The 144,179-nt window shown below is 39.9% G+C and overlaps 1 protein-coding gene across 6 annotated transcripts; it reads left to right on the top strand.

Moving 5' to 3' along the window:
- Positions 1-70,760: 70,760 nt before the first annotated feature.
- On the top strand, positions 70,761-143,923 carry ANO1 (anoctamin 1). 6 transcript variants are annotated; one of them, XM_065755024.1, is made up of 28 exons: positions 70,761-71,084; positions 102,500-102,678; positions 104,511-104,834; positions 106,697-106,795; positions 107,911-108,062; positions 109,153-109,207; positions 110,776-110,827; positions 113,305-113,370; positions 113,857-113,912; positions 115,834-115,875; positions 118,957-119,021; positions 119,607-119,741; positions 121,014-121,174; positions 124,724-124,806; positions 126,595-126,606; positions 127,431-127,502; positions 129,382-129,459; positions 130,566-130,640; positions 131,521-131,722; positions 132,377-132,488; positions 133,195-133,252; positions 133,346-133,446; positions 133,905-134,050; positions 135,765-135,917; positions 136,670-136,722; positions 138,270-138,454; positions 140,243-140,348; positions 141,298-143,923. In XM_065755024.1, exons 1-28 carry the CDS (start codon positions 71,027-71,029, stop codon positions 141,556-141,558), a joined length of 3,141 nt encoding a protein of 1,046 aa, XP_065611096.1. In that variant the 5' UTR covers positions 70,761-71,026; the 3' UTR covers positions 141,559-143,923. The 6 variants fall into 6 exon arrangements, with proteins under 6 accessions (XP_065611096.1, XP_065611094.1, XP_065611091.1 ...); XM_065755022.1 differs by lacking the exon at positions 129,382-129,459; XM_065755019.1 differs by lacking the exon at positions 129,382-129,459 and having other exon boundaries at positions 133,195-133,446.
- The last annotated feature ends 256 nt before the right edge of the window (positions 143,924-144,179 follow it).

Raw genomic sequence — 144,179 nt, 5'->3', positions numbered from 1 at the left:
CCAGTATTTTACCACTAATAATGCAGCTTCAGCACTATTAATACTGAAGTTAGAGGCCTCAAGAGGTCTTATTTATTTTTTAGTTGATGAGAATTTCCTGAACAAAATGAAAGGAGAAAAAAAGAATTTACTTTGTATTTGCACAGCAACATCAGTTCATGTTGATGAGACTTTTATCAGCATTAAACATCATTTCTTCTCCCTTCTCAGTTTTAAAGAGTCTTGTAAACATCCTGTATACCCTCAGACTAAGACACTACACTAATAAGGTGCTCTTCCTCCTTGGAAAAACTCAATGGAGTCGCGTGGTTAGTGCTCCTAGTTAAAATCAGCAGGTAGAAGAGCATTCTTTATGTCCACGTGGTTTCTCTCTCTGTCTGCTCTTTTCCTCTTTCTTTTCTTGTATTTTTTTCTTTTCCCTAGCACCATACATTCTTCAAAATCACATATTTTTCATAGCATATTTTCTCACAGTTTCTAATCTAAGAGATTGTGATTTAATTGCATACCTAGCCCTTAACAGTATGCAACAGGAGATGCAAAGGTTAAGCAGAGTCTCCAAGGATAACAAAGTTTGTGCTTTGATGATACAGCACAGACTTTGCAAGCATGGCTCTACTTCAGCCTGCTGAACTTCTAGATTCAGACTCTGCTAGTTTTAGCCTCAAATTTTAATGATATTATTGTTCAACTAAATCTCTAGTCCAATTTTCTTAGGAGTTCATATCCTTTGGAAGTGCTTTATGGAAGTTTTCTTTTTTAGTGGCAGCTATATGGGACTTAAAGCAGATGATATATTCTAGGCTATCACTCTTATCTGTATTTCAGATGCTCAGGAGAATTAGGAATTCTTTTTTACCTTTTAATGACGTGTTAGGGCATGGAGTTTCCTGAACATTTAGCAAAGGGATGTCAGGGTGAAACAGCTGCACATATTAAACTACCAGTGAAATCCAACTCCTTTTCATCTCCTCAGTTATACAGCTTTTTGTGAAATTATTCCACAGGGCAGCGTGTGAATAACTGTTAACTAATGTATGATCAATTCAATTTTAAGGTGGTACAAACGGGACTGCCCATGTAGTGCTGACACAGGTGAAAGAGCCAGCACTGAGAAAAGAGAGTGTCATAAATTGATTCAAGTTAAATGACCTGATTCTTAGCTAATTATTTTATAGTTCTTTGACATTCAGAAAATGTGAGAACTGCAAACCTTGTAGCAACCAGGTGCCACAAGATAGCTGTAAACAGAAAGTCTTTGATGCAACAAATGGTGCGTAGGGGCAGCTCCATACAGGCATTTTAACACACAGGCTCACTTACAGAGTTATTGCCAAAATAAAAAATAAATCAAGCCATAATAGCTATTTTGATCCTGCTTGGAAAACCCATACGTGAAAGAATTTGATGCATTGACCTTACCTTTCCCCATCCGTTCCTCATTTCTACTCTAGTTACAGTGTAGAAGAAATTTACAGAAACTTTAAAGAGAAATCGCCTAATTATTAATGTCAGTATAAAACACTTGAAACAGACATTGGATTCAGATATCACTTTTTAATTTATAATAGAGATAAGAAATCTTCAAAATTGTTGTAGAAACAGGAAAACATCTGTAATAATGCAACTTGTTTACAAATACCCTTCACCTTCCTTTAGAAGAAGACAGAGTGACACAACAGATAGTACAGTTAAGTAGAGTGGAAATGGAGTGCTGATGGAAATGGTCAATTTTAATCAGGTCTTAAATCAACAAGCAAGTTACATTGATTTACAAGACTGGTTCTGATCTTGTTTGGTATTGTTTTTCATTGTTTTCTCATAAAAAAAATAATGGATTGTTTCTTCTACAATGGACAAAGCCTGCTTCTCCTTTTGACTTACCAGAAAGTTTCCTTGTGTCTCTCTATTTATTTCAGAGTTTGTTTTGCCTAGTATGTATTACTCATGCATTAATCAGATGTTTCAAGCTGCATTTAGATGAGAACTTGGAAATAAACTAAATGCGCAATAAATGTTTTACCCAAACTAAGCTATCCAAAATACAGCAAGAGCAAGACATGGTTTTATCAAGATAGGACACTGGTACATGTCTTAGACAAAGGAGTATGATTTTTATGTATTAAACTAAATTAATTGGCTTTTTGATCATTACAGATTAGGATTTGAGACTTGGTATATATTATCTCTCATAGACTGCTTTAATTTGTGGATTAGGAGTGGGAGACCAACTTCCTTGCCTTCAAAACCTGAGGAGTTTCAGAAGATAGAGTCAACTTCTCACTGTACCAGATCGAGTGAAGAGACATAAATGAAAAACTTTGATAGTGAAACAGGCTCTGCTCAAAAAGATCACCCAGCAACCAGTTCAATGCTTTGGCTTTTGTTAAAAGGTAAGGAGAATTAATTCCCTGTTGCCAGAGAAAATGGCAAAGTATCTATGATGCTGATCACTGTTTAGAGGATCTGACTACAGAGATTAAACAAAACAAAACAAAACAAAAGGCTCAGGATTCATGCATGTGTATACAGTTCTAATTTTTATCCAAGAACATGAAAATCTCAAGATTGTTGTATGCTTTATACTTCCTTTTCCTACCTCTCCCAAGCTGAAATAGTTTCAGGTGATTTTGTGATGTAGTTTAGGATATGGCTGGGATCAAGCATCTAGTATAAAAAATCATAATTCATAAGCACTCAAAAAACCTTGAAACATTAATATATTGATTCGCAATGGTTTTGATCAGGCAGGGTTTTTTCTAGGATCAGTGGAGCTCTACAAGAACAAGCTGGGCTGTTCTTGCTCTGCAAAGCACAGATGATTTCCCAGAAATATTTGATTTCTATTTTACCATCTATATATATGTAAACATCAGTGTTGATACTTGTGTCTAGAACTCAAAAGAAAAAAGTGATAACAAAAAATGCAAATAATTTTAAATTACCAGTGATAATCATCATTAATTTATCTGAAGTTCATCCCTGGGAAAGAATAATTAAATTTTTTGTCACAGTGATTAGAGCAGGAAAGAATATTCACATTGAATGAGATTTTCGAGGAACATAATTTCACATTAAAAAAATCCGCTAGGACTTGCAAATTCAAAGTTTTCCTAAATTAGAAGTAGAGGAAAAATGTGATTTTTCCTAGAAATTTTGCCTACACATCTTAAAATAAAATTAAATGCAATTTGAAACAAAGTTAAAAATTAAACACAATATTTGGTAGTTTTTATTTTCAAAATTATATAGAGATACAAATATTTTAGGTAATACTTTTAATTATTTCCTTTGAAGTTATTTTTAAGATCTTATTTCTCTTATTTCTCCTTTTTTTTTTTTAATCCTAAACTGTTTTCCAAGATGGAAAATGTTGAAGTATGAGAAAGAAGGGAAAAGTGCTTGCAAAGATGAAAAATGTATGAAACTGAAATCACAAAAACCCCTAGAACAGTGATAGGAAGTTGGGAAGCATAAAAAAAACCCTTCTCCTTGTTTCAACTTCTTGTTTTGTGGAAAATCCACTCAAACTCAACAGTGTTTCAAAATGAAGAATATTAGTCTTGTAAGTTTATTCATTCAACTAACTGATCAGTTAAAAATATTTTCATTAAAGTTGGAAAATTACATTTCCAAAGCAATAAAATAAGATCAGCTGCACTGGAAATGTGTTGGCTGATTGCAGCCCTGGCTTTGCCCATGGATGTATGTTTCCAAGGCTCTTCTGTTCAGACACTTCTTTTAAATGAACTTTCTAGGCACTTAGAGGGTCAATTCAAATCATATTTAATTTGATTTCAATTTCAAAATATTCATCATAATGGAAGGCACTCCATGTTTTCAATTCAATGTCTGACTAGTTAACCTTTTTCACTTACTATTCCTGTTAATCAGAAATTTATTAATTTCCATGCAGCATCTTTCTGACCTTCATTATAATCTGCAGCAGGAAAAAGAATATATATATATATGTATATATATATGTAATAATGTTAATAGATTTATTTAATAAGGAATAATCTTCATTATTTTTTCTTCTTTTTAGAGAAATAACATCTGCAGTTGCAATAAAAAGATTTCTGTTAACCATAGATAAATGTTACTTGCTGTTCCTATGCCAGTTGACCACAAAGTCTGAAGATAGAATTTGAAGCAGAAAAGTAAGCCCTAAAAACAAATAAATTCATCTTTAATGCATATTTGGTTACATTCCTACAGAAGGAATATTCATTCTCAAAGTTCATGAGTCACTAGAAAATAGGTTTCAAACTATCATTAAGCATTTGAAACTCTATAATAGAGTTTAAGCAGGTTTTAAGAAAAGACAATGAAGGCTGGGAATTCAGACTAGCTCTTCGTCCCTACAGTGATGTACAGATTTCAGCAAATTTATTGTGTCAGTCTGTTGGTAAGTAGTTGGCATAGAAGTCCAGCTATCAATCACTAGAACTTCTTTAGATTAGACATAAATAGCGTAGGTGAAGGTTTAGGGTTGATTATAAAGAATCCACACAATCTTTTTTTAATGTTACTGACAGATGGAAATACCACAGTATTTTTTCAGTGCAAATTCAATGCCTGTTACTTGAGACAGCTTAGAGTAAGAAGTGCTAGCTAACTAGTCAAAATGCAAGAAAATAGAATTTTTCATTAAATCCTTCAGTCCTGATATGAAAAAAAAAGTAGGTGGTAGCCTACTGTGCCATCCTTATATGTCAAGGTGTTGAGCTGGGTCTCTTCTCCCTTAACAGGTGCATCATGTAATCCTTCAAAACTTATAATGCTTCTGTGCCTTAACTTCAAAGTTTTTTCTAAAATTACACATCTTTGTCTTTTGTCCACCTCATTATTTTAGTTTTCAGGGAAGTTGTTCAGAGCAAGAGGCTCTATTACATGTCTCCATGCGTGGAGATGACCACTTGGCCAGTGGCTGGCTGCCCATCCAACCATTCTCTCACTCCCCTTCCTTGTGGGGGCATCCAGTGGGGGAAATATGATGAAAAAGCTTGTGGGTAGAAACAAAGACAGGGAAATTGCTTTCTAGTTACTGTCAAACTGTTACTTATCAGTTTGTCACTTTGAGATTTTTTTCTTTTTTTGCCTATTGAAAGAACTTTGTCTTTTTTGAGAAACAAAATTAAAAATTGTAGACAAGTCTTTCCCCCACACCCTTTCCCACTTCACTCCTGACTCCTCTTCCAGGAAATGGGAGCTGTGATGGGTCCACAACAGTTCATCTCTGCCTCTCCTTTCTCCTTACACTATTCCCTTGCTTCACTATGGGCTTCCTCAATGGACTCCAGGCTCATGCTGTGCCATGGAGCACCTCATCACCCTCCTCTTTCTCTGACATTGGCCTTCACACCATTGCTTCTCCTTTTTTTTGCCCTTCTCTGCCTTCCTAGTGCTTTTGCCCTTTCTTCAGTACATTTTCCCTGAGACACCACCAAAAAGCCACAAGAGCTCCTGGAGCTTAGCGATGTCTGCTAGGATGGCTACTGGTCCATCACTAGTCTGCAGTGAGTATTGTGTGATCACTCTCTGATGCTTCTGGTTCTAAAGGAAGGGAGCAGGTTGATATATAATATCACTATTTCCAAACTCAGATATTCTGTAAATACTTTTTTTTCCCCAAATACATTTCAATGGCAAATATAGATACCTTTTTGTTTGTATTTTGACATCCAAGCCTTTAATCTTTCTCCAAATAAACAGTAAATAAAATCTTCTTTCAGAAGTAATGAGTTGACCAGGCTCTCATAAGAAACTCCACTCGAAGGAGAGAAACTTTAATTTATGAAAAATTGTATTACAACTGTCGTGCTGGCTGATGTCCTCTACTTTTACAAGAGAACAATAGAAAATCAATTGCACTGACAACCCCCCTTGTGGGGTGAAACTGTAGGCTTTCTCAACAGACATAACAGATGTTTCTTGAAGACTGATTTCTGAAGGTAAGGAAATAAGGCATATTTTCACAAATATTATATCTCCAATTCTGCAGCAACATATTGCAGTCTTTCTGCATTTCCAAGAGTGGTAGGCTTTATCACAGAGTCAGCTGTGTTGGACTAAAGCCACTTCTTTTTTTGTTTATGGACTACTGAGCAGTGTGCAGATTGTCACACTCACCAAAAATCTCCTGACATTGCATCAGGTTAAAAATGTTTGTCCTATTTCTTTCCCCACCATACCACTCTTCTCTGTCTTGTATTTGTACATCTAGAAAAAGATACAATATTTGGAATTAAAACATACTTTTGTAAAGGACTGTAGCAGAACACATTTTTAGAGAAGTATTCTGCCAGGTCAGGGAAGGAATTATCTTCTCAATGCCTAACACATATTTAAAAGCTGATAATAGCACAAGATAGCTCCAAAAATGTTATATAACTTCTGGAGTGTCTATTAAAAAAATAAAATAGAGCCTTTGCTATTAAATAAAATAAAATAAAATAACTAGAAGCCTGTGAGATTCCCACCATCTGGATGGAGTCTTTTTTCTTCCCAGATGAATTAGTTGTCAAGGGAGGAATTATTTTAGGCATCAAGTAACCCCTGATTGTGAGTGACAGACTAACACAAGAGCAGATGCAAGGTTACTGCTGCCTATCCATTATGTGGAAAGGAGACCCATGCATGTCCTACTTACTGTGCATACTGACTTGGGTTATTAAAAGAGTAACTAGAGGTGGGTCAGGCCCAGAAGATAGCTCATACTGCTCACAACAGATGTTCTTTCACAAGAGAGAAAACAAACACTGGATACTTTCTGGGGATACTGTAGAAGGAGGGGTCTTCGCTACTTTCAGCAAGTCACTAGTTCAGATTCTCAACAGAAGCAGAAATCCAACTTTTTCTTTCAAACAACAGTTATTTGGTGGGCTTTCTTAGTGCTTGAATTCCAGAGAAATCATGCTTTGGGATAGAAAATCTCCCATGCATATCAGTGTAATTATAAATTCATATAAATAGAATAACGGATAACATTTTGAATGTATACCAAGATAGAAATCATTTTTTATCATGTCCTATTTCAGCTATTGAAAGTCTCTTAATTTATGTAAACGTGGATATCTGTAAATCCCCATGTTCTTGTAAACACTACACGTCTATTATGAGAATGTATAGTACAATCTACTCTATAATATTACGTTTATAGATTTATTTAATAGAAGATACTTTTAGATAGATAGTGGAAGAGGCACTATTATAGTAGAACTTTATGAAATGATGTCTAGAATTTTTTGTGCTGCTTACCTTATTTCACTATACACTGAAAACTGAAATCCTTTTCATCCAAATCTTTACAGTTCTTGGAATGATCTCACATCTGAACCAACTCTTTGATTTAGTGGACCCAAAGTAAGCTAAGTCTGAAAATTCAAAAGTGATCTCATGGGCTGTGAAGCATCTTAAAATCTGAAAGCAAGCAATAAACACTGCAAACCACTACCCCGTATTTTTCAAATCTAGTATAAAGAGAGCAGGAGGCCCAAACAAAAAGGTATATGAAATAAATGTGCACTAAATAGCATTGATAACTGATCGTTTTCTCTTCAGAGAGCACGATGAAGCGCAAGAGGACGGCGGACAGTACTTGCTGTGAATAAAGAAATAAAGAACAGTGCCATCTTGTGGTAAGTAAAATATTATGATGAGAGAAAATCGATTTTTAACACGCAGGCAGAAGTGTTAGAGTAAGGCATTTTAGAACAGGAGCTGGTACCTTTTTCCTCCCCTGGATCAACTTCTTTGATGAGTCTATTAGTTCTGCTGTTAAGAAAAACAGAGACATCCAGTTCTGTCAATAAGACATGATTAGTAGCCACAGTATGTTGACTTTACGTAAACATATTTGTGTCTAACCCCTGATTGTATTATCCTATTTTACACCCATCAGTAATCTATGCATTTGAAATACTGAAGCAGGACATGAATAATGCTTATGTTCAGTATCTCACTGCTGAAATGCTACAAAGCTGAAACTGCAGCTCAGGACAGCTGTGCAACTCAAAGTATCACCTTTTGGGAAGACCATTTTCAAGAAACAAGGTGTATTTTCTGAAAGCATACTCCCTGAAGTCATGCAGTCTGTCTAGACAAGTATGTACTGATGGGAATGATATAAAGAGTAACAGAATGTAACAGTGCCTTACTCTAATTACTGATACCACAGTATGACTGGAAGTAAACCTGAGGCTTTATCAGGCACAGTGACTTTAGCAAAATATTTCTAAGGTCTAAGACTGCTGAAATCAGCAGGATCTTTTGTCTTTGACCTAAACAGAACAAGGCCTAGGGTAAACATACTTCTAACATTATCCAACATTTTCTGGTTTACTCCAAGGGATTTTTTCTTAAATCATGTGACCTGTTTACCAGTTCATTTGGTGGCAATAACATAATAAAAGCTTGATAAGTATTTTGGGAGCCATGAACTGTTTGTTACAGTATCTTCCAGTGAGTAATACAGACTCAGAAGTTACTCCATTAATTTGTTCTACTTGATTCCTTTAGAGATAAGAGAAGAATTCTACAGTTTTTGTTATTAAAAATTCCTTTCAAGTACCCATACAGAAAAACCTGGATTTCCTGAGATTTGTCAACAGTATTTATTGGAAAAAAAAGAGAGAGTTGAAAAGAAAGATATGCTCGGTGGAATTTTCCAAAGTTTTTATTGAGATTTCTTTCTTCCTTCCTTCCTTCTTTCTTTCTTTCTTTCTTTCTTTCCTTCCTTCCTTCCTTCCTTCCTTCCTTCCTTCCTTCCTTCCTTCCTTCCTTCCTTCCTTCCTTCCTTCCTTCCTTCCTTCCTTCCTTCCTTCCTTCCTTCCTTCCTTCCTTCCTTCCTTCCTTCCTTCCTTCCTTCCTTCCTTCCTTCCTTCCTTCCTTCCTTCCTTCCTTCCTTCCTTCCTTCCTTCCTTCCTTCCTTCCTTCCTTCCTTCCTTCCTTCCTTCCTTCCTTCCTTCCTTCCTTCCTTCCTTCCTTCCTTCCTTCCTTCCTTCCTTCCTTCCTTCCTTCCTTCCTTCCTTCCTTCCTTCCTTCCTTCCTTCCTTCCTTCCTTCCTTCCTTCCTTCCTTCCTTCCTTCCTTCCTTCCTTCCTTCCTTCCTTCCTTCCTTCCTTCCTTCCTTCCTTCCTTCCTTCCTTCCTTCCTTCCTTCCTTCCTTCCTTCCTTCCTTCCTTCCTTCCTTCCTTCCTTCCTTCCTTCCTTCCTTCCTTCCTTCCTTCCTTCCTTCCTTCCTTCCTTCCTTCCTTCCTTCCTTCCTTCCTTCTTCCTTCCTTCCTTCCTTCCTTCCTTCCTTCCTTCCTTCCTTCCTTCCTTCCTTCCTTCCTTCCTTCCTTCCTTCCTTCCTTCCTTCCTTCCTTCCTTCCTTCCTTCCTTCCTTCCTTCCTTCCTTCCTTCCTTCCTTCCTTCCTTCCTTCCTTCCTTCCTTCCTTCCTTCCTTCCTTCCTTCCTTCCTTCCTTCCCTTCCTTCCTTCCTTCCTTCCTTCCTTCCTTCCTTCCTTCCTTCCCTTTCCTTCCTTCCTTCCTTCCCTTTCCTTCCTTCTCCTTCCTTCCTTCCTTCCTTTCCTTCCTTCCTTCCCTTTCCTTCCTTCCTTCCCTTTCCTTCCTTCTCCTTCCCTCCCTTTCCTTCCTTCCCTCCCTTTCCTTCCTTCCCTCCCTCCCTTTCCTTCCTTCCTTCCCTCCCTTTCCTTCCTTCCTTCCCTCCCTTTCCTTCCTTCCTTCCCTCCCTTTCCTTCCTTCCTTCCCTCCCTTTCCTTCCTTCCTTCCCTCCCTTTCCTTCCTTCCTTCCCTCCCTTTCCTTCCTTCCTTCCCTCCCTTTCCTTCCTTCCTTCCCTCCCTTTCCTTCCTTCCTTCCCTCCCTTTCCTTCCTTCCTTCCCTCCCTTTCCTTCCTTCCTTCCCTCCCTTTCCTTCCTTCCTTCCCTCCCTTTCCTTCCTTCCTTCCCTCCCTTTCCTTCCTTCCTTCCCTCCCTTTCCTTCCTTCCTTCCCTCCCTTTCCTTCCTTCCTTCCCTCCCTTTCCTTCCTTCCTTCCCTCCCTTTCCTTCCTTCCTTCCCTCCCTTTCCTTCCTTCCTTCCCTCCCTTTCCTTCCTTCCTTCCCTCCCTTTCCTTCCTTCCTTCCCTCCCTTTCCTTCCTTCCTTCCCTCCCTTTCCTTCCTTCCTTCCCTCCCTTTCCTTCCTTCCTTCCCTCCCTTTCCTTCCTTCCTTCCCTCCCTTTCCTTCCTTCCTTCCCTCCCTTTCCTTCCTTCCTTCCCTCCCTTTCCTTCCTTCCTTCCCTCCCTTTCCTTCCTTCCTTCCCTCCCTTTCCTTCCTTCCTTCCCTCCCTTTCCTTCCTTCCTTCCCTCCCTTTCCTTCCTTCCTTCCCTCCCTTTCCTTCCTTCCTTCCCTCCCTTTCCTTCCTTCCTTCCCTCCCTTTCCTTCCTTCCTTCCCTCCCTTTCCTTCCTTCCTTCCCTCCCTTTCCTTCCTTCCTTCCCTCCCTTTCCTTCCTTCCTTCCCTCCCTTTCCTTCCTTCCTTCCCTCCCTTTCCTTCCTTCCTTCCCTCCCTTTCCTTCCTTCCTTCCCTCCCCTTCCTTCCTTCCTTCCCTCCCCTTCCTTCCTTCCTTCCCTCCCCTTCCTTCCTTCCTTCCCTCCCCTTCCTTCCTTCCTTCCCTCCCCTTCCTTCCTTCCTTCCCTCCCCTTCCTTCCTTCCTTCCCTCCCCTTCCTTCCTTCCTTCCCTCCCTTTCCTTCCTTCCTTCCCTCCCTTTTCCATTCTTCCTTCCCTCCCTTTCCTTCCTTCCCTCCCTTTCCTTCCTTCCCTCCCTTTCCTTCCTTCCCTCCCTTTCCTTCCTTCCCTCCCTTTCCTTCCTTCCCTTTCCTTCCTTCCTTCCCTTTCCTTCCTTCCTTCCCTTTCCTTCCTTCCTTCCCTTTCCTTCCTTCCTTCCCTTTCCTTCCTTCCTTCCCTTTCCTTCCTTCCTTCCCTTTCCTTCCTTCCTTCCCTTTCCTTCCTTCCTTCCCTTTCCTTCCTTCCTTCCCTTTCCTTCCTTCCTTCTTTCCTTCCTTCCTTCTTTCCTTCTTTCCTTCTTTCTTTCTCTCTCTCTCTCTCTCTCTCTCTCTCTCTTTCTCTCTTTTTCTCTCTCTCTCTCTCTTTCTCTTTCTCTCTTTTTCTCTCTCTCTCTCTCACTCTTTCTCTCTTTCTATCTCCTTCTTTCCTTCTTTCCTTCTTTCCTTCTTTCCTTCTTTCCTAAGCAATAAACATAAATCTTTGCCATAAATGTGAGGTCTACAGTATTCTGAATGCTTCCTAGAAGAAAGAGGAAAATATTTTACACTAAGAAAAAAATACAGGTAAGCTCTGGTCAAACAGTGAATAACCTAATTTCAGTTCAGATACATGTCTAGAATATCCAGACTTTGTTTTTATCATATGACTGAAACAAATACCTCTTCCTTTTAGAATAGCATTTAGAATGTGGTCTATCGTTTTTATTGAAGTAATTCTCACTCCGCTACTAATGAGAACATCTGAGAGCTCACATATTCGTCATCTGTCAAAATAATCTCCGTGGTATCTCAGCTTCAGGCAAACAAAGTGTCCAAAATGAGAATTTCTTTCTGAAAATGAAGATCAAATATTTATTATCTTTCACTGTTATTTTACATACATTCTATCTAATTTTTTAACTGTAGATGGTGTAAAAATGAAAAAGAAGTTCAACGTCACAGAATATACAGCACTTGCATAGTTTTCTGCTGTGAGCTTTTCTGAAGTGTAATTTTTAATAGTTACTGTAGTGCATTAATAGCAACAAATTGCACTTACCTCTGTAAGTCACTGAGTTCTAATGGTTCAGCATATGGTCTGTGATGGAACTGCTGGGCCTCATGAGCAATAATGTTGTTCATGTTAAGAAAAAGATGATGATTTTATCACATTAGTTGTGTTGAAATCTAAAATGGCATCTCGTCACTTTTGGTAAGAGAGTTCAGATTATCACAATAACTACTCAAGCCAGGGAAAGAAGCCCGTAAGTCCCCCAAGTGTCTCTCTGTACGTGCTGTCTCATCTGATTGTCAAACACCTATTTACTTGCTGGAGGAAGCTGCGGGACTAAGCTCCTGATCAGTGGTGGAGCAATCCCCATGTGTTCCCATGAGATCTGATCGTATAATGTAATTCAAAAGAAGTAAAGAATACGTTGAGCTATGATTGGACTCAGTAGTCACCCATCTTTATTCAGCAGTGTTTTCCCAAGCACATGAAAGTGTTTCTGGGAGGTCAAATTGGCTAGGTGCTGTTTTTCTTAGAAACGTGGTAGTATTTTCCAAAGTAAACTGAAGTAAGGAGATGTCATGATTTTAGCTGATGAGAATAAAACAATACACTAAAACATGGGGCTTAGCTGAAAGAGCATCAGACTGCTGCTATTTTTAAATATCAGAAATGAATCATTATTTTATTATTTTCTACATTCGTGCTGGAAATATTCCCCAGGCATCCCCTGAGTCACAAGAGAAGAATATATTCTAGATTCTGACAGGTGTTTATTCACTGAAACTAAAAAATAACTAATCATAACATCACTGGAGGAATTTGTGTTAGACTGTGACCAAAGCTGGTGCGTGTATGAATACATTATCAGGGTACATGGGCCAATGCACTGGTTAAGAGCATTTTTAGTCACATTTTGGTCATAATTGTCCAGTAGGTGGTGTTATGAGTCACAAGAACTGGACATTTCTCGGGAAAACTGCAGTGAATTGAATGCTGAAAGCAGCTCAGGGCTTTGGGGAACAAAGAGAAGAAATAGTTTGTGGAACTTTACAGTGTAGAATTGTTTGATTAACAATTAAAATTTGTTTTTATATACACAAAATGTCCAGTTAATAATACTGGTGGTGTGAATTACATGTTGACAAAAACTCATAGCCGAATCACAAGAATAATTTTTTTTGCTTGGTTTAAAAAAATTACCTGCCAGAAATCCATATAAAAGGAATGAACTGGACCTTTGCCATCTCCAGACTACTTAGTATTACCTTGTTTCTAAAAGTGGAAAACTACCCTGACTTAAATGCTTAAAATTAAGATTATTCAAATATGAGAATACGTTCTGATAAAGTCTCATGTAAGAAATGCCAGGATCTGCCAATGCAATACAAAATCAGTAGACACTGTAGGATTTTTACTTTCTTGATATATGAAGATCCAGGAAAAAAATGAATGGACTCCAATCACAAATGAAAACAGGCTTAGGTTTCTCTAACAGGCTTTGGGAAGCCAGCACTCCATAGGGCACCATCCTGCTGGATAGAGTTGCTTGATCACATCACTCTTTGGCACCAATCCCATTTTGTAGCTGTAACAGCTATTCATCAGGTCACTGACTGCCTCACTCAAGGTCTGCTTTTCGCTGTTATATTAAATATGTGCAAAGAGTCTGCCATCAGTTGCAAAGGCTGTTGGAAGAACTGTTCTCACTGTAGCACAGTGACTATTTCAGATGGAAAGAAAGCTAAGTGAACAGGAAACCTGGATTATATATTTTTTCTTTTATTTTTTTCCTTTTATTTTTTCCTGAGGGCTTCTCTAACATCTGTAATTTTCTCCTTGTGTTCTCTATTTTTTGCTAACGTGTTTCTATTCTGCTAAGAAGATCTTAATAATTAGCAGTCTAGGGAGATCGCATTTGCATGGTTGCTTTTTCCTGGTAAGCAGATGTAGAAAAGCAAAGCCTTAGAGCCTTGAAACCTATGTCTTCCTTTGCCTATTTTACACTAACCAGGCACTGTGTAAAATACACACTAGAGTGTACACCAAAATCCAGATTTCTCACACTCTAGATGACTTCCTCAATCATTATTTAATATCAGAAGATACCAGATCTCACCCTTTGAATTATTAATGATGTTGCAGTTTCACCTTTAGGACTTGGTATGTAGGGTACCACGTATGGCAGTCAGAGATGTGAGTTTGAACGTTCCTAAAAGCATAGATAAGCAAAAACTAGGCTTCATGCACCCAGGATATATGTCTTAATTCCGCGTTTATGATGATGCATATCTTTTTCTTCTTTTCAAAAAGCAGGGAAAGCTTCTGTTTGTTTCCAGATGAACACTTGCAGCCAGTTATTTAGAATTCCTTAACTGTTCTGGAACCCAGAAAACATCCCAAAGGGATTTGTAGCTGCTGCTGACAAGCTCAGTTCATCAATACGGAGTCTTTAGATAACACATACTGATTTCTATAACCAAGTTATAACACAAAGAACATGGGCTGTTCTTTAGGTCCAACAGTTAGTTAAACTAGAAATATTAAACCAATCACATTTAAACAATGATTATTTTTTAGCATGAGGCAACAGCCTGAAGAACACAAACCATCTGGTGACATGCAGCAGAAATTGCATGCCTGAAAAGAACCTTGTTCCCAAGGTTAGAAATCTGCTATAGGAAAAGTGAACAAAAGAGATGACCTTTTGTGTAGGTAAGGAGTTCAGAGTTGCATGATTGTTATTCCTTAACTGCTGTAGCTGGTACGTGAATTACCCAGTCACTATGCTCTCCTAGACATGCCTCTTTTCCTTGTTAAAGAGTAGCAGTCATATTGCTAATCACCTGCACACTGAAACAGAAATTATAACAGATAAGTCAGTAATAGAAAGAAAGTAAATTTATTATAAACAAAATCATTGAAAACAACAACAACAACAAAAAACTGTTCATCAATTATGAACTTCAGATTGTAGGATTTATCTTGCATTTGCCTTTCACCACCTGTCACAGATTCGATAGCTTATCATAATTATCTTGTTTATTACTGATAACCCCGGTGAGTAATATGTGAGAGGGCGAATTCTGGGAGTGCAACACAGAGAAACTATGAGCAATGATTTATTGGGATTAATGAGTGAAGGAATTTCATACTTATGAGGGAATGTAGCAGCACTGATGAAAGTAGTCATGAAGAGAAGGACAACAGAGATGATTAAACTTGTTTGAAAAATAATTGCTGATAATTTGTAAATATGCATCCATGGATTTAGATAAAATTGGCACGCCTCTTAGCCCCTTCTCACACACATATTTGCATGCTCATGCACACACATGGTATACATGCTTTATGTTTTGTAAAATCAGTGTCAAGTTCAAAGCAATAGAATTTCCATTTCTGCAGATTTACCTGAAATGTAGTAATTATTAGTTAGGAAAAACAAACGAACAAAAAACCAAAAAGAAACAAACAAACAAAAAAAAACCCACCAAACTCTATATGGTAGTAGTTAAATCAGTACAAGTAGTGAGGTTCCCAAAGAAAGATAGTATGTTTTGGTCTTGCAGGTATTTCTTTGAGGATTACCAACTATCAGGAATGTACCTCTGCATCTAGAAGAGGAAATGTTAAGTTTCAGTTTGGAAAAAAACTGATAAGGAAAGCTGATGAGCCCAGCATTGTGTGAGAATACATGTTTGTGCGTGCATGTGAGAACCAGTAGAGAATTTCCTTTTCATCCTTCTGTGCAGCTCAACTAGCCTAAGTCATTATTAATGAAATCAAGAGTTCTACACTAAATCAAAACTAACTCAAGTCTTGAATTAGCTGATTACAATCTGACCTAAGTAACAACTATTTCAGTAATACTGACTTTTGTTTAAGAAAAGTAAATCACCCCTTATGTGTGTTGAATAATATGTGATTTTTTTTATGGTCAACCATTATTTCTTTTCTTCTTTTGTAAGTTCTTATTGAATCTTATACTTTGTAGAATTAGTCAGAGGCAGCTGTCTATTTACACGTGTGTAGCTCTTATGTGATAAGACTTTAAAATGTCAGAGATATCTGATAGAAACTAGTCAGTTCTTTCCATTAAGGCTTCTTTGAAAGTTCTAGTTTTTGTGTGCAAAAACATGATTTCCAATATTTTTCAAAGATACATACTCAACACATACAGCTTTTCATTAAAAATTAAAGTAAAAAAAAAAACACAACTAACATATTTGGATTATTCAGAAGAATTTTTGTAAAGAAACATGAAGCTGGCATTTGAGACATTATATTCATTCATAGCTCAGATTGCTGTTCATTTTGGGTGTCCGGATGGTGGAGGAATACCTGTTTCCGTTGTGTAGCAGCCAGACTGTCAGGCTGAGAAGTTCTCAGGGACTTTTGAATCGATTCAGGGTGGATATGCATAAAAGTGTATTTAGAGCACCCGAGGAGCTGATGTCTTGGCGCAACACCCATGTCAAGCACCAGTATAGCACAATCTGTGGAACAGACTCAAAAATGTTAGCATTTTCTTACTGCAATTGTTTCATTCTCTTTTGCTCTAGGCACCTTTCTTTGCAGTCTAAACAGAACTGCCAGGGATTAGGTTGAATCAACTAGCTAATATTTTAATCCTTTTGCAGCTCATTGACCATAGCTGAACTAAGCGTTGGTCAAGTGCCATGTCACTAGTTCAGTGGAATTCAGACTTTGGCACTCTGAAAAAGGCAACAGATGTGCTTTAATGATTATCTAATATCTTGTATTTTTTTTTCAGTTTGCTGTGCTAATGAAATTTAATCTCATTGACCCAACAGAGAAAACCATAACATAAGAACATTAATGGCAAGACAAAGGACCTGAACAATACCACACTTGGGCCAGAGTACAGAAATCAAAGCCCTACAAAATGAACTAGGAGCAACAGGCAGGTTGATTTCCTTTCTGCAAGCAATACCCGGCTTAGATGAAAAATGGTATTGCACATATATGATTAAACTTAAAAAAAGGATGACAAAATGTTTTCTTCAGCCTTACATGGCTAAAATGACTTAATCATTTTCCACTATACTGCATTAGACAATAACCTGAGCATCAAATCTAAGCAGGTATATCTAGGCTTAAAAATTGGAAGTCCTATCTGAATAATAATAAAAAATCTTTGTGACTACTTATATCCAGGGCTTGTGTTCTGTATCTATACTTGTGGAAATTCATTTTACAAGAGATTCCTTCTTCCCAGCTTTATTTCTTCCACCTTATCCAGGCTGAAATAAGTCTAGTTACTCCTTTCTGGAAACAGCTCTAATGTACTCTTTGTTATATCCTATTTATACCATTTGAGACATTAATGGCAAATGGGACCCATTAGTAAGCATCACAAGTGAGTTGTCAAATGTTGAGGCCATGACTTCTCCCTGTCTCTCCAGATGACAGCAAGTAAATATTTTGAGGTAGGGGATTTAGATAGAAGTCTTTGATCTTCCTGTGTGCGCTGCAGAAGCTTCTGGACTCAAACAGAGACGGGCAGACATCAGTCATGCTAACAGACAGCTGTCACAAGAAGCAATGCCATTCACAATTGGCAGTACAATCCTTCTTCCAGTGCTGAAATTTGGTTAAGAAGATGAAAATTTTCTTTCTGTCTTATGCTGAGCTTCAAGGGGATGGGAAAAGGGAATTAAACTTACTGGCATCATCCCCAGGCAATTTTACTGACTCTGTGGCTGTCAAAGGGGACTGACCGAAAGATCAGAGATGACCTGATTGACCGGATGTAGGTTGTTGTTTTAGTTTTAGCTTCTGTGAATCCGATGTGCTTTTGGAGTCACCAGAGATAAGAGGAGGAAAAATACACAGGAGGGAAACAACCTACCTTGTTAGACATAACAGTCACTCCAGCAGGAAGTTTTGTTGATGTGAAGTCAGAAACTTTTAAACCCACTCAGCAAGGCTTTTGGCCTATGGAATTTAATGGTAATACTGTGTTGCTAACCAAAGAGCTATGAAACTCCTGTGATAACTACAGTAAATGAAGATACGTTTTCCTCTTTCTGTATTTCCGAGAGATTAATCAAACCTGCTAGGTACTCTGTAATAAGTCAGTGAGATTCAATGGTCAGTCTGTGAGTTCAGAGAAAGTCTCTAATCCAGAGACCTGTGAGCACAGCCTCTCTATTAGAAATCTGCAACAGTTCTGCTGGCCAAGGATTACTTTTGCAATGGGATTCAGCTCCAAGTTAGGTCTGGGGATGCCTCATACAGGACTTGGCATTCACAATGGGTGTGAACTTTGACAAATAATTTAACCTCTGAAAGTATACATTTCTCAAGCTGTGAAATTGAAGTGCTGCTTTGCTTTGTAAAGTTCCTTGACGAATCTTATTCAGGTACGCATGCATGTTGTTCAGAGTTGTGAATCAAAATAGATATGAATGAGCGTAGCCAACTTTTTAAACTACCTCTGTACTTTCTGTGTGAACAGATGTCAGCAGCACTGTTGTTCAGCTTCTGTGATCAGGAAGGCAGTGGGTCAGCATCTCTAGTCACTAGAGCAAGCACAAGGCTTTTTACATTTCTCTGCAGAGAAAATTTATTTAAGATGCCAAAACCATAATGGTCGTGCAACAGTAAAACATCTTTTGCTTTAACTTTGGTCCTTCAATGTATCACAGGCTCTTCGAGCACTGGGCTAAACAAATTCTATTCATGTTTTTCTGTCAACTTGTATTTTTTTCTGTCAAACTCTGATTTCCCATCTCTGTGGCTTTGAAGCTTATCCCTGATAAAAGACAGCACTTATGTCAAAATACACTAATGTCATTTTGACACAGAAGGGCACAGCCTGGAAGCCATTTCACTTGGCAGAATTATCTCCTTTGGCAGCCTCACCACAGCTGAGCTGAGCTGCTGGGCACTCATGTGTGTTTGTCCCACTCTTTTTGTCAGAGGTAAACCCTTGGTACTTTCATCAGCTCACACGAGATAAACAGTAATGCAAATAATCCTGAAAAAACTTGCTAGTCTGAGACTGTTTTCTGGGAAACAGTTTCTTGTTAGTTTTGGGAGTTTAATTCAGCACGCTAGGATAATTGAGGGAGATAAGTAACAGTGCCAGACACAGTGTTTTCTCCTTCTTCTGCTGCTGCTTAAGAATTAAGTTTTTAGTGAATGAAGGTGATAAATAATTTAAAATTATTCCTTTCTAAATAACTGTTGTACCCCTGAGTGCACCTTATCACTTTGAGAATTACTCTAGATTATAGTCATGTATTAATACCAGGTTTTTACTTTTAAGGGAAGAATGATCTTGTGACTTAGGTACTGGACTTCGGGTCTGAATTCTCTCTTCTATATCTGACAGAAGAAGTCAAAAATCTTCCTACTGTCACCTGTATCAGCTGCAGCTTACAGGCACTACAATTCAATATAAGTGCAAATCAGACAACATATTTGCAGGGTTCTTGCCTGTCTCTTCTTACACAGTTTTTAGGAAACATCACTTCCAAAACGTTGTTTGGCCTTTGTATGAACCTATGAAACAACAGCATCTCCACTTCTGCTGTTCTCAAAGCAAGCTTGTGCTTATGCCCTATTCTTAGACCAGTTTGATCATTGCATGCTGTACTTATGTTTCACGTAGATTTTCTGAATTGTCATAGCTAAATTATGCTTAGTGTGTGCTTTTGAAAAATTCCCATATTTGCCTATGATTTTGTTTTGATTTCTGTTAATAAAAAAAAAAAAAGGAGGGGTGGGGTGGAGTGGGGAATATGCTTTCCTTCTACCACTGTCTACAATTTCTCTTTAGACCATAGGTCTCTGGGCATGATGCCTTTTGGTGACACTGGTAGTTCCATACCTGGCACTGCCCTGACTTCCCTAGGTAAGGCTGACTAGTTATTTTCATCTTATTTTTCTCATGTAGTGCTGAAAGTTATATTTCTCATTATGTGGTGCTGGACTTGTGTTCAGTGGAAAAACGAAGCACATACAGAAGTAATTAAGATAACTCATTTCACTTGAAAATATGTGTGCTACATAGTACTTATTCTCTACAAAATCAGATCTTAAGAATTTCAAGCTGATACCTACAGTCAGTGAGTATTATTGGTATTGACATCCCTGTCTCAGCCCTAAGGTGTAGAATGTTAATATAACATAATTTATCAGCTCGTAAAGATGTTGTAAATATAAACATATTCATGTTTGTGTTGCACATAGCTGTTGAAATGACGAGCACCATAAAAATACATGAGAATTATGCATCAGACTTTGAATAATGATGCAGTTAAGTAAAGCCTCAGTGTAAATAGCAAGGAAAACACTGTCCTACAGAGTTGGTTTCAAAGTCAATTATCTTTTTGCACATTGAATGAAGTAGATGTGGGGAAATTGTTGCACATTAGAAACTTTTAATTGGAGGAGATGAATATTCTTCATTTTTTCAGATCTCAAGATAGAGTCAGAAGTGTGGAGAGTTCCCTGATACTACAAACAGAAATATCTACTGAAGTACTAGAAGTTGTGTGTTTTAACCTGTTTAACATCATAGCAATGAGTTGTTTATAGATATTGCTTTCTGCTAGCATTAGACCTAGTATTAAATTTGAATTCAAATTTAATTGAATTTTTTTGAACTCGGTATATATTGCAGACTCAAGATGAAGCACCTTGTGTCTGCAGTAAGATATGAGGAATGCAAAGAAAGGCAAAGTAACTGAAGTAAATTTTGATTTGTTAACGTAAATAGAAAAGCTGGTGTAACTTCACTCGAGTCAGAATTCCTTAGCATTTGTTAAAAATACAATAAGCAGCATGCAACAAAGTGGCATGTTTTAATACTTGTGCTAAACAGTGACAACCGGACAACCAACTTATCTGGTGTTATTTATGAGAAAGTAGCATAGCTGAGAAGGTCATTAAAATGAAATAAAGGCTGAAAATTAGCACTGAATAGTTTTCTATTGAAAGTTGAAAGTACTACCACAACTAAGATGAAATTACTAATAATTAGTAATGTTACAAAGTGTCACATTTCTCAAAATTCAGCACAGTTAAGAGAAAAAAATCTGTCACTATCCTCATGCATCTGTGGAGGAGTTCTTTCTAAGTCTCTTTCCTTTTTGAGTTAAATCTATACACTTTGTTCAGTGATTCCTTGTACTTTGTGCATCATTACAAATCTCTCAAATGAGGAAGGAAGATCCTTATCTCTGTGAGAGCTGAAAGCAAATACCTGATGAAAACATCTCAATACAGCATTGTTATTATGACAATTTATTTTAAAACATCACTTAGAGAACCATGAAGGCCTCATCATATTCCCAAACTGTACCCTGTGCCTGGCTGTCTGCCTTGCCTTCATCTGCATCAAATAATGGGCAATGTTTTACTAGAAAATCTTTAGAGCAATGAACCAACACATCTGTAATAGAAAACAGAAAGAAAAGACTTATCACATATTATGAGAAGTTTTTGCTTAGTAGAAATCCCCTAAGAAGTCTTTTTCTAGCCTTAACTGCTGGATTGATTCTGGAAAATAGGACTGTGTGCTGAGTGATAGATACACATTTATACCTACCACAGGCAAATTAAAGAGAAACAGAGTTTATAATTTTATTGACAAATTGGTAAATAACAGAATCTATGAGGCTTTAATTCTCTTGAAGACTTTTTATTACAGCCCAATCATTTGTGTGTGTCAATATCCTTTTACAATTCCATGGTGAAGTTAACTGTTAAAGAGTATCAAAATATTGGGGTTATTGCAGTGTGATGTTTTAAAACAAGAGGGAGAGAATGGAGCTTTCAAATCTTCTTCAGGTTACATCTATTAAGTCTGATTGCAAAGAGGAGGAAAAGGAAAACAGTTTTAACCAGGCTTCTGAGGCTAACACAATTCTTAAAAAAAAAAAAAAAAAAGAATACACAGACTCTTTATATTCTTCAAAGTGTCAAAGAAAATAAAATATTTCTAATTCTTCACAACAACCTTTTTCTATTGGATGAACTACAATTAATCCTTCATCTTCTAAATTTCACTGGCACAAAAATCTAACATCTTTGTTTTCAGAGGAACATTGCAAAACTCTATCATGCATCCCTGTGCAAAGAACTTGAAAGACCTCGTACACACGGAGTGAGAGTGTCAGAACCAACTTTCATGAGTTACATAGGGTTTTGTTCTACAAGCATGATCACTCCTCAGAATTTTCCAGTGTTACTTTCTCTGTGATTCTCACTGAGCCTGTCTCTGTTAGTACAAAAACAAGCTTACTCATAGGAGTGAACAGAACACATAACCCACTGCTTTCTTTGCAAAAAACGAACTCTGGATGTACATCACTATTGAATCTTTGATATGTATGAAGCAGGCTGTGTAAACAAAATCCCAGAGATTAAATTTCACCCCCCCCACACCTTTCTTAAAATAAAGAGTATAAACTTGAGCAGTCAGTTTGGAGAGAAACGACAGGGTGAGGAGAGCTATCTTTCTTCTTCTTCAGTGAGAATGTTTGACTTAGTTCAGACTCAGCAGGTGTCAAAGATAAGGTGTTTCTGCCAAGGGGGAGGCCAACATAAGAAGCTAGATGATATAGCCATATGCTTCAGCAGCAGCACAGAGCCTCATGGTTGAGTGGGATCTTGCAGGGGAACTTGTATAAAATGCACCCAACTCATTAAAGCTGTGTGCAGGGAGGTCTGTTTCTTGTGTTGCACTGGTTGTTACAACAGCTGGCTAAATTCAACTGCAATTGTAGTGGACAGCAGCAGTTGGGGGCCTAGCTTGTTGTCTGACCATGAGGGACCCCTACTATAAGCTGTCATCACTCATCTAATGAGCCTGAAACAAGAGCAAAGACTCCTTGGCCATACTTGCTATCTTTAGAAGAGGTGGCATGAACCCACAACTGCTGTGTGTGGCAAGACCAGTTGCAGCTGAGCTTTGGGTACCGATGACAGAGGGTCAGGATCAATTCGCACACTTAATCCCAGGCTCAAGTGGGCAGGAGCTGTGGGTTCCCAGTGTACAGGCTCACGTGCACTTCTTCTGCTTCAAGCTTTAAAAGTACTCAGAACTCTCTGAAGCCCCGGTATCCAAACTGGATTAAAGTATCCAGCAGCTTGATTTTTAGACGTCCATCCTTTGTGTGACCATTTTTCCCATTTTATTTATCAACTGTTCATTTTTGTGCTGAGATAAAACCTAAGACTGAAAAAAGAATGTTTACAAATGCCATGGGTTGACCTCGACCATGTATAATCAACTGAGAATAAACACATTACATTATCAACAAATGCATAACAATTTAAGAATACCAAGTCCTCAGCAATAAAAACTACTGAAAAACATCCATATCTGTATCTCCACTCATAACCTCCTGTCATATCAGCTAGATTTTTCTCGCAATACTTTTCATCATGCAGAGGTTTGGTTGTTTTGATCAATGTCTGGCTTGCTGTTTGTCTATGTGCCATGGTGCCCGGGTGATAAGGCAGGTTACAGGGTTACCTGAGCTTTTTGTAGACAGAATCCAGGCTATAAGAGCTTGTTGCAGAAACAGGGAACCAAGATATTTTAAGGAATGTTTTGAGGAAGAAGGGCATGGTAATTCTAAATCAGAGAACTTGTGATATCCTTTAAGTTTCTTCATTCAGAGGTATTCCCGGTTCATCTGATAAGAAATTCTCTCATCTGATAAGAAATCTGAGCCCTGGTTATTGGAGACTGAGAAAATGGGTAAATTTTTTAGAAAACTTTTTATGTTCCTAAGATATCAGCAGCAATAGTTCTTCACTCTCTTTGGGTGGCTTATGTGTAGAGCTGGTTTCCATGCCAACTAATGAGCCCTCTTCATTAATTGTGGACAGCTGGCTGCAAACTCCAATTAGAGCCCCATCTTTGCAACTGCGTGTGCCTGTGTAAGACTTAAAACGCAGAGATGTAGTATTTGTGTGCTTACTGCTAGCTCAGTGGGTGCAAGCTTAGAGGATTGGTCTCTTCTGTACATGGCAGCACCTTCAGGGGCTGTGCAAGCACCAATGAGGGCCATCTCTGCTGTGAAGCCCATCCTGGCTGGAGAACGTTCTGGGCTGACTGCAGGTTTGTGGAGGTTGTTGGGGGAAGTGTTTTCTTTGTCAGAAGACAGTGTTGTTGGCTTTGCAAGTGCTGTGTTCTCTTATGTATTTTGAACATGTCAAAGCATACAACAGTAAAAGCAGCTGGGGGAAAATAACTGTGTATTATTCATATCTAAGTATATTTAGCTATAGGCTCTCAATGAACCTCAGCATGAGTTATTACCCGCTGAACCAAGCCTTAGGCTAGTTTAATTATAGGAACATCTTATTAAAAGGGAAGGAAATGAGAAAGAAAACTGAGTCTGTATTTGTAGAGCACCATCTGTGTGAGTATCTGGAACTCATTATAGGTTTCAGATCTTACAATAAGCTATCCCAAATACAACACCTCTGAATATCTAGGAATAATCTTTAACTCAGAAGATTTTAATTTGGATTGATTCACCAGAATCAGGATCCAAGATCTGCAAGGTCTTATTTGGTATTTTTAAAGCTAAAGTGGCTAGCATTTGAAATTGCTTTGTGCATATATTTTTGGACTAGAAAAATGTGCTTGGCTCCATAGAGTTAATCAAGATGAGAAGTTTTAAAATAAAAATCCTGCAGGTACATCTGGGATCTTCACGAACCAAAGGTATTTTGACAAAGATGACTACTTAGCTGGGGCTTTGCTAATACTTCTCAACTCACACCCTTGTTCTATGTGCCATGAGCTGAGTGTTTCTGTCTGATAATTGAAAGGTTTAGGGGCATTTATGTGGCAAAAATATCTTCCCTTAAATACTTGATAACAGTAAACAAAAGGAGGCTCAAATGCCACGGTTTGTGGTGCCAGAAAACCCCAGAATTTTTGTATGTTGTTCAGCCTTTTGACAAGGGGATAGATTTTTCTCGGTGTTATGTAGCTGGTTTGAACAATTGGCGATTCTTAATTCTAGAAAGTTTGTCTGTGTTTGTGTGACTACTTTCATTTTAGATCTATCTTGTTCTCTTTTGGGAAGCAATATGATGATGGTGGCATGGTAGCGGAGCGTGGGAGCCCTACTACAGTACTTGCCCTTTTCTTTGGTTTGTTTAAATAGGAGGGACAAGATCTCTTGACCCACGGATTAAACTAATGAATTTTTAAGGAAATGAATTTTTGAAGTTTTTCACTGATTTCAAAAGAGAGGGTCCAGTAGTTTTCTTGTAACGTAAGCCATTCATTAAATGCTTCACACTATTGTTTTGAGTATATTAACATGTTCGTGTAAAACTTGTGGAAAACTTACACAGAAGGAGACAACTAAGTGTGCTGTCTTACAGTCTTTGCATGTGTGACTGTCATTTATGAGTGATGATGGAGTCATCCTACAGTAGGCATGTTAGCATGGCACTCAGTTCCTACCCTCTGCTATGCTTCCTCTGCTTCTGGGCTGTCTGCCCTTGTTCCCAAAATGAAAAGTAGGCCTGTTACAACCACAGTGCAACCTCAGCTCTGCTCAGTGTGCTTGATAATCTTTGTATGTTATACTTAGAAAACAGTCCTGATCCTCATGGAATTATTTTCTCTAACTTTTTATTATTGTTATGATTTATATACTAGATGTGATATGTGAGCACTGGCAGAGTTAAATCCCACATTTTCTGAATGCGTCATGCCAATTGTTTCACTATCTTGTCTATGTTTAGCTTTGAATCTGCAACAAACTTTGATTTTCCAGTGCTCTTTTGTAGCTTATGTCATCTCAATGGAAAGCATAATGCACCATATCTTAGAATAACAGAATGACTTGGGTTGGAAGGGACCCCAAGAATCACCAAGTTCCAAAGTCTTGCCTCTCCTCATCGTATGCCAGGCAGCAGAAGACGAGATGATCCAATAAAGGGAATCTGGGATGCTGCTGCTCCCGGACTTCTGCATGCCAAATTTTTTGTTTGTTTACTCAAATACACATGAGCACAGAAGAAAGAGCATGTGCTCAAGTAAGCTTTTCAGGATTTTATGTAGTGAATTCTCTATCTTTGGCCTTTACTTGGACCAAAGAAACACTAAATCGTGCCCACTTTTGACTTATGATTTCAGTTATGAAGTGGTAGACTTGTCAATATAAAACACTGTGGGCAGGGGAAGTTGACCTGAGGTTGGCCATGTGTGTACTGCTTTGGGCTAGAGTTAACTTCAGACCACCAAGATGGAGAAATCCTCAGGAGAGTAAATAGCAAAAACAAATAAACAAACAAACAAAAAAAAACCCTCGTCTTCAAAAGCAAATGCTCGCAAAGGCCATTGTAAGCTTAACATCTCAAAGCTACGTTTCACTGAAATATGTCGAGGCTGCCATCTGGCGACAGTAGGAAGAATCTGGATCCCAAGAATAACGCTATTGCTCATTCTCAGTTTGTAGGAACAAGGCAGGCAGTAATTTTGTGTAGGTGATAATGTTTATGCTATATCCATTTTCTGTGCACAGAAAACAATGTAAGTTATGGGGAGATATTTTCTTTAAAGATTAAGCAAACAGGCACTGCAGTCGTTGGAAACGCTGTCAACAAAATAACTGATTTTTAACAAGTTTTGAAAGCATTAAAATTAATTTATTATTTTAATATATATATTTAGTATGCTTTTTATGAATAACTTTCAGAGAAAGGTAATTTTGTCTCACAAAAGTGCCATTATTTAAAATTAATTTTCAGCTTTAAAAGTTTTCTCAGAAACAAAGAAATTACTTATTTGAACATCTTTTTCTGTTGTTTTGAACAAACTCAATGTATTTGTTTTTTGTTAAAACAACAGAAAAAAAAAGTAAAATGACAAATTATCTCTCACTTCAAAATATTAATTTGGAATAAAAATGTTTCTTGATAGAAAATCAGCATTTTGCATTTTTTCATATTTCATTCTGGAAAAAAGCTTGCTTTTCTACAAAAAAATCAGAATGAAATCTTATTTATTAAAATTAGTGAAGCTTGTTAGTTATAGGAAATTCATATCTTCCATATCTCTCTTTTTCTTTTTCCCTCAGTATAAATGCAGCTCAGGATTTGATTTCATAATAAGCAAATGAGGATGGACAAGTGCAAAAAGTACACCTTTTCTTGAAAATTCTGGAATTTTGGGGGGCTTAAAGCAGGAAGAGATTGTAGAACTAAAACCTTTTATATCACAGCTCAAGTTTACTGTTTGTATGGCCTTTGTCCTTGATTTTAAATCTTGCATGCATACATCTGTATAAACACACTACTATATGCACTCAGTCACCATTGTAGATTAGCAAGCTTGTTTTTTATGAGTCCATAAAGGATATTTTGCAAGTATACTTGACACAGTTTTTCAGCTGCAGAAACATATGCTTTTTCACATTCTAATTGTAGAGAGGCATGCATAGAGAATGGAAAATCAATGGGAAAACACCACAAGCTGTTGATGTGTGCCTTACTTGTAATTGTGACTGTTACAGCCAGCTACGCATTTGGGCTTCAGGCTAGAGCTGGTCATGATTTGATCAAATACAGAGTATTTGTGCTTGAGGTTGAGAATCTACCCAGAATGATGTGCCCCGCAAAACTGTGTTCTGATACTTGTAATGCAGGAAACTGTGTTCTGATACTTGTAATGCCCCGCAAAACTGTGTTCTGATACTTGTAATGAACATGCAGGAAAATTATCTTGTTTCTCATTGTCTGGAAGATTTTGCAGTTTCACAGTTAGATTTGGGTATGTCTGCCCTAGAATGACTAAGGTTTGAAAATTAAGGAAGTTTGCCATGGAGTCTGATATCATGGATTGATTAAAATCAGCAGCAATTAGAGTTGAAGTTTTGGAACAGTTTCAGCTGAATGCGTTTCCATCAAAGTATGTTTTCTTAACTGGAGTCAAACATCTCATATAAAAAAAAAAAAAAATTCTAGTGAAATTTCCCAGGGAAGATTTGGTCAGAAAAAAATGTGGAAGAAAATAAAGAGAGGGAGAAAATGCATAAACATATGGTAGTTCATTCCAGTACAGAAGAAAAAGAAGTAAGTTTTTAGTCTCAAAATGTACATGAGGTTGCCTTTGTCTACTTGTACTTCAAAGGTGAAAAGGGATCAACTAGGTGGGATTTTAACAGTGTATGAAGGTAAAGACAAAGAGTCTTTTATTGTCTGATATAGCAGAGAGATGGAATTGTTCAAAGAGAATAGGATCATGATCAAAATGATGGGCCTGGAAAAAGCTTGGAAAAACTCTGGGTGGCATGAAAATGGAAAGATGACAGGATAGAAGAGAAATTTGTTGAGGCAAAAGCAGAGTAAAAGTTACATTTGCTAAATTATACCTAACAGAACACTGTTAATTTAAAATACATACCACCAATTAGTACAGTGGCAAACATATAAAACCCTCTTTCTATTCAAACCTGTTTCATATGACTGTACTAAGTACTGGTGCCAAACTCTTTGTTTTTCAAGGGAAAGAAATACAGCAGAAACAAACAGATGGAAGAATAAGAACAAAGTACTTTGAGTATTCTTGTTGGTTGTTTGCTTGTTTCCTTTTATCTCATTGTATTTCTTTGAGCTGTCAGGGATCATCAAAATACTCTTGAAGCCTGTATGCAGCCTAGATCCCATTTATGCAGATGGGAGTAGTGCAGATGAGGATTATGGACTATTCCTGCTGTGCCTTGAGTGGCATGAGAGCATGAGTTTTTTTCCCAACTACGTGTCATCTTCCAGCTCAGAAGTAATGAGGTGCTAACCCTGGTCTTATGGAGGCAGAGGGCTGCTTCCTTATCTGATAACTTCAGGCCTAGATTCTTCAAATATTTATTCCTCTATCTCATCCAGATACTTCTGAAGAAAAAAAGTCTGCCTATGACAAGTTGGCAAGACAAAATAAAGAGTATGAAGTTGTTTGGATATTAGAGTATTGTTGTTTCCCATATATGACTTAAGAGATTTCTTCTTTTGAAATTATAAGTGCCTTAGGCTATTCTAGGAAATACTTAAGGAGAATTTTGCTCTTAGCAAAGACATATCATGAGATTGGAATAATTTCCCAGTGAACGCTCTGAGAAAAATGACTGGTATACAGTTCTGATATTATGAGCCTAGCAAAACACGTTCCTTCTATTCAACTTATTTCACATTCTGACTATTTAAGGATCTCAGTATTAAACTGTAAAGTTTCAGTTAGCTAGTCTCACTTTCCTGCTTGAGACTATCCTTAAATCTGCAATTTCTCTATCTGTGGAGTTGTTCAAGACTGTGTTGGATGAGCAAGCTGAAAGGGCCCCTAGAGGGTGGTCATCCTGCCCAAGGCTGAGGGGCTGGAACCGGATGATCTTTGAGGTCACTTCCAATCTAAGGCATTCTGTGATTAAATAAATGATTAGATTTCTTCCAGGATCCTTCAGTCAATCAGAATCTGTAATAGAGAAATTCCTCATATCTCAGACATTTCCATGACATTAGTGAAGGTGGGAGAGGTTATGTTCAGCAGTGGAAGACTAAAAGAAGTAAATATCATACTGCGTCTTTTTTTTTTTTCTTTTTATCTTAGTAGCTTTATAAGACTTAAAGTTGTGATGAAATTCTATATTTACATCTTATGCCAACCTTTTCCCTAGCTTTTACCTGTAGTCTATTCTGTAGACATCATCTGAAAGTTTCTGAAATCTATTTGTTTAGTTATTCTGTGCCATTTTTCCTTCAGAATAAAATTTTGTTTGTTGTGATTCAGGGATCTGGGAAGGAAAAACATATAGCTTGAGACAGACCATTTATTTTAAGTATTTGTATTTCCCATGTGAATTTCTGGAAAGATTTCTCTCTTTCATGGTCTTCAATAATGAGCTCACTCCAATGGTAAAATATCAATATATCAATATATCAAATATCAATGGTAAAAATAGCAATATCCAAAATTTGATTGCTGTGGAAATCCATTACACTTATTGGTGGTCTTAGAATAAACAAATGTAATTCAGTGAATATTTGTTTTAACACGTTATTTTAATCTAACTTGAAACCTCATTATATTAATGATATATTCTGCTGTGAATGGAGAAGAGACTTTTTCCCCAACAGTCTTCTACTGTTGTAAAAGATGAAATAAAAAAGGTTGTGGAAATGACATGATTGAAGGACGTATTTGTCTAATAACAATTATGATGTTATGGAAAACCTAATCATAGTTTGACTTTCTTCTTAAGTGTTTTATGGCCTTGGATGAAAAGAGAGCAAGAGGTATATGTGAAAATCTCCTCACAAGTGTAAGGAAAAATGGTTAAAAATTGAAATGAAAGAAACAGAAAAAGGAACAAATGTATTTCTGTATTGAAGGAAATCCTTAAAGCATGACTCTCAACTGGTAGGAGATAAGTTGATATGCTCAGCAAAATGCTCAGGTGTCACTTTGAAGACAAAGATTTTGAGCTAGACTGAATGAGGAGAAAGAGTAATGGTATGAGGCAAGTTGCATGAGCAAGTCTGTATCCAGACACATGACTTTGCCAGTAGATAAAGGGTGACAGGATATTATCTGCCAAGAGCAGAGCTTGCCATAATATGTCATTACCGAGCTTTTGCTAAAGTAAATGTTTAAAAAAAAATCTTATGAAGTGCACAGTATTTTCTATTTAGACTTTTATTAATCTTCCCACTAAGTATATTATAAAACTACTAATATGATTTTCTTTTTTGAGTACAGCGGCAAAAGGGGATGTTAAAGCAACAGTAGAAATATTTCTCTGCTAGGTTTTGATTACTTTATTTTTTTCCTGCTTTTTTTTTTTTTAAGAGAAGTCCACTTCCAATCCAAAAATTACAGAAGGATATTTGAACTTGAAATGACTGTTAAATTTCAAAGTATGCATAGATGATTCAACCCACTTCAGGCAGATAGTGGAGTGAGGAACTTGCCCTGGAAACTTCACCTTCTAAGGACCTGGCTTTCTTTCTGGAAGTAACTTTTTGGCTGGCTAGATGGGGACCCAAAAATGAACAGGCTCTAGATGCAACTCTCAGCTAAAGGCTTCTGGTTTCTGAACTTCATGAAAGTCATCAGTGTGGGGCTTTTAGATTCCATGAAAATATCTAAGTAAAAAATGATTCTAAAACAGTTGTCTGCATTGACAAAAAAAGTACGGTGCTTTTGTTCATGAAGACTAAGAAAAGGAAATAGGGTAAATATTCCATTCCAAAGCATCCACAATTCCCCAGAGAATAGAGCAAGTGGGGGGGTGGGGGGGGGAAAGGGGGTTACATTACTTATGTCATTACCAGAATTTTTCATAACTTGAGAGTTAACTTGGGAGCATTTCTACTAACCATGCTTATGTTGTTATATGAATTTGGAGCAGTAAAAGATGTATCAAGAGTGAATTTTTTGTTAGGCTTACCTTGACACTTTCCTCAAGGATAGAGGGTGCATTTAACGAGGAGGGAGACTAGCCAGGAGAGGGCAGAATTCTAAAAGCTAAGGGAGGACGTAGCTAAAGGGTGAAGAACGTGGTCCGTAGTGAAAACCATGGGAAGATGGAGAAGGGATTTAGGTCTTTAACTTTGCACAGGATGATATTTGCAACGTACGGTTAACAGAAAGTGAACAAGGCAGCACCGAGGAGAGGAGCAGGGAAGAAGCTCCAGTTGCAACTGAATCTTGTACATTATACTTAGCAGATACGTGATGCAGATTAATGGGACTTTGTCGACCTACTTTCTTAATCTCTGTGAATGTAAGACTTCACCATAGCAGCTTTTGTTGAAACAGGATGCAATTTAAGGCAAGAATGTTCCCTCAAAAGTAAATAAACATGAAACGGATGGGATGTTATTTCTATTAACACTGATTGCTGTCTTGTCTGATTGTTGAATTTTCTGAACACCAGATTCCTGGCAGGGCTGTTACTGCTTTTTCCCTATTTTTCTGGGTTTTTATTTTTATTTTTTTTTCTCCTTATTTTATATTTATTTAATTTTGGCTCAATTAGATTGAAAAACTGCGGTATTCATTATTCAGGAGAAATAACCTTCTTCAAACCTTGCATATCTTCAGTATCTTGAGGATAATTTGAAATAAGCACAAAGCCTATTTCACAAATATTGCTATTGTTTTCTTTTATTCAGTTCAATTGTATCATAAATATATCTGAAATGGTATCCACTTTGTTGTTATGACTTTAGCATGCTGCTAACCTTTTATTTTTCTAATGTCCTATCTGATGTAAAAACTGAAAGTAAAAGTTGCCCTTGTGCTTCTTCAAAATCACCGTTAAAATTATTTCCAAACCCTAAGTGAGATCTTATGTTTGAAAACAGGAAGAATGTATATGAAAGAGTATACAGAATTTTATGGGTTTTCCACAGGCATTCTTTGTCTAAAACTCCCTTTTTATATTTGGTCAAAGGATGGAACAGTCTAATCATGAAGGCAGTGTTTCCTCAACTGCTGCTGTCGTGCCATCCTCCCACTATGGCTGTTGAAGAGAAATGTGTTTTCTCTGTTCAATCACTTTGGTGAGGTATGAGTACCTTTTTGTCCTACCTTGATACCGCTGAAGAGTGTTTTGAATCACTTAAGTATGAACAAGGCTAGACAAAGCCAAGTAGAAAATCCAACTCTACGAATGAGTGCTATAATAAACAGAGGACAAGAATCTTTCCTCAGCTTTAGCTTAGTGGAAAACATTATTTATGCATAGTATAGTATCTCATGCACTAGGCATGGAAGTCTTTTCTCCTATGCTCACGTATCTCAGCAAATGGGAGCACAAATTAACATAATAGTTTGAAAATATATCAAATATTTAAACAGGAGGGATTGACATAACTGAAATTCTACAAAGGCAATGAATCTACTTGTTCAGGTAAATGGATCCCGAACTCAGTTACTGAGAGTTACTAGTTCATTTTAATAGCCAGTAGATGGGGCTTGGCACCTCCTGACAAGATTCAGTCACTTCACTACAGCATGTAAATACTTACTTGATTCAAAAAAGTAACTTTTACTTCTTTTCTCTTTGTTTTGGTTTAAATTGTTATGGATAAGATTAGAGATGAGAGGAAAAATAAATAAATAAAAGGACAAGACATTCTGTAGCTGTTGAAAGGTAAATTCAGATGCTATGACATTGTAGAAAGGCAGTGGGGAAGCTTATTGCTTCTAAATCGTTCTGAGCTATGTGTATTTTGGCATAACATTCATAGAGAGAGTCAACAAATATATGTGAAACTGAGTGCAATAAGACATGGTGTGAAGCTAAAGAAGGCATGCTCTGAAATCTTTGGCAAGTAAGGATAGAGTTAAACAAGACTTGAAATGCTTACTGAAACTTTCACATCAGCTCACTTTGTTTCTCTCTAACAAGCAGCAAGATAGAAACATTTGTTATACATTTACTAACGTGGAAAAAATAGTTTTAGTCTCTACATTTTAAATTAATTCTAATCAAAGGAGGGAGGGTTGCCTGTCTCATTTTTCTATCCTCAGGAAGGCTTTAAAAAATGTGTATCTGCAAATAAATTATATACTCAATTATACCAGTAGGGTATTATGCAGACTCTGTTACCTTGGTTTTACAAACATGGTAAAATTGTTTCAGTATTGCAGGTGGTTTATATATATATAATGTGTATATATAAATGTATACATACATTCATACATATATATATATTTTTACAGCAGCTCGTATCTAACAAATGTTTAGCACATGGAGCTTTAGAGTGTGCTGTAGGAAAAAATGTGTCTAGTGAAAAAATAATCATACACTAGGAAAAATTCATAACAGCAAATATTTATAAACTGTATATAATTAAGAAATGGACTCCCTCAAGGACCTGATTTTGAATATTTTTGGATGAGCTCAACAAGCCCATCTTCAATTATCAGACTGCAGATAATCATCTTGAATAACATGGGGAGGGGACTAATGCCAGAGCAAAAATCTTCAATAAAATATGCATAAGAAATTATGAGAACTGAAGATATTGTGGGAAGCTGAGAGCTAGAATGGAAGCTGTATTTCATCTTTAACTAGAGCAAATGCCATTGCAATTACAGTAATAGCAACAGAAACAAAGCTGAACTAGGAAGATGACAGATGATCGGCGGTAGGAGGGGGTGTCCACATTCAGTATGAGTCACAGTGAGTTTTCAGATAAAATGCAGTAAAATAGTTTGGCCAGGACAGTGTGAACAGGCACTGGGAGAGATAAAGTCAAGTGATTCTTTGAAGGTGGTCTGATCTTTAAATATGCCTCAGATTAGAGGGGTTGTGAGAGGATTGAGGCCTTGCTGAGTAGGGACTGGATAGTTATTCCCAACCTTTTCTCAGCATGAGGAAATAGAGAAGTCATGTTCCAAAAGATAATGCAGCAGTGATGCCTTTGCCCTTCTGCCAAGACTTTGCAGTCCTGCCTGGTGTCAATCATCTGCAGTGATAATGCATAGGAACAATTCTAACCTCAAACATTCTGACTGCAGGAGGACAAGTTTGTTGAACTGAAAATATTGGTATGATTTATTTTTTAAGCACAGTTTTTCAAATAGGAAGAAAACAGTGTGAAGAAATCCCACCTCCTATTAAATCTCATTCAAATAATTTTACATGAGGTACTCAGCAACTGGCACTCATAGGTATCTTTGATAAGTTCTCTTCTGTTTCATTTGAAAGCAAGTCCGCTCTTTCTCATGCCTCATCCTTCCCAATTGGAAAATTTATTTTGAGCTAAGCTTATCCTTTACCACTTTCAGAGCTCTTCAGAGAGTTATTTCCTGCCTTGGTGAGTACATAAGAAGTAACATTAGCAGTACTGACAAATATTTAGAGGGGTTTTTTTTTATTTTTTATTTTTTTTTAAGGAAATCAATGAGAAATGAGATTGACTATATGCTCATCCAGATAGCTTCAGTGATAGTGGATTATGGCTTTTCTCAGAAGCAAAATTATCCAATGGTTGGCTTTCTTATCCTTCCATGTTTCACTATTCTGTGTATCTACTATTGCTTACCTACTCTGTGATGTTGCTTGGCCTTTACTTTGGTGGTGGTAGATCATACCTTCTCTGGCAAGGGAGTTGTTACTTCTTGGCAGTTAGCACAGCTTTGCACTCTGAAGTAATAGTAAATACTGGATACTTTTTGATACAGAGGAATGTTACAACATAGTCCATTATCAGTTGATTAGAGGAGCAGAAATAAACCTTGAGTTTATTGAAGCTGTAGTTTGGTGCTCAAATAACACTAAACCTATTTATAGATACAGAATAGGCAGAGAGTAAACGAGGAACCAAAACATTAAGGAAATAATTTTCCCAGTCACTACCAGGCAATGACAGAATTATCTTACTAGTATTTAGCTTTTGATACTACAGAACAGAAAGTGTGTGAAGGGCTCTGGGATGGCTGCATCAGCTTCCCCATGCTCCCAGGCAAGAGCTCTCAGTGGCAGAGAGAAGCCATCAAGGAAAGACTGAGTGGTCTGAGGTGGACAAACTCCCGAACAGAATGTGCACTGTCTGCGTTTCCAGGGAAGTGACTGAAATTAATGACATCTTTCATGATATTTTTAGACACTCTCTAACCCCTTACTCTTGAGGTCTGAATGATGAGTATAGTAGAAATGATCGTGATGGGAGAGTGCCAACAATCAAAGCTGGCAGAAGCTATATTTGGAAGCATTGAAATGTTGATGGATGGTGCAAGATTTTAAAGGATTTGAAATTTTTGGATGAATGTATTGGAAGAATGACACACTGAAGGGGTAGCAAATGGTTTTATTTTCTACCCTCATTCAAATGACACAGTTGCATAAAAAGTTATCTTTGAAGTAGAAAACAGGCACTATGACTATATTTGCAGAGTTGCAGGATAGAAACAATCAAAAATTGATGGATTTTTACCAAAAATAAATTTGGACAGAGAATTATTTTCTCAAGAAGTTAACATTTAGGCCTCAGACTGACTGGTACTTGTAATGCATTGCCATCAGATTCTTTTCTCAGAAAGAGAGGTCAAGAAATATATAAAAGCTTATGGTACTGTATAACACTGGGCCAGACTTCTAGTAATATTAAAGAAGAATTAAAAAGCAGAAAAATATTACATTTAAATATAGACATATACAAGGTCACATTACATGAACTTCTATTTTCCATGAAATACAGCTCACATATAGTACTGTGCACTGTTGTAGCTTTGCAAAGGCTGCTAGTACATCCCAACAGGTTGTAAATGCTGCAGATGGCTATAAAAACTTTAATAATAAAGAAGAAACTGGCTTACTGTGCTCTAGTTCTGCACATTTTATGCTGTTTCACATCCCAACCATTGAGCACTGGAAAGGGGAGGAAGAATTCAACCATTCCCCAGTCTGACTGGTGGTAAACTGTGGTAAGGTCTTGGGAGGCTCTCCTTCCAAGGCTACAACACTATGCAATCCTGCACTGATTTGGTGAACTCCTCACTTCAATCAGGTTCAAGTAAGCCTAGAAGAGAAAAATGAGGCAATCACTTGCAGGTGAGAAGTCATTTGCAAGCTGATTTGTAAAGTATCATAAGCTGTGAGCTCTGCAGATTTGTAGGAGTGGCAAACTCAGTTCTTATGATGGTTGTGATGAATGAACACATGCCGTGGAAACAAAAGCTTAACAAAAGGCAAGAGAGATAAAGGTAAATGAGGATACTTTTCTTTATATGCTTTATTTACTTATTTATTTTTAAGGAAGGTGCTTGTATGAAGTGTTTCTCTTGGAATATTTTGTGACTGCTGCACTAGAGAACAGGAATCTCTAAGCAGCCCATTGCCCTTTTTTTTATTATTTTATTTGCGTCCTCTTTCTCTCTTTTTTTTTTTCATTGAGAAATGACTGTCTGCTGGTATCTCTACAACTCTTATTCCTTTTGCTTTCTTGCCTGGATCTCAAATCAGGGCCCATTTTTCAATTTCTGGTTTTCTGTTTCATTGTTCTTGTTCATTACAACTTCCAATGCCAGGTGCCTCAAGCCATGCCTGAGTGTGCAAACTGTACTCATGTACAGGTATGAGGGGTGACTTCCCTCTGACCTCTTTTTCACTTATTCTGTTATCCTTCTTACAGCCATTCAGTTTTGTGCAGATGAAACTGGAAAAAAAAAAAGCAAATATCCTATGGTACCAAATTTCATACTTGTATTTTTGTTTTATCCTTGTGGTCTGGAAGATCAGGCCTACAGTTATATCAGTCTACTCCTTTTCCATAATAAAGCTTATATCCATATCTAGTCTTAATAAATTACACTTGAAATTCTCCCTTCCCTTCCATCAAACTTCTTGGTGAAATCTGCCCTATGGAGCTGTCTTTTCCCAGGCCTTTCTTGTTTACTTTCTCAGCCACCCCCACTACTATTGTAAGTTGTCATAATTTTTTGCTGTACTCAGTTTCTTGTTCAGGTTCCTTCTTGGATTTCCCAGCCCTTACAAATCAACTTAAAATCTCCTTCTCTTCCTCCAAGGACTAATACATCTACTATTTCACACACTCTGGCTCTCATTTCTCTTAAGAGCCTTTTATTTATTTATTTATTCGCTACAGTGCTCTGTTTTGTACTTCCCATCAAAGCATTCTTATTCTGTTCTTCCTTTTGTCGATGTGCTCTTCTTCAAGGTTTCCCTCTTTGTTCACTTAAAATACCTCTTCTTAAAACATGCATTTTCCAGTACAGCTTTTGGAGATAAACCCACACAGATGCTAATCCCCACCAGAGTCATTGTGAGACTGATTCTCTAGTTAGTGACTGAATCTTTAGGAAGTCCAGTCTGTGGCTTGAAGAGAAAGTTGCATTGAGGGACTGATATGCTGACCCCCTTGCTCTGCATAGCACCAACATGAGTTCTTATTTACTTGTTCTGAAAATAAAAACTTGCTGTCAGAGTACTATGAATGTACTCACTTTAGCTGGATGCATAGCCTGCTTCTTGGGCAGGCTTTGGGAGGTTAACAACAGTCACCTCCCTTATGAGGAGAGGCTGAGAGACCTAGGTTTTTTCAACTTTCAGAAAAGAAGACTCAGAGGGGATCTGATCTACATCTATAAATATCTAGGGAGCGGGAGGCAAGGGGATGAAGATGTGCTCTTCTCGGCAGTGTGTAGTGATAGGACAAAGGGAAATGGCCACAAACTGATGCATAGGAAGTGCTGAGCAAATGTGTGAGGGAACTTCTACATAGTGCAGGTGATAGAGCACCGGCACAGGCTGCCCAGAGAGGTGTTGGAGTTTCTTTCTCTTGAGATATTCAAGACCTGCCTGGATGCCTACCTGTGCAACCTGGGCTAGGGAGCCTGCTTTTGCAGCAGGGTTGGACTTAATGATCTCTAGAGGTCCCTTCCAACCCCAACAATTCTGTGATTCTGTGACACAATTTACAGCTGTGGAAGAAGAGGCTGTTAAGAAGTAATTTGTACATTGTGGGATGAGGAACTTCTTCACCTATAGTACAGATCTGTTCTCAAGCAGCCTGGAAAGTGTCTGTTGCCAAATTGTTTTAGGAATTCACAGTTAATTGCATCTCTTTATGCTCTAAGATTTTTGCCAAAGAAACATCTAAGCCCGCAAGTAAGTGGAATATTACCATTCACACTACTCTGTTTCCTATTGCTTCTGAAATGTGAATGGTTTCTGGGGTTAGCAATGTGTTTTTGCAAAAATGGAAGTCAAGAAGGGACGTTTTAGTTGTTAAGACTGTCATATCAATGACTATAGTAATGACTAAGAAGTGCCTTCTCAACTTCTATCCAGATAATCATAGCAATGATAAGGCCTTAAGGAAAGCCAATTAAAGACCATGGGAAGTTTTTAATGGACTGTACATCAGACACTAAGCATGGTAGCCCCCATAGCTGCTTTGTGTTATGGTCTGCAGAGTAGACTTCAAGAAGATTTAGTGAATCCAGCTCAGCTTTCTTCCTGGTAACTAAATTTTTTGGTATGTTTAAAATACACTGGCTATTTTATTCAATGTAACAGGATATATTTATAAATTTAATCTGAAAAGGAATAAATCCTACATAATCTTCAAACCCAGAGTCTGTCTAAATAAGGAAAGGATTGAAAAGAAAGGAAAACACCAGGAAGGTAATGAATTGAGAGCTTCCTGGAGACAAGAAGCAGGTATAGCCAAATGTTGCAGTCGAGGATTATTTAAAATTCCTTTGACCAGTGTACTTCTTTGTGAAATGGATCAAATACTGTTTCTATTAGATGACAGGAGTTCATTTCCTTTCCTTAGATAAACACTTTAAGGTGCCAGACTCCTCTGTGAGATGATAAATGACTTCCTAGACGTCATCATAAAGGAAGTTGTTCCTTATAACTGTTCTAAATCTGTTACATATCAAATTTCCTGTGCACGGCTGCCACTCTGCAATACTTTCCAAACTGTATTTCACAAATTCTCAGTGTGTCTTATAACATCAAGACACTCACTTTCCAGCTCCGTCTTTAGCACTGTTTGCAAAACACAGAAGGTCATGGGTCAGATTTTAAGTTAGTATAATACATCCTGACTACCTTGAATTACAAAAAATACACAATTTGGATGAGTGATTTATGAATTAGTAATTACAGATGGGACTGTTCTATTTCAGTTCAGCCCGACGAAGCTGAGAACAGCTGAAATCTGCTTGCTTCAGTGATAGGAAATTCAAGAGGGTTATTGCCCTCTTTGTTTTGGAAAGTTTGAACTGTCATTGGAAATAACAATAGAATCTGAGATTGTGCTTGTACTTGTGTACTTTTAGATCGCCTCATAGGCCATCAAATATCACATCAAGCCTTCTGGGTTTTGACTGATTTCCTATGCAAATAAATTGTTAAACCAAAGTTTGTTCTCTCTTCTCAGGTGTCAGGTGTTGCAGTCTAATTAGTCTACCATGAAATTTGTCTTTTTTTTTTAAGAAAATGCTGCAGTCATAGAAAGTAGACACTGTTTTGCAGGATCACTGACTTCTTGAACAAGTGACAGTAAGCAGAATGTGAAATGCCTGATGTCTATCTCTGTTTTTCATCACTTGATCTTTATCTTAAAATTTGAGGCACATGGCTCTGTTTTTTGTTTGTTTTCAATTAATTCCTAGTCTCGATGTAGATGAGAGACAATTACTTTTAGTGAATCTCATTTTTCTGTCACTAAAGCTGTGTCCCTGGTGAAGTTCTCTAGTGTTCCTTGGGCCTAGTTGCAGGTACATTTCAGGAGTCTTAAATCTCCATCACTAAAAAAAGTCTGTTAAGAGAGTACAGATCAAGCATTTCTATGTGATCTCTTTCTTTCAACTATCAAAACAGTCCAGTTTTCTGCCGTTCATATGATTCTGTAGACCCTCATTAAAAAACATGCAGCTATTTATCTTTGGATAGCTTTCTGGATTTGTGTGTTCTGTGTTCACTTGCAATTAATTCAAGGTACTGAGAGATAAGCATGCAGAAGCCAGAGGCACAGGAGGTGTCCCTGTGTCAGAAGTTAGAAACTGTAATTTCTCAGTTTGCATAAATGTTGGGAGAATGTTACAGAGGAGCATAACTGGAATAGGAATAAACGTGTGTGGGAGAGATAAAGGAATAGTTAAACACAAGTCCTTGACACACGTTTTTGCATTTTTATTTCAGTTTTCACTTTAAAGCTGTTTGAGATGTGGTTGCTCTTATTGCTTTGTCTTTCAGTGAAAACCTGAAGGTCTTAAAAATTAATAGTTACTCCGTCTGGTGTTTATAAGCAACATTTTCAATCACTAGATAAATTAAAGCTCAAGCTGGTACAGCCAGGAAAAAATGAGCAAAGTAAACTCTGGGTTATAATCAGAAAAAAAAATCTAGCAGTAATATGTTACTCCCTAAGCTATTACACAGTCATTGTTAAAAAAGAGGCATGAAAATCACCACTCTTAAAGCAGTACAATCAGAGCTCTTGTTTTTGCACTGAAGAGAGATCACACTATCTTGATTATAGATGCATAGTTTGGATGTATGCAGTATGTATCTATTTGTGTTCCGATTCTGCAGTATTTTTTAGCATACTCAGAAGTGGTTCCTCAAATTCTACGTTGGCTTCATTTCCAAAAGCAATGAGTAGGGAAGTAAGAAGGAAAGCCATTTTTAATCTACTCATGTTGTTGTGTCTGGCAGTACCAGAAGTCTCATCTTGTTTTTACTTCCTCCCACATAAAGCCACACTCCATATTTCCAAATCTAACTACTATATGATCTTATTTAGAAAAAGAAATGAAGACATTTGTCAGTAATATTGTTCTGAAGCTTGGGAATTGTGCTGGGATTTAGATAGTCAAAATCTTGATCTGAGCAGAGGTTGTATGCTATAGCCACTCCTTGTTTGATAAATCATGGGAGAACTTTGTCCAGCAATCACAGAAGCTTTAGAGATGGAAGGGACCTTTAAACATCACATAGTCCAACTCCTCTGCAATGCCTGGATTGGGGAAGCAAAAAAAACCTCCTATTTTTCTTCAGCTTTGTGTAGATGAAACCAGCCCCAGCACTTTCACAGATTTTCCATCTCAGGAAGATGATCAAAGAGCTGGAGCACCTCTCTGATGAAGACAGGCTGGAGGAACAGTGCTTGTTCAGCCTGGAAAAGAGAAGGCTATGGGGAGACCTCATTGTGGCCTTCCAATATTCAAAAGGAGTTTATAAACATGAGTTAAATCTTTTTTTTTCTTTTACAAGGGTAGTTAGTGTTAGGACAGGGGGGAATGGTTTTAAACTAAAGGAGGGGAGATTTAGATTAGATGTCATGGAAGTTTCTTTACCTAGAGGGGGGGTGAGATGCTAAAATACGTTGTTCAAAGAGGTTATGGATGCCCTGTCCATTGAGGTGTTCAAGGCCAGGTTGGATGGGGTCCTGGGAAGCCTGATATAGTACTTCATTTAGCTGTTGGCAACTCTGCTTGCGGCAGGGAGGATGGGATCTGATGATTCTTGAGGTCCCTTCCAACCCAAGCCATTTTATGATTTTAAAATGTTGTTACCTTCTTTGCTAACTCTGTTCTTGATATCCTATACATCTTCAAGATCTATTTGTTATTCTTATTTTTAACATTACTCAAGAAACCTGAAAATGATGAGGCATTTGAAAGATGGGACAAGATGACTGATACTGGTCTATTTCCTCAGTTTCTATAGTAATTGGTTTATATTTGGGTATGCTCTTCCCTTTGATGCTTTGACTTTCTTGAGCTAGGAACTGGCTTTCTGGACTGTGTGATATAATAGGTTAGTGACTGAAAGTCTGTGGTAATACAGTCATACATAAGAATGTAAATAATAGTAGTGGTCGTCTCTCTGAAAGATTCTTTCTTAAGAGAGGTATGTGCACTACTGTACCTCTTCAAATGTAATGGTAGAAGCCAAAACAAACACAAACCAATAAACAAATCACTTTTCAAGAGGATGATAAAAAGGTCTGTTCTGTTGCTTTGTCGTTTCAAGTAGAGTGGCTTCCTACTACTGTGGACCCCAATATGGGAAAGTAGGAAATGAGAGCATGGCATCAAATGATAGTTTTCCCCAGGGTCCAAGTTATTCATTTTTCTTTGCATGCTTATAACTTCTAGTAGCCCTCATCAAATATTCCTCTAATCAGGAATTATAGCATAGGACTATAATAAGAAAATGCAAAAAAAAAAAAATTCTTCAAGAATCTACCAGAGAAAATCTCTCCCTCATGTGACCTCATTTGTGAGACTGGATGTATTCCAGCACAGGGGAGACCTTCAAATCTAAAATGTATATAAACAGAAGTACACAAATCCAGTAGCAATACAGATCTTAAAAAAACATCAGGACATTGTCTTTACAGGAACCCTGCAAGAGCAGGACAGTTTATCGTGATTGCCCTGCCTAATAAGGGAAGACGTGAGCAGCAGCAGCTCTTGCGAGGAGGGCAGCGCGACTTGCTGGAGCCTTGGTTTGTGTGATAGAGCACTGCATGCACTGACACCCATGGAGCTAAGAGTCTGCCTCTAAATGCATCCCATCTGATAGGGCGTGTTTGTAAATACAGTTAATATTCAGTGTAGGAGTTATGGCCTTTTATGATAGTGAAAACTCTTCTGCCCAAAAGGTATCTAAGCATCTCTCAGTGCCCTAAGTGGGATTAAGTATAAGCATCTGCTGACACACTGTCTGCCATGAGAAATTCGGCTGGGCGTGTACCTTGCATTCTTTTGTTCCCCAGAAGAAAATCTACCTTGGCCTCAAGGAATATGTTTATGCAGTACAAAACAGGAGGTAAAAGTATAACATTTAGCACTAAGAATAAACTCTACATTTTTAGCTGACTTTATTAACTGGCATCTCATGTAACATAAAATGTGTTACAGACTCTCCATTTGAAAAAAGATGTAGATAGTAGGTGAATGCTAGCTCTTACTGTACCTTGGTATGTTTGGGAAAACTCAAAAATGACTGAAAAACTGCCAAGAAATGCTGAGAAATCACTACTACAGCTGATGTAATGAACAGATAAGGCACATATAAAACTCTGCTTGCAACTAGAAGGCACCTTCCATGATTCTGATCCACTGACAAATAGATTGAAAGATGCAACAGCTAAGGAAATACAGAAGCAATGAAGAATGTAATTTATCTTTTTAATGATCGCTTTCCTCAAATAAAACAACTTGCAATATAAATATATACGAACTTCAAAACAAAAAGAAACTCATTTCAGTATTGCTGCATTGAGAAAAAGGAATAGAAATGATATTTCCCTACATGTTAGGGTTATAAATCACGTAGTTTAAAATTATTTTATTAAAAACCTATAATGAAAAATAAAAAGTTACAAAATTGGAGTACCAGGAATTAAGCACTGAGAATAAGAGCAGAAAATGATTTATTTCACCATGGAAGAGATGTATATAACCCCTTGAATTCTTGTTACATTTCTTCTACCTCAGCTCTACCAGTTTCAGTGTTTACGATGTGTTTTAAATATATATATAGTTTTGTTTTTTTTTTTCCAGATAGGATTGTTCTAACCTGCTGAGTGCCTTTTAGACAGAGTATTCCTTGTATTCTTTATGCTCTTTAGTTTATTGCCCTGCAAACAGGAATGAAATGAAGAAACAATAGTACTCCTGGAAATAACTTTTTTTTGGGGAATTTATATTCATAGATTCGTATATACATTAGGTTGGAAAGACAACCACATATAATTTTATGCATCTTCATTTTCTTTTCATACCAGATTGAACAGTCTCACAAGTAGGCCCTACCACTGTCAGAGGAAGCAGCTACTATTTTCTAGGTTCACTTTTCTGATTTGTTGCTGCTGTGACTTTTATTTTTTATTTTCACTCCATGTCATGCACTGCTGCAACATGGTTTGGGGTTTAATACTGCTGTTGTAAATATGCAAGTGAACAGCTGCTGTCCTTCTCACAAACTGTCACAAATCTGGACTTCCACTTTTTGTTTACAAACTGAGGCTCTACTGCTACAGTTACAGTGTCCACATCCCTTACTGAACTGTAAGATAATATCAGGCTATCTGGATGGTAGTCTGACTGTTATCAGGCTTGCTTGTCAATACTCTTATTTTCCAGGTTATCTTTCCATAAGCACGGGATTTAGTGTGAGTATTGGAAAATCAAATTGTATTTCACTGCAAACATGGTTCAAAGTGTTTTCTTAATTCTCTGAGCTGTGCCCATTGTAAGGACTGGATGAAGGGCGAGGAGAGCATGTATTTTTTATATTTCTTGGTGTATTTCTTGTGCCTAATAAGGATCAGAACTGTGTCCAGGATCAGGCTGAGTGCTGATCAAAGGCAGCTGGGCTATCAGGGCATACTGTGTGATCAGTGTTACAGACACTTGCCAGGGAATTGGGCCCAGACCAAATTGGGCCCATCTCCAGGCCAAAAGGATTTTAAGAGCTCAGAGTCTATGTGCTGCATGCAGTCTGTATGTAGGAACTCAGTGCATCCTCATGGGAGGGCATTTTAACGGGCTATTCGTGTGTCATATGGGGAAAACCTTGTGTATTTCTGTGCATGCTTCTCAGTACTTTTAAAAAAAGTTCAAGTGTGCTTTTCAGAAACATTCATCAGTTGATTCATTCAAGTCTGCATCTAAGAATGTATATATTAAATGTAATTCTAGCAATTGCATCAAACACTGCATGTCTGAAAGGATATTAAGTAACTCCATTGACAATCAAGGAAGATTGTCCACTCTTCTTCCTCTTCCAAAGTCCTCTATTGATTTACTGCTTTCTGTAGTCTTCAATGTAAATAATGTCACAGCAAATAAGTGTTTAGCATCTGTGTAGTTTATTCAATTGGTCTATTTAAGTTCTTAAGTCTGAGTTCTAATGAATATAAATTAGTAGCCAGTGAGTGTTGTTTAACTATCTAGAAGCCTTGTCATTGACAAAGTGACCTGTGCTGACTTTCTTGACAGGAAAAATTGAAGTTGTTACTCTAAACTCTGGACAACTTGGTGTAAATATTTACCCACCCAATAAAGAGGTGCTAAGAGTAATTCAGCCTCAGGATTCTAACTCCTGGAGATCACACAAGATCCTCGTAGGAAGCCAAGCTCATGTTACAGAGGGAAACCTCAGATCCTGCTACAGCAAATGAGCAGTTGCTGTAACAAGGTGTTGATAAAGAGAAGTTTGGATTTGATTATAAGCATGCCTGAGGAAAATTATATACATACGGAGAAGGATCTCCCTCCCATATGGTGCTCGTCGCTGTGCTGACAGGGTAAGCGTTTTTTTCAGCTCTGAGAGTGAGGGTCAATGCAAAGACAGAGATCTCAGTGCAAACAGTCATCAAGTGCCATGTGAGATGCTCTAAAGCACTGTGCCTGGCTCTGCCTGAGGTCCTGTAATTCTTCCATTGTGTGGGTGTCTGGTCTGGTGTGGGTCAATGGGATAAGATGCTAGAGAACAACTGAGTGAAGCCCATATCTTCACGAAGTCAAAATGACAAATGTCTGCTCAAGACCTCCAGTTTCAGTCAGTTTCTGTCAAGACTGAAATAGCACATAGTTGATGATTTCTGTGTGAGCAATTTGCTTCCATGTTCCTTCTGGGAGAAACACGCTGCCACATTATTTGATGAGAAGAGTGATGTGTGGCATATAATATTTCTTCGAAGACATAAAGAGAGTTAGGTACTCAGGCCAGTGTAATATTCAGTGACTGTACACTGCTGCCAAAGAGCTCAAACCACTCTCCTCTGGATGTCCAGCTGTAGTGATGACAAAGTAATCAAGCTGTCTCCCAAATGCAATAGCCACTATTTGAACAGCACACACTTGTATAGGAAAGTCAGAAAGTCATCCACAGTCTGTGCACTGTTGGGCATTTATTTTAGAGCTCTCCTACCACTTAGTTCTGACCCAAGAGTGAGCAAGATTTGCCCATCAAAACAGCACTGGGCTGGTTTCTGGGTTTTGTAATGTAGAACACAGCAGTTGAGCATTCACAGGCCCCTAGGGCTGCCGCAGAACTAGACTCTTTGAACTTACACACCAGGCACTTGACCCGCAGGCCTCCATCTGCAATGTCTCAGGCAACTCTGCTCCCTTTGTGGCAGAAGCACTGTAAAGTCAGGGTCATTTATGTCCCTCAGGAGAGTAGACAGCTGCTACATTTGGTTTCCATCTTCTTCTTGGCCCCTCTGGTCAGCAAACTCTTCAGAGATGTAGCTATTTATGTGTGGCCTTTCCAAATTTTTCCCACAAACATAGTGTAAATGATTGGTGCTTGCTCCATGTTGCATTCCCCCCCCACCTCGCTGCCTCCCAGGACAGGCCGCACACTGCTGGCTCATGATCCTTAACATCATGTGAAGAATTGGAGGACCACAGGGCTTGCTGATTCTTTAATTTCAGAAGAGGTGTGATAGGAAAATCAGTACATCTTGTGTGATGTTTCCTTCTAGAGTATTTTGGAAAGCTGCAGCGTGCTATGGGGTTTGGGTCATCCATACTGAGTGAGATATCTTTATGAAGATAAAGGCTGCAGAGTCCCCTGGATGGTGGAGACTGTCACGATATCCTAGTGGCAGAATGGAACAACATCTATGGTTTCATCTATGGTTTTCATCTCCATTGTTGTCACTAGAAAGATTAAAAAGACAGTGGAGAGTCAAGCATCTATGCCATTAGTCAGTGAACAGGGACTGCTGGTGGGTGTCAGCCATTTTGTTGAAAACAGTAAGAGAGTGATTATTGTCTCTGTAGCTCTGGGTAAGCAGCCATGCTATTGTCTGTGCCACCTTTGGTGCTCCCAAACAGAATGGTAAAGCCATCAGATAATTCAGGTGAGAAGGGACCCCAAAAGATTTCCAGTCCAAGCTTCTGCTGAAAACAGGGTCAGGCTATAAGACTGAACTTAATTTCTCAAGGTCTGAGACTGGGTCTTTAAAACCTTTCTGGGAAACATGTTAAACTTCCCTTCTACCCATTTATCATCCAAGCCAGATATATTAAATCTAGTGTGCGTGTACAGAATCATAGGCATCGGAAAGGACCTCTGGAGATCGAGTCCAGCTACCTGTTAAAGCAAGTTCCTCAGACTAGGTTATGTAAGGAAGCGTCCAGGTGGGTTTTAAATATCTTCAGGGAAAGAGACTCCACAACCCTCAAAGAAGTTTATCTTCATGTTCAGATGGAATTTCTCATGTGTCCATGCCTATTGCCCCTTGTTCTATTCGTGGAAGCTACTGAAAAGATCCTGCCCTCGTCCACGTGACTCCCACCCTTTAGTTATTTACAAGCATTGATAAGATCCCTTCTCAGTCTTCTTCAGGCTGAAAACTGTCCCAAGTCTCTCAGGCTTTCCTCATAAAGGCGATGTTCCAGGCCCCAGACATCCTCATGGCCCTTCACTGGACTCTGTCTAGATGTTCCCTGTCTTTCTTGAACTAGGGAGCCCAGAACTGGACACAGTGCTCCAGATGTGACCTCACCAGGTCAAATTAGAGGGGAAGGATATCTCGTGACCTGCTGGCCACACTCTTTTTAGTGCACCCCAGGATACCTTTGGCCTTCTTGGCCACACGGGCACACTGCTGTTCTCTGGTCCACTTGTCTATCAGGACACCCAGGTCCTTCTTTGCAGAGCTCCTTTCCAGCACATTATTCATCCCTTCCTTTAGAAGCACAAACTTGTCTGAAAGTAATTTTTTTTTTTCTGTTAAAGAGACTGGGGGACAGAATTTTACTTTGCCTCCAATGAATTGTAATTTTTCTCTGTAAATTTATCATATTCTGCAAATCAAGTGCCAGTTTTGTCAAGATTATGAAGTATGTTATCTCTCTGCTTTTGAAAAAAAAAATGTTGACAGAATTGAGGTGGATCTGCTGGCCTTAAAGCTGTCAACTTCTTTCAAGAGATGAAGAGACTAGTTTTTAATTTCATCTTTTCAAAACAGGAACATTTGCAGAAAATTATAGCAAGCCTCTTTCTTGGATTTTTGTTTGAAGCCATTGCAAATCTGAAAAAGAAATGGTCTGACAATGAGTGTGTATATGCATATTTGGAATACCAGAAACTGTTTTGCATATTTTTAAAAACACTTGGATAAGATTACTGACTCTGTATGTCCCAGCACAGCCATTAACTGATCAGAAAAAAGCACAACTGCCTGTCTGAATTTAAGATAAATACAACAAGAAGAAAGAAAAGGAGCAGGGATGCATTTTTAACCTTTTTTGTGAACACATACCAATGCTTCTCGCAATTTATTTTTCACAAGTCCTAGTGCAGAAGTAGAAGAATGAGGAATGTACTCAATGATAATTTGCTTCCAGGGGTTAATTTTGATCTTTCATTCTTCATGACATAAAAAATGTGCTTTTATGAGACATCAAAATCATAAATTGACATCACCAGGGACAAGTCCATTTATATCCCCAGGGAATCTGGCTCCGCATGTCTCAGATTAGAACTTTCATTCTTTGACTCTCTCTCCCTCTTTTGTCTTGCTACTATCTCCCACACTGTATCTTGTCGTCTGCAGAAGAGAAACCAATGGCTCCGACCACACACAGTGCATACTTAGCAGCTGGAAAATGTAGGTGCCAAGAACCAAAATGCTTTTCTTCAGCAGTAGCATCTCACTCGACTGGTCCTTTGGTTGGCATTATGAACCAGCCAGGAAATTCCTTTTAGAATGCAGAAGGATAACGTCCTTGTAACGTTTCCCTCAGTGTGAATGCTTCGTCTGGAGAATTTGCTACTCTGTTGTATGTACGAAAAGAGGATCTTATCGGGGTGTTTGGGGGGGGGATGTTCTGTGTTCAAGGCTCTAATGGCTCAGATTGAGCATTCTCAGCACTTTATGAAAAAACAGCCATAGCCCACCTTGGCTTTTATGGAAGAAATGGAATGTGAATCAAAAATGAAATTCACATAACATTGTGGGTGGCCTTCTCTGCTATGCAGAATATCTTTGTGTATGCCATGACTTTGAGAAAAGAGCCTTTTACTTATATAGCAACAAACTGTCTTAAGTCAGAGTGTTTATGTTCCTAAGTACTATATCATGTTTCCTGACTATGTTAATGAAACAAATTAGACAAAAGTCCACACAGATTCCCATATTCAAAGAAAACTTTCCAAATTCTAACAGATCCGGGTCGTAGTGGTAATTAAGCATGCTGAGCTTTATTTTCCATTTGCTAAAAATCATAAGCCAACATACTTGCCCTTGATTTCTGTATCTCAAACAATGGAGGATTAGGTTACAACACTCTACAACTACATCCAACTTTTTAGTTCTTCAAAAGTTAGAGTTTTGAAAGTGACTTAATGGACTGGTCAGCTGGCATATGTTTACAGTTAAGAAAATGATGGATATTCTGGATACAGGATATTTTGAACTCACATTTTCCTGACTTGAGTCATTAAGCAAATGAATGCTTTAATTCATGCAGTGAGAAAGCTGTAAAAGCATCACTATATAAGCATTTACCATGCTGGATACTTAATGTGGTGCTCTCCAAAGGGATATCATGAGATCTTAGAAATACTCTATATATAGTCAGTGAAATATGTGAGAACATTTATAGAAAATGAGGCTGGCTTCTTCAATTACATTTTTCTGATCCATTTTGAAACATAAGAAAAATGGTGAAATACCCATATCTACACCTAAACAAAAATGATCTCATGAAATATACGTGGATATCGAATTTCAGTCTGATTTTGCATACTCATTTAATATGGCTTTAAAATACAAGTTTGAACTGGTTACATATTCACCTCCTGTGGCAAGACATCATGGAAGATACTGAGCATAAATATGACCAAATGTTACTCAGAAGGTACCTAAGCATTTACCTGACCATGCTCCTATGATAAAAAAGTTTCTTCATGGAGATACCTCAGGAAGTTCCTCACCTGCTCATGGGCTCCAGTGGGACAAGTCATATGAGTAACTATCTCAGAGGATAAAGGTGGTTCAGAAACTGTCCTTTTGCTGTCTCACTTCTTTAATTTTTTTATTTCAGAGCTTTGCATTCTTGCCAATATTTTACAGTTAGTCTTAATTTATGTAATGATTCAATTTTTAAATTTCTATCTGATAAATTGTACACATAGACTACAAATAATAAGTGATGCTATTCTGAAATCCTTAAATCAATCAGGCTTGGGATAAATTGGAATTTGAATATTTAGATGTTAAAGACTTTTTTCACTTTCTGGTATTTTAAAATTTATTGAAGACATAATTTATTTAATAGAAATTGAACTTTGCCACATTGCTAGTCTTACTCTAACTTCTCTAAGCATTTTCTAATATAAAATTACAATACCATTGAAAATGTATTGAAAGTATTGACCAACATATAATGACAGGAACTATGTCTCTTAAAAATATTCCTCCAGATTCACACTGCTTCTAAAAAAAAAGAAACAATTGGATCCTGAACCGCATATTTTTAAGGGTTTACTCTTAGTATCCATTTTTAGAAATACAGAACAATTCCTTCAGCTTTTTTAATAGCTGAGACATAATGTGCCATAAAAACATACTGTAAATATTTCTGTTGCTGTAATGGTGTCTCAGTTACCACAAAGAGTTGCTAGGATATTATCTGTCAGGAAGTTTGTTGTGCCTTCATAAAGGAAAACCAACAGTCATTTTGATACATTATGCAAATAATATCCTGTTTTCTCAATAGATTTATTTGGAGAAAAGCTCCCAGCTGTGAGCAGGGTTCATTTAGATTGATGTTAGCATCCATGCAACTAACACTTTCCCTCTTTTCTTAAATGTTTACATTAGTAAATAAATGTATACTAGATTGAATTTAGTGCTAGATTTTGTAGTGCAAACATACCTGTACAAAGCATTTTCCAACTCAGAAACAGGGAAAACATTTTGGATGTTAAGGAGGAGTTGTGGTTGCTATTAAAATAGTATTTGGAAAGGACATTTTTAAAATAAGATCTCTGCTTAGCAGATAGTTATCAAGCATGCTATATTTGATGGATATGAACGTACTCTATAAAGTGTTGAAGTTTATAATTATAAATGATAAAGAGGGTTGTGAATCCTTTCCTGATCCCTATGTATGTGATATCTGCTTGGTGTTAACCAGAAGTGATGGCTGTAAGTAGCACAAGAGCATTTAGTGCAGTGTTTCTGACTCAGTCTGGTGAGGAAATGTCAATATACTGGGAAAGTCTCATGAGACCTGCAGTGTGAATTCCAGGGAAGCATTATTCAGACAAGTATGAAGTGAATGATGCTAGATCTATTTAAGTTACTCATTACTGATGTGCTTTATGTTGGTAATTTGAGTGTAGATTCAAAACATGGAAAGGATGAAAGAAAACATTTTTCCAAAATAATCAAAATAGAAGCTGTGGTAAATCTTTTTTTTTATCCAGTAGTGCACTTAACTTTGAGCAATGTTACAATAGACTCATCCTATTTGTTCTTTATACAGAGAGAATTATGAATAGAATTTAAACATCTTTGGAGTGCTTATATTTTCTTGGAATTATTCAGTATAAGCTATGAAAAAAATCACAACTATATCCCAAGTATATATCATTAACGCTGTTCAATTTAATAATGAATGTTCAATTTAATAACGAGTGTATCCCATCTGTCAGTATTTCATGGCTAATACCGACTGGACAATGACAATTAGCTGAGTTTTAAAACAACTGCACAGGAGGTGCTTCAGCGATGAAAACACTGTAAAGTAACTAGGTCATTTTGTCTGATCTTAAAGATCAACCAATCGATCAACATCTCCTTAGATTTAATAAAATCTGAAATATGTTCTGAATAAAACAAGTCAAGTGCTGTGGGCATTCTCAAATTTGGTCAGATTTGGATGAAATTTGTGCCAGGCTAGGCTGCAGACATCAAGTTATGTATAAACATACCTTCTCTCTTTAACATGCATGCCTTGCTGTGCCACAACAGAGTACCAGCATGGAGCTCCACTTGTTGAATCCTAGCAGGTGATGCTACAGTGAAGCAGGTAAGGCCATCCTGAAGGAAGAAAGATTATTTCATCTAGGAAAAGCTACTTCAAAAGAATAATTAAGCTGGGAACTTTTGGGTACCTAGAAGTGCCGATGCAGTAGCAATCAGACATGTATGTGCTGCACAAGTTCAAAAAGATGGTCTTCAATTCAGTGTACTAGCTGAGCCTACAGAAAGCTTTGACAGGGAATAGTTCACTGCTGTTTATTTTTACCTGCTAAATAAATATTTGCCTTCAATTTGTGTCTTTCTGCGATCATACATGCTACAGGAGCAATTCTGCAGGACTTTTGATACACTTACCAGTCATCATGATTAAATACAATTTAGACTGGGATAGTGTTAAGAGAGAGCTTGAATTACAGAATTAGTTTTCCAGAAATGTAGTTAACTTACAGCAAATAGGCTAAAATGAGTGTTAAGTGGACAAAGTGTACTATAAATATTCTTTATCAGAACTAAATATAATTTATTAAGAATGAATAGCATGCTACTTATATACTTAGTGTGTCAGTAGATCTAATTATAAAAAGTTATTTATGAATAACTTAATTAATAAAAGAAAAAGTAGGAGAAAAGATAACCTGTGATCTGCCCAAAGATATACAAACATTTTTATCTGTCCACGTTATCTAAAATGGCTGTATGGTGGGTGGAAGGGTGGGATAAAATATACATGTTATATCACAGGTAGGGAAATAATGTATAAACACCATGCCTTTATAGTAATTCAAATGGAGAAGCATTTAACATTTGTGAAGGAATTTACAGATAATCATGTCATGGCCAGAAAGTGAATCCAGATTCTGTTGATTCTCATATCTGCTGGTTCCTATTTCTATATATATATATATATATATATTCCTATATTTCTCAGCCAGATACCAGATCAGTAGTGCCATGTCAGCTTGAATGCTCAGCTTTCAGAAAGCCTTTCCAAGGATTATTGGCTTAAAACACTTCCAAGCATACCAGCAAGGGGAATCCTTTGGATTATTTGACAGACTGGATGAATCTCTTCCAATAGCAAGCTTAGCCATATGTATGTTTATTAATCAATTCAATATCATTAATATATATTCTTTTTGCAATTTTTTTTCCCCACATCTCCTCACCAAATCATCCTATGAAGTTCAGAGAATGGCAATATAAAAGTGATTTATAGGAGATTTTGTAATCATCAAACTGAAGCATAGGAAGTTCCTTACAAATGTGTGTGGGAATTTCTTCATAGCAAGGGTGACAGAGCACTGGAACAGGTTGCCCAGAGAGTGGAGTCTCCTTCTCTGGAGATATTCAAGACCTGCCTGGATGCCTATGTGTGCAACCTGGGCTAGGCAGCCTGCTTTGGCAGGGGAGGTTGGACTCGATCTCTAGGGGTCCCTTCCAATCACTACAATTCTGTGATTCTGTGTTCAATGATTGACCCAAGTTCCCTGTTTCATTTCATAATATTGAAGATAACCCTTTTCTCGCTAGATTAGCTACAATGCAGCCAAGCAGATCCTACTCCCTGTTGGTCAAGCTCTGTCTCTTATTTTAAGGTAAAATACCTCATTATATTCAGTGAACTAAGATTAGCACCATGGTAGGTGTATTTCAGCCCTTTTACCATGAATCTATTGTCAAAAACTATAATATACCAGCCTTGTGTATACAATGTCCCCTTCAAACAAAATGCCTTGTATCTTCATTTTGGTTTAAAATGTATGAACTCTTCATTCTGCTGAAGCAGAGAGCTAACTTCCCTATTACTTTACAAGGCTGAAATAGGTATCCAGATATTTGGTGACACCAATTTGCAATATAGTGAAGTGAGGCTCAGCTGTCTGCTGAGCAATATAAACACTTGATTACAACTTTTCTCTTTTAGCAAAGATAGGCTAATCTTTTCTGAAGATGACTTTGTCTGTTGAAAGTAAGCATATTCTTTTCCACACTTAAATCCTGTTTGTATTCTAGTAGAAAGTTTATTCCATTTTCATAGCAAACCTTATTCAAGAAAGATTTCCTTAGTTTCCTTTTGAACCTGAAGATAGCTGAAGTTCACAGTAGCAAGGTAGAAGATAGAATGTTAGGCTGAGATTAAGGATGGATATCTGAAAATAAGAATTTCTTTTTTTTCTTTCTTTACTGTCTCTGTGTTGAAACAATTACTGCCTATAAAGAGCAAAAATGATAATGCAGAGTATTTTTATGTGAAATCAGTAATACTAATGTCTCCAACTGCCAGCCTGCAGGTACCTAGTGTTGTCTTGCAGGCTTTTGGAAGAATAGTTACTAGGCAGTTCTAAGTTGTAACTGAGATGCCCTCAGAAAGAAAAGGAGTGCAGCTTGTTCTTGTATATTTGTTCCTGTTGTGACTCAGCTGAAATCTGTAGACTCTCACCTAAGGAGTCTGAAGCCTCTGTTTATGCCTTCCAGTGTTTACACATCACTCCTCTGAAGAGTGCAAATCTACTTGGAGGTCAAAGAGTGTTAGCAAATACTTTGTTTGTTTTGGTATGGCGTCTGCAGCATAGTAAGAAGGACTGTGGCTCATCATGAGATTAAAAAATTTCCAAAACACAGTTATGTTCAGTCTTTTTAAATTATGTAGATACACATTCTCATTTCCTTAGGGAAATGCTCTTAAAAGGAAAATTTGCAGTGGGAAGAGAAGGGTAATTTCTAAAACAGAATAAATACAGAGAAATGGGAACAGTAACTGCCACCTAAACTTCAACTTAATATTCTTATATAGCAGTTTATTAGATTTGTTAAACCCCAAGCTGTGATTATGAGCAATAGGATTAACTGGTGTAAATACTTCTTATTTACAGGATTATTTCTGAAAAGACACCATGCTAGCATCCCTTACTGGCTACATCAGTATGTGTATAATAATGATGCTTCTAACTTTAAGACTGAAAGAAAAGTAAGCACAGGAATCCATATTTGGGCAACAGTTCTGCCAGACTAATGTATCTTAACTCCATAAGATCTGAGCTTAGGGAATGATTGAACTAGAATAAAGAACTTTCTAGATGTTTTTCATTTAACATGCAAATTCCAGCTGAGGGAAGTTCTGATAGCAAAATATGAAAATAGGTTGACTTCATCTAGTTCTGGAGTGTATTGCTATCAAAAGATGTAAACTTAACAAAAAGTTTATGAAAGTCAGTGAAGTTCACAAATCTGAATTCAGTTTAGAATTCTAAAGCCAATTTGCCAGGCTTGGAAGGTACTATCTGAGCAGACCAGGAATAGAAAAAGATACAGGCACAGAGAGATATTGAAGGTCATATATTACGTGAATAACAGAAACAGCGTCCTCTGAGTACTACACTCTTTCCTTTTTCCTGCAAATTTTACTGTGCTCTTAAGATCCCTTTGAGACTCAAGATATGGAAACTCCCATGGACTGAATCTCTGACAAGAATAAGAATCTCAATCTGTGAAGAAAAAAGGCCAGGTTTCTTATCCTCATTCCAAATAACAATCACAGTTTAGAACTATTTCATATAAAATTCAATTTATTTAATTCTGACCTAGTTAAACTGTAATGCAAGATTTTCATATACTGTTTCCTGCAACCTGGATGTCATCAAAGTACGACACACCTGAAGTTGACAGAACTCATGAAAATGAACAAGCAGTGTTTTAACCTGGTTAAAGGTCTTAACCTGTATTTTGTGTTGACAAGGAATATTCCTGAACTCTGAACAGTTATATAGTAGTTTATAACCACTCTGTGTCCAGCATACAGTAACATCCTTACCTAGGGTGATGTAGGTGGTCCTCCTTGGTGTGTTAATGTGATGGTAAAACTGGCCTATGTGGTCAGCAAAGATTCTTCATACATCACCCCAGTTCATGACATTACCAAGGGGCTGGTGGCCATTCTAAATGTCATGATATTCCAAACAAAGAACAGGAAACTTTACTTTGGATGTCAATCTTGCTCTAATTTGCACATATAGCTCTGTACACATGCATACAACACAGTCTACTCTGTTGTACGTTGTTATCCCACTGGGAGGAAGACAAGAGAACAAGCATATGGCAGATGTTAATCATGTTGTTTAATTGCTGCAGAAAGGTATTCAGCTAAAGCAGTAATTAATAGGGTATAATAGCCTATGGAAAAGATGTATTTCTGTACGTTAGACCAGTCTACTGTGTGCTGAATGATGCTATTGCCACTGATTAACACTCCCAAGCAGAAAGAAAATGAGAAAGAAGAGACCTCAAAAGGAAATGTCAGGGTAGTCATTTTCTCATAGGACTCTTCTTGGCAGCTGGAGATAGTGACTCTGTAATAACATATTAGTTTTGAAGGGGGATTCCTCCAGAACGGAAATGTCCTTAGAAGGACCATTGCACTAACTATATTCAAGCCTGTGGGAAACTGTTACCCTATGACGAGTTCTTCTGAACTACATTGGATTTATATTTATTCTTAAATTGTTTTATTTTTGGCAACTCCCCCACTGTGACTTGACATCCCAGAAACAAGACCCTTCAGATTCTCAGAAACCAAAAACACTGCTGACAGAACTCATTCAGAGTTCTCCATGGAGGTACTCCATAAACAGTGTGTACTGATGTCCGCCCCATTGTGCAAGACAGAGGCTGTAAGAGCCTTAGACAAGCAATTAAAATAAACCTGTGTGATAGGTACCCACCCTATAAAAATATATTCCCACACTGCAGGTTTGAGTCTGAATTCAAATATTCCCGCTGGCCACCACATCAAATAGCTACTGTGACTACAATTTTCAGAAACAAACCTGAAAATCTTTCTGAAGTAAACCTGGTTTTGATGACAGGGTTTAGTTCAGAATTTAGTATTTAAATTGATATCAATAGTCATGTAATCTGAAGTTTTATTTGTCTGAGACTTGCTTGCTAAAACATGAACAACTGAAGTGAGTTACACTGAACTCCCTTTAATTTTGAAGTTGAACTTGGCAAAACAATGTTGAATTGGAAATTTTCAAAAATAAAGTTGTTGCTTTTTCTTATCAATCTTGAATTACTTGCCTGGAAACAATACAGAAACTTACAGAGACAGATAACATCTAGCATAACAACATATTGGCAAATGTGATCATATATCCGAACACCTACAGGTTTCTGGGGAGGATACTGAGTATTTTACTCAAACCTAGTGCCAGACTGACTACACTCTAGATGGTCTTTGGCATGATTCCAAGCCTTCTGTGAGAGGGGAATATGAATGAGTAAAGCTCAGATGCCAGTGCCTTTGTGCAGGGACCTGAAGATGGTGGTGTACTTCCACAGTGTATTTGTACAGGTAGAGCATCATTTTGAAATGAATTACTTCATTATGCTATATAACCCAGAGAGTTCCATGCTTGTGGATTGTTTTTATTGCCCCTTATACTTATTTTGCTTTGTAAGAACCTTGGGTGAGCAAGAACTCATTGGGGCTTTATTTCCTCAAGCTTCCACAATTGCTCTTTGTTACGTTTAAAATAGTTACAATACATTTATGTAGAAATATTCATACACTTTGTAGCTGAATGCCCCTAGAAACCTGACGTGACACCCAGCACATGGGCAAGCACTGACATGTGGGATCAGCTTCTTCCTCTTGAATAAATACCATTAATGTGCTGGGAAAGTATGTGGCGATTCCTGTCTGAACAGCATGGAGCAGGACAAAACTTCTTAAATGCTTAGGCACAGATTGCAACAGATAACTACTCTGGGTGCAAATAGTGTCAACATTCTTATACAGAATAACCTTCAAGTCACTGAATGTTGCCTAATAGAAGATAAATAGAAATCTTCGTTGCAAAGCTTAAAAACCTCAGAAGGGAATGCTTGATGGATATAATAATGTCTAATTAATTTCTACCTTTTCAGCTGTAAAATTCAGCTCATTAAAAAGAAAAATCAAAGAGAAATTTATGAAATACTGGTGTTTAACAGTTTTTCTGTTCGTTTTCAGATGACTTTGAAGACAGTTTGTTATAACATCACTTCCATCAAACATTGGAAGCTTGACTTTTTGCATAAAAAAAAATATTCACACAAGCATACTCCTAATCCAAACAGAGGGGTTATGAACTGAACCTTCAAACAGAAACTTTCAATATTTGGCTTCTCAGCTCAGTAGCATCAATGTAGTATGCCAACTATCCTGCGCTGTAATTAATAATTGTTGTAAAAAAGGTCTTTAAGGCAGTATACCCACTGCATATAGCTTGTCTGCTTTTTTAACCAAATAAGGCAATAGGGCATTTCACTGTTTATAATAGCAACATGAAATACGATGTTTCAAACTGTTAAAGAAAACACATTTAAACTTTTCCTGCCCATTTCCAAGTTTCTTTAACTTCTTAAAAAAACTGGCTGTGATTCTCTGGCAGATTTATAGAAACCTCAGTTTTTCACTTCTCAAAACACTTTAAAAAGCTTCAGAGATGAGCAACATATCACCCAAGTTCTGGCATTTATGCAAGGATTGTACAGACAATTCAGAAAGAGTAAACATACAAAAATCAATTCCAGAGACTGACAGAAAGCGGAACTAATTAAGGAGGCCCAGGCAAAAGAGATCATTTTCAAAGACAAACAAGTCAATATTTATCACATAAATAAAGTTGGTTCTGTAGTGAATCCGGTGATATTTATAAATATATATCTAGCACGATAACATTTTTTTTATTATAAAATGATTGCTAATAAAACGTATACATTCTTGAGCCTACAGTAGATAACTCTTTAACTACTGCATTAGACCTCAAAACTTAAGCATTGCGTCCTCCAACATCATCTGACAGTTCCTTAATGACCTAACATTTGTTACTATTCCCACTTACCACTGTAACTTTATTGATTTAACAGGAATTAATTTTGTTATACCAGTGAAAGAAGACAAATTCAGACCAGGGAGTCCTAATTAAACATGTTCTTTCCTATGTTTTTCTTACTCTGCAAGTTCACTAACTGTATAGCAGAGCTACCTTTGGCTCTCCTGGTTTTGATGCCAGTGCTGATTATCTCTTAATTATGCTAGAAGTGCTCTTGGCATCAGACCCATGCTAAATCCTCAGGATTTTATTCCTTTCTACTGGTTCATATTATGTTCTGTACAGAAAACTTGTCTTGTGTTTTTTCTCTTTCCCCAAAGAAGGGAAATGATATCCTTGTGTGATGAAAAGGTGTTGTCTTCAATACTGGCAAAAATCAGAAGTAATGTTTAAATCTTTACATCACCGAGGATGACGCTTGTATAGTCCTGCCTGTACAGGTTGTTCTCATCAGCTGAGTGTGTGATGTTCTATAACAGCAATGCTATGAATCCTCAGAATGATGAAACTGTACCTGGCACCTTCTTTTCTTCACATCCAAGTTTGTTTAGGGCAAGGAGTACATGAACTTTGTGCATTTCTAAATTCAGTTTTATTTTTTTATTTTTATTTTTATTTTTGCACATATTAAATGCATTGAAGAAACACTAATTCCTTTTAAACTACCCCTGTAGAGCTCATGAATAAAATTCAGCTCTGCAGGTCAAGGTTCATTTTGCCATCAATACAAATTCAATATGCAAGTTGGAAAATCTGCAGCAAATCTGTACAGGACATGGTTGGCAAAGTGAAGGTACTTAAGCTTGGCAGCATTATCTTTATCACATCAGCAGCTTATTTCTATTTCTTCAGTAGTCTTTGGTGGAAATCTAAATATAATGAGAAGAAAACTATTTTTTGTCATCATTTATATTTACTTCTATTTGGTTAGTAATAGCATTTCCTTTCTGAGGAAAGCCCCGTGCTTTGGAAAGAAGTCTTTATTTCATTCAGGTTGATAAAAATGTTACATGTCACAGCTGACATAGCAAATAAAATAAAGTTTAGAAAGTTTGCATCTATCTGAACTGAAATTTTATTGAACCTGAAATCCATGTTGAAACATCACTATTCGCAATAGGGCATTTTATAACTTACCCAAGACTGAATGCTATTCAGGCTCTAGTGCCATATTTAGCAGCACAGCTAGGACAGGAAGGGCTTCTTCTCCTTCCAGACCATATGTGCTGTTTGGAATGAAATGGTTTGAGGAACTCATTCAAATGAGAACCAAAAAAAAACACTTTTTTTCTTTTTCATCCAGCTCATTTACCTGAGTTGTTTCTCAAATGCCTGTGGAACCACAGCACAGGAGAAGTGAATCAGGAGTGTACAGACAGGAGGAGAGTTGGTCTAAGCCAGTATTGCCACTGAAAATTATCCATGTGGAACCATAATCATGTTATAATTTCCTTACTGTGTATGGACTAACTTGCTTCCCTAAATCAGTGTGCTCAAATCCCCAAAGGGTTGGTTCGTATGTCTGAGGAAGACCTATTAGGTACCATGTCTCAAGTTTGTTGGAGTGATGGTCTCTTTTGCCTAGTAACTTGGCCTGTTGTCAGTAATGACTGGAGTAAACATTTATACACAAGAATCGAAGCACAAGTTAGTTGACTCAGATGAGCAAAGAATTATGAGAAAAGGACTCCCATCTCTTAACTCCTTCTCTGTTTTATCCACAGGACCACTTTTAAGTCAGAAGATACTTCTGAGTTTACAATGAATTAATTTAAAGAATACATCTTCTTTTCAGGAGATCTACATTTACAAAGCCAAAAGAACTTTCTCAGCCTGGAATAACTAATTAGCAGGTCTACTTACAAGAAGTACGTGAGAAATAATAAAAAATAATTTTGTGTCTACAAAGTGGAGGTTATCTGGGGAAAGAAACCTAACATCTCTGATTACACTGCATCAAGGTTATACGTGCATGCAGTGAATGCAGGGGGAAATCTGGTGTAGTGCCCAGCAGCACCCTGGTTTGGGGGTAGATAATTTGAAAGTGCAAGCTGTTCCATCTGCAGAACTCATGAGTTGCAATCCACTAATAAATCCTTCTAAAATGTGGCAGGCAGCTGAACACAAGGGTGAACAGGATGTTTGAAAGCTATCTGAAAAGCATGAATAGCAATGCTGTGCAGGTAAAAACATGTTGAGTTATCAGGAAAATCTTAACAATGAGATCCGTGTCATTGTAGAATCATTTTCCCAGGCAGAATAACAGAAGTTGAAGATTATCATGAATGGATGATCATCATTCGAATTGTATGACCATCCTAGGTATAGTATGACTACACTGCTAACCCATTTTAATTCTATGAAGGATTGTGGAGGGCTCAGCTGTGAATTAAAATGAATGAAAACAGGCCGTCTCTTGAAAAAAAAAAACAAAAAAAAAAACCCAACCACATTTCCTTCTAGAGGCTGTTACCTGCTGAATTGGTAGTTCTTTCTAAATGAGCTGCAAGTTAAGGGAGCTTGCTCTGAGACCTTAAGTTCACCCTAGAACTTAAGAAGAGATTTTTAAGAAGAACTTTAAAAGAAGAGATTTCTTTTAAAACTAGTTCTACTTCTGTTTGGGCTGGGAAGATCAGTGATTACCTTGAGAATGAGAAGAGAAGAACATACAAATTCATTCCAGGAAGAATGAGTGTGCACCTAAAGCAGGAAACACCTAGGGAGAAAATCCCCAACGTCTGAAGTCAGGGAAAAGGTTAATGAAGAAGAAAGAAAGGTGCTCTGTCAAAACCATTCACTGAACTCTCATTCATTCACTGAAACATCACGTTCCTTTGAATTTAGCTATTTTTTATGGGCAACAGTTGAAAAATGAATTGCAACTGATCTTTCACATATGTAACCTTAAGACCTCACATGAGACCTTTCAGTGGGGCTGGAAAAGCAGGGCAGAAATTCAGCGGTTAGAAATGTGAGTGTTTGAGTCTTAAATTGCCCTTTTGTCGCGTCACAGCTCTGCTCTCAGGATTTGTACTGCACAGGGTCTTGTGTTCACCCTCCACACTGGGGCAAACTCCCCTAATTTTTATGTGCAGATGTGTGTGCTTCAACAGATGAGATTATCCTACAGTCTTACTGAGCAAACACACTGAAAAAAAATACAATAAATTTTAATAATACAAATGCCACTAACATTTCTATATTCATTCATGTGTTTGTGTGTAAAGCTAATGTCATTTGGATTAACTTTTCATTTGAGGGGGCATTTGGTATATTTTTCTTCTTAGAAGCTCTATTGTCTCTATGAAACAAAGGAAGTGGCATTCTACCTTCCACCTTCTAGCTAGGGAAAGAAACGAGGTAGCATAATATGCAAGTGCCAAGGATTTGCTTTTCAGATGTTTCAGCTGAAGGAATGATAAAGCACTGCATTTCTGTCCTCTATTTCTGACATTTATCTCACTTAGAAAATTTACCAAGATTTTTAACACTTTATTTTAATTTACTGCATGTGAGCAGTGTACGTCTCACTCCGCTAGCTTGTTGGTGCCCCCTTGTGTTTGAAAGAACGTGATAAATATCTGTTACATCTGTGAAGGGTAAGGTACAACTTTATTGGAGAACTTAAATAGCTGTAACTGAGCGAGGTATAGATATTAGAGGAGAGAGGGGAACAAAAAGATGAAAAGTTTTTTTTCAGGGATTGGAAACAGGTTTTGAATTTGCATATTTTCAGAATTACTTTTCAGATGTTTCCAGATATTCCTAGCCCACTGATAAATTAAAATATAGATAAGTTTGCAGTAACTGTATTTTTAAACATATTTCAATGAACGTTCAGAAAATAAAACATTGAGATTTTTTCTCACTCAGGTACATTGTTCTTGGGCATATAATCAATGATTGAATTAATATTGTTTATTTTACAAAGCAAACCTACAATTTGTTTTCAGTCACTGATATTTAAAAGTGTGTGGGTTATTGGGTGTGCAGGTTATACACAGGGAAAAAAAGGGTTTGAGCAGAATCAGCCCCCTCTCAGACTTAGTGCCAAGCATATAGCTTCATTGCTGTCGATATCTTTATCTTCAATGTGTGCCTTGGCTTCTTCCCATAAGAACCCAACCTACCATTAAAATGAGCATAAGTTTCTAGGGTATAATTTATTACCGAGATAGCTGATAAAATAGGTTTTTAAAAAAGTTACATATGTGGTAGGTAGCTAATGTCCAGATTTCCACTTTATTTTTGCGCAGCAGCACAGACTGGGAACAAAACTCACACAGCTGGGTTTGGACCAGCAGGTATGCTGCCAAGTACATATTTTGCTGAGGTCCTGATTAATGGCAGCAAATTGCATCCATCCCATTTGTGGCAATTTAGGAGCACTGGATGATGTATGTCAGCAACTCAGGAGCTGAAAGAGAACTGTCAAACTGTGGCATCCAGCTGTTATAAGAGCAATGACCAGACTCAGGATAGGTGGACGATAACCATCCAAGCACAGCACAAGAATTCAGAAGATTTCAGAGCTGTTGGAGGTCCTCTGTTTTGAAAGAGAATAGTCAAAATCTGATCCTGAGATGTTTATGAGTTACCAGATTTTTATTGTGAGTGTATTTACATAAGCAATGAACTTAGCTGTGGTCAGCAAAGGGCTGCTGTGATTTGAGTTCTCCCAAAGGGCAGCTTGTCTCCAAAAGAAAATTACTCTGCCCAGTACCTCTTGGGTTGCAGTCTTGACAAAAACAGTATTGATTCACTTACTGCAGTTGCATGTCTGACAGTCTCAGGGAAGATCTACAAAAATTCTCAAATGACAGATTAATTGTAAGTGCTACAATTAAAAAGATTTATTAAGATTAGGTGGAGAAGGTGCCATTAAAGCTGAAGAAATGGCTCGGTTGTCACATCTACCTTGTTGTCACATGTAGCAGCAGCTGATGGGAGAAGTTGTACGTTGGCTTAGTCACAGGGAAGAAGATGGCATGAGATTACAAGGACTTTTTTTTTACCCCTTCCTGTCCATCTGCTCCACTCACCACCCAGCCTTGCTCAGAGTTCCTGGCAGTTGGGTCACTTTGTTTTGGCCACCCCTTCCTGCCTTGCTGGCCTCCCACCCCCGACTCACAGCAGTGATGTTTGGAGAGCATACCCTGGCCCAGCATCACTCTCTTGCTCTTAATGCACAGTGCATACTGTGGGCTGTTGGTGATGAACTTGGTATACAGCAGCAGCTGATGTGGCTTTGTTACTCTTCATTATCTACTTGGGTATAGACAAGCTAGCTATATTTACAGATATATTGCTGGAAAGTGTGTGGTGTTGAGTCTGATCAGGAAACAATCACCGCTGCATTATTTTATTTATATAGATTCAATGTAAAAATGTCTGCACACTTTCTTGGATCCATTTGATATTCAAAAAAAAAAAAAAAATGTGCATGAGCATAAACCAATTCTCCAAGATCAATCAAATTTAATACCAACAACATAGACAGCCATACCTGATTACTAAGGTGAGCACAATTTCTTTTAATTGTGTGTGATACACTGTCTTGTGACCTCCAAACCCTGCACAGGATAAATGGTCACATACAAAAAATACACTTCTTTAGAACTTTTCTATATTTATTTCCCTCAGTATCTGTCCAGCAGAAACTACAGAGACTGGAAAAGTGAACATAACTGTTTCTTTAACCAGCTCCTCCTCCTCACATTTTCTTGTGCAGGTCTTTGGACATTCCTGCATTTGGAAGTACAGATAAATCCCTCTGAACTGCTTTTGACTTAGGTCTGGGCCAGACTATGAGCTTGTTGTGCCCATGTTTCCTGGGGATCTATACACTGGGGCTGGTTGAGTGCATGGTTAACGTGTTTAAAACCACAAACTCCTTGAGATTGAGGATACTGAAATAGATACATGTTAAAACAACAAAAGCCTCACAAACACCTCTCACCAGCTGTTGTAACTGAGTATAGATAAACACAGAACTTAATTATATACAATTCAACAATGGTCACTTGTGCAATTTCACTGCTGATGTCCTTGTAAGGACCTTCCAAGATTTGTATGCTATGTGGGAAATAATTGCATTTGTAGACCAGTGAGATTTGCACTGAGTAATTAAATTCTGAAAAAGCAGCCATATTGTTGTGCATAATGCTCTCCAAATATTAGTGAAGCAGGTTCTTGAGCTTATACCGCAACCCAGTACTGTTATAACAGATCTTCACTCATCTATGCAAATCTTAACCTGGTACTTGTTGTGAAGCAGCAGTGTGAAGTACAGTGGGAAAGGGAAAAGGGCTGCTAAATTCTTCCTCAGTACTCGGGGTGGTGTAGCATGGGAAGTTGGTCTGAGCTCCTTGCTAGGTGGGCAGATGGAAGTACGCAGACTGGGAGTGATCCCTGTTAACTCCAAGGATTAAGTGCCCAGTGAATGGTGGTGAGAAGGGTCCTAAGGAGCAACTGACTGCAAGGAGAGGCTAAAAGCAGAAGCAGACTCTTCTGGAAGTGTTATCAGATTGGTGAGCTTCATTAGTGTTAACATCTCTTGGTTGGCTGCTAGTCTATTCAGGGTACTATTTCTGCTGTTTCTTTGCCATGTGGATGTCTTGAACAACATGTCGGCTGTGGTCTCCTGTCCAAGCCACTTAGAGAGTGTTGGCTTGAATGACAGTCAGCATCCCTTTGTATCTTAAAAGGAAAGATTTTGCTGTTTTTGCTATAAATGGTGCAACCACAGCAGGCTCATGGAAGTCACAGGGGATCGCCCCTACTAGATGTGCCTTCAGGGTGATATAGGCTCCTGTAAATGTCAAGTGTAAGCAATTTTCATTTTTAAAACCTTTCTTGCTTAAGACCTGTAGCAGAAATGCTAAGACACAGCCTGAGCCAGCAATTGAGCACCTGGTGGGAAGGCAGGGCCAATCCAGGGTAACTCAGGTGTGTGCAATGTACCTGGCTGATGGAAGAGGTGGAGTGAGGATCCACCCATTCCCAGACTTTACTTAAGGGTTGGCAGTGGAGGTAAGGGCATCAGACTGGAAATCCCTACCTACCTGAGGTTTTCTCAGGGTAAGAGTCTTCTTTCTTTAATTTTTGTGTTTATAGCTATTGCATTTGAGCAAATTGCCTCTTGCTGCAGCTTAGGACTTTGCTGCTGCTGATGCTGCTGTGCTTTCCGTTGTGTTACAAGACTGAAGAAATTAAGGCAGGTTATTGTACACTACTATAGCTTGCACAGAGGCACCTTGGGCTGGCTTCTGTTTTGAGCTGTACACCACTAGAAGAGAAAACAAAGATACTTGGAAATTAATCTTAATCTTCCTGTCCTGGTTACCTCAAGCTTCAGCTCAAGGAGGCAATCAATAGCTGCCCCTAACCATTAGCCACACAGATCAAAGAGGAGGGAATGTGCATTTTCATGTCCGTTGGAAATGGCCACGGATCGATAGACTTGTCTCTCATCTCAATCTCTTCTTGCTAGAGCAGAAGTGCGAAGATAATTATGCATACAGCACTGGATTCTTGCAGCAGCTTGAAAACAATGATGAGGATCTCAAAAATGAATCAAACTCTGATCAGCAGCAGCTTGAGTCCAGTTGAATCTTCCTAGTGTTGAAGGGGGCTGAACTCAAGGCAGAGGGTTAACAGGCTCTAATAAAGGAGGGGGCTCTACTTTGCTTCCCCACCCTCTGGCCTGTGCAGCTGGGCTAGTGCCACGGATGCTGTAATTTCCTTCCATCAGCAGCAAGGGGAGAGCAGGAGACCAACTGTGACTCACATGGTCTGAGTCAAATCTTCTCCCTGTCTGTTCCTGAACACAGCTTAGAGCAACTTCTAATTTAATCTCAAAGCCTGGCCAGGCTCTTGGGTGGTGTTACCTCCAACTGTAAATCGCAGAGGGAAGCAGTGGGAGGTTCCTCAGACTTTTGGAAAATGACGCTTGGAAAATTCAGGAGCATTAATAGGAAAACCCTGTGTGTATCCATAGAGGCTAATAGTAACTACAGAAAGTGTTTTGTGCAGAAATGAGAAAGGGAGTGGTTCTTACGTATGCAAATCGGGGTATTCTGTATCAGAATCCTTCTGTTCTTATGCAGAGGAACTTGATTATTCACGTGCCTTATGTTGTCTAAAATTGTGTGGATCAGTAGTCCTAAGCATCCTCACTTAGAGGATGTATGGTGACCCCCAAATGTGCATCTACCACTGGCACATGCAAACACTTAAGAAGAAGAGGAGAGCTCCAACTATAGATGTTTTTTATGTCAATCATTGCACTGCATTCATCTTTGACCGTATATATGATGTACTTGAAAATACTAGTTATAAACCTTGATGTTTCTCATTCAATTCTGGACAAAAGATTAAAAAAAAAAAAAAGTGAGAGTGGGGTATGTTGACAGAAGTAATATTTAAGTATGTGCAGAAGCATTTGAAAGATTAGAACACTGATGAAATAATGTTTTTAGCAGCATTTGCTTCATTCCGAAACAACCATGTTTGACTTGAACAAGACTGTGACAAGCACAATGTTTTGTGTTCTAGATACACGAGCTTTACGTAAAGACAAAATGATGCACAGCCAAGAGATTTGCCACGTGCTGCCAGACCCGAGGTCCCTCCAGCCCAGGACCAGCGTATGTCAGTGGTAAGCAGCAAAGGAAGGAGATAAGAAGCAGAACATCCTTCCTCACAAATACCTTTCCAGCAACCAGGGGCTTAAGAGCTTATGCGGCTGAAAGTTATAGCCAGACTGCTTTGTACAGAAGACACCACTGAACCCATATTTCAAAGGATGGTTCAAACCCCTTAGAGAAAACAAAACAAAACTCTGTGCTTCTAGCTTTAGTTGAATTGCATGAATTGTAACTATGCTCTGTATCTGTAGTTTGGTTGTATTTCATATTATAGAGTAATTTACATAATATTTCTATGTATCAGAAATAGCACCTGTATCTTAGCATCACCACCTGACAGTTTCTCAGGGCATGTCTTAGTTATGACTACTCCCTCTTTTCCTCATAGACCCTGCCTGTGATTTTAGGGCTTTCCGGTATCTCAATCCCTACTTCCCCTACAACTCACCCATTCACTTTTAGTTGGCGTGTGTGTGATGAGCAGGGGGTGGGACCAACAGTGCTGGGCCATGGCCAGGTCTCATCCATGTGACTGCGCTGGCATGGCCCCGAGTGGCTGCCAGGGCTGTGGCCCTTATCTGGTGCCTCTGCCTGGGGGACTGCCTCACTGTGTGCCTCCAAACACAAAACAGGGTCATGAAAATAAGTCTGTGGAAGCTACTGTGAATGGTTTCAGAGCTGCCCCTGGGACCAGCAGGGCTGTGTCACGAGTGAGCGTTCCTCCAGCATGAGCACCCAGAGCCTGTGCTTGTCTTCAGATGACAGGAGGTGAGAGCTGTGTTATTGTTGTTACAAAGGTACACAGTACATTCTGCAGGAGCAAACTATAAATATTTTCAGCAAATGCACTTACTAAAGGTGTGGGTGCCAAGTAGTGCTGTCTCCTTCCTAATTGTTAAGAAAGCATTTTTGTTTTATTGCTTAGACAAGTAGATTCCCTGTCCCTTTGCTGTTCTTCTTGCAAGTATGTGTTGAGATGGCACAGAGGGTTTATAACGTGCCAAGGAGGAAAGCTGCAGCAGAGCTATTGCCTCCTATCAGTCCTGCAGCCTATTTTAGCTCGGTGGCTCTTGTAATGACAAATCACATTTCCTCTGCTCTTGCACTTGGCCTGAGTGTCCCTACAGCTCAGTTGCCACCCTGGGCACAGAAGCAATCCTCCTGATGCCAGCCCAGTTCTGTGCAACCCATAGGTTGCAGGCATTTTTTGGATGGCAGTCATGCAGATTTTACCTGTCTGTGTGATTTCCTGTTCTCTCATAGCTGTGTCCAGCTGTGAGCTTCTCTGAAGTAACTGAGGAATCTGCTCAGGCTCCTGCATGGAGCAGGGAGAAGTGCCCAGCCTTGTGGGGGCAGCGCATAGAGGCTTCCATTGCCATGAAAGTTGGGCCTTCTGAAATAACTGCAGGTAATTGCTATAGTTTGATATATTTAAGATCACTTTTTAACAAAATAAATGATTAGTCTTTAACACTTACTCACCTGGAGTGAGGTAGATGCATAGCAACTACTGCTTAATTATTTCCCCTGTGTTTAGTTTGAGTATAACTTTGATTTTTTGACGTGCTGCTTGTCAGACTAAAGCTCCCTAAACCTCATTACAAAATGCTGTCGTGGCCCTGCTGGCCTTTGGGGGGGCTTTCTGTACAGATCAGTAGAGACCTTTATTGCTCTCTATAATGACATGAAAGGAGGTAGTGGCAAGGTGGGGGTTGGCCTCTTCTCCTGGGTAAGAACGAGAGGGAATGGCCGCAAATTGCACCATGGGAGGTTCAGGTTGGATATTAGCAAACATTTATCCTCCAAAAGAGCTGTGTTGCATTGGAACAGGCTGTCCAGGGAGCTGATGGAGTTACTGTCCCCAGAAGCATTCAATCAAAGGGCACATGTGGCACTGAGGGGCATGGTTTAGTGGGCATGAGTGATGGGATAGTGGTTGGACTAGATGATCTTAGGGGGCTTTTCAACCTTAATGATTCTGTGATGAGCAGCAAAGGCTGTGTTTTGATGAGCTCTGTGCCTGCACAGCCAAGTGTCCACCCACGTGCCCTCCCCAGCTGTGGACAGCAGAGGAGCCTGTGGGCACAGCAAGGTAGGGTGCTGGGATCCAGCATTGTTTCCAGATTTCTTTGTGTTTTGCGTTCATGAGACAAATATATATGTTGGGCTTGTGCCCACATTTGGTTCTGCTGCAAAACTCAGTCCAAAACAAATTAGTTGTAAGCAGAGTAAGAAGAGCTTGCTCACAACTGCCTTTGATCTCCAGTGAAGGAAGCTGGTAAATGGAGCTCTGTACAGCACCATCTACTTACCTGCTCTTCTGCTGAGAATGAACTGATAAGTTGTGAATTAAAATTTGCATCTTAAAAATAAATTCAAGCTTTAAAAAAAAAAAAACAGCACTAAAATTAGGAATAAGTATGAAGATACGAAACCTAGCCAAAAAGCATCCTGCCTTGCTTTTGAAGCCTCTAGGGACTGTAGTTTGTGAAGAAGTCCGTGCGGGTTAAATTCCCGTGTTTATCCTGATGTGTTTTCTACCCACCGCGTCAAATCTCCGGCCTTCCCAGGGAAGTTTAAAGTTGTGAGAACTTTCAAAACCTAGTTCTACAGAGCTCCCGGAGCCGCAACGCAGTACGGTAAGGTGGGAAAGCCGGCAGGTTGCAGCTTAGTGCGGCAGAGCATCCCTTCGTCGGCTGCGCGCGGTGGAAGCCGGCAGGGGCAGGGCGCGGGCTGCCCTCAGGCGAACCCCCGCGGCCCCGCTCCGCTCTCGCCGGGCACCGCGGGCGCGCTGACCTTTGTCGGCCGCGCTGCCCCCGCCCAGCCGCGGCCGCTGCAGCTGCCGCCGTCCCTCCGGCGCCCAAGGTCAGGGCAGCGCCGCCGCCGCGCAGGTAGGCGCGGAGCTCCGCGCGGGGCGGGGGGCGCGGGCGGGGAGGAAGAAAGGGAGGGGAGGGGAGAAAGGAGGGAGGGAGCGCGGCGGCGTGACGCGGAGGGCCGCGCTCCCGGCGGGCCGGCGCCCGGCGCCCTTATTTAAAGTCGGCCGGGGGGCGGCGGAGCGCTGCGCGGTGCCGCTCGGAGGGTGAGCGAGCCCTCCCCGTGCAGCGAGCGGGGGGGAGGAAGGGAAAAGGATAAAAGGGAGAAGGAAAACAAAAGAAAAGAAAAGAAAAAAAAAAGGAGGGACCCCGGCAAGTTGAGTTTGGTACCGCAGCCGGGCTGCGGGGATCGGCGGGCGATGGATAAGGATGAGATCCACCTGCGCAGGCTGCCGGCCGCCGCGCCCTGGGGACCACGTAAGTGTGCGGCGGGTGGTGCTGCCTCGCGGGGTGCAGAGCGCTCTTACAAATCCCGGAGTAATCTCTGCGAAGTGAGAGGGAAATTAAACAGCGTCCCTAACCCCCTCCCCTCCCGTACCCCCCCCCCCCCCCCCCCAAGTGTAGAACAGCATAAAGTCTTCTTTATCTACATTAATGCAGTAATTAAAAGCTCGTCTAGCCCCAGGAAGCCAGGCTAATTATGAAAAATTGCTGGAGTACGAAGTAGATGAGATAAAGCCTTGTTTCGATGGTTGCTGTGAGTTCACGCTGTGCCGCGGCAGGCTAGCAGAGAGGTCTCACAGAATGAAATGGATCTGCTTAGCCGGTCAGTGGTGTCCTCACAGCGCTGGCTTAATCGTGTATCTCTGAATCATTAACTAATGTGTGCAGCAAAATAAATTATATATATTGGAAAGGGAAAATACATTCCTTGGCTGAGAAGTTACAGAATGTTTCGAGCCAAAGAGCCAAGCGCTTAAATGGTAGGGGGTGGGAATTTCCTTGGCTTCGCTCTAGAAATAAATCCCAGCTCGGTGGCTGCGGGTGTACACGCGCACCGACACTCATGTTCTGCTGCGTGCAGAAGATCCAAGCGCACACAAATTTCACAAGCACTATTTACTGAACACATTTTTCTACTGGTTTAAAGGCTATAAAACTAGGGCTGAGATGCTAACCAGGAACGCTCTGTAACCCCCTTGGTTGTCCAGCAGAATTGTATACAAATGGAGTAAATTTAGCATGGCACCATTTATAAATTCCATACTTTACAATCAAAATTCCAAATCGTACTGTTTGTGGCTAAAAATAGCACAGGGAGCCCTTTTCTTTACTCCCTCTTTTTGGATTCCCACGAAAACCGTTATCCTGGAGTCTCCTCGTTACATGGCCAAACATTCAACTGGAGCTCAGCCCAGTTCTGAAACGCTCTGCACTCCTCAAGCCATGGGCTGGTGGAGCACCCGGGCGGAGAAGGGAATTGGGGTTGCTGAATTCTGCCCACACCATGTCCTTGAGTTGAATGGAGGAGGTGGAAGTCCTCTGTGCCGACTGTGCGTTGTGGAACGGAGGCTGAGGTGTTATCGGGGTAGCAGTAAGAGGGCTAAGAGACAGAACTGGGAAACTGTGGCTTTGTGCAAGTGGTAGTTTATCTCAACGTAATGGCAGTGGTAGGGCGAGTCCTGGGAAGTTGAGGTGGCACTTTATCTGTGAGGAACTCAGCGTAATGCTTTGCGGTGGCATTCTCTGTTTAATTACTGAATCACCCATCAGCAGCACAAACACTGTGCACCAGCTTTGTTAGTGAGTTCAAGGAGCAGCTTTGCTCCTGGAAGCGCATGCATTTTCCTGTTGGTGTCCTATCCCAAAGAGCTTGTTTGTAAAGCTGTTTATGGGATGAAGCTCTTGTCCAGTCACATGATGGATCCATGTGCTGCAGTGCAAAGCTGGCCCTGGCTGGTCCTTGGGTATGTTTTGCACTTGTTGCTGGAGGATCAGGTCCTTATACTTAGAAAGTCTTGCTGCAGGCTGGGGTGGGACAGAGTTAGGAAAAATTGGTGTCAGTGGGAGGGTGGCAGGAGAGAGAGAAGTGTAAGGGAGGTGTAGTCCTGTACGGCCAGAATTACCTATGCCCAAAAGACTATTTTGTGTTTCTCTAGGAATGAGCTGGCTGGTGACCTCCATACGTTATCTTTGGCTCTGTTGGTAGCAGCAGAGGCCCGGGGTTTTTGGCCCCTACCCTGCCCACACCCCCATGCACTGAAGGTGATTGCTTCTGACTTCCTCCCTGCTCTTTCCTTACACCCTGGGTAGGGAGAATGTGCGAAGAAGGGGCAGAAGTGGCTGCGAAAGGCAGTGGTGTGTTGGCTGGGGAAGGGCCTGGAACAGATTGTTTGGACAGTGCAAGGCATGGGGGCACCGGGACAAGTGCTTTGGGCACAGCTTGGCACAGTTGTGCCTTTACCCCCTTTGTGCCAGCAGTTAAAACCCCCATAAGAGAACAACTGGATCCTTTGTAAAACAGAGGGAATTTTTATGTGGTCAGACTGTAGTACCAGAAAATGAGGTGTTTTCCCCTCTTTTCTCAGGGTTACTTAACTCTTGTCTGAGTGGGGTCTCCCAGCATGGCTTCATCAGCTCTTCTGCAGCACCCACCTCCCCGTGGTATTGCTGCAATGATTCCCCTAACAGCAAAAATGATGAAGCATATTAAGCTAATAATTAATCAGAGATGACAAGGGACTAATAACCATATTGATTTAATTAGGACTTCTTTTCCAGCTCTGTAACTTGCACTCACGTACATCATTAATGTAATATTTTAATTTGAACTAATGACTTATTAATTTCTGCAGCTGGGTCACGGAGATGCGGAGGGGATGGAGAGTGAAGAGGCAGAGTGGGCAGGCAGGAGAGCAGCCCTGGGAAGGGACAGTATTTATTGGCGTCCAGAAGGGGAAAACAGCCCTTTTGACTTTAATTACACCCTTTGGCTTCTGGCAATTTTGAGAAAAGGAAATGCTTGGGGATGTACTGTGGTTGGAAAATACAGCTGGCTTTAAATCAGGATCACTTTGTGGACAGGGAAGAGCAGAGGGGACTGTGGCAGACAGAATAGAATTTAGGGCATTACTGTGTAAAAGGCCGAGTGCTGAGCTTGCTCATCTCCCCCTGCTTTATTCCACGCGGTTGTTCAGTCACCACATGGGTAAGCCCTCAGCTTGGTAAGTTCCACAGGCGGTTGTACCAATGACCAGTTTGTAGGAGAGCCCTGTGAGAACCCATGGCAGTGTTACATTCTGTGATGCTAAGCCACCCCGTGCTGGCTGCTGAGCTGGTGTCACATCGTGGGGTGTTGTCAGCGCGATGTGCAGCTTATTTCCAGTGCTTAGAAGAGTGAAAAGACAGCAGTGCATCGGTTGTCACCACGAGGTAATTTATGGCATGCTCCAGCCTTTCAGAGGCTGCCGTCCTGCTCCCAGGCGCAGGAAGCAGAGCAGCCTCAGCTGCATTAGTCACAGCCCCTGCCTCAGGCCTGCCCCTCTGCACCCATGGGAAGAAGAGCTGTATTTATTTGACTTAGCCTTCAGTTTCTTACCCTCACCCCTCTGCTTCTCAGAGTGGTGCTGCAGCCCGGCAGGAGGCTGGTCCGTCTCTGTGCTCCCTCACCTTCCTCCAGCTGCTGTCCTGGGACAGCTGGGCCATGTTCCCGCTCCTCATGCGCTCCATGTCCCACTCTGCCATGGTAGCTTGTCCCCCGGGCCTTCAGCCCCACTTCCACTCCAGGTCCTGCTGCTTTTCCTCTTCTTCCCATCTCCGAGCCTTCCCCTGGCAGTCTGTCCTTCCAGCCACTATGGAAGCTATTTCCAGACCTGACCTGATGGAAGGATGGAGGTCCCGTGCCATCTCCTTGCTGTTTTTTTTCCTGTTGCCTTATCTGCATACCTGATTTGTTCTTGGCAGCTCTGAGTCAGTGCGAGAGCCTGCTTGAGCGTTCTTACTTCTCTGAGTGGAATATTAATAATATACATAATCACCAAAATTGTCCTCTCTGACTCCGTGCCAAAAAATGTAACTTTTATTTTGTAAACTGACATGAACCTATAACTTTTTATTTTACAACTTTAAGTGCTCTGAAGGAGTTCTAAAATCTGAAACCTGTTGTGAGAGGGTTAAGTAGCGTGCAGATATTAACTGCTCCTTTTATGTCTTATAAATTACTTTTTTTATATCCTGGTATCAGTGGTTACAAGTTCTGTGCTCCTGGGCCTGCTGCCTTACCTCTCTCACTGTTTGTATCCTGTGGAGGGGGAACATACACTGCAAAGAGAAAGCACTTTGTCTTCTAAACACATTACAAGTGTTTGTTGCCTCTTGTACTTCTTTATTGATATCAGCTGATGTCCCACTTGCAGAACAAACTTGGAATATGTGATAAGTGTCTGTGTGTGATACAGAAGGTTCTCCAAGGAAAACTGTCCACAGAGAGAAAAGCACGTTTTACAGCACTCAGTAAAACAAGGGAAAAGCTGGCAACTGGAAGCATGCATTGAGGATGCATTCTGAAAAAGTAGGGAAATTGAGCAGTTGCTGACTTCAGCAATATCATGAAGGCATAAGTAATGAACACTGAGACTTCTGAAGTCACTTTAAAGCTTTTTTAACACGATACTGTGTCAGTCCTGTAATTGTTTTTGAGAAGAATAAGACGTGGAGGTTTTGGGGTGAAGCTTCTCTACATGTTAGATTTTTACTCCTTTGATGTAAGAAGAATGGCAGAAGTGGGTCTTGTGCTGTTATTTATGTCCGTTCATTTGTACTATAGTGTCTTGGCCGGAGATGTACTGCAAGATATGTCAATGAGTGTGCTTTGCGATTCTTCCCGGATTTTGGCAGGCAGAGATTCAAAATATGGCATGACTTTATGCTTCTGGTATGATTGCCCAGAAAAAAAAATCTACTGCAGACTGCAAGAGATGGAAGCTTTTATGCAAATACCATTAAATTCATCACAGTATGTTGTGGCACTATTGTCTTGAAAAGGTTTTCTACTGATGTATGAGTGCTATTTTGGCAATAGGAGGGGAGAAAAGGGTTGTGTGGGCGTACTGCATTTGCTGCTTGGTTTTGGGGAATTCAGCATCCAGCTCCACAGTGCATCACATGTTTGGTTTTGTTTGACATTGGCATGGCCTGAGTCTCTGGAGGAGCTGACCTAGGCATCAAAGCCATCTTGCCTGTATTTACTTTTGGATGCTGTTAGTAGATAGGTTGGGTGTAATGGTTTGGGGTATACTGGGTGGTACCATAGTGTATCCAAAAGAAGGAACTGACTATGGAGCTACTGGAAGGATGGGAAGCCCAGGCTACGCTCACACAGCTGTAGCATGCTGGTGGAATAGGCATTCCCTGGGTTTGCTGGTGAAACTGCTGCATTATTGTCCATATCCTATGCTCCTTGGCACTGGGTACGCCTAGCCCAAAGAAGGAAAACGGGTCTGTGTGTAGTCTGAATGCTGAATGTAGTCAGCCAACTTCAGCCAGATGCTTGTATCTTGCTGCATACTTTTGAATGTTCTTTTTTTGATGAATGGCAAGAACAGGTTTCTAAAAATAAATTAATAGTTTTCTCTTTTTACTTCCTGTGACTTAATATACTTTATTTATCTATATAGCTACTAGTCATCGTCATTCTTCGGCTCACAGGAGTATAAACAGAACTGAGCCCCAGTCACTGAGTGAGGATATGGAGCCAGGCTTTGTCCTGGTTTCTAGCTGAGTGTGGGAGCTGCAGAACAAGGATGGGGCTGAGGGCAGGCAGGGATGTCTCTGGGCTGTGCTGCAGAGGCCTTGTGTGTGAAGATGTAGTGAAAAAATGATCACCTTAGTTCATCCTTAAAATGATAAAACTCAAGTGAATTTCCACTTAATTATTCCTCCAGCATTATTCCTACCATTGATGAAGCTGATGTCCAAACCAATGGCTGCTTTCATTTAATCAGCTCGAGCAATGTACTTTAATAAATTCAGTCTTTCGGGAGAGGTATTCAATTTATCATACTGTTGATTCTGTGTCCCAGACAAATCATAAACTTGAATCAAATAGATCTGAAAATAAATTAGTGTTATTGCTTTTTTTTGGGAAATGGTCTCCCTTCTGTGGTGATTGATCACCTAGTAGAATTTAAGGCTGCTCTGTACTGTGGCATCATAGCATGGTAATTTTGTTTACTTGTGAGAAATGTCCAGTATCTGATCTAAAACATGTTGAGCATCATTTTCACCCCAGGGCATAGCTTGGGAGTGCCTCTCTGCTGTGAAGCAGGGTATCTGTATATTACAGTGTATAATGTGTATTACAACATAAATTAAATAGGAAAAGCACCTTATAAGGCACACTGAACAGTTTGAATCTGTGCTGTTTGAAGCTCTGTGTATCCACATACCATGGTATGGCTAATAAGACTGGCTTGGTATCCCACGCAGGAAATGGGCTTACTACCAAACAGAGTAATGCATGGTGAATATCAAAATATTCCATTTTCTTTTCCCTCTGTTATAAGAATAACTGGTTGTATAAATGACACAAGTTGAAAAACCATTTTTATTTCCAAAGACGAAATACTGCACAGACTGAACTGAACGTATATTTGGAGTATAACACTTGATGTTGTATTTAGTAGATGGCATAACATTTGCCTTCCTCTCTCCATGTATCTTTTCTGACCTTGCCAATACACACATTCTCTGCATTTTCATGTGTACCACGTTTGTATTGTTTCTCAGGGAAGTATTACTTCCTTCCCCTCTTCCTTGTTTCATCGTTAACCATACCTGTCTAGCTTTATCCACAGCTGTCCTCGAAGCTGCTGAGAGATTGTTTGGTCAATGTGGATTCTCCAGGAACTGCTCTGTAGGACATTGCCAAAGCTTTGAGTTCTTCACTCTTTACTGTCCTGTTAATTGGAAGTGCTCAAAGCTTCCAAAATCAACAACCTTTGCTCTGGATACTTGTTTGCAGTTACTTTGAGTTAAATGAAAGCCTTTCATAAGAGGCTTTGGGGAACTTGATCTAGTGGAAGGTGTCCCTGCCCACTGCGGTTGTAACTAGGTGGTCTTTTAAGATCCCTTCCAACCCAAACCATTCAGCAATTCTCTGAATATTGAGTCCAGAATATCTTGTTGCCAGGTCTTGGGTTTCCAGGGATGTGCGCATCAGAGCAAGGTTATGTTTGTCAGTTCCTTAAATCTGTGTGTGAACAGCTTGGTAGTGTTTAGTGTTGACACTGATGAGGACATAGATCTGAAGTGCTATTTTCTCTTCACAATTGTTGTCAATAACCCCTTTGGCAGATTGCTGGGACTGGCTGGAAAAGCAGAGGGAACATCTTTAGGTACATTAGGAGGACAAACCTCAGCTATCAAGGACAACTATTTCTATGCTGCAGACCGGTATTTCAAATTCAGTCACTTTGTAGAAATGTTTCACCCTGTGTACCTTGAGGCACCAGAGGACATTTGGACTCTCATAATAGGAACAGATCTTGTTACTGAACAATTGTACAGGAGGATGTGCAGCATGTCCTCCTTTAGCTCACGTGGTGGGAAGCCAGGCCGAGAGGCAAAGGCTGAGCACAGACACCCTGTCCTAGCCCTTTTGTACATGCTTTAGAAGTGCAAAATATTTCTTTTAGTCACTGATCTTAAAGGACTTTCTAGCCTTCAGGGAGCCTTTGGGAGAACCCACTGCCTCCTTTCTCATCATTTTCATTTGCTGCAGCAACTTATTTTATATACCAGGAATTATCATGTTGAATTTCGGGGTTTGACAGGTAAGAGAAGCAAAAATTCTCATTTCAGTTCACTTGATGGACTCAGCTGAGAGAAATAATGCTTGCCCAGGGCATAGCTGCATGCATTATGTGTGTGGAAGTGGGAGAAACAAAGTAGTGTGGGTCTGCCCCCACTTAAATGGGTCAGACTGTCCTGCGTTAAGAGCTGAGTTTTATCAGGCCGTGTGGGATCTCTCTGTTTCTTACTTTGCAGGGGACAGCTGTATGTCTGTTTAAATGAAATAACTTACACTTTAAACATGCAGTCTAGAGCTTTCCTTGAGGATTGAATGGCTAAGAGTAACAACTGATCACCTATTGCAAGATAACTGAGCGTGTCAATACCACTCTAATAGCCTGTCTTCTGTGTGTTGCAATTATCAATTAATTTGATAAATTTAAGTTAATCTGGGAAGATAACTAAGTAGTTGGATGATTAAAAAAAAAAAACAACACAAAAAACACATACCGGTTACCAATGGAAGAGCAGAAATAGATTTGATTTTAGATTTTAAGCATCCTAGTATCATACCAGAGACACAGAAATCAAACCTGTCTCTTAGGTCTAATAGTTTCTAAGTGGCAGATGAATTACTTTATTATTTAAAATTTGTCCCTGTAGCATCTTGCTAGCAAATTTCCAGTTAAAACTGCCAGACTCTTGTTTCCAAAACAACATCTTTGTTGTCTTAATAATATAAATTAATGAAAGCTTTCCCTTCTTCTCTCCAGTATATTTTCTCAGAATAGTTTGTAGGGGCTGCATCCTGCCTGCAATTCGCGGTGCCCTCTGGCCCTTGTCCAGTAAAGCACTTAAGCAGGCAGATAGCCCTGATTTTGGTGAAAAGTGGGCAACTGAGATCCTTCTGTTGTGTCTTAATGTCCATGCTAACCCACCCATGCCCTGGGTTTTTGTGGGGAACCTGTAGTATGCTTACAATTCTGCATGAGCAATATTTCACCATAAAGTCCTGCTCCTCACTTAGGCAACTCTCCAGGGTGCTTGGAGAATTACTCCATGGAAAAAGGAGATGGAGAACCTTCTTCAGAGGTGGAGCGTGGCAAGGTGCAGGGTCCCTTGACTTAGAGGTGGCTTCTCATGAGCTCTGCTCCAGATCTCTCTGTGAGCTTTACCATTTGTCTTCATTTTGCACACATCTAGTGGTATCTGAGGAGCTCAGCATCTTGCTAGTTCCATCACTAAATCTCTCAAGTAAAATCCAGTTGAAGCATTTCCTGGGAGCCTGCAATTGATTCCAGTCCAGCAATTACTTTGTATTGACTGGCGTGTGCATGCAGTCTGTCAGCTGCAGGAATATCCTACAGAGACTCATTTGCAAGAAGCTTGTATGTTTTTGCAAGTGGAAAATAAGTTCAGGGACATTAGTGAATGTATTTCAACCTCTGTGTGAACAACCAATTTTTTTTTTTTAAGAAAATTATATTTTATTTTTAAGACATTTAAATCTCAGGCACTGTGTGAAGGGCTCATGAAGGCTGTCATTTAGTCATGGAAGTAGAAAAATATTGATTTCTCATAATCAGATTATTGTGGGGTCCCTCCTCTTGAGTTTGGTATCATTGTCAGTTGAAAATGGCTGACTTCAGCTTTTGCCAAGTTTGATATCGTGGCTTTTTGCACCACATCCCTTTCCCAGCCACTTTCTTTCTTACTATTTTATTTTTAAAATTCCTAAAGGGGAGAAGAGAACATCACAGAAAAGGAGACCGAAATTGGGCATGGAGGGAAAGTGTCTCAGGCATCCACAGGCAGGAAATTTGAGCTCCTTTGGAACCTGAATGAGTTCTGGAGCAGTCTCGCTATTTTTATATATTTATTTCCCTGTTTGGCTATTCTGCCTGCTTTTCCCACGTTATCATCAAAGTGGCCCCAGAAGGGATAGTTGTGAAACAAACTATCTGTGAGTAGAGAAACAAAAACAGAGCTATTGTTAAGTTACATGCCTTGGTTTTAGCAAAAACAAACAGCTTTTAATTGCCGTAAGTATTTGCAAATGATGTTCTCTCCTGAAAGTGTTTTAAATGGGGGGAGAAGGGAAAAGCAAAGGGAGATGTGCAGGGACTGCTCCATCTTGTTGAAACTCTGGACGATGAGACAGTGCACCAGCGGTTGTTTCTCCCTTTTCCTACTCCCTGCCCCAGCCCAAAGCAGTTAGGTCTGGAGCAGTGGAGCTAAAGGAAAAAATAGTTTCTTCCCCTGGTTCACATGAACTGCTTTGAACTGGAACAGATGTGGATGTACAGAACTATCTGCTTACTTCAACTGTTCCATTTATAACTACAGATTTTCTATTCAGGTCTCTTTATCATTTTAACTTATTTTTTGTTTCCACATCCTTTTCCACAATAAAATATTCTTAACTAAATGGGATTTCAGCTCACAGCCAAAGCCTTTGCAAGTAACTCCTCCTTATGTGATCTTTCAATGCCAGGGTTACTGTTTGGAGACTTTTTGCTTATAATGATGGCATTGGAGACCAAGCTGAGTTTGGGATCATGCTGCTTGTAAGATGGTGTCCAGAATATTGGCTTGTTACCAAATTAGGTTAGAATCCAGAGTCTGGTGTAGTGGTGATTTAAATCTCACAAAAGGTGTTTCTAATATCTAGTTTCCACAGGCCATTTCCATTAGGTGTTTCCTTCATGGAGCTTTTTCTAAATTTGAAGTACAAAATAATTCTGTGTACAACCCAGACCAAAATGGTTTCAATGAGTAAAAAATAAGAGATTCAAGTTCAACACCTCAAGTTCAGGTGACAGTGTTGGTTTTGTTTTGTGCTTCTCCTGAGTTCCTGCTTTGAAGCAAACCCGCCTAGTGTTTGATCTGAGCAACTGTTCAGTAATTAGTTTCCTGTATGTTCTGTTAATAAGGTGAGTCCTGGAGTTCCCATTGACTGAGACCCAGGAACATGTCCTGAGGTGGAAGAAAATGGCTCATAGCCATGGATGGCATCAGCAGCAATACTTGGTTAAAGCCAAGCAGTTATGCCTTTCCAGTTCTGTGCTCAGCATAGCAGACCACGTGGCCTCTATGACAAAACTAGGGGTTCATTTTTGTAGAGTTACTTCAGTTTCCCTGTTCTCTAATTTTCTATGGAAACAATCAGTTGTTTGCATATTGGAGGCTGTACGTGTCAAGTCCTTTGTTTTAGTTTGACGGTTTTGGCCTTGATACAGTACGCAAAAATTTCATCAAAGTCGTGGAGGCAGATAGGATTTTAATCTAAACCATATTAAAAGCTGAAATCCTCCATGACCGTGGGGTTACTTGGGGCTCAGCCATGAGCCATCTTCTTTCCGAGCTGTGTTAGGGGATGCTGTGGATCTTTCTTTGCAATTTGAGGACTGTCTGTGCAGCTGGATGGTGTGGTATGGTGAAGAAGTGTTCTACCGATATTTGGGTGCTCTGAGGAGCAGTGTGTCCTATAGGTACTTTGGGCTATGGACTCATCACAGTGATTAATAAGAGATGCGTGGCTATTGTCTGGAAGCACGGAAATTGGATTAAGTGAAAGGGAAATAAAAGTAGGCATTTGCAGTACGAAGAAGGTACAATTAGTATTGTTTCCCAACAACAAATAGATGAAAAAAATATTATTTTATCATCTAAATGAAGGTTAAAGTTAAATTGATAATATCTTTCCATCAACCAGGTGGATTTGGGCATTGTGGGAACTGTCTCCTGTCATTAGTGCTGTGGAAGAGTGTCCTTCTGTGGCCCTCTGATGCAGCTCAGGGATGCAGGGTCTGGTAATGGGGTGGCTTTTTGTGAAGAAATGCAAGGTCACCATGTTTCTATTTTAATGTTCTTCTTTTGTTTGTATGGATGAAAACCAGGTAGTTTGGTTTGGTCCCATCTGTCCAGTAGCCATAGTTCACTTTATTAGCTTGTTTTAATTTTTATTTAAAGTTTTTTCAACAGGATCAATAACTCTTCAGCTATACTTTTCATCTCTGAACGTTCCTGGTTGTGCAGTGTATGCCACCACATAGCAAACCCTTTCCACACTGCCCTCATGATAGAACTGTCCTCCTGAGTGTGCTGAGTGCCCTTGCTCCGCCCTTCTGCAGCTTCAACAAGAACTAAAACTTCATGGGAATGCACCCAGTCCACAACCACATCAAAGCTGTGGCTGAAGTCTGGTTTTCAAACAACCCCCAGAGTTGGCTGGGTCTGAATTTTCAGTTTTGATTTGGAATGTTAGACAGAGACCCTGCTTGCAACATTCAGTGAGGGATGGAGAGCAGACACCAAGCTCCCAGCAGATAACTGCTGTCTGGACTGAGACAACATCTTGTTTATCTGGTCCTGTAACTTGTCTACAGGAGTTGTTTTATCCCCTTATTCCCCAAATCACCATGCAATTTGTCTGGTTTTAATACCAACCGCTAGTAATTTTTTAATGTGAAGGATGGGCCGTGAAGGAAGATCTGTTTGCTAGACTTGATAGATCGTTTCCATTTTTGTTTGCATCTGCTAGTTTTATTGACTCTATTTTTTAAGGAAAAATAATTATGTGGAGTCTGGTTTTAGTCGAGAATTTTTCTGTTTTATGAGGAACAAAGACCTGTAGAATCAGTAGAGTAAAATTAGGTGGGAAAAAAGTGTTCTCTTCCCTTCAACAAATAAATCAAGTGCTTCCACCGTACAGGAATGTACTGCAATGAAAGAAGCGTGGGCACTAAGGATAAGCAGACACATCAACAGAGGGAAATCTCTGACAAGCTTTAGGTATGTCGCTTGGACATGGGATGTATCTTAGGAGACAGTCTGTCACTTTTATTCACTAATAACTTTTGACAAGAGACAGATAATGCTGCAGAGTTTATTTTAAGGTAGATTGTTTAATTTTGTGTCTGTTCTCTTTCTCTTTTTTTTTTCTCTCTGGACACTTTCTCTGTTTCATTGAAAAAACAACACGCACACATCAACACAAGCCCCTCAGCTCTGCAAATTGTCCCCTGGAAAAAGATGATATTCCTGATGTCTGTTTACAGGAATACAGATTTTTCTCTCTCTTTTCTTTTTTCTTTTTTTTTTTTCCTCTTTTTCCTTCTTTGGTCAGATGAACACTTGAGCACGGGGAAGTAGGGGCCAGCCACAGCACTGTTGTTCTTGCCAACCTCAGGCTTGTGGCTTGAACAGGCTCTCAGTTCACATGGCTGTGCCACGACTGACCAGATGCCTAAAATGTTGATCATCTGAAGGGTGCTTTTGAAGAGAGATCTAACCATTTAAACTGAGCACTAGTGCAGTCAGTACCTTGAAGCCTGCTTGTGTCCATCACCTGAGGGGCCCAGGGTGCTCTGGCTTTTACTTTCCATGCCTGGAGTGTGTGTGAGCGGGTAAGCAGAGATGGAGTGGGCAGCTGTGCTGCAGCAGCCTGTTCCCCACTCAGAGCGAGGGCTTGGGAGCAGAAGGAACCAAAGAATGCTCCCATAAGGGCTATCCACAGAGGCTGAACCTGGGAAGATGGATTGGACTGCTGCTCTCTCTCTTCTAGGTTACCATCTTAAGCAGATAGATGTGTTGTGCCCCCGTTGAGTGGCAAATAGATGCTCATTACAATAATTACTCACTGAATTTGAAGGCCACAGATATCCACCATGGGAAACTGGAGTGTTCCCACAGGCTGCATCTCCCCAAATGAATTCAGGCCATAAGGGATGTAAGTGTAGTGTTTCTGAGCCCATAGATCAGTAATGTGATTTGATCAGTGAGGCCTCAGCTCTTCAGGGCAGTTTGGTTGGCCCTTTTAGGACCTCCTTGCAGCTCAAAAATGAAGCTCTGTCCTCACCATTCTAGGTGGAACTAAATAATCTTTTGGGTCCCTTCCAACCCAAAAGCCATTCTGTGCTCCTCTTGTTGAAACACTCAATTGGCCATTTACAGGTCTGGGACACACAGACTTTGACTATCCTTGGGATTGATTACACTGTTGCTTTCAACACTAACTTAAGTAATATTGTTATAGTTTTAAACCAGTGCCCTGTTGTTTCTTGCCAGCTGCCTGTGAAAGTAAACAGATGAGTATGTAACTCACAGTTGCAGATAGCTCATTTGTTAACTGAGAGAGTTCAAGTGACCCAAGAAGGGCCATTGCAGAGCAGTCTCCTAGCTTGGGCAAGAACCTGAGAGCCCTTGGAACTTACTGATGCCCTACAGTATCACAAAAATGAGAGACAGATGTCTTGTCTTGCACTGCTAATGTTCCACTTCCACTCTACTATCCTGTTTAGCAGCTCACTGCAGTGTCTGCTCTTATGGCCTCCCATAGCCTAGTTATCCCATTCAGGAGGAGGACCATGCTACATGAAACCCCACTGCTGCACTGAGCCTTTCCAAAAGCTGTGACGAGAAGGTTGTTATTTAAACTTGCTGTACAGTGCTTTACGAGGAAGAAACTTATAGACTGTTCACTCCTACTTTACTGCTGGAGGAAAAAGTCAAGTAAAGAGCAAGTGAAACTGATAGTCATTAAAGCATGTGCTACAGTTTGGAAATGTCTGCAAGAACCTGTCACTGAGAACAGTCCAAAGAGAGCAACTGAAAGAAAAATAATAGTGAAAGTAGAATGTAATTAGAGCTATAATTATAACATAGGAGGCACTCTGATTTTTATTTTTTATTGTTCTTTTTAAACTCCAGTGTGACCAGGGCTTGCTGCCTGGAAGCCTGTAGCAGGGCATTCAGGGACTCTGTGTTAGGGAGGAGGAGAAGATGTGTGCTGTCTTGCTCGAGTTTTTCATTGAGATAACAGATTTGGGCTAGAAGAGTTGCAAACTGCAGGATTTGTAAGCCTTCTTATTAGTGTTTTCCACTTCCTAGAGCTGAGCGAAAGTGTCCAGGTAATTGGAGGAAACACCAGCTGCCCCTTCACTGGAAAATGTCTGCCCTGAAAGGAGAAATCCCTTGTCTGCTCCCTGCATCATACAGCGTGTGAACTTGTTCTGGCATCCAGGATGTAGATGCAGATGTTTTGGAAAGGGCTTTACAGAAGTATTTCCACCTCTATTTTCCTTGGTACCAGCTGGTGTTACACCCTGAAAAGGAAAACAAGAGCTGATTCCTTCACCTCTTAAGGCAAGGGCATCTTAAGCCAATGTTTGCAGTGATACTATGTTCGGATTTCACATGCTGCTTGTTCAGGGTGCTTCAAAGATGCTGTGCTTGCAGAAGGGCCGCAAGGCCTGCCTGAGGTCAGGGCACAGGTCCCAGCAGTGAGGAGGTGCCTCTGTGCTGGGGAAGGGGTGAGCTGAGAGTTGTGCTGTGGGAGATAGCTGCCATCCTGCTGCCTGGGACCAGAGGCCAGGCATTGCCATGCAACGTTTTTCCAGCACTGGTGCTGATGGCTGAGTGACACAAACACATCCCTTCTCTGTGCAAAGCAGAGGCAGCACAGGCTCACAACACTCAGCCTGTGTAATTAAACACTTGGGTAGCACCAGTGGGCAGCAGCTGCTTTGAGAATAACATGATGGAATGGAGTGGGGACATTTTGGTGGCAGAAAGCCCGTGTATGCCTGCATCTGAGAGCACCCTGTCTCCCTTTTGATGCCCTAAGCTGTGCCCTCGGTTCAGATGTCCTTAAGGTTGGCTGTGTTAAAAAGAGCCGCTGGTTAATTTGCTTCCCTTTTACAAGCTGCAGTTTGCAGAGCATGTGTGTAACGCAGGGCACGTGAGTAGTGCTGTGCAAAAACACGGGTCAGCTCACGTCCTGGGCTTGTCCCTGGAGCAATTAGATGCAAGCTTGGTCTCTGCCCAGCAGTGTGATTGAGTCCTCTCTCAGAGATGGACAAGCAAAATGGGATCTTCTTCCAGCTCCAAAGCATTTGAATTTAATGGTAAGTTTCATTTAACATTACCAAAAAACCCCACAAAATTTGTCATTTACCATAGGAGCTGGCACAGCTTGGTTGTGTGGAGTAATCCTGAGAGCACATACTACTTTATAGCCTATGTACATAGGCGTTGTAAAATTTAACTCTGCATCTTTTTGTTAGCTCTTTGTAGAGCTCATGGGAGTGGTCCATGTGTGTTCCCCATGCCCTCAGCTGGGGCTTTCCTATGAATTTTGAAGGTAACAATACAGGAAATGTAGCTAGAAATGTGGAGTAAAGAAAGATGTATTCTGTGTTGAATCAATTTTCAGAATTTTTCATGGTAAATTGAATTTTTCTTTACTTTTTTTTTTTTTTTTTTTTTTTTTTTTTTGGTGAAACCAGAGGCTCTCAAAGTCACAGAAGTGTCTGTCGTATGGTAGAGAGAAAAGCTGCTTATAGTGGTTTGGCTGCAGAATGAAAATGAAGTATGGCACATAAGCATTCTTAGTTGTGTGGATTTAGGGATTGATGGCTACTGCTGTTGAAATGTGTTGGTTTTGTTGTTTTTCTTTTGTCCCTGTAGTGGCTCTTGCATCCATTTATTTAACTCAGTTCCTGTATTAGAAAAACTGAAGTCTTTTTAGGTATGTCATAGGTGACGTTCTGGTGAAGGGTGTTAAAGAAAAATAATTTAGTGCTGGTTAGGAGAATAAGAAATTGTATTCCACATTTCTGTCCTTTTGCTTTGTGGTGTTGTTCCTTATCCTTGTCATTAATGGAACACAGATTCTTTCAGGAGCACTTCAGCTTGATCCTATAAGTTACTCAGTAATGAATCACTCCTTTCCAGCCTAAGAGATCTTCACATAGCATCAGCAAGACAAATTGCCTGCTTAAACATGCTTAGGTTTGTGTTTTCCTCCGTGGCTGGTGTCCTGTGTCCTTAATTTTACTGACTTATTTTCAGCTTCTGTGTAAAGAAGGCCCCAAGGCCAAGTGGTTAGAGCAAGAGCCAGCAGTCTCACCCAGGCTGCACCCACGACTCACATTGCACCGAGTCAACACGCATCTCAGCAAATCCAGGCTGCAGGCTGACCTGTTAAGCATGGGTACTGCAAATTTTGGGTTTAGCTTACATGAAGTGGAAGTGGTTTTAAGGCTGTTTGAACAAGGGGAGTTCTAACTGAAAAAAAAGATAGGGGTTTTTTTAGCAACAAAAAAATTAATAATGTGTGTTTGCATTCTGCTCCACCACATATTTATTTTAAAATCTGGTTGCGCATCAACACATTCTCAATCTGATCTGTAGATCTCTGACTGAGATGTTTTAAATGTTTGAATGGAATCCAGTTTTGAAGTACCACAGTTATCTACGAAGTACATCGAAGTTTCCTTCAGTATTCATTTCTCAGTATTATCTGTTCTGGACTGATGATTATTTTTCAGTGTAATTAGCATATGTGTCGCTATAAGTTCTTTTTCTTATCTTGCATCAGATGTGCTGTCATGTTTACAGAAAAGAATCTCGTCCAGTATCTACAAAGCTATGTCAAAAAAGAACTTTTGCCCTGCTTAGATATTGGATTTATGTGCTATCAGATCACACAAAGTACTGGTGCGATTTTCCTTGAGCATGTGCACTTGTCAAATTCAACAAAGCACCCAAGCAAGAGTTAGCAGTAGCTCTTTTTTTATGCCAACATTAGGCCGACTGTGGCAGGGCAGTTTGTAACAGACTGCCAATTTCATATTGCCACAACAAAAACTTATTTTTGAAAAACTTGGAGCAATATGGTGTGTATATTTCATAGTTCTGCGTTCTGTGTTATGTGACTATGGAGTTTTGGATGTGGTGCTAGCATCCTTAAATCCTACATCGTTAAACCACAGACTTCTTGTTGCTTATCTTCCCGGAAAAGGATGTGCTCCCATGGCTTGGACTGAGAACCAGACAAGCCCAAACTGTTCCATCTGGGTAGGAATAATTAGCTGAATAAAGAGCAGTTCCTCAGAAAAGGATCTGGGAGTCACAAACTAAACATAAATCTACAACATCTTATGTCGTGGGGGAAAAAACTGAGTGCTGTAAGGCAAGAGATGGCGATATGATACTTATCAGGGCTGGAAAAGCCTCAGCTGAAGTTCCATATCCAGTCTGAGACATCTTTCGGCAAGAAAAGTGTGGATCATATAAAGCTGAGAGAAGAGTGGCAAAAATTAAAAAAGTACAGAAAAAAACATCTTACAAGAATGCACTCTAAGAGTGGCATTTCTCACTGAGTTTGTAAACTTTGAATATGTTTTCTAGGTAGAATTGTATTATGTAGAGGAACATTTTTGCCTTTGCCCCATTCTGTGGTTCCCTACGTTAATGCTGACATTTGTTGGAACTTGGAGGGAAAAGTCCATATTACAGGAGGGGACTGGAAGCAGTAGGAAACCTTCTGTGCATGTACAGCCTGTGTGCCAACTGCTTTCAGGAACTCCAGGTTCATCATGTCCAAATCTTTGCTATTTCGGGCAACTACATCACAGAACCCCATTCATAAATTTCTTGCATACTATTATAAAAATAGTTTGCTTTTCCTTATTTTTTTTCCATTTTTTTTCTCCTCCAATGCACTGTCTTTAACCTCAGGCATGCTTCTGATCCAGAGCTTCAACTCTGGACCACCTGTGAGTGCTTTAAACACGAAGGTGGTTATATATGTGCACTTTATTTGTTCTTCATTGCCCTTTGGGGCTGCTTGACAACCCATAAGGGGAAAGGAGGTAATGAAGGGAATCCATCTAGATAATTTTTCAACATCAGATTTCCTTCTTTGTCTCCTAGAAAGACAAGCATCTCCCTCCACCACTGCTCCTCCTAGTCATTTTGCTTCCACTTAAGATTTGAGTTCATGTTTCTGGAAAAGGGGTGATGAAAACTGCAGGCTGTATCCCGGAGGATCACTGCTATTATTCTTTGATTTTTATCAGATATACTTTGCTTCATATAACCTAACATTTGCCTCTTCCTGAATTGTGTCTTAGCGAGGGATAGCTTTGAGGGATAGTTATTTCTTCTGACATAGTAGGAGGAGTCTATAGGATCTGCAATGCTAGGCAGAGCTACCTTGTGATACCTGTTTTTTGGATGAGACCCCATCATAAGGTGGTAGTATAAGAACTGAGAAGATTCTCAGCTATCGAACCTTACCTGTTTCAGTAGAGGGAGTCATATGTCCTCACTGTGGACAGTAAGTTCTGCTTGTGAGAGGTATTTCTTACAGGAGATTAGGCAAGTGATCAGATTTAGAAAACTGCTTGACCACGTGGGGATTATCACATTGTATTTGGCTACATTTCATGCATTCTGAAAAGTTCGAGAACTTTAATGTCATTGGACCCTTTACGGAAACCGCCTTGTCTTTGTCACCTATGAAGTAAGGAGAAGGCAGAAGTGTTGATAAATGGTAAAACTGATGCATATCCTTCTACAAATCAGAACAGAAAGACTTCAGCTCAAGAGCAGTCAACCCAGAGACCCTTGCTTTTAGGCTTCATGCCAATGGTGGGGACATTGAGGCATTCTAAGTAGCAGAAACTTGGCATCCCTGCTCAAACTGACAGCAAGTTTTGTACCCGTGAGGGCTGTGACTAACAGGAGGCTATCAGCATGCCTATTTTGGTTACGTTTGGTTCCTGATGAAGCAAAAGGGCTTGGTTCAAAAGAACAGAGTTCTAAAGGTTGTTGCTAAGTGCAAATTTTTATTTTCTGAATTGATTCAATGTTTTGCAATTTGTAAATTTTACAGCTGTTTGGTGTGGCTGGATTCATTACATACACATAGGTATATGCAGATCTTTCCCTCCCTCTTTTCCTAAGGCACATCACTTTGGTTGTGCTGCTGCTAAGCATTTCCATATTTAAACAGTACTCCAGAGTGTTTATTGAACTGAGTATGCAATATGCCATCCAAACCTCTGGGAATTACACCATAAATTTCCAATATATATAGGCAAAAGGAGAGAAGCCAAACAGGATACAAGTACTAAAAAACCTCAAGATTAGCAAGATATGCTCCTGTCTTTCAAAACAGCAAATCATTATTTCCCATGGAAAACATCATTTCAGATGCAGGCTTTTTTGTACTTAGCTGATTCTGTCATTTGGCTTCCTAAATCTTGTTTAAAAGGTCACAGACCAAGTCCCTTCTATGAGCCTGAGGCCTGATTAATGAGCAGAGAGATTACCAGAAGAAGCACTTGATAGTTTCTTGTCCGAGGGGGGTCCTGATAGGGTATTGTAGGAATTGCTGCACAGCCTGGATGTAGTGTTTTCTTTCAGCTGGCAAGGTTTGTTCCGGGGTGACAGCATTAGTCCGTGTAGATACCTTCTCATGTGAGAGCTGGCACACTGCAGCTTTGGACCTGGTCAAGTCATACCTCAGTTTATATTTGCATCAATTTTCATCAACATTGGAGCACTGAGCTTTCTATGAAATACAATTTTGTCGTGTACTTTAAGCCTCTACTATTGCAGGGCATTAATCAAAAGGATTTTCTGTGTTCCCTGAAGTTTCCTTGAAGCACTTTGCTGCCTTGCCTGGAGTTGTCTTGTAGTGGTGGTTCTGTCTGCATTCACTTGTATTTCACATGCAAAGAAGCAGCCCTCCTGGTAGGCAAAAATTAAAGCATATAAGTCGCTGATCTGTGCTATAAATACTTCCTAGAAGAATGCAATTAGAGATGGATGATAATAAGAAAGAAATCTTAAGTTCATGTTAAGAGAAGGCAGCTTCCTGCTAAAATTAAGTCAAAAAAATAGGAATTTGTTGCACATTGTAATACTGAAATTTTTCTTCAGATAACTATGTGTTATCTGAAGGTTCAGTCACTATCCACTGTTTTAGAGGCACTAGCATCCTTGAGCTAAGTGTTAGTGATGCACAAAACTCTTGTATTCCTTCAGTGTTGCTTGAGGAGCTTCTCTGAAGTATGCTGCTACTCTGGGAGATCTGACTTAGGGACATGATTTGGGTGGGGATGGGTTGATGGGTTAGACTTGATGACTTTAGACGTCTTTTCCAGCCTTAATCATGCTATGATTCTATGACTTTGCTTTCTCTAACAAAGCCCCTTCCATTTGTTCCATTTGTGTATGCTCCTTTACATGCTACAAAGCCTGGGAATTTAGTAGCAATATTTTGTCCCATGCATTGTTGCTGCTTCTTTTCTATGGCTCTCATGTTGGCACAAAACAGATTTCCATCCCTTGGGGAGTCATCTTTGTTCTTTTCAGGCCTAGGTGTCCAAATGGGCCCATATTCTGACATAAAATCTTGTATGTCTGCCAGAGCGGCTACTGAAAAGGTGCCTTCATCTTGAGTTTGAGCTGGAGAGTGGCAGTATGAAAACAAAAATTTATGCTTAACTGCTTCAATTTTTTTTTAAACCACTGCAACTGATTCAAATATTTCAATATCATATGACTCCCAAAGTAATGCATTGAGCAATAGCTGATCCAGCATTATGGCACCTGTTCCACTGTAGCCACTGTTGCTCCATCACATCACTTCACAGAATATTAGCCAGTCATAATAGAAAATAGCAACAGCTATATAGGTTCCAGAAACCCAAAAGGTTAGTAAAACAGTTCAAAGACATTACTAGAGAGCTATCTTGCTTAGATTTGAAGACAGTCAGAACTGCATCAACTTTATGTTTGTCTAGTTGCCCTCCATTCCTTTCAGTTCCAGTGTTGACATAATCACTGTGTTGAGGGAGAACAACTTTTTTCTCTCCTAAATGTATTTTACATTTAAAAGTGATCTCTTTGAGGTAGATTCTAAAGAGCATGAGTAATTTTATTTAAATAAAGAAATAGAATAATCATGAGATTTGGAACAGAGCTAGAAGAATGCATCATGCTTTTTGTAAACTGGTAGTAATTACCCACTAAAATAGAGTATATGTTAATATTGATAAAGCCCACAATTAGCAGCTTACAATGTATTTTCAAAAAGTTTAAGGAATAGCATATACACTAGAAGACAGTATCCAAATAAATAATTGTTCTAATAAAGTATTTTCTGTCAAATTAATCACTTTTTTCATATGGAATATTGCTTTTTTATAAATACTTAAATGCCTGAAGATGTAGCACATTAAATTTTAATTCTGTTTTATTCCATTGTTTAGTTTTTCTCACGGGAGCTGAGGAATGTTTACCAGATAAATGAATAGACCGTTTTCTTAAATAATAATAATAAAAAAAAAACAGCAAGTGAATTGCAAACCAGAAAACATAATAAAACTTTTGCTTTATGCTTGAAAATTTAATCACACATGGAAGAAAATAAATTCCTTTCAATTCTAGAATGAAACCCTGGCCCTCTCCAAATATCAAGATTATATCATTTTCAATGTCTTTGTCAGAAAGTATGAAAACAGTTTTCTCTTTTTCTATATATCTGCCTTTATGTCAAATTCTGGCTCTTGGCAGAAATCTCCATTTTCTTTCTTACCCGAAGTATCTTCAGACAGACCTGTGGGCTTCGTGGATTTGGTACATGGATTTTGGTCCACTTTGTGGTTATGTTTCACTAATGTCTCGTCACCTTTTGATCATCAGTTTTGCTAGTGACACCTTGTTCTCTAAGGTGGAGCAGTATGTTTTCTGTGTGCTATAAATTTTGTTTGAATGCTTTTAGTCAGAGATGTAGAAATAAAATGAAAGATTTGCTGGTGGAGCCGTATATTGTATCATCTCAGGAGTGTCTCATGCTGTTTGCTGCACCACGATGGAACAGCTATACTTCAGAATCAGCAGAATCTTTGTCTATAAGAGAGGCACTGTTTGAAACTTTATCATTTCTAGCTTACGTCTATTTTTGCTGCTCAGAGTTGTTTTCTAAAGGAAACAACTTGTACGTATATTGAGAGTATGTCATAGCAAGCCTAATGGTTGTTTGCTGACTGTTGGTTGCTGTCCCAGGATGATTTCTGAAAGAATAATGAACAAGACAGAAACAGCTCTTTGTTTTTCTATTTCTCTCACTGTTTTTGAGATAGAATATTGAACTACAGATTTCCTTCTTTGGTTCTGGTTTCATTAGTGCTTATTTTAATTGCATGACATTACAACAGTGTTCTTTGTTGCAACAAACATGTAAGAGCAATTTGGGAATGAAACCTGGAGAAAAGATATTGCTCTGACCACCTGTAGCACCTCCAGGAATCCTCCGTGCTCTTTTGGATCTGCTTCTTAGCTTTTTATAATCAAAACAGATTTCCTGGCATTTTCCTCTTCTTCGATCTTTTGTAGTAAATGTGGATTGACCAGTGTTCCTTTGAGTAACTCACATTCTTTAAGGAGCCTGTTAGAAAGCCTACAGGGCAGTAGTTTATACTTAGGCTGGGTCTTGACTGCTCGTTTGATTTGAGGATGTAATAGATAGCAAAGATCATCAAAAGCTTATTAAGGAGGAGACTTAGTGAGTATGGGTTCAGTGCTGCTGTCATTACCAGCTTCCCTGCTGATGGCCAAACTGCAAGGAATGCACACCTCAGTTCAAACATTTCAAGTGTGCCTTTCATCTGGGGGTCTTGACATGCTTTAACAAGGGTCCTGGCCCTGTCTTTGCTCTTGCCAGATCTGGAGGGAAGCTGGCTTTGCTCACAGATTAGTTTTCTACTCCAATAATTTTGCAACTCAAGACAGAACTATCAGGAGTACTAAGTGGAGTATCTGTAGTGTCTGCACAAGGCAAGCTAGCTGACCTGTGGCACCTTGCTGGAGCATCAGCTTCCTTGTGACAGTTAGATCCCAGCTCTTCCTTGAAAACAAAGAAGAGCCTGCTTGGTTGCATAGTGACTCCTTAAAACTTGTGCCTATGGCATGCCTAAACTTCATTCATTAAGACATGAAACTGCATGGGAATTCTTTCAGGAAAGAGTTTATAGCATTTTTCCCCTCATTCATTTGTGTTCACCTGCCTGATGTGAGATAAAGCTTATTTCATTTGCCAGTGAAACTTTGAAGTGGATTGATTGAGTTGGTTGCAGTGTTTCTCTGCATCCAAGTTAAAACTGCAGGATCTTAATGCTTGCTACAGCCTGAGCAGCATATCTTCAAGGTTTGCTCAGCGCACAATTATTAGTTCTATCACCTGTGGAAAGAAATCTCAAATAGCACAGAGCTGAGGCTGCCCTGGACCTTGGTTGAAAATTGCCAACTGCCACCTCACTATCAAATCAGCTCCACCTGTTCTGACACACCTAAATAATATGTATAAAGTGGAGCTCTGCCATATAGAACCTGACTCCACCCAGGCTGACTCAGACAGAGAGCCTTTGGCTCCTTGAGTATGAATGTAGGGGAGCTACAGCTGCTGAACGTGGTGACTGTAGTCAAAAACATCCTTATCAGGTTAGCCAAAAGCTCCCAGAATATTTAGACTCATGACAAGGTCCAAGGAACCGTAGCATCTCAAGAGGTGCCCTGCTTATTATAGAAGCTTTGTTTCCTACAAGACAGCAGCAGCTGCTGTGAATCTTCATGCCTAAATCTATGCTATCTGAATGCCCTTATGACATTGATAAATAGAAATCTAAACATAAGCGTTGATGTTTCAGAATTAGAAATTGGAAATATTTTGTATCAATAACAGCTTTTCCAATCAGTATGTGTTATGACCTTAGTCTGAGGTTGCAGTCTATGAATGATATCTTAATGATAAGCCTTTTAGATACTCCATTTGCAGTATAGAGAGCTATTTTTATTAATCTGGTAAGGGAAAATACATGCAATACTTTAAATGTATTCAAATATCTTTAAAAGTAGCAATGAGAATTTAGATATACATTGTCCCAATTCATGCTGGTACTCTCCCCACAGTATCTTCACTAACCTTTTCCTTTCATCTTAGGGCTCTCACTGGAACCAATTGCCTTCCCTTGGAACATACAAATAAAAATAATTAGCATCATAAGCCTTCAAAATGTACCTACTGCTATCCATGGCAAGCAGATGCAACTGGCCTTCTTTATGTAATGCACCGTCCTGTTCCCATGATGTGTTTGAGGAAGTGATGTTGTAGAGTACATCCAAAGAAAATATCATCAGCAATAACTTCTGTAAGAGGGGTACAGTCCTCAGTTCCAGTGTGTTTTGGTGAATCGTGCTGGCTGAATGATTTGATGAATCAAAACTGGTTGGAACACAAGAATACTGCAGAGCTTGTTCTGTATGTGTATCAAAGTGACTAGAAGCAGAATTTTGTGCTTTTTGTCTATTTTATTGTCAAATGCTATCAAATTATAGAAGTATGTAAATAATTTATAAAACTGTAATTACGGTTTGCAAAGAACAATCTGCTTTATACCGAGTGTGGCCTCAGTGCTGCTTTTCCTGGAATAGCAACAGTAGGAAATCTGAAATATTTTTCCAGTGTCTGGTGGTAGAAGAGTAAGCGTGCTGGATTTTTCCTATTTTAGAAGTATGTCTGAAAACAGATGTACTTAATAAACCATGAAATAGTTGTTGGTAATTGGGGAGGAGGGGGGGGAGGAAGTGAGCTTTGTCTTAGGTGGGTATATGGAAAAAGGCTTGGTGTGTTTTTCGTTTTCATAAAATGAGTGATTTTCCTAGGCCTGTATATCTTGGTAGGATATCGTCTGTGCCTCCCAATAGAATTTGAATTTCTGGTCCTTGAAAATCCCTTTTCACCCCAAGGATTCATTTTTCTATCATCACATTTTTAAGGTAACTGGCTCTAAATGTTCAGATTTCACATTGGCTTTATCAGATCAGGTGTGTTCAAACTTGGTGCTGTAACACTGCAAACAGCATCAATTAATCTTTATAAGCAAAAATAGAAGGGCAGAAATAGAAATGATGCCATAGCTGTCCGGCCTTCTTTTAACATGTCACTGATAATAATAGATCAATAACTCTAAAGCTGTGACAGCCTTCTGGGAAAGCTGCAGTCCCATTCTGGAGAACCGCTGCTGATCCAGTTACTGAGAAATGTGCCTGAGCCCACATTTCAAATAATCCTGCTGCGAGAGTCCTTTCCTTCACCCATGTGGTGGGGGTTGGTTGTCAGGCTCCCAAACACTTGATGCTCTGAATGGGCTCTGCTATGCAACTGGGAGTGCTAATGAAGTTATCAGCTTCAGCTGTATGGAGACCACCCTGCTTTGGAAATATTTCTGTTCTGGGTTAGGAGGCTGTCCTTGGAACCTCATTTTATTTCGCTCTTTTATTTATCTATTTATTTTTGATGAAATGGATCGTGCTCTCCTCTCTGTTTGCTTCATTAAGGTAATGCTCTGTGCAGAGAGCTCTGGCTGTGGCCAAGTTCTAAAATAAATTCAGGAGTGCAGAGATGGGTGAGTTCCAGGGTGTCCCACTGAGCAGGCTGCCACAGGAGCAGAAAGGAAGAGGGATTTACGTCTCAGGAAGATGTGGACACAGCTGAAAGTGGTCACCTTGCTCAGGGACAGGTCAGCTGCCTCTTACAGCAGCCCTTTGCCTGCTCTGTTGGTGGCACTGGGGCAGCATCCTGTGTTCTCAAGTGGTACAGCCCGAGGACACGGCTGGCTGCCAGTTGATGTTAAGGGAGATCTGCATCATGTGCTCCCAGATGTGGATCTAATCACTTCTCAACTCCTGGACTTCGAACAGAACAAAAGTTCAGGACATGTACAAGCACTCTTTGGAGAGTGCAGCGGTTCCTGATTGGGATATTGGGCTCCAGCCAGTGCCTCGTAAACAGGTGTCAGCCTCCCAAAAAAGCCCTCCCCACGTGCCAGCAGCGGGTATCCTCGCTGGCGTGCCTGCGGCAGGATTTAGTGGGTCAGGAGGAATGACCCATAGGTCAGCAATGAGGCGTGCTGCTGGGCTGGCATGCCTGAGGCTTCCTTGACATTTGCCTTGCCTTACTTCTCCTCAGGGCGAAGGAGGGATTTCAGGCTCTAAATCTAAACAGCAAGTTTTTCAATGTATTAGGTATGGGATAAGGAAGAGGAGAAAGTAATGGGTGAGTTGATTGTGAGGGCTTGCTTATTTACTTGTTTGTTTTCCCTTCCTAGCCCAAGGATTAACCTGTAGCTTTCAATTCGGGCAATATGGGAAGCAAAGAAACGAGTGAGGCTGTGCTAAAGGAAGATTCTGCTGCTAGGGGGCAATATATATTAAGCAAAAACACACTGAGAGTTCTCTGTATCTGCTGAAGTTTTTAAAAAAAAACAAACAAACTCCAAACAGAAAAATACCCAATATTTCACTATGGTATTTCTTCTGCAGAAAAAGCATAGTATAAACAAAATATGCAGCTTATATATATCTGTGTGAATGCATTTCTATTTCTTTAGTTTGTTTGTTTGTTCAACAAATAATTGTTCGTGTGTGATTTTTTTTTTCTTCTTCATCACAATGGGTTCACTATCAGTTTCAGAGACCATGCACAGCACTTTTCCATCTTGATTCATACAAATGAAATGCCTTCGGTTTAAGAGATCTAAATGTGTTTCAGAGGCTGCTGGGAAGAATTGGTGCTCTGGCTCCTGGCTCTTTAAAACCTCATGCTGAAGGAACATATCATGCACGATCCTCCAATTTTCTTTCCAAATTCAATCAGCGTTGAAAAGCGCTTTAAAACGTTTATGTAAAGCAAAAAGATAACAATCTGGACATTAGAAAGTCTTAAATCACACGGTCTTATAACTGTCCTGCTTCTTCCTTGTTGAGAATAACTGGGACAGTTAGCTCAGATGTCTTTGTGACTTTTTGTTCTAGCCCCTTTCTTAAGTGTACTCCAAAAAAAAAAAAAAGAAAGCATGAGGAGATAAGAGATGGCTTCAGCTGCATTATGGCCTTCATGTTGGGTGGTGAAATAGTTGTTCAGTTGTTTAAATATACTCATCCTTGTTTTAGATCTAGAGCCAGATGGTTCTGTAAAACTACATTGTGAGAATGCAGTTTTCCATTTATTTTAATATTTAGTGGTTATAAGAGTTTATGAGTATGGTACTCATAAGGTAGTTGATTGAGGTCCAAGCTGGTAGTGGGGAAAGAAGCATCTACTTCTCGAGCAGATTTTTAATTCTTGTTCACCTAATCATCAAAGTCCAGGGAAAGAAGAGGCGTTGTCTAAATGCATACAGGTTGCAGCATAGCATGCCAGATTTCTGTGGTAGAGAATTTGTTGTTAATTAGCATTAAGAGAAGCTTGCCTGAGGATGTTTTGCAGCTGCAAATGAAAGTTGCACAAAGACACAGATGTTTCCAAGTATTTTTTAGTAATGTTCTTTTGTTTCCTGTATTATTCGGAGTGAGAGACTCACTGGAGATTACGGGGCAGAATTATTTGGAACAGAGGTACAAAACCAGCACAGGTTCTCAGCGTTGCCTTTTCTGGTCTCATTCACCAGTGCTTGTTCTCATGCTCTCTTCTCTCTGTTCCGTAAAACTTTGTGTTCCAGCTGAATGAAGTACTTATTTTATACTGAAACAGCACAGTTCCCATTGCAGCTGCTCTGTACAGGCTATGAAAAACAGAGTGTTCACAACAGCAGATGTGGGAATTACCTGGCAGTGCCTGTGCTATCAAAGGGAGGTGTTCTGTTCATACGTGTGCCACTGACCAAATACTTTTTTGAGCCTGGTTCAAGGATGGGATTGAAATTAGTATCTGGCAATGTCAAAACAACTTTTCAACATTTTGCACCTGTACAGAATGTGTATGTATGGAAACAGGTGAGGAGTACTTTAAGGTATTTTGTTATATAGTATATATATTTGGCAGTGTTTTCTGAGATTTGTACCAAATACTGAGAGATGACAAAATATCTAAAGGGGAGCTACTCTTTAGTAGAGTCTGTTGTGATAGGACAAGATGAAATGGTTTCTGATGAAAAAGGAGAGATTTTGACTGGATATAAGAAGAAAGTTTTTTTACAATAAGGGTGGTGAGGCACTGGCACAGGTTGCCCTTGAGAGGTGGTGGGTGCCCCATCCCTGGAGACATTCAGGGTCAGGCTGGATGGGGCTCTGAGTACCTGATCTAGTGTAGGTGTCCCTGATCATTGTAGGCAAGTAAGACTTAATGGCCTTTAAGGGTCTCTTCAAACAATTCTGTAATTCCATCATAATACATAATAAAGCATAGAAGTGTTGGGTGGGTTTGAGTTTACAATAGCAGGAGTTTCTGCTGTCTTAAAATCAATGGAGTTTTGATAACCATCAGCTGTGGAAAGGGAAGGGAGATGTCAGCTCGGGCTGTGCTGAAACATGTCAAGCACTTCTTCAAGACTTTGCTGTAGTGCTTTCTGGTTAGTAATAGAGAAGAGCGGGTTAGTCAACGTTAGAAGGCTGCAAAGCCAGCAACTGTCACAATAATCCTCTTCTTTCAGCTCCCAACAAAGAGATTAAGATGTGACCCAAGCTGAATCAGGATGCCAGCATGCTTTGTGCTATTCATTTTGTCTGCTTACTTGCCATAAATAATTATAAACATGAATTTTATTCGAGATTAAATTATTGTCTTTATTGAATATGATTAATTCAAAATACAGGCTTAAGTTTTTAGAATATTGTGTCCTGTGTCAGAAGATGTTCTGTAACAGAATTCTTTGACCTCTGCCAAATCAGCATATGTGAACTACTCATAATCCCTGTGCGTTTGTAATTACCAAAGTGACTTGGATGGCTTTGCTTAGTTTTAAATGCTGACATCATCTTCAAGCACAGAAATCAAACTTCTTGTAATTGACATTGTATCAGTGGAGTTCTCACCATTTTGTGTCTTTTTTCTAGTAGTCATAATAAACCGAAATTTTATGATTCATTGCCTACCTTAAGCACTCATTCTTTCTGATATTGCCAGGCTACCGATGCATAAACAGAAATGTAAATATATGCTTGAGGATGGCTGATTGCTTGGGCTTACACAATAGCACTGAGTCACCAGACTAGGTCTCCTTGCTCTTCACTGCAGACCTAACAAATACAATTGAAACTCGCAGCAAAGCACAGAGGGTTCGTTTGGGCTCACTGATGTTTGTGATTTTCTGCTTCAAACATTTTCCATCCTAACTATGGTTTCTAAACTAGAGCTTTTCAGTTCACAGACCCATTGTAAGGTATGAAAAATATTCAGGTTCATTAAGTCGTTAATTGACACTTCATTCCTAATGTTCTTTGCAGCCTGGTGGAGTACCTAGGTTTTATTTTCTGCATGTGTCAGAGGAAGAGGAAGGAAAGAGGAGTTCTATAGCACTTAAGCTATTGTTTCTAGAAAATTGTTTCAGGCGTTCTTCCAAATCAAAATGTAGGTAGTTATGTGTTGCTGTATTATGTATTTTAAAGCTATGGAAAAAAAAAAAAAAGAATATGCAGCTGATTACAAATGTCTAAATACTTGAGTGTTCATGGAGTTTGTGTATGTGCATGTGTATGTGCATGTGCTGGGGAAAAACAGAACGTAGAAGCATAGGGGATTGTTATTAACATGCTAGTTGCTTCCATTAGACAGCTGATTTTTGTGTGCGTTTCTGTATTATTCCATAAAAGGATAATTTGGATATTACAATTTGTTGTTCAGGTGGTTTGCTGAGTTTGAGAATCCTGCGCTAAGATCACAGGATTGATCTAAGAAATAACTATTTCAGTATTTTAAAGGAAAGCCAGGAATAGCAGCACAGACGTGCAGAGATGTGGGTGTTACATGCTGTATGCCTGAAGTACGTGAGGATAATTGCTGCCCAAGCTCTGTGCAAAGGTTACGGTGGTAATTGGTCAGGAGTGGGGAGGATGTGGATGCCAGACATTAGATCTGGACACTGAAGTTCCTAGGAATGCCTTCACCACCCAGTGAAAATGTGGAGCTTATTGAAAGTAGCGTGGGACAGCAGATTTCCTAAGTATAGGGACTGAAATGAAGATCCATAAACTTATGGAAATTGCTATTTCCAGAGAAGCATGACTGATACTTCCAGAGAAGCTTGGCTCTCTTACCAAGTGTTCTTCTCTTTGTAACTGATAAGCCCAAGAAGCACCACACCTTCCTCCTGTGATGCGGGTGTTGCCCATGCTAACTCCTGTACAAGTGCAGACCTTGCATTTGATTTAGCTGAGCTTCGTGAGGCTGTATTTCTTCAGACTGTTGAGACCCATGAAGTGGCATCCCTACCCTGCAGCGTATCAGGCGTTCTCCATCCCATGCCTTCCACAAACCTGCTAGGGAATGCAATCTCCCCTGCCCTCCTCATCATGCCACCCTTGAAGGTCCACCAAGTTCGGATGGGTCATTAGGTGTAGAGCAGCATTCCCTTAGGCTAAGAAATAGCTGGCTAAAATGCAATGTCTTACCTCATCCTAAAGTTAATGGCAGCTCTAGGTAGAAAGGGAGTATTTTCTTTCAGGGGCTACGTCTGTCTAAGGCCCTGAGGCACTGTGCATACTGTGTACAGTTTTGGCTGTTCCCTGTTCTAGGGGCAGAGCACTGGACAAGCTGCAGCAACAGATTGTTGCAGTCTAGCTGCTAGAATGTGCTCCTCTGCATGTTTTCCTTGTTTGTTTTTGGGGGAAAGTTAATTTAGTATCCTCTCAAGGCTAAATTCTAAAATTCTTGCTTTATCTTTGCTTCTTAGACAAGCAAATTCTGCTCCCAAGGGTTTTGGAAAAAGGCATAGTTCTGCAATATTTTGCTTCAGTGTCAAAATGAATCAAATCTCAAAAAACTTTGCCTTCCATTGCGTGTATAAATGTACACATGCAAACAGTGGTTTATTTTTCAACAGTTAGCTGGTTGTTTAGTTTGTAGCAAAATTTATACATGAAATCCCTTAGCCCACCTATAGAGTTAAATACTAATTAGGAACAGTAAGGCTGTCTGGCTGGGTACGACTGAGTAAACCTAATATTCAGAAGACAGTGTAAGTGGGAATGGTTCATCACATTCTATGTGGTACATATGTACCTGAGGGAAAGTATGCTTAGTTGGTGTGGCAGTACCATGGGGGGGATGTTGGAGACACTCCTCAGAGGAGGAAGTTGAGCTCAGGGCCACGAGCTCCCAAACCAAAGTAAGGGGTGGGTGGGAGCCCTGCAGGAAGGCTCATTGGCAGCTGAGGGCAGGAACAGGATACGTCTAAGCTTGGGTGGCTCTGGGAGGAGCAAGTGTTGGGATTAAAGTGTCCTGATGAAGTCATTCCTTTTCCTTTCAGACGCAGACAGTGATTTTCATGGAGTGGATTTTCTGCCAGACGACCTCAGTGAGGCTCCAGATGAGACAGGAATGAGGGTGAACAAGAAATACTCCTGCCTACCTGCTGAAGAGAAGGGCATTCACATCATCAACATCCGAGCTATTGAGGATATAGGATATGACCAGCATGAAAGCACCGTGAGTAAAGAACTTGCCAGATGTGCAGCACCTGGCATGCTGTGCTTTTTTCCTTACCTCATTCCTAAGTGTTCCCTTTCCTTGGAGGTTCTGCCAGTCTCCCCCTCCCCTTTCAGGGGTGCAGAGGAGGCTGCTGCCAGCCACAGCACCTGCTGTTTTGGTGGGCATGGTACTTAGGTGTGTGGAGTGCTGAAGGGAAGCAAGGGATCCTTTATTTAACTTGTAGCCTAAGAAGAGACTGGTTATTCTCAGAGTAATCTGTCAGTAAGGCTGCGGCAACCTTTGAATCTCTGCCCACACTGAGCAGAACACAGAAGTGTCCAAAATTGTGTGTGAAAACTGTTCTTAGCAGAAGTAATGTTAAACAGTTTGTAGCATGCAGCAGAGGCTTTTTTCCCATAGTCAGATTTCTAGTATCATTAATTGTCCCTCAGTTAAGACTTTTTATCAGCAGTTTTAAAGGAAGTTAGTAACATAAACGCACAGCAGGATTAGGAGCTGGCTGTGTCATAAGTGCATAAAAGTAAGCTTATTCAGGTGAAGGAATGGAGGTGGGGTGAGCTATGTAACAGACCTTGCTGGAGAAAGACTCACCATAAAAAGCAGTGCTTGATTCTTTGTGCTTGTGCTTAATTAGCGTTGAGTGTGGTGGAATGATTCTGTCAGGACTGTTTTGAAACTGAGATGCCCTTTCTTTGCCTCTTCTACAAGCCGAGGGACAGGGTTCATGCTGTTCATGCTGTTCATGCTCTTCTACAAGCAGAAGAACAGGTTCATGTCTTGGCTGATGCACCTCTCCACTTCAGCGGCCTACAAGAATCTTGCAGTATTAGAGAACATCCATAAAAGACTCTATTTACTTCTTTAAATCAGGACAACAGGCTCCTCTGGAGTCCTTTGGCTCATCCATTTCACAGTGCAGTAGAGGTAGTCTTATCATTAGGGAATGTGTTGAGGCTTTTGTATGCATTGAACAACTGACTCTCCTACAATGTCAGCTGCTCCTCAAGAGGGTCAACTTTTCAACAAGCTCAAGGAAAGGCAGAAATTAATATTTGTTAGTACTTTGGTATTATGTCTCTACAGTTATCTGGTCCAGTTTTCAAGAAGTGTGTGAAAATGGGGCTGTGTTTTGCAATTTAAGTTTCTTGTGTCCTGCAGCACTTCACAGCCAACCTGTACAGCATTAGTTCAAGGCAGAAATAAAGCCCTTGCCACCCTCAGATTGTGAGGGAGCTTGGGGGTTTAAAAGTGGGAAGAAGAGTGGTGAACTCAGCTAGCAAGGAACACGCTTCCTTGGCTGCAGTCCATGGGTATTGGCCGCACTCGGCGCCCAGCTGGCTCCCTTCGGTCTGTATGGGGGCTGATCTCTTTCTCAGATGATACAAACTAGCAGCAATAGATAAAAGAAGTGAGAAATGTTTGCACATGATATCAATCTATCTGTCAGAACTAAAACACAGATGTCCCAGATGGAAGAGGACAGATGATCTTAGTGGCAATTAACCCTCAGTGGAAACAACCAAAGTTGCTCAGTAGCTGACTTATGAAGCAGTGTGCTGGGAATTAGATTAAACCCCAGTCATTTTATCTATTTATTTCTGGCCAATGAAATCCCAGCTGGCTATCAAGAAAATTGCAAGTGTTAACTTGCAAAATTGTTTTGAGTGAGTAGCATGGGCGGGCTCCTCCTGCAGGATTGCTTCCTGTGGTTAAGTCTTGGTGTGTACTGGGAAAGTAATGCTTGATACCAGACCCTGTTCTGCTTGGTTCCTGTTTTACACTGCACTAATTATTCTCCTTTTCTCCACACACTCCCTCCCTGCTCCCAGTTATTGAACTCCCTATCCAAAAATCCAGATGCTGACTGCAAGTATGGACTGTACTTCCGAGATGGCAAGAGGAAAGTGGATTACATCCTGGTATATCACTACAAGAAGTCTTCAGCAGGGAGGACTCTCGCCAGGAGAGCCCAGCACAATGATGCGGGTGCCAGGAGTGCCAAGCAGGACCCACTGCCTGGGAAGGGTGTGCAGATGGAGATGGGTGAGAGTGAGCCCCATGCAGACTGCCACGAAGATGACAAGAGGTTTCGCAGGGAGGAGTATGAGGGGAACCTCGTGGAGGCTGGCCTGGAACTGGAACATGATGAGGATGTAAGGAACTAATGTAGATGTGTAATGATAAGGGGGGTGGCTAGTGGGTAGGTCTGGGAAGATCACAGAGCCATAGGGGCTAGAAGGGACCTCTAGAGATCATCAAATCCAGCCCCCTGTTAAAGCAACAGCGGGGTAGCACAGGCAGGCATCTAGAAGGGTCTTGAGTATCTCCAGGAAAGGAGACCGTACCACTCTCTGAGCAACCTGTTTTAGTGTTCCATCAATCCATCAATAAAGAGGTTCTTCCTTGTGTTACTATAAAACTTCCTATGTTACAGTTTCTGCCCCTTGCCCTTGTTCTATTGCTACACTCCACAGAAAAGAATCCGCCCCCATTGACTTGACTCATTCACTTTAGATATTTATAAACAGTTATGAGTTCCCCTCTCAGCTTTCTCTTCTCCAGACTGAAGAGTCCCAGGTCTCTCAGCTTTTCCTCTTATGGGAGATGATCTGGGTCCCTCATCTTTGTCTCTAGAAATTCCCTGTCATTTTTGAATCAAGGAACCCAGAACTGGACACGGTACTCCAGATGTGGTCTCATCAGTGTAGAGTAGTTGGGGACGATTACCAGGGCAACAGTCAGAGCTTCTTAGCCATCACTCACCATGGCACGTGCCTTACTGCCACACAGCTTGTTGATGTGTTATCATAGCTGGAGGCGAGGTTTAGACAGCTGTAAACAGCAATCAGAGGTTGATGGGTTGACGGTATGCCTTGGGTTGGGTCCACCAGTAATTCTGGCTCTGATGAGAAATATCTGATGCAGACAGTAAAATTTTCATGCCTTGGTGCAGCCTCTGGAGAATCATGTTTGTGCAAGGTGCTCTGCTAAATACTGTGGTTCAAGCACGTGGCTCTGGGTTGTGGTTTTGTTCTTTCCATTCTCTGATATCAAGAGTACAGCACTTCACCTGTACCCTGAAAACAGCATGAAAATGTGATGTGTGTGAAGTACTGCCAATGTGTGATTAGTAGAAATAGCTGCAGTCATATTAATTTCAAATAAAGCTATTACAATTAACTGATCCAGCCAATGTGCCTGAAATCCCCATGAGAGAGGGGGAGCGTTTGTGTTGGTTTTATTTACAAGATGTAACAGTTGACATTAAATATCCAGAGCAACAATCAGTGTTAAATAAATAAACATGCCACCCCTAATTCACAAATTTCAGGTGAGGCTGATGGTACAGTGTGAAAAAATCTTTCAATTCTCTGTGCTTATGTGAGAATACAAATTGCTTTGTGTCAGGTTGTTGTAGAGTAGTTTTGTTCATTTGTTCATTAAGCCACTAAAATGCTCTTCAGGGAAGTAAATTCAAGGATGGCTTGGAAATGATGGCTGGTTGGAAGGCTGGTGGTTAGTTATGTCCTCTGAGTAATCAGTGGGTTTCTGGAAGGCAGGCAAGGAAAGGGAGCTGTCCCTTCGTGCTGCAGCTGTGACTGTGGGTTCTGAGCAGCCCTTGTTGAGGCAGCAAGGACCCTTCTCAGCTCCATACCTTACAGTGTATGGCATTGGCCCTGTGCCTGTGAAACAAATTTACCTGGCTTAGTCTATATTTGTGTCTGTAGCCATTAGCTTTTATTTCCCAAACAGTTTTTATCTTTTTATCTGTTTAACCTAATGGGGATTGTTCTGGAAGACAATAGCGTTTCTGAGTCACGTTTTATATCAGCTCAAAGCAGAAAGGTGCCCAGTGATTGTCCTGTTGTTAGAAACTGCTCAGCTCAAACAAATGAGCTGATAGTGTTGGCTGTAATGAGTTTTCACTAAATGTGGGTGAAACACAAGGGGGAAAATACTTAATTTCCTCTCACCAGTAACCTTTTTTCTTGCTTTATTTTTTTTTCCCCTTAAGACTAAGATCCACGGTGTTGGATTTGTAAAAATCCATGCACCATGGAATGTACTATGTCGAGAGGCAGAGTTTCTTAAGCTCAAGATGCCCACAAAAAAGGTAAGTACAATTTTCCTCTTTTGTTTTCTCTTTTTCTTGGTGTTTTGTCCCTTTGTCCCCTTCCCTCCCCTCTCCTCCCCCCCTTGGAAGGCATTGTTTAAACACATTCCCATTACACCCCTTACAAATATACTTCTCTTCCCACAAGCACTTATAAAATAGTGAACTAATCTGCACAGCCTGGCAAGGAAGACAGCATCCCCCTGGCACTTAACAAGAAAAGTAGGAGAGTCACAAAATTTATTGCTTGGGTCAACAGAAAGATTAAGCAGAAGCAGGGATGGAAATCTCAAACTCCTGTCTCCTGCTGTTGTCTGTGTGCAGTGCAAGTGATTTCATTCAGTGCTTTACCCTCCCAGTGTGTTTTAAAGGAGGTTGCAATTGATAGTGAAATTTATTTCTTCATTTTGGTGGTTTCTTTCTCACCCAAAAGGTTGGACTGCTAAAAAATGAATGTACTACTTTGCACGCAGTAGTCTCGCTGGGTTTAGGTGGCTACTTACATACCTCATCAGTCATGCTTGCAGGAGTTGGGACGCTACCACAAAATAAATTACCTCTCAGAATATTTGAAATGTCATTAAAGATACAACGGTGTATTTTCATCGTGAGCTAAATTCTAAGTCACCCATGATAGACTGCTACCTGCTTAGCTGGAGTAGCTTAGAGATGGATTAATATTTAAACATGCTAAGTGCATGTCTCAGACTGCAGAGGGAAGTCTGTAATGGAGAAAGAGACACTCTCAAAGCTCAGCGTCATTTATTACAGTGCTAAAACTACACATTTGGTTTGGATTTTATATCAATTCCCATTATTGCCTCACTTACCACTGATTTTAGTCAGAAGCATAATTAGATAAAAAGAGAACTTCAGTAGAATAGTGGCTTCACTGTTATGGAAGCAAAATATCCTGAATAATCTTTGGTTATATGGATGAGGAGAGCATCCTGATAGCTGCAGAATATCCACAGGAAAGCCCCTGCTGCTGCAGGGTGTGGAGAATACTTCTGTCCCTTACTTCATTGTCCTTGTGCTCTGAGGAGATGGTACCTATGAGTGTGTCTCTCTGAACCGGAAAATGAGTTTTACCATTCTTCTGTTTGCTCCCTTAGATGTATCAAATCAATCAGACCCACGGTCTCCTGAAAAAGATCAACTCGGTAATTCAGAAGATAACAGAGCCCATCCAGCCCAAGGTGGCTGAGCACAAGCCACAGACAGTGAAGCGCCTTTCCTACCCCTTCTCCAGGGAGAAGCAGCACTTGTAAGTGATCACGGTGCCAGCAGGCCTGGGCTGCTCTGGTAGTGGCTGCAAAGAAAATGAGTGTCAAGCAAAACTTATAATGCCATTGATTGTAGTCTTTTTTCCACATAAAATGAAAATGCTCAGTAAAATTTATAGGCAGAGTTGTGAATTAATAAAGACAAAGATAATGACAGTGATCTGGTATGGGCAGCTCACATATATGGCAAATTAGATCTCGTCTTGTAAATGATATGAAGCCAGTGGGAGCAGTGGACTGGTAAGAGTAGCTGTAGATGTGGGTGGAGGAAAAAAATCTTAAGGTGGGGCCCAGCCAATTTCATTCGCCTTGGATTGCTTTGCTGCTGCTCTTCCTTGGCCAGCATCCCAGAGGCAAAGCTTTGAAGAGTGTGTTTATGTGCATGCCAGCTGGAACAAATACCAGTCCCAGGGCAGGATTTCTTCACTTTAGATACGGACATTTTTTTGTTTTTTTAATAAAGGGATGCGGAACACTAATGGAGTTGTGTACTAGATTCACGTGCCTGATAGTGGGGCCAGTTGATGTATGTGACGTTTGATGTATTCTTAGACTTGCAGGAATTAAATTTATACATGTGCTGCATGTAGGATGTTCCTGCAGCAAAGGAGACTGATAGGTGAGAGAAAGCTTAGAAGGTGCCCCTTAACTTGTGTTTGGCAATGCCTCATGATACTTGCAGAGGTGGCTGCTTTCAATGAGACCATCTAGGCGTTTGCTGAATGAGGGAAGCCAGAGTGCTCGTACAGGTTTTGCAGGTACAGCCCACATATAAAGATTATTAGGAGAAAGAAACCATAGCAGGCAGGAATTCAATTAAATGAGCACAGACAGCATCGTTTGTGTGGAAAAAGCTATAAATATATAAAGCATGTATTTAAAATGCAAAAGTTGAACTTTCTTTTTAATGACGTTTCTAAAAGCTACCCTTTAATGTTAGATACGAGAGAACCTCAGGAGGAAAGACAATATTGAACGAGGTCAACAAGAGCAGGAAATTACTATATTGTTTTTTGTTGTTGTTATTTATTTATTTTTACCATAATGGGCTTCCTTCTGATCTTTTAACAGGTTTGATTTGTCTGACAGAGATTCCTTCTTTGACAGCAAAACAAGAAGCACTATAGTAAGTACTGTATATAAATAATTTATGGTGGATAGTGCCTTCATCCTGGTGTTAACAGCCCTTTTGCTGACTTTAGGACAAAGCCTATTGCAGGTTTGTCCCTTTGTACCAAAGGCCAGAGATCACCTGTGACATTTATTATTTATCCAATAAATATTTCCAGCTTTAGCTTGTATGGTAAGTTGTGCTTGATGCTAACAAGTTGCTGCCTTTTGAACAATGATTTGGATCTTCTTTTTGGTTCATGGTGAACGTGTAACATGATTTCCTAGTAGGCACATCACTAGGAGGGAACAGATTTAGGTTCTGTGTTGCACCTACCTGTCCCTAATTATGCACTGCTCTATTGCAACTCTACAGGCTTCAGCAGCTCCCTGAAAGAAGTGAAGCCTAAAGCAGAGATAAGATATCACAGAATAAATCTGAGTAATATCTTATGACTCAGAGCATGAAATAGAAAGGCAAGAAAGTGTGTCCTTCTCTGTAGTCAAATATTAAAGGGGATATTAGTAAAGTCCATGCAGCATCCAGGGCTGTGGCAAAAAGCAATTGCTGTGACAATTCTGCAAAGCATGATGCTGACTTCTTGCCCAACTTCCCTAGAGCCCCTAAGGAACACCAGGCATAGAGCAGTAATGCTGATCCATTTGAAATCCCTGCAAATAACCTGGTAATAAAAGGTAGATTGAGCAGTGCCTGGCATCTTCTTATCCTGTATGCATTTCTCTTTGTATTCTTGTTACTTGAAGTTCTCTCCTGCCTTTCCCATATGTATTTTTAAACCACAGTGCAAATATTGACCCTCCCACCTACAGCAAAATGAACAGGAATCTAGTCACTCCCTGTGAGGCTCTGGTGAATAGAAAAAGCTGGAGACCTTGAGCTTATTAAAAAAAAAAAAAACCAACAAAACATTATGTAACTGGCCATCTCACTGTGACAGCTCTTTAACCCTTGGGGGCTAAAGGACAGCGTTGGACAGAGGGGCAGCTTCAGGTAACCCCCCATGACCCCAGCAGGCAGCAACTGTGCTGCTTGCCCCTGAAGAGCTGCCAATGCTTACATCAAAAAATGCAGGCTGACCTCCCCTGCCATCCTGGCCCCATACCAGTGTGCAAAGGTTATTCGACAATAAATGAAAACAAATCGTAAAACAAATATGTCTGTTTTGTCACCAGTGTCTGAAATGTTAAGGTCAAACTGTTTCTTTTACCTGTTTTCTGATAGCTGCTGCACGTGTGCAAGCTCATGAGGCTGGAGACAGCAAAGTATGTAAGGCACTGCAGAGCATGGGCAGCAGGGGTGGGTGGCCTGACAGGAGGGAAATGTCAGGCAATAGTCATGGTGACTGGCCAGCAAGCTCAGCCTTCCTCTCTTGTAAGGGAGGGTCTGTGTAAGGAAATCTTGAAACTCTGATGTGCTGAGCACGACAATTTTTATTAATGAATAATGACTTCACCAGTGTCTTGGTTCTGCCAATACTTGTATCTGAGCTGTGCACAGAAAGACTGCTTCTCACTGGCAATATCCCAAGCAACTGTTTCTTTTCTTTTACTCTACTTCTACAGGTGTATGAAATTCTGAAAAGAACAACATGTACCAAAGCAAAATATAGCATGGGTAAGGAACTTTATTGAGGTTTAAGATCGATATTGTTTTCAGATATTGAAAATAATGGCAAGTTGTATTTGGCTGTGAAGTTTTGGTTTTTCCCCTGCTCTATCATTTGATGTATGTGGATATAATTGTTGCATTTGGAAATGTAATTACTGTAGCTATTTGGAAGTTTTTTTCAAATGTGAATCTGTAGATTCAATTCTAAATGAGATATGAGCATGTAGGCCCTTCAAATGTTAGTTATGACCTTTAATGGCAGGGCTGGAAGGTGGTCTAAAGCTAGGGGTGACACAAGCTCTGCAGTGGTTCAGTTGATCATTCATGGTAGCGGATGAGAGCATTACCATGCACTTCATAACTGCCCTGAAACCTATGGGCCACTGTGTTACCTTTGCAAGTACTTGAGTGAAATGTTGACTGCCAAAATCACTTGTTAGGAGGGGAAGTGAGCTGAACCTGAGGCTGGCCCTTCCCTTGGCCCTCACAGCAGGTGCAGGTAAAGTTCATGCTGCCACAGTCAGCTGTTTTAGTATTTCAGCCCTAAGTCTGGTGCTCTTAAGAACCGAATTCCTAATGCAGGTAAACACAAATTCAAACACTGTGAGGCAGAAGTGGTATATAGCTGTCTGAGGGATCAAAGGTAACAACGGTAAACCAAATTATATAAGGCTCTCATGTTCTGTCTTCTTAACAGATGACGAGTAGAAATATACTTGGATGAGAAAAAATGCATGAATGTGGGAGAAGATATTTGATAACTGTTAGAGTCTGTTCTAGCATTTGTTTACCTGCAAGGAGCTAAGTGAAACAATAGGAACTTGAATTACAGGTAGTTCTGTTCAATATTGACCCATCAGCTGCTTACAAATCCATCAAATAATAGAAGAACAATTATACCAGAAGTGATTTCTATGCTTGGATTTTATTGTTGAAGTAACAACATACAATGTATAATTGTTGAATCCTTGTATACACTGAATTTTCTTGGTGTTCAGCCAGTATTAACAGAAATTCTATTTCCCTGTAGCTTGGGAAATCCAAGTTAATCTGTGACTTTCAGGTCCCTTTTTTGAGTCTGATGACAGATCTTTTTCACTGGAAATTATGTATGTTGACTCTTTAAGGGAGAGGACCATGTAGATCAGTTTGAGTTCTTGCCTTAGAGTTGGTTGCTCATTTGATTTTATTTATTTTTTTAATCCAAAAATTGGAAACTGGTCGGAGATTAGCTGAATAGAGCAGAAACTAAAGGAAGGTAAAGTGGTAGGATTTGTGGGTTGTTCTTCTTCAATAGACTGGCAAGGTCACAAAGTATACCCAGTAAAAATGTCATTAGGCCTGCACATCCAAGAGTATAATCAGCATAACTCAATTGGGTTCTTTGTGTTACAGCACTGGAATGCTGGGTAACAACCCAGCAAAGCTTGCAAATGGATTTGAGCAAACACAGATAATGCTGCAACACTTCTGTCCAGCAGGAAAGGGCAGCAGCACAGCGAACACTGCAGTTTTTATTATGCATTTTGCAAATTTGTGAAAATGTGAAGCTACCTTTAATGTTAAATGCTGATACGTAGTTCTTTGGTACTGCCCTAAAAGGGCAATTTATCTGTTCCCTAGTTGTCTGTGCTAGAAGTGTGGAAACACTTGCAGATACTAAATACTCCCAGAGCAGTTTCTCCAGCTAGTGCACAGTAAAAATATGAGTGAACTTGTTATTATATTAGTGAAATTGAGAAATTCTTACTTTAAGAGCAATCAGAAACAGCTCCTGAACCTGCAGTTACTGCTTCCTGGCTCATGTTATCTGTCCCACACTGGTTAGCAAAGAGTGGATGGTCAGCAGGAAGCATGCTGTAGCATATGATTTTTTCCTCTCCTTTTTATTTTTTATTTTATTTTTTTTAATTTGTGAGTTCTTTTGAATTCTTCACGATGCCAGAGATTTTTTTTTTTTGTTAGCCTTGCACAAAGAGAACTGCTTGGCTTTGCACCAACTGACCTGAAGTAGCTCTGGTTCCACAGCCAAGACCAGTTGGTTGAATCACCAGCCATAACTCCATGAATAACATGGCACGCTCAGATGTGGGCACCCCTCCATCACTGGCAGCAGCTGTATGATAGGCAGCAGCGTGTGAGAAGCTGTGTGTGCACTGCAGCCCTCAAGGGCCTTGTTTTGGCTAAGTGACCTGTGGGAGGGAGTACCACAAATTCATAAAGGCTGGAGAGATCACTAAGATCACCTAGTCCAACCATCATCCCACACCTGTGACCGCTCTAAACTGTGTCCCTCAGTGGACATGCCCTTCAGCCCTGTGCTTGCACCTTCCCCAGCTCGGCCTCGCTGCGCTCCAGCCCTGGTGAGGTAGTGGTACTGCAACCGAGAGGGCAGAACCTGTCCCTTGTGCCCCATATTTGTAGATGAAGCATTAACTGCTTTCAGGCTCATGCATGTAACTAATAAACGGATGTGTAAACAGGGAAAGGAGAGGGAAGAAAGAAGGAAACTGCCCTTTTAAATAAAAGACGAAAATGTGGTAAATATGGTAAGTATTACGCCAAGGTCTTTGCAAAGGCTTTCCCTACAATTTCTCTAATCAATCTGAAATCTAAATTCAAAGCTCTGTGCGTATGGCAAGTGTGTATGTGTGTTCCCTTATACCATCAATTTCAGCCATATTCTTCTTTGTGATCAAGCCTTCTGCTACATACTTTCAAATCTGCAGGCTTGCCCTTAAATCTGACTTTTCAGAAAATGTAATTCATTATAATGACTAATTTCAAGTCATCGGCTTCTAATTCTTGATTCTCAAATATATATGACTTCTTCTTGCTCTCTGCAGTTTTCCATTTCATAAAATGAGTCATGTTTAATAACCTATATGATTAAAAATGAAAGTACGTGTAGATGGCAAAAAAATCATTAGCTGACCAAATGGCTGTTATTTTGAGGGAAACCTCCAGGAAGCATGATGAAGTGAGACTGTCTAGACTTGAAATGGTAAATAACTATTGTGTCTTTATTTTTCAAGGGATCACCAGCCTGCTTGCCAATGGAGTTTACAGTGCTGCATATCCTTTGCATGATGTAAGTGATCTTGAAATGTATTTTCCATGTCTGCTGTCTGACACCAAGCAGTCCTTAATACGTAATGTATTAATGGCGTCATCCCAAACATTGGTGCTCAGGAGCACAACTTCCTGCTTGTATGACTGCAGTAACTTCTGCAGGCTGTTTCCATCACTGTGCTCAGTATTAGTGAATTTCCCACCTCTGTCCTACCCTTGATGATCCTGAGTGATGTCTTAATGTGATAATAGAAGATTTGCACTTAAGTGTCTTAGCAAATGAAACTGTTTTCTTATTTTCTGCCCTTCTGTTTCTAAAGTTTCTGGCATCACTGGCAGGATGCATGTGCATTCCTGGAGCACAGAGGGACTCATACCCTGATCTAAACCTCCCTGTTGTCACCTTAGCAGACAAAGATGTCTGTGACTTTGTGTCTGTATGATTCATTGTCACTTGAGGAAAACAAACAAACAAACCTAAAGACGTGACACAGTGTACTTCATGAGATGTTAAAATGTTCACTGGGACAGAGAGGATTAGGGGGAGGTGGGGAATTTAGATGGTACCCATACCTGAGCTGTGGATCCTCATTCTGCCAAAGCAAGTGATGTCAAACCTAGGCATGCTAGAAAGAGCCCAATGGATGGCTACCAAAATGGTGAAGCAACTGGAGCACCTCTCCTTTGCGAAGAGATTGCAAGAGCTGAGACTTCTGAGCCTGGAGAAAGGGAGGCTTAGGGGTATCTCATAAATGTGTAAAAATACCCAAAGGAAGGGTGCATAGAGGGTGGAGCCAGGCTCTGCTCAGTGTTGCCCAGTGCCAGAGTCAGAGGCAATGGACACAATCTGGAGAGCAGGAGGTTCTCTCCGACCATCAGGCAGCACTTGTATGCTGGGTGTGTGATGGCATAGGTTTCTCATAGAGGTTGTAGACACTCCTAAGAGATCTTCAGAAGCTGTGTGGACATTGTCCTGAGCACCCTGCTCTGGGTATCTCTGCTGGAGCAGGGATTGGACCAGATGGACACAGAGGTCCCCTCCAGCCCCAACCATTCTGTGATTCTGTAAGCTGGAGGCACACAGCAGCTGGGTGCTGGTGACACTTTCCCCTGGAGGTTCAGATCATGACTAGAACTGTCAAGCACTTGCTCAGCCAGACTTGTGAAAAGGCCTGGCAGATGTCAAGAGGACATCACAGAAATACTGCTCGTGATGCACTGGCTGCACAAGTGTCCGGAGAGTGCCAAGCCTAGTGCAGGCTGTCCCATGGGGAACGTGTGAATGAAGCATACTGTCTTAGTTTTCTGTCCTGTTCGCTATGTCTCCAGTGTTTTATCTCTGAGTAACAGCAATCACAACAGGCCCGTCATCTGTCTGATGCTTATCACAAGCATCAGGCACTCATAAGCTACAGTGATATCACTTAAAAATGCAGAACAGTTAAATAAACTTCTCTGCATGTACTGGCCTCACTTCTTTAGATAACTACTGATAGGCTCTGTTTTAAGTAATTTATTTATTGTCTTCATTTACTCCTTTATCATGCTTAAAAATAGCTCTGCAGATCTAATCAACCCTGAATGTTTGGAGACTTTGGGTACAGATCAGTTCTCTCAGCTGCTCTCTCCTTTGTCAAGTGGCCTGAGGTGAACCCCAAACACCACGGAAATACCACATTCTTTCCCTTGACATTTTTAGGCCACCTTTATCACTTATTCATTCCTTTTTCCCCAGTGATGGACACCATTACTCTTTCTTAATGTGCCGGATGACAAGAGACCTAAGTGTGCTATAACAAACGAACTCCTAAAATGCAGCATTATTTTACAGATTGCTTTTCTGGTTTTGATGCATTAAGTGAGAGGGATATATGGGCATGCAGGAGGCATAGCAGCTCTGGGCATGACTCACTGATTGACATGAGTTTTCTTTCTTAAAGGGTGACTACGAAGGTGAAAATGTCGAACCCAACGACAGAAAAGTAAGTGGATGAAAGGGGGTTAACAAACTTGAAAAAGTCCCAGCCTGAAGTTACCTGCTGGAATCTGGGCACTGCCAAGATTTCAAACACAACGTATCACAAAAATGCCATGCAGTAGAAGTACGTGAATACTTTAACATTTCAGTTTGCCTTCATGTGGAGCACAGTATGGCTATGTTTAAAATGCCAGCTTAGTAGCGATGCATTTATCACGTTAGAAAGTATTGATAGAATTTAGACATAACACCTGAAGTTAGGGTGCAGTAACTTTGAGTCTACGCCATTGAGAATTTGCTCAGCTATCTTCAGATATTCATACCCAACACAAACCCAGCTTCGTGCCACAGCCACCCATGCAAAAATGCATTACAGACCCTGTGGATTTATGTGCTGCTACGCTTGAGAATGGGGTTAGCATCAGGCCCAAAATGTAGGCATGTCAGCTGCTGGAAAGGACAAAGATTGGCTCATTCCTCATAAACACTCATTCTTAATTTTCATTTAAGCTTTAATTGGAAGTACATCCAGAGATGGCCTTATGGAAGTATGTTGATGCACTGTATCACTTTTTGCATAAGCCTGCAGTTTAAATTGATTTTAGTGTATGTATACTGAAAAACATATGTGTAGTAATCATTCTGAGGGAATACTTCTCATCAGAAAATGCAAATTTGCCTATGCTTTGCAGAAATGTCAGTTTCTTAACTTTGGAGTGGAAGTTCTGCACACAAGTGACCGTGCTCCTCTAAAGCACATTATCTCACTGACAGTGCAGCAGAAGGCAAGCTTAAGCCTGCTCCTGACATCCCTGTTTCAAGGGAGGAATTAATGAATTTGAGTGTCATGTCCCTTGAGCTCCTAGACTAGAGACTAGGCCTGCCTTTGCCTTTCCAACTTATTTCACAGTCATGTTTTTATGGGGAAAAGCATGGCTCAGGGCATAGGAGAAGCAGGTCTTAAACCTTCTCATTAGCCTTATGAAAACAGGTATCCAAAAGTAGAGGTCTGCTGGGCCTAACGTGTAAATGACTCATTAGGAGACAGCTACTGTTGATTTCCAACCCCTTATCCCCTCTTTGATTTGCGTTAAAAATACCACATGCTTATCATTTCACCATTGAGCAATACATCCCTCAAACAAAAAGGATAAAGCATGGATGAAAGTCCATGTTTTGTAAGTGTCTGGATTTTACCTTCTTTACTACTAACTTCACAAATAGACTTATTTCACAAGTTTATTGTCTGTTTTGAAATGTTTACCTTGGCTTTTGGCTTCTAGTTCCTTCAAATAATCTTTTGGTGTGCTTTGGCATGTCTCTTCTGGTTTCTTGAAGCTTTCTTTAATCTAATCCAGTGCTAGGCCAGGCTGTGCCTTTTAAAACAAAATTAAATTTGAGACATAGAAATGAAGTAAATATTTAGGGATAGCTCAGTGATCTTCTGTAATCATGTCTTTGAAGCTGTGCTTTGAATATCAAGCTGATAAATGTCAGGATAAATGAGATAATTCATTTGTACTTTAACTGCAAACTTGGTTTGAAGTGCTGTACAAAAGTGAAAAATGACACTGATGCAAAATCTCCTCCATTTAGTGTTTCCTGATAGACTTGGCCAGATTAGCTTACTGAGGAATCATCTCATTTCCAGCACTAACTTATCTTATTAGAAGGATAAAAAGTTTCAGCTGGTGCACATGAATGTTGAAGTGTCTGAATCATTGCATGTTTCCAAGCATAGGAAGAAAAGCTTGAACTTTTGGAAAAATGGTTGAAAGGAACCTGCGGCAGAATAAAAATCATACGTACAAGAATGCTGATGTTGAATAAAAACCTGCCTTTCAGGTTTCACTTTCTGGCCTTTGGTTGTAAGGAAATTAGTAAAGATTAATTATTTTCCAGAGTGAGGGGAAAATCCATAGTCCAATCTCATTTTTGACATCACAAAAGGAAAGTCATATTTTTGAGTGATTCAAAAGCACAATGGAGAAGTTCAACTTGGAAGGTTTGACCAATGATTTGGCAGAAGAATTGCTAACTGTTCTAGAAACCCTGTTGGCTCTGCAATACAGTGCTCGAGGTAGGGTTGTGCGTGGGCAGTGGCTGGAGTGCCCACCTGCCTGGCCCTGCTTTGCTGCAAAGAGTATGGATGTGTGCACCAAGTTTCTGCTGCCACAGTCGTGGATGCTATGGACTTGAGCAGTGGCATCCTGCTTGGGCTGCTCCACTAGGAAGTGGTCTCAGAAATGACCAACAGAATATCTCTTTGATTTGTACAGTAATATAATCCTTATCTCTTGTAACTGGGTTAAACCAAGGGAAAAAAAGAAGGCATGTGTAGACAGGCTGGTCCCCTCATCCCAGGAGAAGCGATGGTGATGGTACAGGTGGCCAGTGAGAATTATCCAGTGTTCATTTTACACACTGATTTCTTTTTCAGTCTGTTAGCTGATCAAAAAATTAGACAAGAGAAGCACTGTTGATATAATTTACAAAGTAAAAGGGAAGTTGAAGGTCTCAGAGGAGGCTATTTTTATGAGGAATTCAATTTTATAAATCATTAATGAGCATCACTGTTCTTCTTGGCCTGTATCCTGACCAAAAGGATGAGTGAAAATCATCACGTTCTTGTAGTTTAAAGCTGAGCATCTCCTAAATGTGAACTTCAAGGCACCTCTGCATCTCTCCTCTTGATGAGCACTGAATACTTGTGCAGTAGAAACAAACCCACTTATGTTTGTTTTCTATGTCTTGTAACTCAAAGCATGTTCATCTTCCTTATCTTTTCTGCTAGATTCCTTCTGTAGATCATAAAATCAGGACTGTTCTCCCTATCTCTGCTGTAGTTATCCATCAATCCCATTGCTGAAGAGCCTTTTAATGTACTAGAATTTATCACTGCATTATAGCATGCCAGATCATCAAATTTGCTTTTAATACTTAATGCAGGCCATATATATTGGCAGATCTGAATTATGTGTGGGAACCACAAAGAGGTGAGACTCGATCACAGCACAAGCATTGCAAAGGAGAAATCTGCTGTGTGTGGGGGGCTTCAGCTTTCACCTTCCTTTCCCTTTTACAGCTCCTGTGTGAGGAGTGGGCAAGCTATGGAGTCTTCTATAAGTACCAGCCCATTGATCTGGTGAGGTAAGAGCCAGCCCTGAGGGCACGTTCCTGCTGTGCAGCCATACCTGCCAGTGCCCTGCAGCACTTGGGTCCTTTGGAGCCATCCCACAAAACTCCCAAGGACAGACGGCTGTGAATGTGCACATCACTGTGCCCAGCAGTAGTCAAACACCTGGACAGCCCAGTGGAAGCTGGGGGAGCTAGGGTGGGTAGGAAGGAGGTTTGTGTGGGGTTTCAGTGCTTTTAGTGGGTTTCATTCACTCTTGGTAACAGTGGAGGCTCTCTGGAGCAATTGTGCTACAGAAAATGAGGGGCCTTAGTAAGAGGAATAGCTCTCAGAACATCCAAAGATATCAATTCACAAAGCAGAAACACAGGAAAACAATGTCCAGTTGGACTGACTGGCTTTTGTGGTGCCTGCCTCACTGGATTTACTCCACGCATGAGAAAGAGAGTCCTCCGAGGAAAACATTCCCACAGGTCATCGGATCTTACTTTCTCCATGCTTAATCCAGCTGTGATTCATAATTTTAGCCGTGTTATATTTTAAGAAATAGGAAACATTTTTCTTCTCTCTTTTTTAAAAAAATCTTTAATGTCTTTCAGAAAATACTTTGGAGAGAAGATTGGACTATATTTTGCCTGGCTGGGAGTTTATACACAAATGCTTATTCCAGCTTCCATTGTAGGGATTATCGTTTTCCTCTATGGCTGTGCAACTGTGGATGAGAACATACCAAGGTAAAAGCAAAGTAAAGCAAACTAAAAAAGTACACAACAGATATTTTTATTATTTGAGACAATTAGAATCCCAGAAGAAAATGTTACCTGTGTAACACGTACCTAGAGTGAGCACAGCTGAAAACTGTGGCTCCTATTTCCTGGGCTTTTCCTCGTGCCTCCTGTAGTGCCATGGCATCCCAGGTCTGGCTGCCAGCTGGCGCTGACCAGGGTGCAGTGAGTGCCCTCTGCCCGTGTTTTTCCTCACATCCTGCACGTTCCCTCTTTGGGAGCTGTGCTTGAAGGAAGTGGGAGAGCTGCATGGAATGGGGAAGGGTGCAGCCCCAGGGGTTCCTGTTCCGGTAAGTGATGGAGATCAACCAAGGGCCAAGTGTGGGCACCAGAACTGCAGCATGTCTTAAAATCATTAGCAGTTATTGTTAATATTACTTGTTGAGCTGTGCTGATGTACTAAAATTAATTCTTGGCTGGTTGCTCAGGTGTGGGTTTCTTTTCTAATGCAGATCATTATGTGAAGCTAACAAAAGGCTGCTGATGATAGGTTTTAGTGCTCCCTTCTTAAAATGCTGAAAAGCATATTGTGTGACATAAAGATAAATCAAGAATATATATGTCTAAACTAAGCAATTGCAGTCAGATTAATGAAATCGTGATGTCCCGCTATTTTTAAATTTCAGTATGTTTTGTTATTATAATAATTATAAAGCCCTATGATTTTGCATTATTTGCCCTGCATGCATCATCAGCTGTAAATGAAAATTACATACAACCAAGAGCGGTGATTAACAAAGCAGATTAATGGATATCAGAAAATAGATTTTGTTGTTGTTGTTGTTAAGATTGCTTTGTGCTGCTTCCAGCAGTGGAAGAAAGTCAAGGAGAACATTACTCTTGCTCTTCTGCAGATGGAGTGCAGAGAAGTTAAATTTGTTGAACTCCAATCTCTTGATACTCAGCACTTCTCTTGAACTTTATGTATTGCTGTGGTTAGTATTTTAAAATAAGTTGCTTATTTTTTTTAACAATAATATTCAGTAATAAAAAACATAGAGCCTTATTCCTCTGTTATTTCAGCCCCCACGTTAGCACAGGTTATGGATGAAGCTGCTCACTAGGCCAAGAGAGGAAAGGACTATGAGAGTAGTGTTTGTTGATCCTACAGATCAGAAACAGATGCTGTGCCACGGAGAGTAGACCATCAGAAATGACTGGAAAGCATGGATGTTGAGCTACACTGAATTGCCTTTCATATGGTGTATTGCTTCTTTGCAGTATGGAAATGTGTGACCAGAGGAACAATATCACCATGTGTCCCTTGTGTGACAGAACATGCAGTTACTGGAAGATGAGCTCTGCTTGTGCAACTGCTCGTGCAAGTCATCTGTTTGATAACCCTGCAACTGTCTTCTTCTCGGTCTTCATGGCTCTCTGGGGTAAGGAGATATATGCCTTGATGTTAAGTTTTTAATTATTTAAGACATAACAGGAAGAAACAGAAGAGATAAAGCAGTATATTTATACTCCGTTAATTATATAAAGGACTTCTCTTGCTCCCCCCTCCATCCCCGCCATGAAACTGCCACTCCCGAATTTATATTCTGGACTGAAAGCTAAAATTCAAGAAGTTGCTCAAGATGAATATCAAATGAAATTGTTAAGCATCTGTCATAAAACTGCAGCATGGTATGTCAAAATTTCATTAACAAGATTGCATAGCTCGCCAAAAAAATCTATTTGCAGAGCCAGCTTCCACTTAGAGCATTACAGAAGAAATGTATTGATGTACTTTGGGGTTGAGGGGGGGGCTCCATGGGGAAGTGTAATGGCCTTTAACGTCTCTGGACAAACCAAGATTGATTTCTGAGTGTGTTCCGAGATGCAATTAAGTTTATCAGCAAGAAGACATCAAGCATGCAGACCATGAACTGGGAATTTTGTCATACTAGGTACTTTTTCTGATACTGAGTGGCCCTGTGAGCAAATCACTTAACCTTTCTTTTCTCATCTGTGGAATTTAGTTAAAAGCATTGTGAATCTTTCTGTGGGAGTAGTTACAGAGGGCTACATGAGCCATGGTCATCCTTGTGCCAGGGGTGTCTGTGGGATCCAATGGGTGCAAAGCCCATGGTTGTAACTGGAGTCCTGTACAGAGAGGCTACAGAGAACAGGGACATGTGCTTCACTATGTTCAGCTGTGAAGTTCAACAGCCATGTGCTACTAACGTTGGTGAGTGCAGTGCAAGAAGTTTGCCCTGGACTGATTTTTGCACAAACCAGTGTAATTCTGCTTAGGGCAATATCTTCTTCACCATTGTCTTCATTTCAATTGCAGTGAGCTAAGGGCTGATGCTAAGAGCTCACTGCCAAGGAAAAGGGCTGTCTTGCTGAGGGATTAAAGGGCAGTGAAGGGTCAAGAGCACTGCAGATACAAAGGAAAAGATGGAGACCTGGGGAGGTTGAAGTTGCAGCAGGGAGGAGTGGCTGTGATCTCTGAGATCATCTGGCCATGTAATGCACAGGGAGAAATGTGATACACCCTAAAGCTGGGTGCCGTGTCAGAGGCTTTAAATAGACTGATGTGGAGAGTCGAGTTTCGGTCAGTTTCGGTCTCTTTCACTTACTGTTATTGTGATCCCCACACAGGTATTGGCACAAAATGCTCTGTTGTCCAAAGAGTAGGGCTGTTTGCCTCCCTTTCCTTAGCAAGAAACCCTGGATCCCTTCATCTACTTTTTACCTTCTGGGGCAAAGGCAAGCATATTGGCAGAAGATGGTTTCTGTGCTCTGTGCAAAATAAGGCTTAATCTCTAAGATAGTTTTGAAGCAGGATATGAAATTCCAGAAGTTCTTTTTGGGTCAACATAAAACTTTATTTTGATGTAACACCACATAAAAGTTGTTTCAATAAGGTCATTTTGAATTTGAAATCAGAAGCTTTTCCACAAGGTCATGAATTTGCATTATTTCCAACTTAAATTTTAAAGATTTCTCAAAATTATTTTTCTGAAGGGAATGATGAATTTATTTTTTAAGGAAATAGTATTAAGAGAAATTGATTCTCTCTATATGTAAGTATGTGTATATTCTGCAGTGCCATTTGTGAGCACCTCCGCCTGTAAGGGGTTTTATTAGGCTTCTGTACAGTTTGAAGAACTGAGGCAGATGGGAATCTAACCTGTTCAGGTGGCACAATTTCCTTAAGATAACAAGGAAATTACATTTGAGGGCATTCCTACAATGACCCTCTTTGGCCAGGCTGTCTTTCTGTGATGTTGTTCATAGAGCTGCTAAAATTGGAAAGACCACCAAGATGACCTAGTCCAACTGTCAGCTCATCACCACCATGCCCACTGAGCCACATCCTCAGTGCCACATCTCCATGTTTCTTGAACACCTCCAGGGATGTTGACTCCACCAGTTTACCAGGCCGACATTACAGAGAACTATGCTTGCATGAGTTACAGCAGCTGCAGCACTGTCCCATGCCTGTCACAGGTTCAGCATTACACGTGAGCTTTGGTCCAGTGATGTTTGTTCTCCGAAAAAGCAGGCTCTCCTTGGCCAGCCGGGAAGCTTAGGCAGTGCTGAGTGATACTGGCTTACTTTCAAAGGAGTAGGCATGAATCTCTGGTCTTAAATGACACAAATGTCTCAAAGAATCTAAATAAGATCATTTGGATAATAACCTCTGGGAAGTGTTGAGCTCTGTCTGTGCTGATGGGCCCAGATGAGTTATGAAAATGCAGAGGTATGTGTGGTGGAGCGGCTGTGCTCAACTACTGCAGCATACCTGGCACACTTGCCCACCACTTTGAAATGAGCTGGCCATGTTTCAGATGCAGTGTTTTCATTTTGCATCTTTTTAAGGCAGAGCCATGAAACAGCTCCTAGTAGCAGTACTAAACAACATGTCATTCATTGTCCATATTCCTTACTACGGGTGAATACTGCAGGCCATGGGACAGGAGCCCCAGGAACGAAAGATGGGATCTCTGGGAACCTGACATGCTCTCTTAAGAGACAGTTACATGGTACAGGTACACTGACGAGGCTCAGACATAAGGTTGGCAGTTGTTCTTGGAATATGAGTGCCATGAGCAGAGCTGCGTTCTGGACACGAGGGTGACCTTCCCTCCGTATTCAGCTCTCTTGCCCTCTCCCTGCCTCTGTTTTTGCTGAACAAGAGGGCAAACGTTTGTGAGCACATCTGTTAATGCTCACTGCTGGAAGCTCCCCTGGGAACACCACTTCTGGGTAAACTTGCCTCTTTCATAATCACTTATTTATCATACAGTGCTGGTGGATTCCCAGCATCTAAATACATCCTCTGAGAACTTGTTCAGTCTCAGAGACAGAGAGACTGATATAGACTGGGATCTTTCGCTGTGACTCAATAAGTGCTTTAATGATATTTCCTTTCCGGAAGTTGTTCTCATCAAAAACAAAATTTCAGTGTCTTTAATGATGAAAAATCAAAACCATTACAGGCTTCTTTAACACTCTGCTCACCTGCAGCTTTAACATTATTATAAGTATTTGGGTTTGAGCGTGATTATTGGAGCCAACGTAACTATTATGACCACTAGATGAATGGAATTAGAATACACAAATGCTTTATTTTGATGTCTTTGAGTGAATAACTATACCAACCGTACAACACTAGATAAATCAGTCACATTTTGTGTAGGTGAAGCACAGAAATGTTTGGACTTGCAGATGGAATTGCATACGGATGAAGACCAACGGTATTATTAGTCACATGCAAATATTTAAATAACTTTGGGTGTTTGACTTTCTTAGACCTCTTAAAAACTGTATGCATCATTCTGCATGAAGTCATGTGGGCATAGTAAATGCCCTTTGTTTTAGCTTACACAGACAGAAAAGCTGGCTGCTAGCACAGATTCCAGGCACATACCTAGGGCTGATGTGACTCCTGAACTTTTGTAAAACACCAAAATAATGTGAACCTGTTGTTTCAGCTGCTACCTTTATGGAACACTGGAAGAGAAAGCAGATGCGGCTCAACTACAGGTGGGACCTGACTGGGTTTGAAGAGGAGGAGGTTTGTCCCTTCTGTTCTGAATCCTTGTCTTGCTCCGCGGTGTTCCCAGTCCTTCCGTGCCCTGAGCTGCCAGACCTTGTTCTGTGGGGTGCTTAATAGACAGGAAAATCTCATACGTGAACTGTTTGATGTTTTTATAGCAAGGCTATGACTAGTATGTATTGTTGCCATAGAAACATAATTGTATAGCCACAAAATCACAGTTGTTTGGTGTTGTGGTTTTTTTTGTGTTTTGTTTACGGTTTTTCTTCGTAAATATGCAGCCAGGTCACACCTAGCAGCATATGCATGGAATATATGGCTCACACATTACTCCCTGGCTGTTGTCAGGGCACTAACAACCACAGACCTTCATTCATCTTGCACTGCTGTAAATCAGAAATGAATGTCTCAAACCTGATAAAATTAAAGTATTGTATTAGAAAAAAAAAAACCACTGAAAAATTCCACTTTAATGATGCAAGATATTGGCAAATAGTTGAGAAGGTACTGTCAGACAAATAGTTGGGGCACGGGAGGTAGTGGGAGAGATGCAAATGTTGAGGGGTATTTCTTTTGTATGCAAAAAAAAATTAATAATTCTGTAGTCAAGTTTGTTATAAACGTGCTAAGTAGTGCAAAAGAGGAAAGAGAGGGTTCTGTATATTTAAGAAAGGGTGTTAAAAATTGATGAATTTCTTGAAGGAAAGGAGATGAAACGCTCAGCTTAGGACATGCCTTGCAGCTTTTTCTTTTAAATTTTGTCACTTTGCAAACAGCATCTGCTTGCCCTGACCACAGCACAGTGACAGCAGAGCCAGTCTTGCTCTGGTCTTGGGCAGAATCCAGGGGTACGGGTCCCCTGTGTCACCCCACGCACTGCAGCACCCCAGCCAGGACATGTAGCTGGCAGGGGGCCACTGCCCTGCTTCCTGCCTGTCCAGATTTATTGCTGTTGTTGTTACTAAAAGGAGCACGGCTGCACTTGTCATATCACAAGCTGTCCTAAATAGATACACAACAAATATTGTTCCCCTGAAACAAAAGCCTCGTAGATTTGACAGGGTGGGTGAGCCTTGGGCAGTTATTGCTCCCCTCACCCCCAAACATTTTTGCTGAATGATCTCCTCTTAATATATTTAGCTCCTCCTTCATATATTTAGGCACACTATGCAAGCAGCCACTCTGTCGTGCGCTTTGCTAGATTATACCTATTTGACTGGGAGAGAATATGAGGCTTTATTTGCTGGATGCTATACTGCCCTTTTATTTTTGGCAACTAACTGATAGCACACATGAAAGTAGAGAGGATTAACTGTATCTTTCCGATGGTCATCTCCTCCTTCACGTCCAAGTTCAGAGCTCTGCACGGCTGAAACCTTGCGTGGCCAAAAGCAGCAGCTGCTAATAAAATATGTTTTATCCTTTGTTCTGTATAGGCGACTCTAGATAATGCAGTCGTGAGGTTAGCAAAGAATTTGAGTCCCTCCTATTTCTGATTTTGGTGAAACTGAAGCTAGTATCATGCTGAAGAGCTGGGGTCGCAAGTGGATCCTAAAATACAAAGTGTCTCATTTTCCAGTGTTTTTTAGGAACACCTATGTCATACTGTACCTACAGTAATGTCAATAGATAGTGTGGAACGTGAGTGGGCTGATTTTGTTAGATCTGCAATCCACTACACCTGTGTTTGTTTCATGTAATTGTGAAAATATACATCCAATATAATCTGCAACAGATCAGTAATCAATATTTCTCCCCCTTGTTCTTTTATTTCTTTTTTTTTTTTTTTTTTCTGGTTTCCTGAAGGAGGCAGTCAAGGTTTGGAAAACATTTTTTTTTAAATTGCTCCTACCTTTTTTATTACATGTCCACTGATGAATGCCATCTTTTGATCTCCACCTCTTCTTTTTTTGAGCATCAGATTTCCCTTACAGCTCCCACTGATTGCTTTTCCTTTACATCCTCCCCCTCTCCACTTGCTCAGACATTTTTCAAATCCGTTCTGTTTTCCATCCAATGCATACCTGTGAATTCTGCATCTTTTGTGAATGCATAATTATTGTGACTTCTGAAGCCACAAATCTTTCTGAATCTTTTGGCTGTCTCTTACTTCTGAACACTTGCTACACCTTCTCCTGCAGTGGCTAATTGTGTGGATTTTGTCAAAGACAGGATTATGGGAAGACCCCAGATGGCAGTTTTCTGGGATCCCCAAACCATGGGTTTTGCATATTTACAACAAATAAGTGTTTCCCTCTGGAACTGAGAGTCACTGAGTTTACAGTTAATGCAAAATCTAATTTTAATCAAAAGGACACATCACTGAAATCCAAGTGTAATGTCACACAGTTTGAACCTGTCTGCAGGATGTGCTGTGTACTCTTAAGGATTAAATTTAATGTACATAGGGGTACAGGCAAATCACTACTGCAAATCAATCTGCTGCTGTAGAACTGTGAATCATATAGTATTTGACATTTTGTTAAATGTATGATCAACTGTCATTGAGATAGTGTATTGAGTGAATTAGAATTCAATGACAAAACAGAAGTTATCAGGAAATTGACCTGCAAATGGTCCATACTTAGCTGATGCTGAAAACAGGTGACTTTGCTTTTTATTCAATGTGACTCATTTCACAGGATCATCCCAGAGCAGAATATGAAGCAAAAGTTTTAGAAAAATCACTGAGGAAAGAACACAAACATAAAGAGGTATGGTAAAAATATTAATTTTTTCATCTATTAAAAAAAAAAACCTTTGATAAAGGCCACTTGTAGCAGGCGCTGATCCACAACCAATAGAAAAAAGAATAGAAATAGCTTACAATTATAATAATAATAATGATAATAATAATAATTCAAAGAAAAACAAAAACAAAAACCAGAGACACTACAGATGGCATTTAAATTCCATGTTTTCAGCCCTGACATAGATGTGGTACTTGGTATACTCACATACTGAAGACCTGAATAAGTCTAGAAATGCCTTCAGTGGTATGGTCAGATACAGAAGTATGGTTTAAGAAATCTTTTTGGGTCTGACTGAAGGGGCTCTCCTGTTAGGCTGACCAATAAAACTTGAGAAAAATGTAAGAAAACATCTTTGCCTGTGCTATTACAAGTACCTCAGGAGTGGTTCATTGTCTTGTGAGCATCCGTCCTCCTGCCATCAGATCAACCCGTGGGGCTGAAATCTGTGGTGTTTCTCATACAGAGATTTTGGCTATGTGAGGAAGTCTCTAGCTTTGTTGTGGCTGCCCCAGAGAAGCCCCTGGGAGCCCTAACATCTGCTTTTGCCTTTTTGCTCATAGTGTAGGTCAGGCAAGGCATTGCTTTAACATGGCTCTTAGAAGATGAACGTCCTGCTACTGAGCTGGGTTCTGACTGTGCTTAGGTCTTGGGACTGTTTTGTAAATAAAAATATTTCTAGAGCGTTAATTGAGAGCACTAACACCAGTTTTCTCGCCCAATTCCAGCTTCGATATTAACTTTCTGCCTTTTAAAAGCATAACTTCCATTATATTTCACCGGATAAGGTATTGCTCACTTTTGCTTTTTACCTTGCTCTTGACACTGATGTGAATAAGGTGCTGCCAACCATCCTGGGGCGTGTGCATCTCACCCGCGGCCAGCACAGTTCCTTTGAACAGCTCAAGTACTGCTGGACCCCTTTCTCAGGATGCTGATGTTGAGACATTCTAGTTAACTGAGGGGATGCAGCATGCAAGCTGTCAGGTGCAGTGTGGAATACCTGATTTGCAGCACTGCTTTAAAATCCCCAGCAGGAGAAAAAGGATTTAGATGGCTGCCTTCTTATGTAAACATTTGAATATAGACTTTGTGTTGAACTCTACCAGAAATATGCAACTCACTGTTCCTTATGGTATATTAGGAATTCTGATCCTAAATGTGGAAGATTAGGATAATCAGACAATTAATGGTAACCTCAAAATATCAGAGTAGGAAAGCTGAGCAATAAAGAGAGGGTGTTTTTTTTTAACCATACTATTTATAACTTTTTGGGCTGCATTCAATATGGATGTTACTAATTTGGGAAACGTGAGAAAAGAAGTTTTTTTCTGAAAGACTTGGTAATTATCTTTCACTGAGATCTAGAGCATTCGGGTTCAAATTCAACAGTTGTATGTCAACTCATAAATTTTATTAAAGGAAAACTATCTGAAGTCAACCCAGAACTTGCTCACATTCTTTCAAAAGAAGTCTGATTAAAAAATTACATACATCCTTCTGAAAGGAAAAACACTTTGGACATCCTTTATACATTGTAAATGAACAAGAAGGGCATAATCCTAAATGAGTAATGGGAAATTCTTTGCAGAACAGTTTGACCTATCCCAAGATTTAGGGCAAAAGTTTGACTTTTGCTGTTGTTGGTTGTTTTTTTTTTGTTTGTTCGTTTTTTTTAATTGACCTTCAGCTTTACACAAAGCATTGAGCAAACTGACAGAGCATTCACTTGTGGCTAAACTGCAATCTATGCAGAGTTAGTAGAGAGTATAGAGATGAATTTAGCAGTGCTTTGTAATGCTATGTTGCCCAATCCTTTTTTGTTTCCTTTAATTGCCATCAGAAGCATCGGTATTTTCCAGAAGAGGCAGCAAACAAATGGAGACAAAGAGTTAAGACAGTCATGGCTGGGGTGAAATTGGTTCTTTTTATTCAAACTTATGAGGAAGCTCAAATTATGTGTAATTATGGAAGACACAAATCAATTGTTTTTGGCTGTTGAACTGTTGTTTAATATTCACATTCAGTTTTGGGTTTCTTCCCCTTCCTCCCCTCATTTCTTCAGCACTCTTTTAGCCACCATTTCTGTGCATCTGGAATGGCACTGCATGGCTAACCTTAAGGGTACTGCGCTGGAGTGAGGTTATGTTTTGCAGTGAAGCATGGGCTGTGTGTTTAAAGAGTTGCTTGCACTTCCTTAAGGCAACGTGCATGTAATAAAAATAGAATTTTGAGTAATATTTTTATGTCCCTTAAAATGTGTGCGTCATCTTCTGTAATGCTACTTCATTGTTTATTTTCTGGTGTTTAGAAACAATTCCCGGCATGAAAGTTCATAAAAGACTTGATGAGCAATCCTGCTCTAAATGAAATCTTCATCCCTAAACTCAGTGTGGTAGAATCACTTGATGGTTGATGGGATTTAGGGTGGTCTGCAGACCGTTGTTGTTGCATGTGCGCATCTTAACTCCCAGAACTCCCAGTCGCCTGATCCATCAGATACCATGTGGGTGGTTATGCAGTTAAAACTTAGACCTATTGAAGCAATTTGAGGTTGGTCACATCATAAAACGAGATCTTCCCTATCAACTGTGTGCTCATACTGAAGTTTTTTTTGGAAAAGTCTGTATTTCAGTGGCACCAGTTGGGTAAATGCAAAGGTGCAAATACTGGAGAGGGAGAAGGGAAGAAGAGGGAGAATTTTTCCAGGGAAAGGAAAATAAAATATTTAACAGTGGGAGAAATCTTACACCGTGGTTTATGACAGGCTATTTGCATGTTTCCTCCAAAAAGTATACAGAAAAATCTGTTTTATTTATACCCACAATGTAGGCGCTTGACCAATTTGAACCTAGATACAGAGTAAACAATTTGCCTTTGTGGAATTGTAACTGTAAACACTGTGTCTTTGCATCTGCTAACTGGGTGTGTATTTGTTAGCCTTGGTTTCCCCTCTGTTTTTGTCACATGCATGAAATTGCATGATCTATCTTTAGTAAATGTACTCTTTTCTCCCCTAAATTTTAGACAGATAAAGAGAAGCTGACATGGAAGGATCGCTTTCCAGCCTACTTGACCAATTTTGTTGGCATTATCTTCATGGTAAGCATCACTTGGCAAAGACTAAAATTTATGTTACTGAGTGATCAGATAGAACAGAAGTGATACAAATGCTAATGAAAACCATGATAGGTTTATCAGATTGATGTGGTTTTCAACAACTTTTTACCAGCAGAAAACATTCAAACTTTTTTTTTTTAATAACAAAAACTTTTACAGAAATTGAAGTGCTTGAAGTACTACTTTATCCCTACTCTTGAAAGTGGAAGTACTACTCTTTCTGCTAAAGAAATAAGCATATCTGAAAGTGGTAAGGGAAAAAAGAAGGTGTGGAAATGGAGATTACCACAATCATCGATGGGACAAAGCTTAAAACACACAGAGTGCCCTTGAGAAGTACTGAGGAAGGAGAGAATGGCACATTTCTTAGACCTGACTTTTTTGAAAGAAATGTTGTGGCAATCCTGATTGTGGGAATTTTACTAAATGAGTCAAATTTGGGGTCATATCATACGAAAGCGAACTGAGAACAATTAGTTCAAAAGAAAAAGAAGAAAAAAAAAAGGAAAATTAATTATTAGAACAAGTCTTTTTTTTTCCCATTTGCTTATAAATCATCATCATTTAGAGCTAATTCTGAAGGAAATAATAATTCAAGACAGAGTGGTAGTTGGATAAAAAGGTTTAAGTCCTTTGCAAAAGTATAATACAGCAGTCTGACTTAGGTCATATGTTTCTAGAGATTTTGAAGATCAAATCACTAGTAAAAGTGGATCTGTTCTCATACTGACCAGGAACCTTAGCACAGTTTCTGGGATTGGGATATGGCCCGTAGACCCCATCTGTAAGGCCGTGGCTAAGTCTTGTGCCAAGTGTTTACAGTTAAATCTTTTGTAAGGGGCTGCACTGCTCTTACTTGCAGGTGGGGCTGACATTCGCTATAGTGTTTGGAGTCATAATATACAGAATCTCCACTGCAGCAGCACTGGCAATCAGCGCAACTCCATCAGGCCGGTCCAGCGTCAGGGTCACTGTCACTGCCACCGCTGTCATCATCAATTTGGTTGTCATCATCATCTTGGATGAAGTATATGGCTGCATAGCAAGGTGGCTAACTCAGATCGGTAGGTGCAAGTCCACAGGTGGTATTTGTTGGAACAGTTATAAATGAGAGTACTGGAAGGACTATATTGTGTGATTATCTTCACATTAGTGAGAAAACCCATGGAATTCAGATGGGTGAACAGAGCTCTCACCAGTCACTTACAAATACCAAAGCATAGATGGATTCAACTTTAAAGTCTAATTGCTAATCCAGTTATCTGTAACAGAAAAAACAGCTAAATTCCTGTACCTGCTCTTGACCTTGACTCTATCATGCAGTTGCTGCTTTTTTTTTCTTTCTTGTTTATTTGCCAAGTAATGGGAAATTGCGAATGCAAAGAAAAATAACACAGAAAAATAAAATAATTCCAAAAAAGCATGACTGATAAAAGCTCCAGAAACCTCTTCAGCTAAGTTCTTGTCCATTCTGCGAATGATTGTCATGAAGATGCCAGATGTGACAGACACAACTGCAGATGCTGGAGCTGTCGCAATGCAAAAAAAGTGGGATTCCAGAGGGCTTACCACTGACCTCCCTGAGGCCATTTTGTTTTACCTTCCGTTGTTTAAAAGGTGGCTGAAAATGTTTTCCAAAGTCCACGTTTATTAGATCTTATAATGTTTCAAGTAGGGCAGCTTCCTAATGTTTCTTACATATGTCCTGTTGGTTCCAGAGGTGCCAAAAACTGACAAGAATTTTGAAGAGCGTCTGATTTTTAAGGCTTTTCTTCTGAAATTTGTCAACGCCTACACACCCATCTTCTATGTTGCTTTCTTCAAAGGCCGGTGGGTAATGAAAAAGTCTGTTCAGAGTTTCAATTTGTTGCTTGAGACAGCAGGAGCAGGGTTAAGACTGTAGTTGGGTAGCAAGGAAGATTCCTTGGGGTGGGTGACAATAAAGATGCCACAGGACATGTTCTGGCTAATACAACAGCAGTGAGGTTAGGTGCCTTTGTGTCATCAGATTCTGGCTCTGGTATAATTTCTGAGTGAGAGGGCAGTGCTCAGGTCTACTGTGCTAAGGGTTGTGGGGTAACAGGCAACACACAGCTAGCCTGTGGATCTGGGCTGAGGTGAACAGTTGGTGCTCACCCTGCATGGCTTACTGCCTCCCCTCTTCTAACCTTACCTCCCTACTTTACTCCCAGACTTTTCTTTCCCATCCCTCTCATTTTGTTTTACGTTTGTTTGGATTTTTTTTCCATTTCTAATATACCTTAGTGGATTTCTGCCAAGACGTACCTATACTATTGTAGGGCATGTGGCTTGTGTTTTTACTGAGCTGCTTGCTCAGTCCAGAAGATTTACTTTTTGGAACAACAACAACAAAAAACCAAGAAAATTCCAAGATGATTTATTTCCTTCTCTTTTTTAGAACTAATCATTAGGTGGTCCCACTCCATGACATAGCATGTCATAAATGACATTAGGAATCAAATACAAGAAGTATGAAATCGATATGAAGTTCTTAATTCTAACAATTGCACTTTAGGTTTGTTGGACGTCCAGGAGACTATGTCTACATTTTCCATTCTTTCCGAATGGAAGAGGTAATTGCATTTCACCCTGCCTGTGCTCGCACCATGTGTGAACACCCTCTTCCCCTAAGGTGTCCTGATTTCCCTTTCCTTTGTCTGATACAGTGTGCACCAGGTGGCTGCCTGATGGAGCTGTGTATCCAGCTCAGCATCATCATGTTGGGCAAGCAGCTGATTCAAAATAATTTATTTGAGATCGGCATCCCGTAAGTAGAAACATTTTTTCCCTCCCAAACATGTGTTTTTTGCTATGTGTCCAATAAACTGTGTGCTCACCACCCTTTGATATGAATGTGGTTAGCAGGCTACCTGCAAGCCATACAGCAAATGCTGCATCCTTGCTGCTCTGCAGCTGCACCAGCATCGCTGTTAATACATCCAGCACAGCACGTCTGAAGAGTCAGAAAATCTGTTGTCTTCCTCCTGGCTAGCAGTAGGTGCAGTTCTGAATGAGATTTAACCATAACCGTGTTTCACTGCCTTCATACACTGAGTCTTGGTAGCTCCTTATAGCATATTTTGACTCTTGCACATTTTGTATGAAAGTAGATTCAGAGCTCATTGTGTCTGTTAATGTAAAAAACTTACTGTTCCTCATCCACCTGCAAAGTGGGCATTGTACGCAGAGTGGCATGCTAACTGGATCACCTCCATTTTTCAACAGAAAAATGAAGAAATTCATAAGATACATGAAATTAAAGCGTCGACGTTCCTTGGACCATGAAGAACATGTGAAAAAAAAGCAGCGTTATGAAGTTGACTATAACCTGGAGCCTTTTTCTGGACTTACCCCTGAGTACATGGAAATGAGTGAGTGAGGTGGAAAGAAGGTGTCTTAAGCTGAATTATGCTGATTGAATGCGATGGAGAGCTGGGGTTTTTGAACTGTAGGTTTGGAGGACAGTGGCTATGGTGCAGAACTGCTGTGTATGGTCTATGTAGCACATTTCAGCCAGTCGTGGGCTGCTCTAGGGACAGATTACTCTATCTGGTGATTATGGTCGCTTCTTTAGCTCTATTTTTTAGATTTTTTTTTTTTTTTTTGAGCTGTGCAACATGTTACCGTCAAGGGTTAAATAATTAAACTTGAAATTGTGAGGTAGATTGTATCATTTGTTGCACCTTACACGAGAAAAAAAAATCGTTGAATTCAGATTTGACAGTTTTTACTGTGCATTCTCACTCCAGATTTGTTCTGTTTTTTGAAATCTGACCACAATGTTCTCAGAGAGATATATGCCTGTAAGCCAGGTTGAACCTGACAGATCACATGTATTGTTTTGCAAGTAATGCATTATCTCGAGTGATTAATATGGAATTTAAGCACTGAATGTCAGCTCTGCATTACTGAAGCTCTAAAGCTACATTTCCTTTCCTCCTTGCAACCTTGGAGAAGCTGAGAAGTCTGTTGCACTTAATGCTGCTATTGACAGTATCAGAGGTTCCTTAAGTATCAGCATTAGACAAGCAACTTTATGTAGTGTTTTCAGGAACAACTAGGCAAAAATAATGGAAAAGAAGTATGAAACAGATCAATGATGAAAATTGACTGGCCTAGCAAATATGGTGTGAATTAGAATAACTTAGAGTAGTTGTGTCCAGGACAGGACAGGAACTGGTTGTGTCCTTCCTGAGGCCCAGGTAAGGTGCACAGCATCAGGCCACAGTGTGAGCTCTTGTTGCCTGCTCTGAAAGAAGAACCTGACATGGAGCAGATAGGCTGTGGGGATGGCTGGAGGAGAGGGGTTGGTTGGGAGAGCATGGAAAAGTTCTTGCCCTATTTGAGGTGGGGAACAACAGTTCAAGGGAAATGTAAATCTTCCTCTATAAATACACATAGAGGGCAAGCATTAGGATGGGTGATGAAGAACAAAGCTAGCAGAAAATCCAGCAAAAGAATTGGCACATACAATCACGGAGAGAGTGGGCTGGCATGCAGAAGGTTTCTAAACTTCAGAAGAGAAAGTTTCCAGTGGGCTTAGCAAGAGCTGAAGCCTTGCCATGTCAAGCATGACAGTCTTATGTGGGAGCTCACGCTGCCACAGGAGGCAGCAGCTGGCAGAAGAGCTGCTATCATCCCACATTCCTCATTTCAGATAACTCCCACGGTCGAGGGCCTGCTTGGAGCAGGACCCATCCTGCTGTGGCACAGCATCCCCTTGCTCCTGTCCTGCTAGAGGGACACAGTGGCAACGAGCAGCAGGACCAGCATCACTGTGATGAAGTTGTGCTAGGGACTCCTCTGTCTCCATGGTCATTTGGCCTTGCTGGACAAACAAGATGCAACTTAGTCTCCCAGTAGGTGTTGTCTTATTAGAATCTGGGGAAACAGCACTGACATGACGATGTTTGGAGCATCTGGACAACTCTCTAAGACATATGGTCTGATTTTTGGGTGGTCCTGTGTAGAGTCAGGAGTTGGACTCAGTGATTCTTAAGGGGGTCCCTTCCAACTTGGAATATCCTCTATGCATGCATTTGATAAATGCAAATCAATCCACTGAAATTCTTCTTTCCTTCTCAGTTATTCAGTTTGGATTTGTGACTTTGTTCGTTGCATCCTTCCCCCTGGCACCTCTGTTTGCTTTGTTGAACAACATCATTGAAATCCGTTTAGATGCAAAAAAATTTGTTACGGAGCTGAGGAGACCGGTAGCAGTCAGAGCAAAGGACATAGGTAAGAGCACATTGCTGCTGTCACTCTCTGCTTGTTTATTCCTGGACCGATGGCAGGATGCTATTGTGCTGAGTTGGTCTCATTAACAGGAAGACATTTATAGGATAATTCAAAGCATTATACTGTGGCTTAACTGTGAACTGTCATAACTTATCAAGGCTTTGCTTTCAAAATAGAAAGAGCAGCGCTTTAAATTCAGATGAATATTTTATTAGGTAAACAGTGCCATTTTTCAAAGCAAAGTGGTCGATACAGTAGCGAAGTCTCACATAGCTCTGCACACCAACAGTTCTTCCTGGCAGTGCAGTTTTCTTGCAGAAGCAAAAATTTATGTGTTTAATAACTCTTGTCTGGGCTGGACAAATAAGCTTGGGATTGAGAAGAGACTTGAAAGTCTGTGGGTAAGGATGTCTCTTCATCCCTGCTGGAAGGGCATTTATCCCAGATCATTCCTGAACCTGGAAAGCTGCAATGAACCTGGCTGGAACACAGCTCTGTGGTCATACGGCAGCAGCACACCATTTCTCCCTTATCCTCAAAACTTCTGAAGAAATAGGTACCTAAGCATGGCTTTGGAAGATAGAGTTGGAACCACTTTGCTTATGGGTCTTTAAATTAGTCTCCTAAAAATTATTCTTTTTAATTTAAATATAACCCTAATTTGGCACAGTCCTAACTGTGTTAAGTGAAAAATGTAGTTTATTTAGTTTTAGTGATTGGCATAGCATTCACATGTTTGTCTCCTTCCTTAGGAATCTGGTACAATATCCTCCGGGGGATAGGAAAGCTTGCTGTCATAATAAATGTAAGTAATTCTGCATGAATAAAATTTTACTTCAATAGGCTGGCTTGTCCATTCTGCTCCATTAGCTTAAATCTCTCGAATTCAGTGAAAGTTAATGATTCAGAATTTTGCTAAAATAATAGGGAATCAGATTTAAATTTGAGACAGTTTTGCACAGTGATACACTGGGGGATAGAAAATGGCCTAAGTTTGGTATTCAGAACAATAGGGAGATCTGAAAATCTGAGTACAGTCTGGCCTCAAAACGTACTGTTTTCACTCAGTCGGCACTGAAAATCAATGAAGATATTTTTAGTTACTTCAGCATTGAATACCCCATCCACTGGAAAATTTTAGCCTGCCTTAATTTTTGCATATTTTACATTATTTTGATTCTTCAGAAAAGTTGTGTTCCCTCTCACTTTCTTTCCATTATGTTCATTTCTAATATCCTAACTAAATATACATTCACTTCTGTCACCTTCATCTGGCAAAAGATGAAAAGAAAGCTGAACGACAGTCTGAAAACATGTTTCTAATGAAGCACAATAACAGCTGTACAGGGCTTACAGCCACATGTCCATGGGCTCTCCTCTTTGCTCTCCATTATTCAGAGTGGAGATCCCTTGGCTCTGCCAACAGGTGTCTGTTCTTTTAAGACCAAACCATTCTAGTGGGTATTGCCTTAATTTGTCTTTACCATTTCTCACCTTTTCCTTAGGTAATAATTTCTCTATTTTTCTCTTTCTTCCTCTGTACTCTCTCTGCATCATTATCCAGTGTTGTTTTCCTTCTTTGACCTATGCACTGTCCCTTTTTATCTCAGAATAAATAAAACATTTTGTACTGTGTTTGTTTCACGTGTACATGAGACTTTTGCCAGTGAAAATGTTTTACAACAATGATAAATAAGAATGGTGAGAGTTATGAAGAAGTCTGTTGACTTGGCTGTCCTACACTTTGTGTGTGATGTTTTTACAAAACCTTCTAGAACAACCAAACTGTGTGGAACTTTTGTGACCATAAAAATAAAACTGGTTCAGTCTGCTCATCCTTTTACCTCAGTGGAGCTAAAGAATATGTACGATTAATGGGATTTTGCAGTGCAATGAGCATTTAGAGAGTCAATTCACTGTAACTTGTTTGCAGAACAGAAGTGGAATTCATGTAAATAAATCAACTGGACCTTATGAAATGCATAAGGGTCAAGTTGCCATTTGGGGCACAAGGAAATAGTGTGTTTTGCTTTGCCCTGATGCTGGGATGCAGCAGCTCCAAGCTCTGGAGAATCCAGATTATTACTACATACAAATCTTAGTCAACATGAAACTGCTCCATGTCATGTCCTGCAGCTCAAACGTGTCAGCAGTAAATACTACCTTGTTACAGCAGTTAATATTCCATTTTAGGGGCCTGTAGGCTACAGTTTCCACCTTGTTGTCTGCAACAACCCCTATATGACAGCTCCTTATTTGTGTGTGAGTTATGTGGGCAAGACATAGTTGAGTGTGTTGTTAACTTTAAACAGTACCTGAATATTGCGCTCATTCTCTACTCTTATGGCTTAGGCATTTGTGATCTCATTCACATCTGACTTCATTCCACGCCTCGTGTACCTGTATATGTACAGTGAGAATGGCACCATGCATGGCTTCGTGAACCATACACTATCCTCTTTTAATGTCAGCGATTTTCAAGCAGGAACAGCTCCAAACGATCCCATGGAACTTGGCTACGAGGTTCAGATATGCAGGTACTCTCTTGAGTAACACCTAATTTTAAGCATTTTCCCAGCTAAGAACATGACAAACTGTAATGTTCCTGGGGTAGACTTTGGTCCCTTGTATTTTCAACACCTTTTAAGCACCTTGGTAGACTTCTACATTGAATAGAGTCATTGCCTTGAAAGTCCTATCTTACAGATGAAGTAACCACAAGACCTGAATATGAAGTACTGAATATTTTGGGAAACAGAGAGTAGTGTTATCAAATTCAGTGTTTGTCTCTACAAAGATTTCTATTATTATGTATTCCTATTTTCAGGAGAGGAGATAAATAAACAGCATAATGATACTTCAAGGGAATAAAGTGGTGTTAGTCATGGTGTTAAGACTGTGATTTCACAGTATACTTCTCCAATTTCTGTAGCAGTTGCTGATGACAGTAATAGCAGCCTGGTCTGCACTGGAATTTAAGACCCACTGAAAGTGTGATTGTACAAGAAATATCCGTGCCTGTAATTATTTCTACATATTATTTTCTTTGCTAAAGACAAATTATTGTTTGCATGTTTCAACTTATCAGTCTGGTTCTGAAATGCTGAAATGCATACTTTGCCTACGCTTCCTTAGATATGCATCATCTTCAAAACAAATGTTTTTCAACCTTCTAAATTGGTCACGGAAGCCAAATGGAAGCACTTAGAACAGCAGAACTGTAGGGGTAAATGGTTTACAACCACTGAAAATTTACACAAACTGACCAGAAAAAAACACCTTATAAAGCTTTAGATTTTTTTTAATCTCTAGATGACATTTAATTGACATAGCAGATTAACTTGCACTGAATGCTAAATGCTAAACAGAATGCTGAATGAATGCTAAACAGAAAATTCACCCTGAGATGAAAGAGAAAACCAACCCAAAATTGCATATATATATATGCTTAGGGTTTGTTTGTTTTTTTTTAATTTTCTCCCTATTTCCTCCTGGTAGTCTTTGTACAGAGGATGAATTAAGCAGGCAAACAGGTTTTTAGCACAGAACTTATGGAAAAGAAGTGTTAGGGTGTATTAGTGTCACAGTCCAATGTAAAAATGTCAGTTTTCTACTTTTTAGTCCCACCTTCCATTTTTCCCAGGGATTTTTAAATCCCTTGAAAACAGGGTTTCCCAATTCTTTCTAAATATTAACAGTATGCTGTAGTGTAAATTAAATGTATTTTTCTCGCTCCAGTTCCTAACAGTTTACTTTTGATTAGCTCATAGATATTCTGGAAGCCATAGCTAAAGGAAAATTGTCATGTTCTCTCTGTACTTGGGCAGTGATCTTTTGCCAATCATGAACAAGCAGAATGCCAGGTAGCACAGCACACATTATATGGATTTGAGATCAGTATTTTTATCTTTAAAGTTAGTCTGAAAAATGTTTGCTTATTTATTTTCATCTAAAGCTTATTTAAAAACAAACAAACAAAAACCCAACAAACAGTGAAACCAGACTGAGTTGTGTCATTTGCTGTCTTTGCACAGTTTATATTATTTTTAATTAGGGTTTTTATTATTTATATTCAGAGGGAATTAAGATTGAAGACTTTGAATTTTTGAATGAAACTTGAAGACTATGGGAGGTTTAGTTGTGTATTGTTTGTGAGTGGTTACTACAAAGCCATGCTATAAGAGTGATCTTTCTTTTAGACTGTATAATTATATATATATATGTATATTATATGTTTGATATACTGTTCATCCATTCACTGTTAACTCCTTGTTGTGCTGAAATGTCTGAATTATGTCACTGATTTACTGAGTATTGTTTTGCAGGTACAAAGATTATCGAGAACCCCCCTGGTCTGAAAATAAATATGACATTTCAAAGGATTTCTGGGCTGTCCTAGCAGCAAGATTAGCATTTGTGATAGTTTTCCAGGTATGTTATCACTGCCCACACTTTTAATATGAGAAAGGAAAGGAGTCGTCATATTTCTTCAGCTAAATACAGCAAGCCATCTTGGGAAATAGTTATTAGGCCAAAGAAAGAATCTTCCTTCGTGGCTGTTTTCATTCACAGGAATTTGACCGTCCTTGTTCACCCTCCTGCCTCTCATACAGTCACAGATGTACCACAGCAGTGGATTACTTCATCCTCAGTAAATCTGTGAACTGGTTTGATGCAAAAGGAACTTAATGACTTCCCAGTAGGACATCAATAAATGCAGTGAAGAAGCATAGATTTCCTCCAAAATAATTTCTAGACCAAGACAAGAAATGGAAGTTCCAAAATTTCTTGTTTGTATTTTATTTCATATCTGAACAAGAAGGTGAAACCTTCCAATTTTTCACTGAATTACATTGTTGAATCACAACAGTCAAGCTGGTTATTGTGATACAAGTGTTTTAATTCCATCTTTCCTAAACTTGTTCCAATTTTTTGGAAGTCTTTGGGAAAGGCTTCCCTGTCAACGAATCAAGATTTTAAATCAGAAATGTTTCGTGCTTTTTTTTTTTTTTTTTTTACCAGCTTTCATCATTTTTCCTCTTGCTTATTTGTTTCTGCCTTGCTGATGCAAAACTCTATCAGGTCCAATCTTTCTTTTTGATTTCTAAAGGGCTGTGACAATATTTGTAGATAAATCCTGAAGGTCTACACCTGGTATTTTTCTCTATTTCTAATATGAACAGGAAGTTGAGGTAAATTTGTCTCAGTATTGTGTTTGTGGCATGCAGTTGAGCCTAGTTCAAATAGTATCCTTTCTTCATTCTTCCTTCTTCAGTATCCTTTCTTCATTCTTCCTTCTACAGTAAAATGGCCTCTTCCCCTTCAGCCTCTTCTCCTTTCATTTGCCCTGGCTGACGTTTTCTCACCATTTCATTTTCAGAATTTGGTCATGTTTATGAGTGACTTTGTTGACTGGATTATCCCAGACATTCCCAAGGACATTAGTCAGCAGATTCATAAAGAGAAGGTTCTCATGGTGGAGGTCTTCATGAGAGAAGAGCAAGGGAAGCTGCAAATGCTGGAAACCTGGAAAGACAAGGACAAGAAAAAAGGTGAAAACTGTAACAATCACAGCCCCAGACTCTCCCTGAGCCACAGTGGGAGCTTGTCCTCCTGTCACTCGTATCCTGTTGATGTATAGAAGAGGATGGAGTTAAGTACGTCGGGGCATTCCACTGGTACATAAGCCATCACGTAAAGGGCAGGACTTGAATAATGGACAACCTGCTGCATGTTGAAGGATGTGCTGCCATTTTGCTCCCATCTTTGTGAGAAATGCTCTTCTTACGAATATGGAGGACCACATTCTATTTCTGATAATGTGTTTTGTTTCTTTTTTTCTTTTGCACAAGCAGTGATGCAGGGAATTTTTATATTTCATCATTAGATAACACTATTTACATTGGTGTGCATTAATGAAGACATACTTAGTATGTCTTGATAGAGATATTCTCTGAGAATTTGTCCTTAGGCTATTAATTAAATCATTAATGCTAAATTTTAAGAAGTGATAATACTACTAATTTAAAATATTTTTGGAGTCCCAGGCTTTGCAGCTCTGTCAGAAAACTTTATAAAGTGTATGCAAATTCAGCTTTAGAGTGTGCCCTGGTATTCCTCTGGGCAGGAGAGGAACCACATAAAGTTAACCAGACTTATGGTTTAGCTCTGCTGGCAGACATCTGTGTTTGAACGTGCAGGTCTGAAACAAAGCTCCCATTGAGTTTTAGGGTCAAATACGTGCCTGGGGCACATGTGGTTGTCTACAGCATGCCTGAGACCTTCACTGGGCATTGCTCTCTTCACAAGCATCAGGAAAGCGGATCTGGAAAAGACCTCCTTAGCAACGCATGGCTGATGTGGTGGAAGCTACCTCTGTGCCCCAGGCTGCAGTCCCTGTATTGGAGCAGTTCCCAGAGGCTCCTCACCCATAGCAAGGTAGCAGCAGCACAGTTTTGGAGATCTTCCCAGCAGGTCAATTTCTATGGAGCATTTTGGTAAATGCCCTGAATTAACGAGCACATGTAGAGCTACAGTGAGTCAACTGCCCTGCCTAGTACGCAGACACTATTCTTGCTGAGGAGAGTCCCTTTGTCCCTTTGTTTTAGCACATCCCTTTCTTAGCCGGGTGTTTCTCTGTAGCCCTCTGTCCTCTGCAGGAGAAAAGCCAGTTGCCCTTGCAGACTTTGTGCTGCTGAATGGCATTTCCCAGAGGCTACGCTGGAAGAGTATATCCAAAACATGAACCACTCAGTGTCTTCACGGAAAGTTTAGCCTGCACTGGGGCTACAGGACCAGACCTTCAGTTAGTTACAGAACTTCTCTTTTGTCTTAAAATACCCTATCTTTTATACATGGAGCTTCCTTGAATAGAAGTCTAAAATCCTTCCTTATGAAGCCTATCTAAATCCCATCTGTTCAACTCTTTTTAAATATAGTACATTTTAGTTTTGCTTTGTCAAATGATGAACAGCACTTCCAAATAATATTGGTGCAATTAACCTCATTTCTTTGATTGCTTTGTCTTGTCCATGGCACTTGCATTATCAATATAAAACTGAAGAATAAAATAAAAAGTAAAGATTTCTTTTAAGTCTAACTACTGTATGGTTTGTTACAAAACCAGATGTCAAGACTGTTCTCAGTAGTTGTTTCTTTATTCTTTTCCTTCTTTCTTTGCTAAAATAATTTAAAGATTAATGCCAGAACTTAAAAAAAAAGCCATATTTAGCTTTTGATATATTTATTTGTTTTAAAGTATGTGATAAACTTGATATTTTTCTGTAGTCTGTCCAAAGAAGGCACCAGAAAAGATATTATGTGGAAGAAAGAAAATGGTATTAACCAAATATTCTTGAAGCTTATTTAAAATATTGATCCAACCAAAGATTTTTATTAATAAAGGGCTTATATTTTGTTAACTCTTGTTTCTGTTGTATTTTGACTTGCAGGAATGTCACTATTTTTTAAATTTGTAATTTATGATAGCTTATTCCTGTAGGGACAAATCCTGCCTGATTTATTCACACTATAAGCATTAAGCCTGGCAGTATTTACAAAGTCAGGCCTATGGACTGCAATATAACTGTAAGTGCAAATAAATTAAGCAGAATTTTGTCTGTAAATCCTGAAGAAGTGTTCTTTCTCTCCATTCCGTGGTAGCCCCAAAGATGTAGAAGAAAGCTAAACGTGAACTACCTATTCTGAAGAGACATCTTACAGAACTTCCTCTAAGGGAATTTCATCTGTAAATACTGATCTCAAAGTGTTCCCAGCGTAATACTGACATTCCTGTAAATGGCAGAACTATATCCTGAACACATACGTATCAAAAATTTTTCATTATTTGCTGAAATCATGAAATAGTAACAGTGGCTTAGATTTTCTTTTGTACAGTAAATTGTTTGAAATGGAATTTTGTATATAAAAGCTGTATTACTACTTAGATAACTATAAAACTTTCATGGAATCCTTTTTTTAAGAAAAGTAAATATATACTAAATCTGTTTTAGTTTTTTTTTAATTTTATTTTATTTTTCTTGGAGCATTTATTTGAAATAAACTTAAATATGCCAGAGCTTCTTCTGTGGGGTAGGCTTGCTTCCCAGTCCTGCTTGTGCTCTGAGTGCAACTGCAAGTACTTTTAGATTGGAGAAATATTGTAACTTGTGTTTGCCTAAAATGGATTGCTGACACTCTGCAGTGCTCCTTATGTACTCAGACCGCAGAGACCAGAACCAGGGGATTTTTCTGCAGATATTG

Source organism: Cyrtonyx montezumae, unplaced genomic scaffold (genome assembly GCF_038088225.1).
Source record: "Cyrtonyx montezumae isolate F1298 unplaced genomic scaffold, pur_monq_1.0 scaffold_10, whole genome shotgun sequence".
NCBI classification, from domain to species: domain Eukaryota; kingdom Metazoa; phylum Chordata; class Aves; order Galliformes; family Odontophoridae; genus Cyrtonyx; species Cyrtonyx montezumae.
The sequence above is the reverse complement of the archived record's forward strand: the minus strand, read 5'-3'. Positions and strand labels throughout refer to the sequence as shown.

What these genes read in the sequence shown, in the direction of transcription:
- ANO1 (XM_065755019.1), top strand. Translation starts at nt 71,027, where the DNA reads ATGGATAAGGATGAGATCCACCTGCGCAGGCTGCCGGCCGCCGCGCCC. An exon ending in ACGAAAATGTGGTAAATATG is followed by an intron (nt 113,371 to 113,856) that starts GTAAGTATTACG and finishes TTATTTTTCAAG; the next exon opens with GGATCACCAGCCTGCTTGCC. An exon ending in TTATTTGAGATCGGCATCCC is followed by an intron (nt 133,447 to 133,904) that starts GTAAGTAGAAAC and finishes ATTTTTCAACAG; the next exon opens with AAAAATGAAGAAATTCATAA.